Source organism: Grus americana, chromosome 3 (assembly GCF_028858705.1).
Source record: "Grus americana isolate bGruAme1 chromosome 3, bGruAme1.mat, whole genome shotgun sequence".
Taxonomy (NCBI): Eukaryota; Metazoa; Chordata; class Aves; order Gruiformes; family Gruidae; genus Grus; species Grus americana.
In genome coordinates, this window is record NC_072854.1 from 105,688,102 (window position 1) to 105,820,202 (window position 132,101).

A 132,101-nucleotide genomic window follows, 5' to 3' on the forward strand; every position below is an offset into this window, starting at 1 on the left:
TCAAAACATGCAGAGTAGTCACAAAAGGCAAGTGGGAGCTAGGCAGGAGGGATTAGGGCTTGAGGAATTTTATTTAATTAACCTTCCTGCTAAAGCAATCACATCTCACTTCTCAGACTCTTACCCTCCTAGGTCATGTTTTCTCTATCAAACTGTGAAGTAACACACAGAATTATATAGCTTTCTTTAGTATATTTGATTTTAAAAAGAAATAAATAATTCTGAAGTGAGATGAAAGTATAAATAGATGGAGTATGAAAATATTTACTACTGCATAAACAGTTATCAGGCTGACAAAAATCTACGCAGCTGCTGGATCTCTGTGGGAGGCAAGCCTGACTCTCGCACCTTGAGCCGCTTGTGACAAAGGTTTGCATTGATCCTGGATGTTACTTTGAAAACTGAGGCTTGATACATCTCTAGCCTTTGCAAGAAATCAGAATAAATCCACAGCTTGCTTCTAAAATCTCTGCTGGTTTTGCTGTGGACGATATTTTGGTGGCATAGCAGCTTTTAGTGAAGATTCTGGCTTCAGATACAGGAGAACAGAATGATATTTTGCAAAGCCGAATTTTGGTGACTAAGGCATCAAGTATACCATGACAGCTCATCAGGCATTATTAATGCATGTATCCTGGAGCTCTAAAGATGAAGGTCTGGCCAAAGGTTCATAGGTTCAGGCAGGATGCGCTGCTTTGTCATGCCAATGAAATACAGTCAACAGGATATGGGGAGAACTCCAACCTGAGTGTAAGGGCTACAAGAGGGTCACTGAAAGGAAAGCTGCTGCTTCTATATGTGAAGTACAAGCTGTATCCCTCCAGAACGTCTCCTGTGAAGCTTCTTCCTTCAAGGGGGTAAAGCCAAGGTCAGAGAGCATTAAGTTGTTAAGTTAAAAATTCTGTATTCTGAGGTCATCGGAGAAGCAGCAGAATCTACAGCATAGCAAAACGAATAGTGAGGCTTTGCTGAGAAAAGCAGTAGGTGTGCTTCTGCAAGATGTAGGTCTGTTTGGTGGATTTCATCACCCATTGCTGTGTGTCATGTATGCGAAGTATGGGCCGGTTTCTTGACAAACAGCCTGCTCCCATGGGAGAACAGACATAAGGGAAATACCACCGTTCTCTGAAAACTGAGAAGGCAGAACAGCCCAGCCGTGGTGGTTACCTGCAGCTACCTGCTTCATAAAATATTTTTCTGCAGATACTCCTGATAGGTCCCTAAGTTATAGTGCCAGACCTCTTCCTAAGGGCTTGCAAATACCGAGTACATGGAAACCCGAGGTGAGTTAAGGGATCCTTCATAAACCGTGGACCATGCAAGGAGCCTGTGGAGAGTTACTGAGTGGCAGAAAATACCATTTCCTAAGAACAGTGTCCCTGCTCCCTGAGGTCAGTCAGTGGTGTCTGAGCAGGTATGCCAGGTTGCCTTCTGAATGAGAACGACAAAGCTGGTAGAGTGGCCGCTGCCACCTCCACACTCTATTCTTTCTAATTTTTATTCAAGTAGCTGCTTAAATTTGGCAACCCCACAGTATCAGCAGGACGGACCGTCCCTGGGCACCTCTGCTAAAAAGGTGCCTCTCTGGTGCCTTCAGCTGCTGCCAGGAAGTCTGCTGGCCCTTTGTAGAAAACTGCAGTGTCTTGTTTGTTCTTCTTCCTCGGGCTTCGTATGACTGGGCAGCCCTTTTATCTCCTGTCAATTTTAGGACCGTAACATGTATGCTGACATAGTGGAGTTGTGCAGACGAAGTGTCAGATAGGCTTTGTAGCTATGTGCTTTATAGTGTTGTAACGTGAATAAGATAGTTTAGTTCTGTCCCCTCAGTTGTGTTCTAACCCACCCTCAGGCAGGCTAACATTTTCTGTATACGCTGGCCCTTCCTTCTCGCAGGGCGCGGTACGGGAGCGGCAGACGGGTCCCCGGCTTTGCATTGTGGTTGGCCGGCTGCAGCCTGGCCTGCCTCTGTCTTCAGGGTCGGGCTGTTGGACAGCAGGGTTGGTCTTCCTCAAATTATTTACTACAGCTATTCTCAAGCATTTTATAGGCCTTCCTCTTTATCTCTTAGCTTGCAGGTAGCTTATTCCTCTCTCACGAGGTGTACGGTACGCGTTCTGGCGGCGCACGTGTCCTGGTGTGGAAATAGTCACGGTGCCAAATCCTCTAAATATTGTAAAATTCCAAGACCCAGTCCAAGTCTCCTAAAATAGCACGTCTGAGCAAACTTCCTGGGGCTTTTTAAACAGCCTTCTGATGTGTGTGCTGGGGTATGAATGGAACCGCGGATTTCTGAAGTGTCAAGGGGGCGAATGTGTGTATACCCAAATGAGAATATTATGAATGAGTCTCTTCAGAAAAGAACACTGATGAAAAGGACACTGTTAGCAAAAATGACCACAGAAGTATGAGCAAATACTCGAAAGGAAGAACACCCAGGGGGAGTGGGTTCCCACTTTCTAGTGAACGACATTATTTTCTTTTCAGAAGTCATGCTAAATAGGAAAGACTTTCCAGTTTTAGCAAAAAACTGAAATAATGTCTGTCCTCAGTGAAAGTTCTGGGTGTGAAGACAAGTGCCAGTATACTTCGTGGCCATAGGACAAGCCTATGGAGTCCTCTCTTAAGAGGGGAGTAAGTTAAAAAAGTTAAGCTCTTATCTGTCTTCTATTATTACATTGCTCCATCAGCATGGCGTTTAAATGTCACTCAATTTTAATGTATTTACAATTGCAGCACCCTTACGGTAGAGGGGTTGTGCTAGTCTTCCCATGACAGAGACCAAGTGAGGCGTGAAGAGGGTGATTTGCAGAAGATTCTTTAAAAGCTGAATTTGTCTCCTTTATTTCAGGTTGTTGGCCTCTCACACCATTCTTTACCTTTCATTTAGTCCCTGCATCTATAATACGAATAGATAGTAAGTTGGCAGGGACAGTGCCTTCTGTAGTAATGCAGCTCCTATTTCTTCACACTGGAAACTTCTGCTAGTTTCAGATATAATTTTCTTGCAGCCACTGTTGTTGGTAGTTCTTTTGCTTCTCTGGGTTCTTCAGCTCTTTCAAATCAGACTACTGTTCTTTTGCAACCTGTCTTTTCTTTCCTGAAGTGATTTGTTTCCATCTTCAGCCAGGACATAGGCTAGGAGAATTGCACAAAAATGGAAAACAGGGCAGAAAACTGAATGGGCCTTTCTAAAGCCTGTCTCAAGTTTTTAGGAACTTGCATTATTTAAAGTAACTAAGCTCTGTCATTCCCAGTTTGAGTCTGTTCTCTATCAAGTCACATTCCAAATTACTCCTGGTAAAGAATTGCAAAGACAGAACTGAGTGAAATACCACTAGCTTTGTATTCACCAACAGCCTACATATTCCTCTTGCTGGATGTGCCCCTGAAGAGTGTCGAGGGATTTTTGTAAAGGTGCTGTGTGTTCTGGATTTCTCTTTGTTCCATGTGAGCTTGTATTTCTCCTTGTACCGTGAGGTCTGTCAGGGGCAGCTCTGGCTGCTACAGCTGAAGGCTGAGCTGGCATCTTAAAAAGTCGTGCCTCTGGCAGGAAAAGTGCAGCCCAGACTTCAGAGACATGAGGAAGGGCTGTGATTAATCTGTGAGTTTTCTCAGAAATCTGGGTAGTGATTATAGTAGACATACCGAGGTAAATGGTTTGTAGATCTTTCCTAACTTGTGTTTAATTGCACGCACGTTCCTGCCATGCAGCGTACCTGGCAGCTGTTGTCAGTCCTCACTTGCGCTGCAGGAGGGTCCTTTCCTGTGTGGGTGCAAATCAATTTGCAAAAAAAAAAAAAAAAGGTCCAGAGATGTTTGACAGTGTGGAAATAGGGCGGTTACAAAAAGGAGCTACAAAGCAGTTTAAGTTTGAAATTAAAGAAGCTGACACTGAGAATCGCAAGACGCTTCCAACAGGAGCAGTTGGAATGCATTCACGGTGCCGCTTGAAGGCTATTCTCCCTAGGAAAAGAGTGAGACATTCAAGGCCTGCTTTTCAGGAGTGTTGAATGTTTATTTCAGGAGGGCTGCAGGTGCTGACACTCTTACAACAGAGTGAGTGATTCGCTCTGGCATTTCTCACCTTCCCAAAGAGAAGGGTGGGTGCATGGGCCTGGTGTTTTCCTTTCTGATGAGCAGCTGTGGGAGTAACTTCCAGAACATCAGATCTTTGGAAAAAGGAGATTGCAGTTGGGATATGTTTGTTCATTTGCTACCATTAATTGTCTTACCTTTTTTTTCCTTCCTTATTCCAATTAAATTCTCAGGCTTCATTGTTTTGAATCAACATATCCAAATGGCTCATTCTAAAGCTTCTTCCTGATCATTGATGAAATTTTAGTATCTTAGCGTTCTCAACAGAGAGTTCATTTGTTTAAAAATACTTTGCCTTCTCTCTATTCTCCCTACTCCATTGCTGGCATTCCCACAGGTGCATCTTCACCTGGACTAGGCATATGTCCTCCACTGTTTTTCCTATTGTTCTTAATTTGCAAGCCCTTGTCAGAAATACCAGCCCATGTGGCTATCCATGTTAGCAATTCCCAGTGAAATGCCCAGTGAATTGTTGCTCCTATCCTGAATAGGCTCCAAACACCCCAAAATCATCGGCACTCAAGTTGGCAACTCTCAATGAATCTTCAGCTACCTTCTCCTCCCTGTAAAACTAGTTCTGCCGCACATGGGTAAACTGGTGGCACATTAAGTGGAGACCTTACACTGTTAATTAGTTCTGCAAATAAATAGAAGACTTTAGTTTCCAAGGTAATAAAAATGCATGTTGTAAAACTCCTACAAAACAGAGCAAACAGACCTAATAGCTTATCCTTTGTCAAACGTGAGTTATCTTCCCAGCGCTGCCCATGACAAAAGGTACGTAACTTCATTCTCTCTACCTCAATTCCTCCATCTTCAAAGACAAGATAATAAAATGCACTTATCTTTATACAGCACTTCTGGTTTCACTATTACAAGGTACGACATGTACCAAATATCTATGTTTTGATATAGCACTGTGATTAGATGCAGAAATTGCCAATTCAGTTTTTAGGAACAGCGTCAACAGACTTCATGGCTTGAAGTACTTAGCTTTGGGTGGCAACATGAAAAGGTTACACAGCCTGGTATGTGTAATCCTGCCACAAAAAAAAATCCTGCCACAAAACCCCCCTGTCACATCAAACTTGTTTTGTATGAGGATTCTCTGTTTGCTCCGCTCCTCTCCATCACAGCCTTCCATGCAGGCTTGAGGCAGCCCGATAATACTGGTTTTACACTGTGGAAGCTTGCATACAGGTGATCAACCCAGTGCAATGACTGCTCATAAATCCATTTTTGCAAGAGGCTGGTGAATTGGTAAAGATAAAGATACTGTAAACAGCAGTGTAGCATTTAGGACACTAAATAAAGAGTGAAGCCTTTTTTTGATACCTACCGATGTTTACATACCATGTAATTATTATTATCATTGAAAATCCCAACTTCCTTTCTTTGAACATAATGTCTAAACAGGAAAAAGCTAACCTTCCTGTTTGGAGAATTGTTAGTTTCAGAAGAAATATATTTTTCTCTCTTACTTGCAGTTTTCAAAGATTTTATTTTTAATACAAATGGAAAAGACAAACAATAGGCTATCTAAAAGGAAGGAAAGCCACATGTCTGAAACAAACAAGAGTCTGCTATGAATAGATAGTCTTTTCGCTATGAAATAACTCATGTCATACCTATACTGCCTTTTGCATATTGGGAAAGGAAATGTAGACTTATTTTTGGCACCCACTACGCTGTATGTATGGAATATGGAAAGCAAAGGTAAGGTTGGAAAGGGAAGAGAAGCCTCCTGTCAATCTGTACAAACAGCAAGAAGGAATCATACAGGAGTTGGACTGGCCCAACAATAATGCCTAGATGCAAGGTTGACTAACAAGGTTGAATTTAAAATTTCTGGTACCTGCTTGGCATCCAGTGTACTCTGTGGTTCAAGTCAGTGCTCACAGCGGCCTTCTGGGTAAATCTCAGCTCCTAAACTTTGCTTTTGCAGCTTTTCTTTAGTTAAAGGACATACTGGTGGAGCAGCACCTGCAGTTCTGTTCCAGGTATACTGAATCTTTGACGGCTGTCAGGAGCAGCACAGTGAGACTGAAGACCAAGACGCTCAGCTCATCTTTGTGAGGGACAAAACAGAAAACAGGTAACTAAAAGCTGTGTATGAAAAAGTGCTTGTACCCAAAAGCAGAACGAGCTGTTTGGCATCCCAAAGGTGTTTGCTACCTTCTGAGAGACTGACAAACAGCCTAATGCAATAACCACCAGAAGAGGCTTTGTAAGGACTACTGATGTAAATTTGTCTGTAAGGGAAATCTTCATATTGTCACTTCTCCTTCAGGTTATTTCATTGCAGTCAAGGCTGTAGTTTTGCTGATCCTATTTATCAGAAACAACTAAAAATTCTTGCAAGAATGAAAGAGGATGTATGTGATGTAAGACCACTGCCCAGAGTGAGCTGGGAAGCTGGAAAGGCCAGCCTTTTCTTCACCATCTTCCTAAAGGTATTCCTTATTCACAGCCTCAGATGTACTTCACAGTTAAGCAGAAGTCCTGAAATACTTGGATTATTTCTTAAAGCCTTGGCTCTTGTACTCATGGATTGCATGAATATCCACCTTCTTAAGATCATGGAGAAAGGTTGAAAATGTAATCTTACAGGGTCAAATACCAGACATTTATAATTATTTTCTAATCTTTGGGTTGTTTTCTTTTTTTACAAGAGTCTTCTGATTTTGGAAGCCCTATTTCACACAACTGCATGCTTGCTATTGGCAAGCTGTACTATACAAGCTACTGTATAGTGCAAAGAAACCTTGCAAATATTTCCTAGCACTAGTCCTATTTTGAGTTAAATCTGCTTACTGTACTAGGGCATTATGTTTGGTCATGTTTGTAGAGTCAGACTGTAAAGATACATGTTCTTCCTTGTCTGTCTTTGCTTCAAGATTCCACTTCTCATGGAACTCAAGTCCCCTTTCGATGGCAAGATGCTTAGCCTACCATACGTACCCTTCCTAACTTTGCTGATCTCCCACAGATTCGTGTGTTCTGCTTCTGCTCCATTTGCAGCGTCTTCACCGCTCACTCTTGCCATTAAGTTGTGCATTGCACTTCATCGGTAAGTATTTTGCCAGGTATGGGCCTTGCTTTGTGATTTAACTGGACTGCTGCTATTCAGAGTTCCAGCAAGAAGAGAACATGTTAAAGCCATTGTAAAATAATCAGCACCACATGAAATTGAGAAGGTGGGATCCAATAATCTGAAACCCAGATGGTCTCTGGCAGTGAGAAGCAGGAGAGCTGTCATGCTGAAAAAGACCCAGAAGTCAGCAAATGGGCTGAGTTAATGATGTGACACAAGAAAATGAAAGGCAGAGTGATTCTGAGCAACATATGTAGGAGTGTCCCACTCAAGAGATTGAACTCCCTGTAGTCTTATCTACGCTAGTGTTCTCCACACAGCTATTGGGGTGGGAGCAATGGTGGATGCTAACTGTAAATTAACAAGGTTACAGATCTACCAGCATGTTGAACAGTCTCTCTGAGGAGGGATTAGCAATTGGGATTAGCAAATATAATTGGACAGCACTTTGCTGAGACTAGTATGCATGTCAGATGGGAGGGGGGGAGGAGAAGCCTGATGTCACTGTGTGTGAAATAATCTTGTAAAATGTGAAATAACGTGGGCATATCATTGTTGGCTTCTGTTACCCTCCATAGGGGCATGTTTGTAGAATCTGGGTTCTGGTCATGAGTGTCTTGGTTTTGAGTAGAAGCCCATGCAACCTTTGGACTCTGACAGGCTGGCTAGCTGTTGAACAGCGCTGCCTGCTTGAGCAGTTAATGTTTATAATATATGTTGCAATGGTGAGGGTAGGCTTTTACTACTAAATATCTGAGCTGGTACCGTGTGGCACTGAGTCACTGTCCTCTGAATATTCCCTGTGCTGCTACTGCAAATAAATTCACCAGCTTCCATCTTAATAGCTTGCTTTAGAGCCAGTGTCACACTTCACACCCTATTCTGGACAGTCTCCAACAAGTTAATGTCTTTCACTGAGGAAGGTGAGTAAAATTGATGAGAGTATCCTTAACTAAAGAGCCATAAAATCCTAATAGAGCAGTAATGTTCCCAGGGAGCCTGAAGGGAATCTGATCAATAGTTATGAGGTTGAGGCTCAATTTATGGTCTTAATTCATCAAGCATAGTCATTCTCCATTTTTGTACAGGATGCTTTTGTGGTTCCTGCTGAGCAGAGTATAAAGTCTGCAGAAGCCCTTTTTTAACAATTCCCCAGGCTTTGTCATTTAAGAATAGGTGACTCTTCAGAGGTGGTGATCAGGGTCCTATGATCCATTTGAAGTCAATTTTTCATTGTATAGGACAGACTGTACCAACTGCATTTGTTCCAAGAGTCCAAGGCTTAGAGTGGTTTCACAGTGAGGGAAAAAAAAAAGTTATTTCAGATCTCTCTAAAATTTGACACTGCAGTCATTCATATGCCTGCAAACCGCTCCACAATCAGGAATTGTTCAATAGCGTGTTCACCAAAAATCCTTTTACTGCCTTTTGTAGAGCCCTTGCAATAGAACTTGCAAGGGGCAGATGGGAGCTGGTCTACTTCTAAGCTGCCTCTGCGGTAGAAAGTTTTCCCATCTGCTCCTGACACAGTTCGATCTCTTTAAGTTTCCAAACTGGTATATAAGCACAGAGGCAGACAACGAAATCTCATCCAAAGGCTTTATTAAAACCTTTATGTAAAAAGTCAGACCTTTCCAAAGACTGAGGTAAATGCAAGTTTTATGTGGCCACCTCCCCTACCAGTGGCATAAGCATGAAGTAAACAGCAGCATTTCAAACAAGATGGTTAAAGCCATCTCGGTAATCTCTGTATCTACTTGTCATTCCTGCATACGTAGGTTAGCAGAAGTAAGTTTTATGTATCTGAAGAGATAGGAGTGTCTTGGAAGTATACAATAAGGTCCTAACTGGAGAGGGCTCTCAATTAACACTTGACCCAAAATGTGTTGTGACATTCATTCAAATATAATTTCTTAAGTATGCTTTCAAGATTCCCATCTCTTACACCATGTACAGATCCACAGGCTAATAGCCTAGACCTGCATGTGGTCTTCAATGTACAGATTCATTCCTGCTTTGGCTGTCCGTCAGTGATTTTTAATGTGAAATACCCTCTGGTATAACCTCTGACTTTAAAGGATGCCTATAAATATTTACACTGCTTGGGGAAACAAAAGGAGAAAGGTTGGACATTTTCAGAGAAATCTGAGAGATGCAGAGAGTTGAAACGCAGGTGGTGGCTTTTCTGACAGCCCACGGGGGCGGAGGGAAGCCAGGGCTGCTGGTGCCTCTGCAGCAGCATTTTGTCTGCAGGAGGAGTCTGGGAAGCCCTTAGCTGGTACCTGAGCCAACAGCGACACCCAGGGCTTCATCTGCACAGTCCAGCAGTCCCTTTTTTTTAATCTGCTCCTCCCTGCCTCATGCTGCCTGGAAAAATCCCCAAGGTTTAGCTCTTTTCTGTTCCTGAATGACTACACTGATTGAGAAGGAAATAATACTTTACTGTAGTAATTTTATCAATAGAAATCCTGTATACTGGTGCACTGAGAGTACATTAGATCAGCCACACGTACATCTACATTCGAACAACTGCATTCACATGAAGTGGATTGTGCTTTTTCATCTCCATCGAAATAGTTAAGGTGATGGTATTTGTTTGCAAAGGTCAAGACAGCTTATAAAACCTCCCATTCCTGCTTCCTCACTACAGCGAAAAACTCACCAAGGCCATACTGAAATTATTTTGGTAAGCTTTTGTTGAATAAATGTGTAAACTGAGATGAACAGTACCCTCAAGGAGTATGTCAGCATTGAAATAATAGGTGCAGGTTCTAAAACAGTGAACACTGAGTCAGACTTTTATTAAAATGCCCCTGAACAATCCACTGAAGACACATACCTGAACAAACAGCGGCAAAATGATTAAAGAGGTACAAGAGTACCAGGCATTAATGACTCTAGAAAAATATTCCAACAGAAGCAGAAAAGCACCATAGAATTCATCAGGACACAGGATGTACAGAGAACAACTCACATCACACAGCAGTTGTCTGTACTTTCCATTCCCAGAATGTAAGGCTGTCTGGCAGTCACCGGGCTGTTGGCCATGTCACGGCTGCTGAGGTAGTTTCTCGTTTGCTTTTCAAGCCCAGGCTTGCTTCCTATCTGAGGGGGGGTCCCCTCTGCAGGGCAGGAGGCAGCTCCACTGAAAAAGCAGCAGGCTGAAACAGCAGCAAAGGAAGTAGACCGACGACTGTAGTTTTACCACCAAGCAGAGAAGTTGTGGAGGGGAAGGGGATGAACGAAGTTCAAAGTTTGTACATTCCAGTTGAGAAGCTGAGGCTAATTGAGTAGAAAACAAGCAAATGAAATCTGTGTTAGAGCATGACAAGTTACAGACCTCAGAAAGCATTGGAGTAAGTAATCCATGACCCGATGGGCAGGCTAGGCCATACATGAAAGCATACATGGTCACTTCTGTATGGTACCATGGGCTCTTTTTAAAAAACAACCATGGGCATCCTTCTCCACCTGAAACAGACCTGTAAATAAGTAGTACTTTTGGAAACGAGGACTAAAGTGTCTGAAGCTGAGCATTCAAAAAGTGAAGCATCTGTGATTCATTTAATTCTTCTGAAAATGTGTGATAGTCCATAAAATAATTGCACTTTCATATATCTGCTGGTTGCTTTCAAGCTGTTTCCATCTTTAGTAGGATTTATACTGAAATAGTTCTCTATCTACCTGCTTTTTCAAGGAAAAATGAAGCAAACTTCTGTTTATTCCTACCATGGCACAGCTGGAAATGGGATACTTAGAAAGCCAGCAACCCATACACCATCAATGCGAGAGTGTTCCTACAGTCTGCAGCTCTATACCACTGGCTTTCCTTCGCACTTTTTTTTCCTTCAGAATTTGGCAAGAAAGGTTATTTAAAAACCAGTCAATATCTTGATAATCTTCAGGCCACTGCAAATAGTGACCCCTTTGTAAAAAGTTTCGAATTGGTTTGTGTTTCATCAGTTGATATTGAGAAATTGACCCAACCACTACCATAATGAGGACATCTTTCAGATCACTAAAGTACCTGCTCTGGGCAAAATTAAAGGCTTCCACACACCACCCATCTTTGAGAAACTGCCTGGTCACAATGCAAATTGTTTTCCTGCTGTTCCAAATGGCATCACGAATATTGTTGATATGTTCTTTCCCAGGCAAGAAATCTCTTTCCTCAAAGCACAAGGTAAATTTGTTCTTATCAAAATACTGTGAATCCAAGTGCTTTAACAAAGAATTCTGGACCCATTCAAAGTCCTTTTTGCTGTAGCACAAATACGCATCATATCTGTATTCACTTTTATCTGCTGCTTGTGGATGGCTGTCTATCATTTTTTTGATAATAGTTTTATACCAGACAAAACAAATCCCCCGACAGCGAGTAAAAACGATGGCTGCCATCAGAACCATTAGAAGAGTGATGGAGATGAAGATGAATACTGAGAATCTGAGTGTCTGCTGGAGTTCATCTTCATAGCAACCATCATATATTAGAGATGACAGTTGTACCCCTGCAACTGCAGGTGGGTATACACAGTACCTCTCAGACTGGGAGCCAGCTAGGGTTACGTTGGTTTCATTTAGCCACATGAGTAGGCTCTTTAAAGTACAATCACAGACATACTTATTATGTGTTATATCCAGAATACTCAAAGTCATAAAGACTTCAGGCTCAGGGGAAAGAAGCTGGTTTCCAGATAAGTTTAGGTTTGTTAGGCTTTGTGGAAAAAGACCAGGAGAAAGATGAGACAATAGGTTGGAAGCCAGATTAAGGCTTTTTAGGGATGTTAGACCTCTAAAAATCTCCTGTGGAAGAACACTAAGGTAGTTGTTATTCAGATGTAGAACCTGAAGTTTGGACAGTGCCCTGAACACATCCAAGCATAAATCTCTCTCCCACACAAGCTGTAACATATTTTCACCTAGATCCATATAGATTAACTGATTGTTTTCTATAACGTGATCACTTTTCACACAGTAAGAGAAGCGATTCTGTTTTAAGGAGATATACTGTACATCTGGAACTTGGAAAAGAATATACAGGTCACCCAGGTTTGACAACCAATTTCTTTCTAATTCAAGGTGAGTTGCTGCTATTTTTGTGCCAACTACAGACATTAGCTTATTGTCACCTAAAAAGACAGAGGTCAGATGTGGAAAGGAAGGGAGTTTTTTAATGGCGTTGTCTCGGAGATCAATTATTTTCAGACTTACTAAGTTACTGAATGATTTTCCACCAATCATCCCGATATGATTTTGCTGTAAATCAATACACATTACACTATGTAGACCCTCAAATGTATCATCGTACAACTCGCCTAAAAGATTACCTGAGAGATTGAGACTTTTTAGGTTTCCCAAGCCAAAAAATGCATGCCTTTGGATTTGATTTATCTTATTTTTGAAAAGGTTCAGGAATTCCAGATTACCAAGGCTTTGAAAGATGAAAGAATTGAGAGAGAAAATGAAACCATTTGAAATATCAAGCAAATGCAGATCACTTCTTGCTAGTCCAGCAAACGTATCATCATCTGGATTTTTTAAGTTATTAAAGCCAAATCCCGAACCCATTGTATGAGAGCTAAATGTTAAAGAACTGATTTGAGTCCCTTTAATGGCTGCACAGAAATATTGGACTTTCTCTGTGCTCCAGCCATTGTCACTAAGGTCTAGTGAGTTAAATGTAATATTTGTGAAAGGATTTGGGCATTTGGCCCAGGCCATTTCATCTGTCTTGTACAAATTATTAGAACTGAGGCTAAAAAATAAAAAGTGCTTTCCTCGGAAGCTGGTAAGATTGCTTTCACACAGGTTGGATATCTGGTTGAATTTCAGATTCACATTTTTCAAGATGGTTAGATTATAAAATAAGGAATGAGGCTGAAGTTTTGTGATTTGGTTCCTCGATAGATCCAATTCTTCTAACGAGATCAAATCTTGAAGGTAACGTTCCTCCAGGATGGAATCTCCAAGGTAGTTGTGAAACAGACGGAGTACAGTCAGACTTGGCAAGCCCACAAAAGCATCAAGATCCAGTTGAAGAATCCTATTGGATCCCAAGTCTAAGACACGAAGGTTTGGCAGGTTCCTGAAAGCTCCTTTTCCTATGGTAACAGGATAGACATGTTGCATTCCAATTTCCAACAGCCACAAGTGCTCCAGCAGTGGAAAGGAAGTTGCAGTCACTTCTCTGATATAGTTGAAAGTTAAAAAAAGCTTCACTGTATCCTTTGGCACAAGCGGAATATCCGTGAGGTTGCAGAAATAATATAGGGAGACTTGGGCTTCTGAATAACAGGTTCTAAACGCACTTATATCACTAGTCAGTGATATTCCAAAGATGAGTACTAGCTGTTGACGTAACATCATGAATCTGTGTGAAAAAAGTGAAAATAGTAAGCATTGATTTCTGTAGTTGGCTATCTATGCAGTAAGTTGCAGAGCATGTTTTTAACAGTTGTAGAATAAAAGACTAATGCCACACCAAAATTGGCTAGTGATTTGGGATTTATCCTTTCTCTGAAGTCTAACAGGCACCATCTGATAGTCTGGCTGATCAGAAGATGGTTCCCAAAGACAGGTGAGCACCTCCCACCACCTGAAAAGTAACCCTCCTTTATGTACCTTAAGGGCAGCACCAAAACCCCACTAGGTAAGCGTGAAAATCTTGGCATAGCTATTCAATTTGTGTCATGGAACTGATAATGCTGGTGATTAATTCCTTAACCAGTTATCCAAAGAGGTTTAAACAGTTTGGATTACCAAAGTAAGGTGCATTCATCCAGTCATCTCAACAGAGCAGGCCAACGCTGCTCTTTCCCTGGGCGTTCTCCTTGAGAGGGCAGTCACGCTATCTGGAGTTTAGATTGCTGTCACATAGAATTGCCTAACAGCCATGAATTTTTTAAAGGAGGACCTCTTTTGGGGCTCCTTGAGCCTCAGATTAACCCTACAATGTGAAATTGTTCTTGAAAGGGCTGTAAAATACTTCTGAAAGTATAGGCAGGAACAAGGCTAATGATGAAGGAAAAGAAAAAAACGCAGTAGCCTGAAACTGCTGCAAGATGTCACGTATTGTGAAAAACTACATTTCTTGAACTGTAAATTCTTAAGTTATACAAAAAGGTGCATAACATAAATTATGTGGCTCAGTGATGAATCCATTTATTAATTTATTCCCACTCTAGATTTTCCTTGCATTATGCCATTTGTCTGCCTGTCTCTCTCTCTATCTGAAACAAAAACCTCTTCAAAGCAAGGAAGGTCTTTTGTAAAGAACAGAGCAAATTATTAGTCCTAAAGTGGTTGTTTATCCACTGTAGTTTAAAAAAAACCCTTCTGACTGAGATTGCAACCATCTGCCTCTCCTTTAAAAAAAGCATATATTGAAATGAAATGACAATCCAATGGAAGAATTTTTGTGACCGCCAGCACAATCTGCTTAAAAATTGGTAAGTGTAAATCATTGTGGAACCAAACCCCCAATGGCCAACTAACGGCTGCAAAGTAAATCTACTTCAGAGAGGGACAAAGTTGGGCTTTGAGCCAGTAATTAAAAAGAGGTAAACCTCACTAATTATTATTTGATTTGAGCACACTGTTTCTTTAAAGCACAAGTACAAAATTCTACGCAGACTATTGCACATCAACTGAAATCATCTTATGCTTGTTGCCATCATACAAAGTGATTTCTGGGAAATAAAAAAGTACGTCAGTAGAAACCACTATGATATTCCCATTGCAAATACCAAGTGAAAGAGCTAGCCGTTCTTTAGAGACTATCTGCTAAATAGGACAAGATCTGATTCTTGAAAGTACAAGAGATTATGAATATAGGATCGAGTGCTAAATTCCGAAGTCCTGGCATTCAAATTTCATTCACATTTTGTCTCATTAATGAATTTAGGATGTGCTGCAAAGAAAAGCAAATTGCAGGCAGTGAGTATCAAAATTCTGTTTAAAGATTTTAACTGCCTCTATGGAGAATAATTCCTAGTACTAGAAAATAGTTGTGTGTCCTACCCTCTTTTTTTTGATCTAGCACTGTTAAAAGGGGACATTATAAACAGTAAACTATATAATGTTTGTCTTTGTGACTACAAAATGTTGTAGGTTATTAAAAAGACACAACTAAACATACAGCAGGTCATTCAGGATCTTGTTTACTTTTTACTTTTCTCTTTGCTTGAACCATGAAACAAACCACCAAGTTTCCCTTTTATTATTTGTTAACTGTTGTTAATGGTTCTTGTGGAGACCATAATATAAGATGTTTAGCACCAATAGTTTTAAATTACATTTATATTTCAGATGTTTATATTTCCATTCCTTGTATTTGCCCAAATGCTATGGCTGGTTTTTAAAGTTCAGGCAAAATCACAGCATCACCAAAAGCAGTGGCAAACAGAAAGTACTTTGGAAGTCAAAATTTAATAGACATGTGTATCAACTTACCACAAGTAAATCTCAAAATGTTTAGAATGAAAGAAGTAGAAAACACTGTTATTTTTAATTTAAAAATGTAGCTTTATTTTTATTATTGGAAAATAAGAAAATGGTGAAATATTTCTAGCCACCTTTGCTTTTACATTTATCTGCTTTTCCACATTCTTGTAAGTTAAAGAAGTCTCTAACAGTCTCTCAACAGTTGTTACACTCCACCTCTGCCCTGGCTTGGTGACAAGGAAGACTTCGTTTGTAAACTCTTTGCTCCCTCATTTTTTTCTGCATAAGTTACTCTCTTTTCCCCCAAATCTTGGCCCTCCATGAGCAGGGGGAGGATGCTGGCAGTAAGTAATGCCTCTTACTGCTCTCATGAGGACAGCAAAGATTTTTAATTTAACAGAATCCCTCCATGTAGCATTTTATGCATCCCTTCACTATTGTACATTAGCACCTAAAACCTTTTGGGAAGAATATTGTTTCCACAAAATGATGATCAGCCCATTCAGTTATGTGCCTGTGCACGGAGATGAAGGGATGTGTAAATGCTTCATTCCTTATTGAACACTTTTGGGATGGAAAGTCCTAAGCAGCATATCTTTCTGAGCAACGGAAAGAACTTTTACAATGCAGGGTGGGATATTCTACCTAGATCGAAAGGCAGCGAGTACATATGGAATGTAAATACTCTAGCTCTGGTCTCAACCTCCTCAGGAAGTGTGCATCTGGAGCAGGGAAGGCCAATGTGCGTGCTTTGAGTCATCTGGAACTGACCTACACTATTGTACTAACTTTTTTTAAAACTCAGTTTTGTTAACTTGGTTTTAAATCACCTAGAAACCTTCACTAGCACAGCAAAAAAGGATGGGAACTGTCAGTACTCAACAGTGGATGTTGTAGTAGTGCCTGTCCATCTCAGCACAGCTGTGTACACCTTAGGGCATCCACAGAGGCTGTCAGTAAGCAGGGCCTGAAGTACAGCTGAAGAGGAGGACTAAGGCTGTCTCCTTTTTGATGTACACAAGCCAGGAAAGAAGTCAGAGTAACAACTCTCCCATGGAGAGTTAGAAAGCACTTGCCCTTCCGCTTTCCACATCCCCAAGAAAAATGCACTGGAGTCCACACAAAGAATGGGTTACATACCTTTTTTTTTTGTCCTGGCTGATGGCTGAGAGTATTTGCTTGCTTTTTAAAAGAGTGATCTGAAAGGAAAATTTGGTCTCAGCAATGGTTTTGTGCAGCATTCAGTAGCATGCTTACCCTCTTCAGCAGCCTCCCATGCTTATGCAACATAGCCCTAGGTCAAACGTGACGCAGCACACGCCAGTGGAAGCGAACAGACATCTACGTATGTGCTTATGCAAGTGAGCAGCAGGCCTAAATGGTTCTCAGTTGTCAGCCATAGCTTTTGGGCAACCAAGCAGCAGAGGCGCTGGCCATCTGGGTGGACTCTAGAGAAGACCAGTCTGATATAATCATCAATAAGATTTAAAGAGTTTAAAAATCTTTTCAATAATCTATTGCAGTGACCATGATATCTGCCTAAGGAGGTTCTTCCTAGATGACAACTCAGCCAGAGGAATTGTGTGCCCACCACAAGCACAGATTGCTTGAAATAATTCCACAAAGATGAAGTCCTGTGACCAAGAATACTGGTCATTTAGGTGTTTGGGATGTGGTCAGTGGATAAAAAGGTAGAGACAGACGTAAAGCTGGTAAATTTTTCATTATCTGCACAGGAGAAAAAAAAAAAAGGTAAATTTTTTGCTCGTGCTAATTTTCACACAAACATCCAGACCATTTTCTGTAGGTCACTGAATCACAGAGTAGGGTATATATATAATAAAGGTAGCAGTATCTTTTGATGAGTGTGTGAGAATCTCATGTCTAATTGCCGCAAGCCAGCTTTAGGATTAAGGGATAAACATTAATCCTACTGCCAAGTTGGAAGGCTTTTTTTCCTTTTAGGTCTATAGCTAAGGGTATTGCTGTTTGGACAGCAAGATGTGAGAGCTCTCTTGGAGCCTGCATGAGTGCTGCTGTTACCCTGATGTCTTTCTGTGAAACACCAGTAGTTGTCACAGGTAGCAGAAAAGCTTCCCAGAGAAAGGGAAGAAAGATAGGATTAAACAACTTCAGGGTGTATTTCTTGCCTGTAAAATCAATGCATAGAAGCTAGCCTGCTTTTCTCCCCTCTATACCAAAAAATATTAGGCACTGAAGAGACAAAGACCATCTTAATTGTCCCTTATTATTTTTTTCTACAGTGAGATGGTTTTGTTTATAAAATTACACTGATTTAACTTAAAATTTGATATGCATGCTGCTTTCATCACTGCACAACTTTTCTTGTGAATATTCTGAAAATATATTTAAGCCAACTTCTATATGTATATGTCCAGAGTCCAGCTAACTGAACAGAGACTGTTTTATATTCATCTAACCTAAACTACGCTGAGTTTGCAGCAGTGATTATGAGTAAGTTTCTAGACAGACTGGTGCCACACTTCTGCTTTCTGGCAAATTCTAAGATTTGAAATAATTCTCTGGTTTCAATCAGCAATAGATGTTTCTGTGTAGAAAATTATATGATTTCAAATGTTTTGCTTCTGATTGTTAGATACTAATATAAATACATTCTTGCCAACTTCTGCCCCTCTTGCGTTCACCAGAGTAGCTGCCCTGCCTGACAGGGATGGACTTGTTTACAGTTGTGATATAATGAATTGGTGGTCCTGCCCATATACAGCTTCTGAATTCTGCTTAAAGTAGTTACGCTCTTAGTATGAAATTGTTCTGGCGTACTGTGCCTCCACATAGCATCCAACATTACTGACAACGGTTGCAGGATGTCCGTCTGTGTTGGGTTTGCATGGCAAGGTTTCGGTAGCGGGGAGGGGGGGCTACAGGGGTGGCTTCTGTGAGAAGCTGCCAGAAGCTCCCCCTGTGTCTGATAGAGCCAATGCCAGCCGGCTCCAAGATGGACCCACCACTGGCCAAGGCCAAGCCAATCAGCACCTCTGTGATAACATATTTAAGAAGGAAAACAAAACAGTTGGGAGAGCTTTTGCAGCTGGAGAGAGGAGTGAGAAGATGTAAGAAACTCTGCAGACACCCAGGTCAGTGCAGAAGGAGGGGGAGGAGGAGCTCCAGGCGCCGGAGCAGAGATCCCCCTGCAGCCCGTGGTGAAGACCATGGTGAAGCAGGCTGTCCCACTGCAGCCCATGGAGGAAGGATGAGGGGGTGTAGAGATTCCACCTGCAGCCCGTGGAGGACCCCACACCAGAGCAGGTGGAGGCACCTGAAGGAGGCTGTGACCCTGTGGGAAGCCCACACTGGAGCAAGCTCCTGGCAGGACCTGTGGCCCCGTGGAGAGAGGAGCCCACGCCAGAGCAGGTTTGCTGGCAGGACTTGTGACCCCGTGGGGGACCCACACTGGAGCAGTCTGGTCCTGAAGGTCTGCACCCCATGGAAGAGACCATGCTGGAGCAGTTCGTGAAGGACTGTAGCCCATGGGAAGGACTCACGTTGGAAAAGTTCGTGAAGGACTGTCTCCCGTGAAAGGGACTCCATGCTGGAGCAGGGGAATGATGAGAGGAGTCCTCCCACTGAGAATGAAGCAGCAGCAGAAACAACATGAGATGAACTGACCGTAACCCCCATTCCCTGTCCCCCCGTGCCACTGACGGGGGGAGGCTGAAGCCGGGAGTGAAGTTGAGCCCGGGAAAATAGGAGGGGTGGGGGGAGGTGTTTTAAGATTTGATTTTATTTCTCATTCCTCTACTCTGTTTTGCTTAGTAATAAATTAGATGAATTCCCTAAGTTCGGTCTGTTTTGCTTGTGATGATAATTAGTGAGTGATCTCTCCCTGTCATCTCAACCCAGAAGCTTTTTGTTATACTTTTTCTCCCCTCTAGTGAAGGAGGGGAGTGAGAGAGCGGCTCTGGTGGGCACCTGGCCCCCAGCCAGGGTCAACCCACCACACTGTCCCAGACCAGAGACAACAGTCAGTTGTTAAATCCTTTTGGGACAAGGGATTAACCAATTCCTAGAAGAGTTACTTAACCCCAGATCTTTCTGCCAGAGGCTGGCAAAGTGCAGCACTCGCCAACAGAAATCAATAATCAGCTGCTGGTACAAAGCACATGGGCATGAAAGAGCCACTGGGAAAGGGAAACAATGAACAGGGGGGGTTTGGAACCTTTAGGTACATGAGGATATTTTTGCTTAGTATCAGGTTAAGCTTGACTCAATACAGATAATCTCAGCTAGGTGGACTCTGAGATTTCAAAGTGCTCTTGATTCAGTCCACAAGTTCTGGAACAAGAATCCTGACAAAGTCAAAGAAATCCTTTCTTTCTTCTCTCCTCCTTCCTCTTTCAAAACCAGTTTACTTTTAAGAACAAATGTTAGGCAAATGTTTCATGTCCTGATAGTATTAAAGTTTAAATATCTCATCTTTGTATGTCTGTAACTGATCTTTGGCTGTGTTGCACACAAGGTGCTTGGAACAGCTCCAGGAAAGGGGTTATGGTAAATACAACAGTCTATTACCACTCAGCCATGCTGACAGGACAAAGCTGAGCCTGTTGGCAGTTAGGGCTGAAATGGTCTCACAGTTTAGCAGTGTGGGACGGCTGAGCCAACCCAGAAGTGCTGCAGGAGCCTATGCGAGACTCTGCTCCTCACCTGAGACTTGATATGTCAGTGAATGATCTCAGCTCACATCTTCATCTTCTTTTCTTCAGTCCCTTTCTCTTTTCGCTATACTTTGGCGTAGGCATGGACCAAGTGCACCAGCATATAAAGGGGGTTTAACTCCTACATTAGTATGACCTACTGCATCTGTCCTCTTTCCACGTTGCTATTTAGTCTGGATGTAAAAGTAAGACTTAAGTTATTAGCCTGGGGGATTTTGGATGTTAGCAGCCCAGTCAGAAAAGTAAGCCCTAATCAAAGTCTCAGAATGAAGACTAAAAAGCGTGCACAAACCTAACGCAGCCCACATGCAATTACGTGCCCTATCCCAGGGACATGACTAGTGCAGCTCCTATCTTACTTGGATTGCATTGACCATTCTGTGGAACGAAGCAGACTTGGGGCAAAACCCAACCAACCAAAAGGAGAATAACAAGCAAGCCCCACTGCAAACGATGGAAATTTGTCTCTGTTCTTTATATGTCACAGGGCTGATACTTCCTCTGAAGTATCCAGAACAGGGCTGGTTACCTATGACACTCACATTTTCTGACAACCGGTCAAAGCTATTGAGGCTGTAACTTTGGAAACTGGTACCTCAAAGTGGAAGGAGATGCTAAAAGAAGAACCAAAGAGTTAACTATATTTTTCCAATTCTGCAGAACAAGGGGAATGCTGATTGGATGCAACATTATGCCAGAGGCATGTACTGACAAAGGGAAGTAGAGGAGAGCAACATCAGTTGCTAATTCTGTACTCAACACTGCGCTCTAAGGATGAAGTCTGGTTATGGATTTTTGGCTAAACTAGCGTTTTAAACAACCAAAATCGAGCAAGCAATGTGCTATTCCAAAATAATTCAAGGAGTTTATCTTCCAACCCTTGCTCAGCAAAAAAATCCTTGCATTATTGTTTGCACAGCCAAGCTTCTGCAGGAGAGATATAAGGTACTGTTACCTAACATACTTAGATGATTATAGCCTCGTGGTTGAAGCAGTTCCCTTGAGTAAGAGCCAGATTGAAGCTTCTCAGACTGAGGAAGGCTAAGTACTCAGGTCTTCCACTTCCTTTAATGGTCTAACTGGGTTATAGTATTAGTGACCTCTCCTTTCCTTGGCTAAAGTTTGAAAGAAAAAGCCCATGGCCAGTATGCCCTGCACTAAACCCAAAGCTGCAGCTCTGCTAGAAGTGCTCCATGTAGGCTGAGGCCTGCTTGGCACCGTATTCTTCCTATTGATCTCCACAACATCTGCCATCGCTCTGCAAGGCTCCTCACCCCGGGGTGCTCCTGTGCAACGGCTTACACGTACTTGGAGAAGCAGCAGAAACGGCGGTGCCATGTGGGTTGCTGACTGAAGGAAGGGCCTTTTGGATCAGATTTTGGGAGCTTGGCTGCCTAAAATCTACTGAAATTCACCTGAACAGACTAATGTGTCTCAATCTCATTCTCCAATTCTTGGGTCCCTTCCTGCCATCCAAATGAAAGTGTGTCCCTGATCAGTTTTCCCTATATATTCACGTCACAATTCTGTATGGAATTAAGAATCATCCCTACTTCTCGGAGAAAGTGCATAACAAGTAAAATATCTTCATCTAATACCCTAATATCCTTAGTCTTTTCTTCACTCATGGCAACAATTATGGGCATCTTTCCCAGGGACTGGTGATACATGCTGACTGTGAATGACTATTTGTATTTGGCACTTGGTAAAATTTCTCAGAAAAAAACCCCAAAGACCTTCAAAGAGCACTCGTTTTCTTTTAATCCAACATAAAGCCTACTGACAAGGAGTTTGTAATATTTATCTAGGCCATAAAAAAGATCTTGAAAGATATATCACAAACAGTAAGCCTTTGTTCTTAGACTGGCCAGATAAAGGCCAACTGCTATTGTGAAATTTGTATTGCTGCTGCTATCTGATTAGATCAAATCTACTTACTGAAACAAAAATAAAGCTCCAAGCTTTTGCCTAGGCTCTAAAGCCATCACAATATATGCATCTGTGTTCATAAAAAGCGTGCAGTGTAAACACGCTTTTCTTCATGGGGCTCCTCTAACCAATTACAATGTAAAAAAGAAACAGTTTCATTCAGATGATTAATGAACGTGCCCCTCCTATTCCCTCAGCCTCTCCCTTAAGTTGCTAGGATGCTTAACTCAAATACAGCATTTTTCAACTTAAAATCAGAAGCATGTTATAGGGCAAGTTGAGTACTGTGACAGTTCCTATCATTGATGGGGAAAACCTAAGACAATAAGGCATTGAGTGACCTGACAGAGCAGAAGGACCATAAAGAAGAGCCACTGGTTTGGGTAATCAGAAGCTACTTATGGGATGTAATGATCTAGTTCCTGTTCATCATCTAGATTTATTTGTTTGTATTTATTTATTTGTTTTGATATTCCCTCAGATTATATGACAAGATTCGGACACACAAAGACAGTGTGTTCTATTATATTATAACAGTTCTTTAAAAGAAAGCAGTCTCCAGAAGGATGGGAAAAGAAACTTGAAGGTATACACTAAAACATGCTCTGGGATATTTCTCTGGGGGAGAGGAGTAAACTGGATAGGCACAAGGAGGGTGCTGTAGCTCCAGCCCCTGGCCCCAGCTCAGCTGTTTTTAGCTGCTAGCACTGTTTTGAGTGCCAGCCTGCCCTTTTCCCTGCCTGAGCAGTCACCTGGGCCGGTTGTTCCAGTGAAGCGCCCCAGTGCTGGGCACTGGTCCACCTGCCAGCCACTGGCAGCCCAGGCTCCTCTGCCCCTGGGTCTGACAGGGAATGATGAAGGCGGAGTGCCTCAGTTAGGCTTGAGAAGAGGACCGACAAGGTTTCTTATGCTCTTCCAGGTCCTAACGAAATGAACGTCTCAAGGCTTCAGTGAGGACAGTGGAGATTCCTGGTTGGTTTTTTTTTTTCAAGTTGGTGAGACAGTTGTTTCCCAGCAGAGATGCTCGTTCAAAGCTGCACAAACCACCCATGGGCAATCACAGTCACCACTCACGTATTCTTGCATCACACCCTGAATCCATGTTTACTTTCTTTGAAAACTGTCATGTGATAACTGCCTGGTCTAGACCAGAAGCCACTCCAGGGAAGTAGCATTTCCTTCCTGTTAGTTTTCCTTCCCTCTTAGCTATCATTTTGGACTGTGTTTTTCACAAAGTGGATTTAGCACAGGGACAAAAGGTACTTTTTTTGTCCTTGCAGGATAATTAGAAGCAGCCAGGATTAAAACCCTCACCTGGAAAAGATCAAAGTGATAATAGGAAAGGACTCTCCTAAGAATGACAGCTGAGTTTTTACAGGAGGCTGACTTTCACAGCTGTGATAGAAATTCTTGAGGAAGCAGCAGTAAGTGGAGAAGCAGCATTCAGACTGTAACTCCTCAGATCCCAAGCAGAGCTCTGTACAGCCTCACCTGCAAAGCTAACCTTTTTATAAAGCTCATCTGTGCTATCATACCAGTGCAATAGCGGTCAGATGTAAAACAGCAGTAATGGTTCAGTAGCTGAAGTCAGCAAATATGAATGACTAAATAGCTAGCCAGAAGGGAAATGGCATGGTTGCCACACCTGCACTCCTGGGAGCCAGTCTGGGCACGTTATTTATTAAGGAATTAGCAAAAGGGTATGGAGACAGGTGCCTAAATATGTGGATCCAAATGGAACAACTGATAACAAAGAGATGTTTGCTTTTGCAAGTATGTTTTTTGCACATACGCTTAAAAAAAAAACAGTCAAAAGATAACAAGCTGTAAATGTCCAGTAACAAAATGACCATAAATATAGTACAAAAGAAAGACAGCCAACCAATCTGCCCAGCATTTAAGTGACGTTAGAAACCTGCTCCACTCTTTCCTGGAATGGAGACATTGAAAGGATACCTTCTGAATTTCTTTGAAATAGGCTTTAGATCAGAATAAATTTGAGTTAGCTCTTAACTTGTCAGTGGAGGAGAAAAATGTGAAAATTACACCCCGAAGTATGGCTGACATAACTTTGTACTGTATAACCTGTTGTGCAAAGGAGACCTAACAAGTGAAGAAGGTAGAAAAGTAGCTATTAGCCTTTCTGAAACAGTTCTTATGTGAGGCTCTTGGTGAGTTAGGTATTTCACTGACTCACAGTATGGTAGTAGAATCCTAGGGCTCACCTGCGTATACGTCCCAGGTCAACTGCTTATCTACTGATGGTCCTTATACAAGATGGTCCCAACCAAGAAGAACAGATGTCACACAGGCTAACCTGCATGAAAGATATTTGGAGTAGAAGCAGGAGACTGAATTACACACTCCATGCAGTGCATGTAGAAAGATATGCACCTGATTTCTGATCCATAGAAGACCTGCAGACTAACACCTGACAGAAATCCCTATCCAGGTTATATTTTAAATTCTGTCCCTACCCAGCTCTTTCTGGAGAGAAAGCTAGCAATGTCTTCATCTAGCACATAAATCTATCATGTAGAACAGCTGCACTCAATTCTGGTTTCTGCACAATGCAATATCAAACCCTTTTATCTCACAAATACCCATTCACTGTGGAAGCATTGGTTATTTTGGACTGGAGGCACTCTCCTCCTTCTGTTACAGCTCTTCCAACTGAGTGAATAACATTCAAGATTCACTAAATCAAAGACATGTTTCAGCCTAAGAGGGGTTGGAGGACGCTTTGTATGGGGGCCAAGGGAGGGGAGGGAGGAGATCTGCTCTGGGCAGGTTCCATATTCTGACTACACGTTTCACTCAGAAACCGTCCTCAGAGAACAGCTCAGAGGCCCTTCTTGCTCTCCCCTCTAGTTCCCACCTCTTACCATCTCAATCAACTTCTACAAGTTCTTGCACAATGGCACAGTTTCAAAAGAAAGCTGAAGACTACTGGAAAGCGCCTGTGGCCAGTTAGGAGAAAGACCTATGTCTCATTTGCCCTCAGGCAGACAATGGAATTGAATTAATTCTCCCATGACCTGGGTGAATGCTCCTAGCCATAAGCCACTGAATTAAAGGTGTACAGTAACTGTTCACCGCTCCATTTTAAAACAAAGCAGCAACCGCTGCTGCATCTTGGGCTGGGTCGGAGCTAGAAGCATGCTTACGTAAAATACCTGTGCTACGTAGCTCGACTCCATGCTGACTAATCATCCCTGTCAGACTCGGGCATTGCTGGGGATCTGCAAAAGCAAAATGTTTCATGCTGGAATGGGGAACCTCACTGACATCCAGCAAGCTGGACTCTTTCAAGATCAGGTGCACGTGAGGCTGTGCCTCATCAAGTCCTACCTCGGCTGCCTTTGTGCCTTTTAGGAACTTCATACCCCACGCATCTATTTCCGCCCCTCCCACCTGAGTGTAACAATCCTTGTCTTTCTTGGGGAAAAAAAAGTGAATGCTAAATAACATACAGCTTTGAAAAATGTGACACACAACCCAGGTGCCAAAAAATTCTGGATAACACGTCTTATTTCCCAGCAGCTCAAAGAGGAAAGGCAGAGGCGGGAAGGGAAGGAAAAGCTTGACCCTTGGACAACCGTAGGCTGCGAAGGACCTAGATGAGGCTGCTGCTTGTTCTCACCTGCTGCTCGGCCCGGCTCGGCCCGGCCCAGCCCAGACCAGACCGGCGTCCCGGAGGCCGCGCATCCGCCTCACACTGCCCCGCCGCCCGCACTCACCTCCGCCGGCCCGGCCCGGCCCGGCCCGCACCGCCGCCACCGCCGCCACCGCCGCCACCCGGTGCTGAGGCCACCCCGCCCCCGGGGCGGAGTGGCCGTTAACGGAAACCCGGAGGCCGGCGGGCCTGCCCCAACGGGCACCGGTGACAGGGGCTGCCTGTGGCGGCTGTGCAGCAGGAACAGGCGTGCCCCAGGGAGCGGCAGGGCGGGCAGCGCACCCCCGTTTGTCACCCCGTTCAGTTTTTTCCCCCCATGCACACCAGCCGGCTGATGTGAGAGAAAGCGTTTTCAAAAACACAACCTGTGTGAAATGGTGGAGGTGTTGAGCGGTGTCAGGCTGCCGGCCCCAGACAGCAGCGGGGGGTTCGCTGCTTTCCCGCCTCGAAGAGGGCAGCTTTCATAGCGACCGAACCCAAGACCTGGAGTTAAGCTCCCTACTCGCGCAACGCGATGGTAAGCGAAGGCCAGCGCCGCACAGAGGTAAAGAACGGGGGAAAATGGTGATTATGTGGATATGGAACGAAGAAAGGTAGAGACAGCAGTGAAGAAACCTTGGCAGATAAATTCCCCAGCAGGGTGGTAATCCTCCCTGGCTTTCCAAGAGCAGCTGCTAGATACCGAGAAGGGGTTGGGCAAGGGGAACCAGGCTGAGGGGTGCAGCTGGGGTGCAGGAGCTGGTTTTTACGGGCTTTGCTCAATGTAAGCATTGTAATCTGTGGAAGATGATAACACTGACTCATCTCAGTCTGAGCAATGTAAAAATGTTGTGTTTGCTGGCTGCTTGGTGCTTGAGCTGTTTCTTCTGGTCTTTTGTAGGCGGAAAGAGCCGGCTCAGCTCTGTCTCTGACCTCCAGTACGGCTGACCCTCTGATGTGTGCTTAATCTGACCCGAGCTAACTGTAGCCAGCTGATCCTCTACTCACGTTCTTATCCTATTTCTAACGGTCATTATATTCCATTTTCTACATTACCTTATACTAAGTATAATACTTAGGCTTACTAAAGAAGTTGAGATTGAATGACAGATCTCTAGCTGAAATGATTTGCCTGTTACTGTAATTCTTAAAGAGGAATCCAGGAATGAAAAGGATGGCTAAAAGAAAGGATAGGGTAACTTTTATTTTAAAAAAATTATAATAATTTAAATTTTCATTTTGCATTTAAATACAATTTCTGGAAATCGATGCTGTTTGAAAAAGTGGCCACTTCTGAGCTGCCTCTTGAGCATGCTGCCGCTTGACCGTATCTATAGCAGTGAGCTGGAGATTTAGTAACATTGCATGGGATACATAGGTGGTTAAAGCATTGGATTCACAATATGCATCATGTTAACCAAAGCATGACCTAATCTGGACAGTTGGAACTGCAGAACTGAGGGTGATGTCTTAAGATTCACCTGTTAAATAAAATGAGGAACCACCCTGTTGGGAGTGCACAACTCTTAACCTCTTTTGGAATTTAATGCCTAAGGCAGCTCTTGCTCGCAGCTCTCAGCAAGTTGTAGACCCTTCTCCTATCCCTGCACTCAATGGTCACATCGTGCCTTCTGGAGCCTTTCTCTTCCTAATAGGATCTGAACTTGGCTTCTGTCCCTCATGTCCCCTGTCGTCCCACCAGACCATGAGGATATCTAGATGGGAAATTCTCACTCTTGCTTACGCTCGTACGCTTTGTATGGAATCAGTTGGGCCAGAGATGACACCGAAGTGCTCGTCTTCATGCTAATCTGGGTTATGTACCTTTAAATGCTGATACTTAGGTCACTTCCGCATTAAGTACTTACAAGTGATTGCATATATATGTATTTTAATGGTATTGATGCAACTCTGTGGTTGCCTGTGATATATTCTGCTTATGTTAAATTGGGTGAGAGATTGCAACACACTCAGGCACTGAAGCAGTAGTTCTCAGGCCACTGAAAACAGGACTTGTGTATCTGGAGAGAAGTACTTTTGCTAAATTTGGAATACCGTGTTTAAACACAACACAGGAAATCAAACAAAGCCAAATAAACCAGATTAGGAAAAGTCCTACAAAATTCTGTCAGGTCACATGGGGTATTAGAGAACTATCTGGAAGCACTTGTTTTGTGCAAATTTACAGTGTGAGGAAATGGTTGTGATACTTACGCTCAAATATATAATACTTATTTTCTGTTTGGTCCTGCTTCTCTGTCCTATTTATAATTGAATAGATGGAACCAGATAGTTGAAGTTCTGAATATTTTCAGGATTATTCTCAGCTGTAATTAATAGGAAAAGACAGTAAGTCTGTATTACGTCTCATTTCTACTGAGCCTAGCACCACAGCACCTCTTTCCAGATGGTTACCATAAGAACCAGCATCAGGATTTAGACCTGTTTACCTATCTCAATGTGTGTCTAATGTGGATACTTTACTTATAATCCTGTTGTTGTAGCTTGTTGATGTGGGTGGGAACCACCTAGGTGTTTGTGGATCCTGTCAGCTTGGGCCTCCGTAACTGTTTGCCCCTATACATAAAAGGCTGAGAGATTTTATATTGAAGTTATTGAAGCAAGGCCTAGAACCCAGTGACAATTTAGGTGCCAGCTAAGCCAGTTTCAGATTGTGAATGAAAACTTTAGAAGTGGCTGAAGCAGCAGGTAAGCAGGACTGCAATCCTCTCATGGTATAGTCTTTGAGCATCTTTTTGTTTAACGTATAATGTACATTTCAGCATGGAAGCAAGGTATTCACTGCTGCGTGTTGTACAGCCAACTGCCGCTAACAAGCGGTCACAAATTTACAGAAGCGTTTTTTGCAAAAGCTCTTGCAAGTTATGATTGAAAATCCAACCTGGAACTTTTTTTAGTTCGGTGCATTGACTTTGATGTATCACTGAACAATGTGCACATACTGTTATTACAACTGCAGACTTGCTTCTGGATTAAATCTTTTTGATTCAGTTAGTAAAAACCTCCAAGTTCAAAATGTGTAAATCACAGGACTCTATAAAAGATGCCAATATATTCAGCTACCATGCTTGTGTAACTCGGAGAGAAAAGAAACAACTAAGTTGTCTGTTAATGCAGCTGTATTTTCTGCAGCACTGTGCTGACATCTTTTGATGCCTTCTCGTGACACCTCCACAACCATCTCATGTTGTTCTGTCACTTGCAAGAAATGATGGAAACTAAAACAAAAGTTGTCTTTCTGCCATGGTGTCTGTGTTAAGCAGAGACATGTTTGCAGCTCCTCCGTTGTCTTCTGCAAGTCACATACACATAGCAAGCTGGATGCCTAGCAGGTACTGCGAGGGATTAGGAAAGGGGGGAAAAAGAAAAGATGTCCTCTCCACTATACACATGAAAACATGAAAAATTAGCATAATTTACTTACAGAATTTTACTATGTCCTAGATTTATGCAGCTTTTTGAAATTAAGCACTGAGATACCTAATTTTAAGCATGTTAGTAATTTCAAGAAAATACCATATGTGAAGGTTTATTTATAAAAGGTCAGTAAATGCTTTAAGAGATTTTGTAATGAATAGTTATTTGTTTCGTATTTAGATAAAGACTGCAACAGGTTAATAGGCTTCATTGCCACGGTTTATCACCAGCTATGATGTCTTCTGCTGATGTGCTTGTAACGTTTTCAGCCTATCCGACTCCGTTTTCAACATGCTAATAAAATACATTAATAACGTGCAATCTTTATAAGCCTCCTTAAAATGCAACCAGGATATAATCTTTATTGAAATAAGACCCAAACAGGTGCTCTCTCTTGTATTTAATGGAGTGGATTTAATACTGAAAAAGAAGTGCTTCCAGCCAAAGAACAGCCCCTTGTGTGTGCTGGTTGTGCAAACGACGTTTGCCAGTTGTAATGAACTCAGCCTATGAAGTCCTACTAACCACTGAAGTTAATCTATGGCAAATGACTAATGCCTTCTAAATTAAGGTCTATAGCAGCACTCTAGTGATTAATGCATTAAATTACTGATTTCTTACATGTAAGACGCTTACCAATTGTGTATTTTATTGTACCTCTGGGCTCACCTATAATGTACAATAGGCAGGTGAAATCCATGATCATTTCCCACAGGCTTCCACCCACACAAGATCAATGCTGTAATAAGGCCATTATTTCTGGAGACAGGCATTTTCATATCTTGCATAGGTAATGACATTAAGTTCCTTTACCTTATGAGACTCAGTTAGAATTATCATATTAAATACCGAGAATTATTTGATATGTCCCACCTGGATTTCACAACAAACACAGCAAAATCTGTGATGATCTTAAAAAACCTCCAGCTTTAAAAAAAAAAAAAATAGCACCGATGTGGGTCGTGATGAGTGTTTGGGGAATTATTGAAGTGTTTTAGAGAGCTTTTATCAAAGCAGTGAACTCAACAGTTTGTCCACAGAATGGATAGAATAAGAAAAGATAAACTTCTACATGTACAAAGAGAATTATTCTGCCTTTATGCATAGAGAAGGATCCAAAATGAGCCTCTGCAAGTGAATTTTTTTCCTGGTTTAGGTAGCATCGATTTTGATCTGAACGTGCTTGTATGAGCTTCATTCTTAGGGAGACTGAAGACTTTGTGGAGGCAGGTTTTTGCATTTATATGCCTTTATAGCCTTGACTACCACTGAGTTCAATTATAAATATGACTGTGTTAATTTAAACAAAGAAGAGAAAAGCAAGATCAGTAAAGTCTAACCGAGCAAAGTTTGATCAATTGATGAAAGTGCTCTATCAGTCTCGATATGAGTATAATTCAACATATTACATTTTAGCTTGAAAATGCTGGTATGTTCATTTTAACGCATGTTGAAACCAAAGTTTCATCTGTTGAAATTAGTGTGGTCAGATCTTGGCAAAACAGCTGAGAGCTGTGCTTACCCTGCTTTGGATTCTGAAAAATAAGGCAAAAATAGGCAAAAGGATAGCATCTGAGGAACTGATTCAGCCCACTTTGTTTCTCTCCAAGGTCTGAGTAGGTTGTAGGAGAAAAATGTAATCCCACACCGAAAACTGCAGGCTCCAGCCTATAAAATACAGCCCTGGATTGTCCGACCTCCGCGACTGTACAGGGCAAATCCCTATTTGGGGTCCTGCTGCCAGCCCAGCCAGACGCTGCAGCAGCTTCCCCCGAGGCCGCTCAGACTAGGAGGAGACCTTTGTTCTGGCAGCGCCCGCCGGCCAGGCGGCTGTTCCCCCTGTTCTGCAAAGAAAAGCTGACCGGAGCTGAAACCTGGTTTTATACTAACCTAAATACCTCTCAAACTTTGGGACTGTAGTAACTTGGCTTGTGACAGCTTTCACGTTACTGAATTGTCTGGCATTTGTATGTGAGTGTACGTATGCACATGTGCAAGCTCAGGTCTCTGCCCACAGAAAGTCCCTGGGAATCCCACAGCACACACAGCATCAGGTAAGACAGGAGAGAGAGCCCCAAGAAATAATTCCTGCAGTGTTAACAAAAAGGGAAGATGAAGGTAAAACAAAATCTACCGGTAACACCAAAAGAAATGTCCCGTGAAATTGAAAATCGTACACGCTGACAATGTGCCAGGGTTCTGCACGCAATTGGGATTTAGAACTCGGCACCTCCACGACAGCCTCAGGACTCCTGTTGCACTCGAGACATCTGTCAGTTAACAGCGGCATACTCAGCTGGGATGGCTGGATTGCTCCATTCTGACCACTTCTCCAAATGTGGAAATGACAGATGAATTGCAACATGTCATGTTCTGCCACTCAAAACCACAAAGGCTGAGGAGAGCACAAAAGCAGCACATCACTTCTTGCACTCCCAGGAATATTATTCTGCTAAGGATCTCCAAAGTGGTTTATTAGCAAAGCAGGTGATATCGTAGAGAAAAAGTCCTTAACATTTCTTTCACATGGAAAGATGCCTGCAGGCATCAGAATAATAACCCAAATTCTCAAAACTCGATGATATTTTCACCAAGAATCAGGAGGCAGTAACCGTCTACCAGCGAGTTGCCAGGCTGGCTGGCAGCCCCTCTGCTGCTGCTGCCTCTGGCACCCACCCCCGGGGCGGGAGAGCCCCAGAGCGGTGCAGCCAGCGGGACCTGCCCGTCACGGAGCCGTGCCGGAGGCCGTGCTTCCCAGCGGCACCCTGCCACTGCAGCCCGCTCCGGAGAGGTGACCTGCCACTTGGCCTCCTGCCCCACAGCAGGTAATCACATCGACTGGGGTCTCACCTGCCGGCACAAAAATACAGGTGTGCTGCACATCACTGGGGTGCCCGGTTTAGTGAAGCTCCGACCTGTGCCGCTTGCGCTCCTGCTTTTACGCTGACAGCCAGGAGTAACCAGAGAAAGCGGTCGGAGCGGGAGGTGGCTCAGCAGACGTCGCATCGCTTCTGGCTTCATCCACACCTGGGAGTCCAACCTTTACGACATGAAATGTCTTTCACTTTTGTATGGCCTCTTCCTGTATTTTTCCTACCTGTTTTGACATGACAGCAGTTTCTGCTCATTTTATGCTATCAACACAAGCCCTGAAACACTGCTCTTATTTACACCTGTTCCTGCCATAGAAAGTGCTGCCTAAGGACAAGAGAGATGCTGCAGAGGGTAAGCTTCTCTGACTCACTGCCTGTGAAGCAACCATCACCTCACAAATCATGTTTGCCTGAAAATAGCACGCTTGCCATTTTCAGTAACCCCACAGTCTGCTGACATTTTTCGTTTACTTTATACATTTGAGAGAATTTTGTGTCTAGGCACCTTTGCTACTGCTTTTCCCGGCCGATGTGCCAGTATTTGCATTGATGGAGCTGTGTGGGTCAAGACCCGGTAGAGATGGGCTACAATACCATAAGCGTGTGTCTCTTTTGCACTAGTGTATATGGTGCAAATCAATAAACAGTTTTCAGCAGTGAACAGCTGGTGTTTTTAAGACAGCAGAATCAATTCTCCATGACCATGCCAAAGGGGTAAAGCAGTTGCTCAACTAGAGCATTTGCCAGTTATCACAAATTCATGTTTTTAAATTTTTTTGCATTTCCTACATTCTTAGAGTGATATAGAAACAGTTGTGTTTGGCATCTGCACATGCGAGTCCATCTACATTTGGAATTTAAAATCTATCGCAATCTGCTTGGCATCAGTTTCACTGCAAGCTTTCAGCATATATTCATTGCTCTCCACAGTCATTCTTCATTTCTTTCTCTGCAGTCCCGCTAATTAAAGCCTTAGCTCATTTTCCTTTTGAGGTCCAAACTCTCTTCACTCTGTAAAAGAGAAAAATATTAATCAAATGTCAAAGGTCTTCAAACTGTTGTATCTGTGTTGCGGCCTGCGATGATTACACAGGACTCTCGCTGACCAGCAGCCTGGGGTGTATGCCTTTCTCACTCAGTAAACAGATCTTTTCCACAGAGCTTAAATATGTAATTACATGGCACAGGCTGTTTCTTTCTGCAAAAGCACTTGTGAACACATCTTGCATTAAGCTTTGAGATTTCAATGCAATCATGGGCTAATAGTTTTCTGGTTTACATGCTGGTTTTTCCTTTCAGGGTCCTAATTCTGAACATGAGATTTGGCTGCCGTGTTGTGAACTTCCTACTCTTCAAGCACATGACTAATCCGAACAGAAAAATGAACGCACAGGGACAACACAACACCGAGGCTACTCCTAAGCTTAATTTTTTTGTCTAAGGTTTTAAAATTTTTTTTAGTTTCCAATGGCACTCGCTTTGGAGCCGGTGCAAGTTGAAAATAATTCACTACCTCATACAGCCGGGTTTGAAGAACATGGTGATACAATGACCTGATAGTGCTGTACACTGCTGATGCAAAAGCCTAAGAGGACAAACCAAGGAAATTAAATTGCAAAGCACTGCTGCAGGGGGAGGCCCATTCTGCCACGGACTGCAAATACACCGGGTTGCAGTGGGGCTGCAGTGCCCAGCATACCTGGGCGAGCAGGAGCAGCAGCGTGGGCAGCAAAAGATGACAATGGGGGAGCAGAGTGCTGCTCTCTCCCCATTGCATGCAAAGGCATCTGCCTCCCGGTTCTCGTGTCCTCTACAGATGTGGCTACAGGATGTGCCGATGTTGTGTGCTGCAAGCATGGGTGCTGTCGGAGACCCAAGCCCACTGTCATTTCTTGCTGATTATTTGGGAAGAAAGTCCCTTTTCTACTTACTGTGTGTTTGGTCTTGGACCGCAGAAGTAAAGTGCATGGGGTTCAGCCTTCTTTTGGGCTAATTAAATTATCATTTAATTTCTTGAGAAAGGATACCCATTACCTTTCCTTCTGAAGAAACCCAAAATCTAAATTTATCTTGGGTGTGGTTTTTTCTAATATAAATTATTTATAGTTTTAAAACTATGTAATGAAAAAAAAAAGCATTTAGAAGATGAGACAGAGTGGCAGGTTGTTGTTCTTGCCAGCGCTGCAAACGATCTGAGGCAACGCCCCTTGTGCTGGAAACCGACAGGCAGACCTGTGAGGATGAAATCGCATTTTAAAACTGAATTTGGAAGGCAGAAAATCCTCTCAAGAAAATCTGTCTGCGTTAACAGATGGAAGTAATTTCCTCCCTTGTTAGATATTCTAGAGCAGGCAGATATTTGATTTACATCTACGGTCTCCTAGTGACATAAAATATAGTTTGGTGACACAGTCTCAATGAAGAAACTGAAGGTCAGGGACCAACTAATCACTTTCTTGCTCATAATTTAATAGGAAGATATTTAGGCGTATTTAGGAAACCTAGGCACCCCAAAGACGAAGACAGCACCGTACTGGATTTAAAAAGTGTCTAAGAGGGGAACCGTCTTGCCTTCACTTGCTGGTCAGTGCCTAGAGCAGCCAAAGGCTATCGATGACCTGTTGCCCGGCCCTGGGTTGTGAAGGCTGAAATGAATGCAGAGTACCACAGCGCGCCCAGTCAGCCTCGATTCACTGCAGATAGTGCAATGCAAGTAAAATCAGAGCGCTGGGTAGAGTTTCCAGGGTCCAGTTTTCCTCTAAAGGAGTGTAATGCTAAACCCCACTTGGATTGGAACACAGGGCCTTTCTTCTGCTTCTGGGAATCGGGAGATGGGGACTCCCAGCTGCATGCTCAGAAAGAGCTCCCTGCTGAAAGGGGCTCAGTGGTCCCAGTTCCCATCCATTTCACTGGAAGCCGGGCATATATCCCAAACCTTCCATCTGTAACAGCTCCTAGATTCAAAATTTCAGGGAACAGGAGACTGCCAGTCCAGGGAAAACTGACCGGAGAGGCATCATTACCTTTAATGATGCTTCTTCCTGGCAATTCTTCTCCCACTTTTTCCATAAAACAGAGAGAACATTATCATCTAAGTCTTGTCATAGATACGTCTATCTCCAGTAAGATGTATTTGTGACAGAGCAGCTCAGCACCATAAGCCTAATTGAAATGCTGGACTCTTTACAGCTGCCATGATGTCCCTTTTAATGCTGGGCTTCAGCACTTCTGCAGCTGTATCTAAGCCGCACGCTGCTGCAACGTGAGTGAATACATCAGTGAACCTAGTAAGTCACTGTGGCACTTCTCCTCCCACGTGGTTGCCCAAAACCCAATGGAAAACCAAGCAGTTGGTGTACAAGCAGCCAGCCGACTTTGCCAGTTGGACTAACCCTCAATTTTGCTGCAGTACTTCAGTAAAAGCCAATTATACCCAACACCAGTAACGTCTGTATCAGTGATAGACTGCAGACATTTATAGTCTTCATCAATGAACAGGCTAAGCTAAGCTAAATTGTTCTGCTAAACTTTTTAGTAAGTAATTAACCCTGAATTATCAACAACAGGCAGCTATGATAATGGTTATGAAGGAAATAACAACCGGTTGCACAGTTATTAACACGAGAGCACTGAGCAAGGCGGATGAACAGCGCGCGCCGCCATGGAATTAATAGAAGGGCCCACGGTGGCAAGCGCGATCTCCCGCAGGGTGGTACAGTTCCGGGGGCTGGGATAGCTGCTGAAAGGCGCTTGCTTTGGCAAAAGCAGCATGTACTCAGCAGTAGATGGATGGAAGTCAGAAGCGGGTGGTAATAAGGAGCGTTAAAAATAAATCTAGCCTAATTAGGTTAGCAAAAAAAAAAAAGATGTGAACCTGACAGCTCAGCAACTGGCAACTGTTTAGTTCGAGCAGTTACCCTGGGGACAAGAAATTTATACTGGAGCACCAGGAAGCGGACAGATGAATGACCTGCTGTGCATCCTGTGCTCCCTAACTGGACCGTATCAGCACCCATTTTCTGAAGGTGTGAGCTCACCAGTTTTAGAAAGGAGGGTCTCTTTAAAATGTCTTACCTTGAAACAGCCTAAAATATTAGATAATTCTTAAAAAATCTTAGTTACTGTGTTTGTATGGGAGCATTCATGTGCACCTGTGAATTCTGGGCCGATGAAAGATGGCGAGGTGACATGCTCGGGACCGAGGCAGGCAGATACATCATGCACGTAGCAGCGTGGGCTCCTCTCAGCGTTTCTCTCTAACCATTTCCACGGACCATTTGTCAGCAGAGTGAGGAGCTCCATGTCCCTTCTTGTCCTCTGCTGAGAATGTAAATGGAGCAGGCAAATAGGAGCAACCTCTTATGAGGGAGCGGATGTATCCTGCTGGGCACTGCACTGCAATTAAGCAACTTGTTTCACTTCCCAGCATGACTGAGATAGCAGGATGAAACTGGAACAACAGTATTAGTTACAAAAAAAAAAAAAAAAAAAAGAGTAGAAGGATGAGGAGAGGGAAAACAGAAAGCAAACACAGTAAATTTGAGAAAGCGGATTCAAACCAAAACCAAGGCCCTTACTGCAAGCAGAACCAGTTTGATCACTGAAATGCAGAGGTGATGGAAAAGAGCTGCAGGACCCCCAAGCCAGGAAGCTTGTCTTCCTTCCCTGCCTCTTCACTTTTTTTTTGAACCAGTTGTATTAAGTAAACAGCTCCCTCTGTTCTTACTGGAGAACACGGGGAACTTATCCATGTACCCCCTGGACTTTATTAAAATTTAAGTGGCTTTTCTTCCTTCTCCAAGTTTCTGTTTAATATATTTTATCAGGTGAATCCAGTTTTTCCGAGTTACAAAACGTTCCCAGGCAGCAGCTCCCCTGCCCAGCAAGACAGCCCCTTTGCCTGGCTGAGGAAAGCTGCCTCAAGGATCCATCCCAGTCAGCCTGAGCCGTCCAGTTTCTGTATGTGAATTATTAAAAGTCTGCTCTGATGCCTGGACAGCAAATAATTTAATCTCAAACTAATGCTCTTTCTGTTATTGTTACATAATGTACCTTAATGTCCTGGAAGAATGGGCTGGAAGAATGGGCTGTATGCTACTATATAATGGTAGTGACAAGAGAAATCTGTAATGCATGAAAGAAGTTATATACATTATTCTGGGGGAGAAGGATTTGTCTGTCTATTCTGGCTGCACACCCTGGCCTGGGAGAGCGATAGGCAAAGCAGGGCCTGTCTGCCCTCTGCCGTAGTGCAATTCCTTTGGGAACTGTGTTGAAGGGACTGGACATCCCCTTGACAATGGAAGATGCTCCCGGGTTTGGGGCAGAGGTTTACTTGCTTTCTGGTTCTTCCTGCCCCCGAGTCCTCCCTGAGAATCCATGGGAGCCCAAGAACAGGAGCTTGAGATGCGTTTCTCTCATCTGTGCTACTCCTCTGACAGCGGATGTGGTAAGCTTTGCTACCATCTGCAGCACAGCGCAGAGGAACAAACAGCTTTTGGGGCATAGGAAGCAAGTTTTGCATAAACACGACAACGGTCTCTGCGCTCCACTGCCTGAGCTGCTGTTTTTCCTTGAACTCAATAGGTGTCTTCAGATAATTGCGGAGAGAGGATTTACTTCACCTAATGCGCAGGGGAGTATTAGAAGGACTGCATTCATTTCACTGCCTAAGATAGACACGAAGACCAGAAAATCCCAAATTTGGATTTGTCACAGAGCAAAATTCTGAAATCAATGTCACTTTAATGCAACAGGGTTTAATTCACAGGATTTTACTGGAGTTCAGCCCACACTACACAAAAAACTTCTGTTGGTGGAACAGGGAGTATTTCTGGCTGTGATTTTCACAACTGACCAGTTTGCCCAGTACCACTCAGTTTGGAATTAGACTATATGGGGAAAACTGTGCATCAGCCAAGTTTAGTTCTCACAAGCTGGGAATCACATAGAAACAGAACGAGAAGAGGCCCCAAGAGCTCACGTAGTGCATCTGGCCCCAGTGTTTTCCTCGCCCCTATTTATTTTAAATGGTCTTAAAAATCTGTCATAATACAGTTTTTTGATAGCTTCCTCAGATCATCTCCTCCTGCTTGTGACCATCCCTATGGCTAGAAGATTCTTCCTACTGTCTAACCTATTTCTCTCATGCTGCAATTAAACGTATTCTTCTTGTCCTACTTACATGGATAATTCCCTTCTTCTTTGCAAAATATGCTTCTTACAGAAAACCAAATTTCTGTGTCCCCTCTGGTCTTCTTTTGTTCACACTGAACACTACATGATCTCTAACGTGACCTGTGAGAACAAGCTCTTCCAAACTTCTAATAATTCTTGATTCTCTCTGCTTGGCTTCCCTCCAGCTACTTCACATTTCCCTTCAAGAAGAAAAAATTTGCTCGACATTTGACACACTGCTCTGGCTGAGGCCTTACTACTGCTGAGTGGAGCTAAAGGATTGCTTCATGCATTCGATAAGTTATAGTTCTGTGTAAACATCCCCGTATTGACATTTAACATTTTCACAACAGCCAGGTCCTGTTGACTCATGCTTAGATTGTGGTTCGCTCCCTGCAGAGCCACTGTGAGACCTTGGATCCCACCCTTCTCCCAGCACTCTGCAGGTCAAGCCCTTGTTCATAAGTCAGTGTTGAAGGCTGACACATTGCTCATTTCTTCTTTTTCATTTTTAGAAATATTGGCAGGCTGAAGGCAGTTCTTGTTTTTCTTTCCTGGAGCTCTCGGTACGTACCCTTTCCTCCCTCTGCCGAAGGCACATGGCTTGTCCGTCTTCACTAACACGCTGCTTCTCCCCTCACCAACAAGGGTTTTCCTGGGTTTGTTTTTGTTCACATCCAGTTAGCTCGAGCGAAAACAGCTTATGATCTGCATAAGACGTGCTCATCCTCCCATCTGGTTTCATTTGCACGGCAAACATACTGTCATGATCTTACCAGCTCCCCAGTCTCTAATGGCCCTAAGAGCATCCACCCTCCTGAAGGTTTGGCCGCTGGGGCTCAGGGCTTCAGGTGACCTGAGGTCTCAGGCTAGGGAGCCGCGGGGGTCTCCAGGCTGGGGGGGGCACCTGGGGGCAGCCCTCAGCCCAGGGCATCAGCTTGTGGGTCGGGGCATGCGTGCAGATCGGGGGGGCAGGCAGACCTCTCATGAGAATTCAAGCCCCATGTGGAAAAAAACCCCAAACAGCAGAAAGTCCTCTCTTTTCCCTCAAATATTCAAGCATGCAAAACACCCAAACTCAACCACACAAGTAATCCCTTCAAAACACCCTTTCAGGAAGTCTTGTACATCATAAACAAAAAATAGTAAAAACCTCTCTTTTACCTTTGCAAGTTACATTTAGTACGGTGTTATCAAAGGTCTATCAAGCAATATTAATACATCAATGTTTTATAGTGTATAGGCAGTTCTGCACTTTTTAAAATAAAAATGGTCTGATAAGCCATAAATTTACATTTCTTAAGTTACCCTGTCTGGCTCCCTTAACCAAATGACTGCAATACAATACATGCAGCAGTGTAAATCTGTAAAACCACAGAGCTCCAAATATTAATCAGAAGCTTTCATAACAGAAATTAATAAATGGAAGTCCAGAAATTTAATAAGGAACAAAATTTCACAAGCTGCTAAAAGACCAGCAAAGACAGATTTCATAACATTTTATAAGGCATCTAAAGTAAATTCAATACTTTTCAATGACATTATGAAACAAAAATCACTTACCTGACTGTAGGCTTGAGACGTGCTTCAATTCAAGGTTGGTATTACAGAACTCTTGCCTTGTTTGCTGGGGCGACAACCCTGAACTTCAGTTGGTAGTGCAAATGCCTCTGGAAAGCGTGGGACCTAAAAAGGAAGGGGTAGCAAAGAAAGTACTAATACCCGATAGATATGGCTCTGGGATAAAGCTGAAGATAGGATTGCAATTGGGAGAATTTCAGCAGGGAAAAAAAAAAGCACATCTTATGTAAGCAAGCATGGAGGATAATGTGGACTCTGTCTTATATTTCAATACCAATCACTATGTTCTCATCAGTGACACTGTAGAATAATTGAGATTATTGTAATAATTGCCTCTCCATTACACAGTTTTCTGTCTCCATTTGCTTCTTGCTGTCATATACAGTTGCTGACAGGATGCTAATAAACACTTTCTTGAATGTTTGCAGCACATCTATCATTCTACTAGCCTGACTGGGGCCACTACATGCTACCACAACACAAATAAATAATTAAACAGTCATGAAAAAATAGAGCAACTTGTAGTGATCCTCTATTTAGAACAATAGAGATATTATCGGTTTACTTTGTACATAAAATCTAAGTCAATCTCATTTTTTCCTTTGGTTTGGATTAGCCCACATGATGGCAATCTTTATCATCATTAACATACGGCGAGTTCTTCCTTCAAACACTGCCAGTTTAACATATGTTTCGTTTGCGCAACACCAAAAATAAGATGAGAAAATCTTGGCTTTCAATAAGTAGATGAAAGAGCCAGGAATTTTCCTGACAAATAAGGAAAAGCACGTAACGCCGCAAAGGTGAACCGTTCGTAGAGGCTTTAGCACAGTGCTGTGGCGCAGCGAGCAGAGGAAAGAAAAGCCTCCACAGAAGCCGTGCAGCATCTACAGAAGCCATGCCACTGCTGCGCCCATCGCACGTGCTCTGCTTCACCAAACCCACTCTCCCCAGTTGGAGCTGGATAATGAATATAAAGCCGCAAATGCCACAGAGCAGGCGTTCTGCTGCCATCTCAGCCTTCAGGAGGGAGCTGGTGAAAGAAGTGTGGAAGGGAAAAAAAGGCCAGTCAGATAAGTCAAAAGAACTGAAACTGAACTTTATTATTTTTTTAAAAAGTATTCTACAATAATGGCTCAGAATACTACCACAACGTACAGGGACAAGGCAGTGCTCTGGGCTATGACTGTAGATTGCTCTAGTATATATATATTTGTAAGAGCTTAAGAAAGGTTGAAGCAGGGCAGTTCAACATTTCTTAAGCACGTATTTCATAATTTTAACATTTCCTAGATCTGTCATATTACAGCAGGATTTATCAAATGCAATGTAGTCACAGAAGTCTTGCATAAATACAAATATCGATACTTTACCTTGAATATTGTATATGATATAAATTCTGCCTTACCTTTAAAAAAATCTCCAGATCATTATGTGACCTGGGAGTCTTTCCTTTTCTTTCTCTTTAAGAGTTTTTAAATATATATATATATTTATATATATTTGCTATCATACATCAAAGTATATATGAATCCCATCATTTCTGTTATATTTTCTGCAGACATGGTCTGAAACAAAATCGCCACCAACTAAATCAAAAGCTTCCTGGTTAGCATAGGAAAGCCAAAGAGGATCTTTCCTCTTCTGTTGTGTTTCAGTACTAGTATTTTTTTAAACTTGTAAGGATTCTTCATAAACTAGAGGTCCATAGATCATTTAAAGCAGTCTTTATAAGCAAATTTACATACTTTGACATGCTTTTGTGAGGCAGTTAGTATCAAAATCCAATAGTATTTCTTACAGAACCATATGACTTTCTGCGATGCAGATATACATTTCATTTCTAAAAAGCCACAGTTCTTTTTCTACATCTGCTCTCATCAAATCCCCAGGATTCATTCATAAAACTGCTGCTATTCCAAACGCTGATGCTGTTATCCCTGCTGTGGATTAAGATGTACACCCAATCTGGTGACACCATTGCGTGGAAGATTGATAAGTAGGAAAATACCCTCCCCAAATCCACAGATAGTCTTTTCTATCTCTAAATCCTCATGATTCACGTTGCCCCACAGTGCAATGCAACGAAGACACGTCTCTGTGCAGGCTAAGGATCTTCTTCCATCAAAGGAATCTCTAAGGGAAAAAAAGAAATAGCATTGATTGCCGATTGTAACTTCCCTTTATACTTTTGCAGAGTATTAATATTAGCAATTCTACGAAAACAGAAACGGACATTGCAAAAATGACATACGGTATCGCCAATTCTAGACCCACTTACGCTCTAACACCTATATGAAAATTAACCTAATAGAACTACCCAGATTTTCTAAAACAAGCTAGGCCCACAAAAACCTAAATGCAAACATTGTTTCTACTACATTAATCACCGAAACAGCATTCAAAGTAGGCAGGGACTTTTACTGGCATTATTATAACTTCTCCCTCCTCCTTCTAGCTGTCCTCTTCCCATTGCGATACTATTAAACATTAGCCCCAAACCTATGAAGCAGGAAGACTTCCTCCACCCAGACCTTCACCTGCAATGGATTTTGGACACTGGGCTTCAGCTCTTTGCCTAGTGACTCTCGGTGACTGTGGGGAGCAGGATCAGAGCCACTCCTTCTAAATATCTCCAAGGAAAGCTATCTAGTTTCCTTAGCACGCTGAGCAGCACACCATGCAGCTCCATTAGAACTCAATGAAATGATATCAATGCATGCTCATGTTTGATTTAAATGCAGACAATAATATATGGCAGTCTCCCTTCTCATACATCGTCCTGTGGGTACGTTCTCCTTATGCTGTGACGCCGCTGTCCGTGGCTTAATGCGTACGTGCCTCAGACTGAACAGCTTGCTGTACGCACAGACACGATGGGTTTGTTAATAAAGGCTGCTAATTTTGGCAGAGTATGAAACCATGATTTGCTTTCCACTTAAAGCAGAAAATCCTGCTCTCTGCAGTGAAAGCCATAGCATGTGAGGGAGTTGTGAGCACGGGAGCTGAGGAGCAGCTGAACAGAGCAACACAGGCAGGATGATGGTTGGCTTTGGTGCTGTACACAGGTGCCTGCTGACATCCCTGCTGACGCTGCTGTTGTGGGGTCTGGACAGGAACCTTCACATCCCTCGCACCACAGCTAGCACGGACGTAGCACAGACACGAAGCTCTATGACCATGGAGTAGCGTGGTTTAAAAAATGTCCAAATTAAGATGTGAACAAAACCATGGATAAAGTACGAGCAAGTCAGCTGGGTTTATTCCTGCTCTGATGATACAAACAAATGATGGCTCCTGTGTACGGACTCACCTATTGCACCTATGCAAGACTCACCGTCTGCAATATCGATCCGCGGACTCGTGGACGCAGCCTCCTCAGCAGTGCTATGGGATACGTCAGTTCGATCTGAACCGGGAAGCGCTGCCGCTTGGCACGCCGGGGATGGGTACAAGCTTTGGAGCAGTTCAGAAGAGCCCGACCTACTGTCACAGGTCTCAAATTCGCTAGGCAGCGTGTCTGTAATCCTGGGGCCAGGGTAAGCAGGAGGATTCTGATCTTCTGTCTGCAAAATATGCCCCTGGTCTGTGGTAGCTGAATATCCGGGTGCCAGAGCATTCAAGCCGCTGCTTACAGCTTCATCGTAGGAAGGCAGCATGACAGGAACGCCATCCACCACCACAAAGTCAGGGTCACCCATGGAGCCCTCCTGGTTGCCTCTATGTCAAACACAGACGAGTTATCACAGAGAGCAGGAGCACGTCAGAAGCACCTCGGAGCATCCGCTGAACTTAAGTAAACACAGCACTTTTCTAATCATGCAAAATGAAGCTACAGGGTCATTAACATTCAGAGAAATGTTTGCTTCACGGGTTTGCAAAACTCTGCTCAGGCTGACAGGTGGAATCTGTTACAATCGGAAAAATGAAACTGGTAATGTGAAGCATGGTTTTGAGAAGGGAAGGAAAACAGGTGCTTGGAAGAGATAAGGAGCACCATTTGCTGGGCCGTGCACAGTAGGTATCATGGATATAAGATCACAGATGTAGTTCACCAGTCAAAAGTGTCTGAACCCCTGCAAAAACGCGTGCTAGAGCGCAAAAGTGTTTACAGCCCATGTAAACAGGCACTGAGATGAATACTACTGGATGACAGGGCGTTGGTGGCCAGATTTGTGGCCTCCTTCACATCTTACTTTCAAAGGACAAAGGCTTCCTTAACCAGTACTAGGCTGGTTTCTTTTTTAAGCAAAACATTTCTATTAATTGGGAAGGTCTGTTAAACCCAAAGTATCTGTTTAGTAGCCAATTAAATCACAGTAGAGTCCTAGCAGGAGGGAATCGATCCCAGGTACCTTTAGGTCATGAAAACATCTGAAAAGGAGAGGACAGAAAGCCATTGCAATAAGCTACACAAGTATGGGCTATAAAGCTCTCGGTAGTGCAACCCATTACCCTGAAGATCTTCCTAGTTATATATGTATATGTATACTACTCCCCATATACTGTTTATGGATGTATATTTACACATTACTTATATAATCTCTATATTTTTATGTACACATTTCTTTAACATTAAGACCATCGAGTCCTTTCTGCTGCACGTATTTACTGACATACAGCTTTTTCATCTCTGTTTTCTGCACATGGTAGAATAAAGACAGGAGAAAAAGCGAGCGCAGGAGAGAAGGAGTCGCACAGTGAAGGTCAATAGCAAACTGAGCAGACTGAAAACTAGAAGCAAGTCTAAACCCAGATACAGTACTAGCTTTGCCTAAAACTCCGCATGCCTGCCTTTGTTTTTCCAGTTGTAAGACAATAATAATAATAATAACAATACCCACCTACCTGTCTCATGAGGAGTGCTGTGAGAATCAATGACAAATGCTCATAGCTGCACAGTATTTTACGGAACTAAAGGACGATGTAGGAGATGTTTATGAATCATGATGAAAATAATACTCATGAAGGGAAAGCAAACTTATAATATAAATTTGTCCGTTGAGAAAATCTTTCTTAAAACTTACATTACTAAGTCTACAGTAGTTAAAACATTAATTCCCCCAGCACCTGAAAATGAGTATTTAAAAATATTGTCAGCTATTTTTACATGCAGAAGCAGCAATTCTCAGTAGTAGAGCTGTAATTACTCCCAAAGTGAATCTGGCAAACTTTGCCTTTTATCTGAGTTGCAGAAAGGGCTACTGTGGGTTTCCAGGGGTGCCCTTCCACACTGGTGGCTCAGAGACTTCTGCTCAGAGCAGAAGAAGAAGGTACCTGCAAGGCTCCTGAGCTGCTCTGTCTCCTCAGTAAGGAGTGCTGAATGTAAAAACTGAATCAAGGTCCTCAATCTTGGGAAAAAAAAAAAAAAAAAAAAGAAAGAAAAGAGAAAAGAGTACAAACCTTGGAAGGAAATGTGTCTTAAATTTGGTCTGGAACATCCTGGCTAAAATAACCAGTAGCAGTACTAATAAAACGCTGGTAGCAGTAAACGCCACTATTTTCCATGTAGTCAGGAGGGTCTCCTGTGTATTTGGCCAGGTTTGTTCTGTAACAGAAAGGCAATACAAGAGTTGCACTTGATTATTACCATTATTATTTTGTTTTAATGCTTCAACAACACTCAAAAGTGCCTGTTAGGACAAGACATCTTTTTTACGTATGTTGTAAATGCACATGTGAACCCAATACCGCATACCAAAAGCAATCTTAACATTAAGCTGCCACAGGGGCTGGAGCTCGCTTTTTCCCCTTGACTTTTTTTATGCATGCAATCATGACCTAACTTACATACATATAAAAATATCCAGATGATGTTAAAAAATACATTTTAAGAGCTAACGATTGAAATGGTTTAGGATTGTTCAGGATCTCGGAAATAAAAATATATTGTATTTAATAGCATCTTAAAATCAATGTTCATCACTTAACCACGAAACAGATGAAGGTCGCGAGGCATTACAGACCGACACATTTGCTCTAAAAAAGAGGGCAGAAGTAATGCCATCGCCGCTGCCTTACCTGTTTTGACACAGTATACTTGGTAGGAGGGGAACCACTCTCCGTACTGGCAGGTGATGTACTTGTAGTCGTTGGTGAGGGTGTAACCAGGATCACAGTAAAACTCCACCACCGTCCCGTGGTTGTAACGCTCGCAAGGCCGCGGGTGGCAGATGTAGTCTCCATGACTCACCATTGGAGGTAGTGGACAAACTTGGGCAAATAAACAAAGAGAAAAGGAGAAAGGCATTAATGCCAGCAACCTACCGCTGGGTAGCTTCAGTGTGTCAAAATACACAGGGCACGCTTCGGGCTCCCTTTCAGGGTCCCTCAAGTTTTGGGGTTTATCTCAGTGGTACCAGATTTCTGCTGCTGGGAGACCAGGTGCCCATCTGCACCCGGGGATGGATGCAGACACCTCCCGCAGGGCAACGTGCGTCGGGGTGGGTTGCTTTTGGCTCTCACCGACACCGGCAAGCTCTGCTGTCACCTGTTTGTTTAAAGGCCTGAGAGATGGGATCTGGGAAGCTTCCCTTCCTCTGGGAGGGTGAGAGGAACACAAAAGGGGACAGGTATGCCTATAAGATGGCTATATGGGGATGGAGGGGAACAGCCAAAAGAAGGAAAATCCCTCTCCTTATGAAGCATCTCAAATTCAGCTGTAACATCCTATTTTTTGTTTCATTAATATAATTAAATGGTCATATGCACTAATTAAATTCCTAAATACTCACTTTTAAAAATAAGTTTGCCATCAGCTGCGCTGCAAGAGAAGCACGGCACACAGTGTTGCTTAAGCAATTACAGTCTGTACCACTGCAATATTATTAAGTTGAGCTTAAATTCTACTGGTGTTATTTGTGTTTTGTTATCTCTGAGCAGACCTACTGATCCCACTGGTGGGATCGGTGGTGGAGCGAGAGCTTAAATATAACAGAGGCTGAGCCTAGCCTACGTTAATTAAGTGCAGCGGTTTACATAAGGTTATGTAAATAAGAGAGAATTGCAATATAAACATGCGGGACTTTTATTGTAGGCCCTGAAATGAAAAGCAACGTCCTCTCACATGGCTGGGCAGATGAACTCAATGGAGAGCCGAGGGAGCACTCTCTAGGAAACAGCAGTGAGTAAAGCAGCTCGCAAGCAGTATTTTTACAAGAGAGGAAACTTTTCCACTGAGTAAGTGTTAGTTGATTACTATTCTCTTAAGTGCTCCTAACACAGAGGGGGAAAAAAACCAACCCTACAAAGATGTAATGGTGTCTCAAATGGCTACATACTGACCCAAAAAGGGCTTAAATTACTGGATGGATTGTTTTATTTCCCTTCAGAGGCAGTAACTAACTGGCTCCGTGCCCCATCTACAGGCTGCTCCCTTCACTTCGTGCCTCCCTCATGCAGGCAAGACCTGCTGCATTGATTTAAATAATGAAAATGCCATCTCTCGGAAGAAGACTCTTCCCAGAAATTACAATTCAGCTGCTTCTCTCTGTGAATCTTGTTACATGAATAATGCATTTCATAAAAAAAAAAAAATACACAAGATATTAAATGAATCTTCAAGAGAGGCTGATTACAATATGCAGCAATGTCTATTCCCTATCCCCTGGAGACATGGTTTTGTTTGCATTTTCATGGGCAAGGCTTAATAATAACTTGAAATCAGAGCAAGTAATTCACATAAAAATTCACATCCTCTATATTTTGCATACTTTTCAAAGTCTCTGGGCCCACGAGAAAGAGGAATGCTTTACTGGGAAGTCAACTCATGATTGAAAACAATTTTCTTAAGACTAGGGCAAAGGTGTCAGACTGAAATAGTAGAAAAGCACCTTTTGTCCATATCAGGGATCATTCTTCATTTAAAAAGAAAATTATCAGTGAAAGCAATGATTCTGGCCTGCCATAAGGAAATTGGGTATATTTTTATTATCTACACTTAGAGCACAAGAACAAGCGAAGACAGCAATTGAAACTTTGCAACTGAGTTTTGCCAAGCTGCGACAGGCTGCAGGAGAAGTGTAGATGCTCAATACCTTTCTAGCAACGAGCAAAGTAGAGCACATCTTGTCACAGAGAGCAACCGCTCAGAAAAACAAATTTCTCCTCTCCAGCAAGGTACTGCTTTCCTGCTGCCTCATCCCTAACCTCTTCATGTCATCAAGGGCCAAAGCAGCCAGCTGAATAAAAAGAGCCTCAGAGCTGGTGTCCCAGCAATGTGGATCAGCTCAGGAATGACACAGAAAAACAATACACTGTGGGTACAACCCAGATACGGAGCTGTCAGTCTGTTTACAAATGGAAACGTATTTTAAAAAACCTGAAAACAAGAGCATCGCTCTTCACGTAGGGTACCGTCCCCAGGGCTAAGGATGGGTGTCATCCCTTCCTCTGACACCCTCGGTATTTCAAGGGAAACGCTCATGTATTGATGTTGCCTGGAAACTTCTGCAAAGGTTTCTTTAATGCGCCACAGAGTAGTAGTCATGAATTAGAGTCAGGTTTTAAGTGGTTGTTCCTGCCAACAGCTCCTGCATGAAACACTCTCACAAACAGCAGATGCAATGGGGCTTGTTTGAAAATGAGGGTGTTCGGCTCAAATGAAACAGCGCTTCGTTCTTACGTCAGCTGGACTGTCAGAGTCAGGGGTTTTCATTCGCTTGGGATATCCCTCACCACCTCCTGTGAATTTTATGTCCATCCAGTTTCAGGATCCCTCAATATGTGCACGGACAAACTGGCCCCCATCTGCAATCAGTAATGCTCTGGTTCAGAGCCTCTTTTTCCAAATCAAACTGAATGAGATACATCGCAAACAACCAAAACCAAACTGATTTTCAGCTCTTGGCAGTTAGTCGTACGCTCAGTCCCCTTCTCAACTTGCTCCATTGCCATCATCATCCTGGCCCAAGATCATTTAAAGTCAGTGGCAGGAGAGCCATGAAGTGGCCTTAGTTTTGATCATAGAAAAGCAAGGTGATAAAACTCTGGAGGGCTGATGAACGCTCTTGGCTCCTAAAGACAGAAGATTTTGACAGGGTCAGAAGATCTGACCCTTATTGCTGGTATTTACTTAGCATTATGCTGGATACCAGTGTATGATACTGGTTACACAGATTAAAGGAATGTGCCAGATGAAATATAGATGAAAACTCAGGTGGCAAACCTAAGCGCACTGATGTTTTCCAGGAAAGTTAAAATTCTCGCATTCCCAGTGATCAGTCTTAATTGTATTTGGAAATTACAGGCCATGGACTTCAGGCAAATGAATCAAACTCACAGAATAAAAATAACCACAAACTGATTAAAATAAAATTGTGTCTGACAAGTATATTTTCACTCTCAAAGCCGACAGCAGTATGAACCATAAATAATCACAGAGACAAGTGAATTCTACTTCAGGAAGTTCTCATAGCTCAAAAAAAAGCCCTAGGTGCTGTTCTTAAACGTGACACCAAATCTTTACTAGCAATAGCTTTCAGCATCTTAACTTTACAAGGCTTTTGAGACTTCAGTGCGCTAACTGCAACATCCACCATGGATAATCCAGTCGTATCTTCTGACGACCAACATTAAAAGACCACATGTGTATGTCCTTGACTTCGGAGCTTGTCAGAGGGACGCACATAATTCAGGCAGTGTCTGCTGGTGGTTCTGCAGCATGTCATCTGTGGTGGTTCTCCGTGTCAGCCTCTATAGAGCAATTGGCCACAGACTGTAAGGGGACTTACATGAACTTTACAGCTCAGCATTCTCAGCTGAAAAGCTGAATCGTTCATCAAAAAGAAAGAACAAGTGTGTTTTATGGCAAACAAATCCCTTCCGGGATGCTCGAGACGCCTGTTACTCAAGGAAGTTGAAGGGAGGAATTCCTCATTTGATTCGATGGACTTCCCCGCCTGCCCTTAGGAGCTGCTGGAGCTGAGGGCTCTCCTCTGAGATGAGCTATGGACTTTCTCTTCTGATTGATTTTAACGTAAGATTAGTGCTCTCAGGTAGAGCTTAAAACCTGGGGAGCTGAGCCTTGTGTTACAAACACTGTCAAATACTGGCTTGGAGCAGAGGACCTGTTTCAGGCTAATAGGAGAGCTTTTTATAACAAAAGACAACAGAGTATGTCCCACCTGCGGGTGTGCCTGCAGGCAGCCCCCCCTTTTTGTGAGCTGTCCTGAGGTGCCAAGACCCCAAGCCTGGCTTTCTGGGTTCCCTGCAAGAGACAGCACAGCGAAAGGCAAAGGCGGGTCTGCCCCCGGCGTGCCCCCTCCGTTGCAGCCTCCGCAGCATGATGGCCGCATCCCTTAGACCGGGGTCCCTGCCAGGGTGACGCCGGCTGCGGGCGCTTACTGCCCAGGCGCTGGAGGAATAAATGGGGTTCACCCAGTAATTTTTCCCACCCCTTACGGTCAAGAAGCTTTTTAAACACTGCCCAGAGGATGCTGCAGTAATTCTGCACTGTTGACACTGGAACTGTAGGAGGGAGGGAAGATTTTTTGGCATTAGCATATTCTCAATTAACATTGATGGCATGGAATAAAGAGGTCATGTCACTTTTTAAAAGCCACTGGTAGAGAGAAAACAGTGGAGTTACAGATACTTACAGTGCTCAAAACCTTCATTTTAGTCCACCAGTTGGTTTAGTTTTTGGTCAAAGTAGGCAGGAGGTAAATTATTCAGGTTTTGCCCAGCTTTTGTATGTGATCCAAAAAAAAAAAAAAGCAAAAATGACTTGAAATACAGGGCACTTACTTATAAAAAAGGGGTAGGAATAAGCAAGAAGCCTATTTTCCACCTTTGATTTTTTGCATAGTATGTTTTTCTCTAGCTACTAGTCTGCCTTTCTTGTAGGCCACCAGTTGCTTGGTTAGCTGGGGTAGCAGCAAAACCCAGGGTAAGGCGAGCCATTTTCTCTTTGACAGAGGGATGGACAGTGGACAGGGTTAGCAACATTTGCACCTAATCAAAAATAACACTTCTTCCAAACGCACTGTGAATGTCTGCTCACTATGCAAAGAGTGAGACAAGATTAAGATGAAACTTCATGATGAGAAAGATAAAAACCTGCCAGTTCCAATGTGTGGGGAAAACGCTGGTGTATCGTGCTAGACAGTAATCAGAGAGGTGGACATGCTGTCTGGTTTGTGCACAAACTAGAAGAGCTTCTCCTGACCCTCCCTTGTTGTTCTTGTACATATCAGGACACTAATTAACACGAGAAATTTGGACATCTGTCATCTGGCTACTGCATTCCAACCGCTGTTTAATTCGAGCCATGATATGGTGCATGGGACCACAGCAGGGTATGTCCCAGCAGGTCTGACTCTTCCCATCCAGGGTGGCCTGGTCCCCCCCTAAGGCTTTACTGGCTGGCTTCAGGATCCACTGTATGGATCCTTTTCCATATACTGCCTTCGTACAAATGCATGCTTGTGTACGTAGGATTTGAAAATTCAATTTTTTACAGGATCGTAGAAGATGAAGATTATGTTTCCTCCTTTTCCTGCTTCTTTATGAACACTGTGCTAATAAAACTTGGTTCCTTGGTTATTACAGTGTCATCACCCTTCAGACCTTCAGAATAAAAAACACACTCAACCAAGAAGCCTTTTTCTCATATACCTCAATTCTTGTCCAGTTCACCTGACAGCCCTTCTCATTTCCACAGGTATTACCCACACATGAATCACACTTGCACTGCACAGTACAGAGCCCTAATTTCAAGCTCCTCATCCTCTCACATACACGTAACAACACATAGCATGGTCAGTACGGAGGGGAATGTAATGCCTATATCCTATATTCGATTGATGGAACAACTGATGGTATTAGCATCTTTCACAAAGGAAAATGTTTCTTAATGGTTAAGAGTTTGTAAAAAACAACAAGCAAAAAGAAAATAAATCAGTGGTGGTCAAAACCAGGTAGCTGTTAGTTGTGGATTTTTAAACTCTAAAGACACTATACTGTTTAGAGAATTTACTGATTTTATTTGTTCACCAAAAAGATCTCAAAACAAAAACTGGTGGACAAAAATTGGTATTTCCAGTGCAATATCAAATAGGGAAACGCATGGAGGAAGGGGGCCAACAGGAAGAAGAGGAGGAAAAGGAAACTACTTCTGCACTTTAAAGGTTAAAAAAGGATTTTTCTATTTTATACTTAGATTTTAATTTATAGTAATGGAAAACCAAAAGTATTTTAATTCTAAAGTTGTGAAACAATTTCCACTAAATCGTCCAGTACTGTAAGCAGGATGGAAGAAAAACTGTTGGACTCAACCAGTCATATCCAGTTGAGAGCCTGAAGAAGAAATTAGGAGGTTTGTAAAAGGAAGGAAGTAGCAAACCCAGTTGTTTTAAAATAAGTCCTGTCAAATGATCTCAGTCTAGAGCAGCTGCTTAATGAGAATTTATTTCTAATGACACTCTAGAAATGTAGGCAGAACAGGAAGCTTTACTAGAATAACTTTTCATTTATCGTGAACATCAGCTCAGCAATATTCTAATGATATATTCCTGTAACAAATGCTGCCAGCACAGTGAAGGGAGAATTAGTGCATGTTATAGCTGTACTGGGACAAGGGAGAAAAACTTTGTGGCCACTGAATTTGTGCTTTGAAAGTGAAGACATGCTTTGAGGAACTTTTCTGATTACTCATTCCCAAAGCAAAACAGCAGCAGCACCAAGAGTAATACCAGAATAGAAATAATAGTGGAAAAAACTAAGTTAGCAATAATATATGAAGTAACTCCTATTAAGCCTGAAAGTAGACATGACTTGAAATAACAAAGATAAAAGATGCTTATTTTGAACTCTGAAGTTGCCAGCAAATTTACTGAAAGCCTACATCAAGATTTATTAAAAATATTGTTATCCTTAGCCAATAATTTCCAAATTCTTTTCAATCTTAACCTTTTTCAATTACTTAACCTTCACAATGCCACCCACGCATTTTCTTCTGAAAGGACACCTAACAGTTAAGCAACTTCTTCTAGACCATTCAGCAAGTCAATGATGAAGCAGCTTGGAACATGCCCTGGGTCTCCTGGCTCCAAGCTGCTTGTTCTACCCCTAGACACTCACCTCTGGGTAATTTTGTACCAGTTACAACAGCGAGGTAAGCCTTTCAGCATGCACACAGTGAGAAGCACTTTTCACATGCTACAGAGTGTGAAATGAATTGAATAATTAAGTTTTTAATGAAAAGCTGCTTCTCTGGTCTAGCTTTGACAAACACCATCTTGCTGAATATTGCTATCGCTGGCACCAGCTGTATGAGCCTAAATGAAACGGTATAGAACTAGTTTCAAGCCTATTTTAATAGTAGTTTCATATCAGATGATTCCTAAACGGAAGCAGAAGGTGATTTACAATCACTTATCGTACACAGAGCTTCCTTGTTACTGGAGTTACAAATTAGGGAGCCCGCTTTGCAGTTCCAGTCAGCTGAGCTCCTGCAGGAGCATCACGCCAAATACACGCTCGTCCTCAACAGTCCTGCCATTCCCGGCACAGCAACCTCTGAAACGTTGATCTTAATGCCAAAGTCTTTAGTTTCAAATGCATTTCACAACAGATACGGGATGAAACACACTCCAAGTGACCTTTCTCCTGTAAATTCTAAGTTAAAAAGCGCAATTTTAATTTAAACTACAAAAAATTGATGACGAGTTTGCAGCAATAGACAGTGAGGAGTTCTTTTAGCAAGAGGCCCATAATTATGTTTAAGGAAATATTTATACTCATTATTCACATGGGAGTGCTTGGAGCACTGTGGTCTCATTTACAGCAGATCGTTTTAGTTTTCTTCATCTCTTCTAGTTTTGTTTCTTCCTTTTCTCATGAGCAGCTGACTTTATGATCAGTAATGGTCTTTTGAGGACTTTGAGAAGCAGATGCTGGGGACTGCATAGACACCTAACAGGATGGAATCAGCGAGCTTCAAAATAAGTCAAGGTTTGGATATTTGACAGGCATCACAGGAGGACCCCAGACCTGAAAAGGTCAAAGTGCTTAGAAGTAGAATGGAGGTGGAGGAGGGAGAGAGAGCTGTTGGGAAGCTGGCTAAGACAACCAGACAGATAAAAGCACCTGACAGGGATGTCTGAAGAAGCCAGCGCTCACTGTGAGCTAGACATATCAATGTTTTTATGCTATTTTAACCCCTTTTTCTCCATAAGCAAGAATCCCTTGAACCTGTGTGGCGTCACCCACACCAGTCATCAGGGATGAGACTGGAATGCCAAATCCAGCTGGACTTGCCGGAACGGACGAGCTATATTCCAGGGCTTAGCTGAAGGCTGAGGAAATCAAACTATACCGCTTGAGAGAAGGAAAAGCACAAAGTCTCATTCCCAATGGAATGCTACTAGGAAAAAAAAATTGTGGAGGAAAACCAGCAGGTGCTATTAGCACCGCAATACCACAAACCTGCTTACAAGACTAGGGAGGCACGGAAGAGTATTGGTTTCTGTTATTTATGTTTAGTTATCAAGTGCCTGCCTACACTGAGCGGTGAAACTGCCGCCCTTTAAATATTGCTTTGTATTTCTGGAAGTGAACAAACCTACGCAGTGAGCAGACTTCCTAATGCAGAGAGTCTGTAGCGACAGTTTCCTCCATTTGTGGAAGACGTTCTGTGATTGCGCTGTGTAGCCAAATTGAATGTACGTTTCCATAACGCACAGAGATACTTGATTTCAAGGTAGACAATGTAGTGTGCCTTTCCTTTCCGAGGAGCCCTGCCAGATACAGTTAAAGATTAATATTATAAAACAGCCTTCGGGGAGAAATTTTGTCTGCTTTCCCCCACCTAATCCTCAGCATATTTAAAGCACCATGGATAAAATACTACATGCATCTGGCAGCTAATGTGGAACTTCAAGGCAGAAATTATGGCTCCATAAAAAAGTTGGGATGTCTGGCTGATTCGGGAAATGCTAAGGAGTTTCTGAAAGGTACCCAGGCGATAGAGCAGGTGTAAAACAATGATTTACTGTGACAGTCCTGTGCATCAAGCCGAAACAGAAGACATAAAAGAAACTGATTACAAGTTGTTGTTCTGTTGCTTTCTTGAAAAACTAGGGAGAGCGGAGAAGGCATCTATTTCAATCACAGCCAAGATCAAAGAAGATTTCTACGAAATGCAGAAAAGGAGCAGTCACTCAGAACAATAGTATTTATCTTCTTCAAACAATGTCTTCAACTTGGCGACTGTTCTCTAAACCTCCACCCCTTATAAAGAGAGCTGTAAAATGTCCACTTTTGTGTATCATCCTGTCTTGAAACGCGCTCTGGTTTTCTTTCTGTTTCACTTTGCAATACACTTGCCGGAGTTAAGAGATTGGATTAAGCAGTACGTCCACAGAAGAATATGACTTGTCTGCCTAGTATTTCATGTCACTGTGCTCTTTCTGGATTCAATTCTTTTCCACACCTCTTCAGCTGTGGGTAAAGGTGTACGGATGAATTCCAGCATTCTCCAACAGCACAAAAATCCAGATATTGCAAGTTGCCTATGAGCAGCTCCTTAAAGTGTACGACTGGCACACTCATACAGGGAGTTCTATCTGCGTTCTCAGGTGTAGACGAAGTAACCGTCTACAGTGCTGAAACAGGGAGAATTATTGAATGACTTCTTTAAAAGAGAATTATCCTTTTAAACTTCTTCATCACACTTGCTTTCTACGAGTTAATCACCCCCAGGGCAAAAGGCTATCAGCCTATTTCAACCTTTGGCCATCAGACTAAAGGTGTCCCCAACGTAAAGGTGTTGCCCAGGTGAAGGTGCTTACAAATATTGTCGGCTGCTGCTATTCGAGCATTTACTGCTGGCTGTCGTTCCTGAGTTGCAAGAAGTATTGCTCCAGGCAGTGAATATATTCTGAAACACCACTCTAGTGTGAGCTATCAAAAACAAGGCTATCAATGCGTCTTTGGTTAACGTTAGTTCAGTTAACTTGGATGACCTCTTTGGCAGTTGAGCGACACTTGATTTATTCTCCCTCCTGCCTGTGAGCTGAGTAGGTGTAAACATGGAACAGAATCCTGGTGTACCTCTCTTAATTTCTTAATACCACAGTGTTTCACAACTTGCTTGTATTGCTGCCCTCTGCTCGCTCTACAGGATTTTTATCTGTTGGAGATCTGCTGCATCAACATTATCTTCCCTGAGGATATGCATCAGTCTGTCATGTTGGAATTTATCTAAAGCCTTCTCAGTGTCAACAAGGAAACACCGAGAGAAATCCGTTCGTACCAATGTACGGTATCTCAGGCTTAGGATTGCTTTATTCTCACTCCTGAACATTAAATGATTACAGACTGACTTGTATCTATTTTTCTCAGTGTATTGCTCTATGTTTCATCAAGAATTTAAAATATTTTAAGGGCATAGTTTATCAAACATGTAGCTCGGTGTCAATCACAATTTCTGGCATTAGCAATTGTTATGTAAGAATGAAGATTTTTTTTTGAAGCTTTCCTTCAAAGTATCCTGCATGTAATTGGGTAGAAAGTTTAAGCTACTTTGTTTTGTAGGATTAAGCGGCTATGGCATGTCACCTGTAATATCACCCTCTTCCGGTGCTCTTTTATGCTCTTTATTTTCTAGGTTCTATGTCAGCATTATCAGACCCTCTCTCCGAGTGTCTGTCCTCAGATTTCTGAACAGAATCAGTTTAAAGCTCTGTCTTGTATTCCTGCCCATCCAGAATATTTGTTTGTCTGTAGCACACTTGCTGGTTTTCTCATATGACTAACCTCCTTTTATTCTTCCAAACTTTCTGGGTGCTCTAGGTTGGGGGTTTTACGTTCTCCTGCACTTCTTCTGGTTTGTTATGCCATTTTCTTAACTCCTTCCTTCTCCTGTCTTTCTCTCATAGCTTCTATAACTTGCAGGATCCCTTCTGTAATCAGTTGTTAGCTTAGCGTTGTACCTTTTCACCTCCCCTCACAATGAGGTGGTTTTATATACAGAGTTCTGAAATGCCTTCAGTTTTCCTCTCTCTTTTTCCTCCCTTCTACTCATTGAATCGCCCCTTTGAGACCTATTCCTCATGTTTGTTTCATTTTTATTTTTAATCTACCTACAAAAATTTGAAATATTTTCTATTTAACATTCTTTCAAGCTTGACTTCAGCTAGAGAATCTACATATTGTGATGTATCTGATTTCCTGCAGGACCGGCTGTTGTGTTCAGCTGGGATGACGCTGAAACCAGACATTCCAGGTAACAGGATCATGTCTGTTGTTTGCAAATTCGATCAACCTGGTTTCCCTTTTAGTCTTAAATACGAAGCCAGGAATTCCCAGTTCCACTATCCATACGACTGCTTCATATTATAGCATCAGCGCCATGATCCCATTCTCCCAGCCTTTCCTCTCTCTGCCTGCTTTCCCCCCAGTTCTTTATAAGAACTATTCCTTAACATCTTCCTGGAAGTCTTCCAAAGGGCGTGAAAGATTTAAATACAGACTCCAGATGGCAAGGTGTGTAATCGTATGCAGAACATGTTCCCAAAATACTAATGGCCAGACTTTTTTTTTTTTTTTAATTTCTCCAAATCCTGTGTAATCTCTTATTCACCTTAAAGTATCATCTCATAAACATTTTGTAGTTCTATACATTTCATTTCACAGAGTTCCATACCAGGATATTTTCAAATGTTTGCTTTCCTCCAATGTTTTTGGAAGCTATCTGATTTTACAATTAATGTTGATACCTCATGTGGTAATCTTCAGTTTAAGGGGTTTTTTTCCCCCCCATCTTTTGCATATCTGATTTTACAGAAGGTGATCACTAACCCACATTAATTTCTACAGATGGATGATTAACCCCAAATTGGTAAGTTAAACATCATATAAATAAGTAAATTAACATTTTCCTTAGATTTTCATATATACTTGGAAGGCTCTAACAAATTTCAGTACAAAAGAAATTTAAAAACCCTTTTGCATAATTATGGAATTCCACTAGAAAAAAGGATATTAAAAAAGTTAAAGATGTAAATCAAGGAATTAAAGGAGAAAAAGAATTCAGTGTTAAGATGCTTCATCTCATCCTCTAAATGACCGTAAAATTTTCTAACACTGGTAAAACAACACAATTTCCTCTACCATCATTCTCAGATGCAGCCGGACCATTTCAACTGAAGCTTCCCAAATGATTCAGCTTGAGAAAGACACTCCAAAAAAAAAAAAATCAATCCAAATGTTTTAAATTTGGCAAAGGCACAAGCATTTAAGAAGAGGATCTCATACCAGTAAATACTCGGCAATCTGAGCGAGAGGCATCCTTCTTTGCCTGAGCTATAACAACTTCCCTGCTCAGATGGGAACAGCTGTTTGTGAGAAGCCGCTGCGTAACCCCGCAGTTGCGTTGGCTGCACTTCAGTACCAGGTAACTCGGTTTTTTGGCACTGCTGTGGCTAAAGCAACAGTGATCTTAATTATCAGGAAAACCTTCTTCCCTATCAGCAAAAAAAAAAATCAGTCTCTTGCCAGAGTCTGTGGAAGCACCGCGCTTGGCAATATTGAGAACGAGACTGGACTGGAGCATTAGAAATTGTGCTGTAGGATGGGAGCTGACTGCTCCCTGGTGTAACTTTTTACTGAAATGGAGCTACAAACCTTTAATTCAGAATTTATTTGGCCTAACAAAGAAGAGGGAAAAAAATCATGAGATGGACATATAGCATTTGTGTGATTATACACACACGTTTAAGAAATTCCTTCCGTGAAGGCTTGAAGAACATATATCAAAATGAGAAAGCTGTAAACAGCATTATTTATAGCAGAGTAAAAGCTGTAAAATGGTTTACTAGAGCTTCCTAACAACCATTCGCTTTTAATTGTTAGCATATTAAAATACTGAGCAGGAAATGTTATTAGAATAAATTTTGATTTGATCGTGGAAATAAATAAATGGAATTAATTTGTTATTTGCAGATTTCCTCTGTGAAAAATACTGCTTGGCGAGATTATACCTTACACATAAAAGGACCGCTGAAAAACGAGCTTGACATTGATTGCAAGGTGCAGAATAAAAAATATGCAGGGAGGGAGTTTCGTCCACTAATTAAGAGCAGTGGATTGTAACAAGATTCCCGGAGTCTGGCCCTCCTTGCATAAATCACTTGAACTAACGCTTTCAAACAAGGGCACCTCAAGTGGCTTTACCCCATCCAGATTTAATTTTGAAGTTCGCTGCATACCAGCTGAAGCATCCCTACAACAGCGTTCACAAGGGGAGCTGTCAGGGGTGACCTTCTAGCGATGCTGCTCTCTCTTCCGCCCCAAGAGAAGCAGGGACAGCCCCGAAGCTGAGGAGAACCCGCTCTCGCAAGCGTTACGCTCCCGACATTGGTCTCCTGCGGTTCACTCCACGCGTGCGCAGGTGGGACGCCAACGTGAAATCCCCACGGAAAGTTTTAACATTCAGAGAGAGCAATAAGAAAGCGATGAAAAGGGAAGCTGGATCTAAATCAAAACTCAGGAGGCCTCCCAGATGGCCTTGACCCAGCAGCCGCCACACACTGATCTCCCATCACACGTTACCGTAGTTGACTGGGGATGATAACTTTTGACATCTTATTTATACGTGGAACTGCCAGGGCAGCGGTTCTTATCTCATGTTTTAAATTATCAAGAAAAAAGAGCGTCTCCATGACTTCATAATACAAGCAATAAACAATGAGCACATGAGCTTTCCCAGGTATTTTTATAGGAGCTGGAATGCTCACCTGGGTTGAGTGAGGGTAAGACACAACTTTTTTCCCTTTCATACACTTGAGTTTCTGTATTTTAATGCTCTTATCTTCCTAACTGGAGAATTGTCATTTTTATCAAAACAGTTATACTATTTGGATTAAGCCTAACAGGGTCCTTCTGATTTTTTAATGTATTTTCCATGCTATAAACAACAACAGACAAACATTCTAAAAATGGCTCCCACAGACCTGATTTAGTATTAATCTTTTATGGTGTACTAAATAATAATAATAATAATAATAATAATAATAATAATAATAATAATAATATCATCTTGTTATGTCATTCCAAAATTGCCAAGGTATTTCTGAATATAAAACTTGAATTGTCAGTTAAAAATAAGGATCATTTTATTATTTTGGTGCAGTATATCACTTTGTTGATGCTGGCAAATTTTTGCACTTCCAGAACGCTTAGCATTTAGCTCAGTGACATAAGCATCACATATGAATTCCTGTAATTGCTTTTAGCTAAATTCTACATATAGATAGCTTCCTTACAGGCTTGAAATAGAGCAAAAATGTAGTCCTTTTAGGGGAGTGAAATGCAGAGGATGTATTTTGATTCTGATGACCTCCTAGGATGTTTCATTCAAGGTGCAGTATGAAGACGGAGGAAGGTAGTTCACAAGGTTTTGACAGCGTATGGAGCAATCCATTCGGTACCTTTGTTTTAGATGTATGGGATGCAAATAGCAATGCACTACAGTATCCTCCATTCCAGCACTGCAGCTATAGCCACAGATTATTCCTTTTGGCTCGGTACGATTTACCTCTGTTTCACACTGAATGGTTTTTATGTTCCTAATCAATAAATTAGCTCAGTCATTTTAGTTGCAAATCCTTCTTTAAGGTTAACTACTATGAGAGACAACAAATATTCAAGCATGCAGCATCGTGTAGCACTGAATAATGTTTGCAGCTGGCATAGCCCAAACTAAGAGCTTCTATGCAGTATTTTTCAGTTTATCATGGAAATCTATCCGTATCTATAGAAACTCTGACCATCTGCACACAAATGTGAATTCTGTAACTTCCGCGGTATTTTTATTACAAAAGCTGCAAAGAATTTACATTTTAAGGGCAAAGCAATCATTGTTAAGAGCTCCCTCTCTTGCATTTCAGACACCGAGAGAGCAAACATTAGTTAGGGAACACCAAGAGCTAATGGCGCAGCGAACCACAACGGGTTGCACGCAGCAAAACCCAGATACGCTCTACGTGGCCTGCGGAACCATTACATATGGCATAACTGTGGTTATAGCCCTGAGTTAAAAATCATACAGAGCATGCCGATTTTGCGAAATTGAAAGAAAAACAAACAATAAGACATTTACCTTCCACGTCAAGGCACCTAGGTGGGCTATCTGACCAGATAAGGTTATACATGCACTCAAGGAACTCTGCCCCTTCTAGTTTATATCCAGGGAAGCATTGATAATACACCACTGTTCCTACGGGGAAGGAGGACTCGAACTCAGATACGTTAATGTAACTATGAGGAAGAACCAATGGCCTCAGGCAACCTGCAAATTAAGAAGAGGGAGGTATCTTTTATTATAAGGTGCTTATCATCTCAGTCATCTTCACACGTCTTGGTTCTAATTCCTAAATTGAAGAGTGTGATATTTTTCATCTGCTCTGCTATGAACGGCATGCTCGTGTAACCTCCCTCAGCTACATGTGTCTCGTCATCCTGTTTCAAACCCTTTCATTGTTTAGCCCACACGCTTTGCTAGCGTGGGATTCACTCTCAGCAAAGCCAGGAAAGGTTTACTGAAAATGACAGTATTTTGTTTCACAAACATTCACTGGTTTAGCAGATGGCAATTTCTTTTTGAGGTAGAATCTTTAATAAATAAAGATTGTCATTTGTATAAACCATGAGTTTTATTCCTCCTCTTAAAACTGACAGGCATGTAAACCATCTTTCCTATTAAAACTGCTCCTGTGACAAAGTGCACACAGCTGTAAAAGATTTGCAGACAGAATTAACGATTTTGAAATTCCAGTTTGAGAAAGTCTAAAGTGACGTGATTTACGATGAGCAGTCCCATGATAAACGCTGAACGAGGTCTCAGATTAGGTTATCAAAAAGTTAAGGTACCTGTTATCACCAGAAACTGTAAATGCAGTCAGAGACGACGTTCTACGTCTGGAATTACTTCTGAGGGATTTGTACCATGGATGGTACTGAGCTGTGACAGTTAAATGGTCACCAGCCATATTTAGTGCAAGAAAGAGCAGTGAATTTAATAGATGACATGGTTTTATAACATGTCATTCGCATACGTTCAGAGTCTGTTTTGAGCTGGTATGTAGGTAGGAGTTGGTACTAGAGGACAAAAAAAAAACCCTCATGGCCTTAAAAATGACCCTCTGGGTAATACTTAATACTGTTGATTTTTTTAATTTGCAATAATGTAGGGGAAAGATGACTGGTAATCAGGGAATAAAAAATAATATTATAAAGTTATGAGACTAATAGGAGCTGCATTATGGCAATCCATAAATAGGTCTCTTGCCACTACTAGGAATTTGTGAAAGATGTTCATAGGACTCTCATAATTTTCAGTCTGAGGGGGAAACTAATATCAGTCTGAGAACTTGTTGTAAGATGCTGGCATCTAAAATAAAAAGTCTCGGCAGCACTTCAAGTGGTTATTTCCTTGCAATGGTCTTTTGAGGGAGAGGGACGAAAGCAAAAGAAAACAACAGAAAAAGCCTGAAAGCTTTTTACAGCACACTGTCCTACCAGAGCAATGGTTTTGATAGCTGTTTGACTAGCTGGTTATCTCTCTGCTTCGACAAAGCTTCAAGCATCCCATCTCCTGGCTACTACTCGTACCCCTGCATGCCCCACGCACAACATACCGGCTCCCGCGAACCAAGCAGGGCGATATAAGCAGCCTCCAGTGGGACAGAAAGAAAAAGCGCAGACTGCCTGAGCAAGACCAAGCTTACTGTCCTCTGAACTGTATCAGGGAAAATTTCATCCTGCTGGCTCAGAATGTTAATGCTCATTGGGTTCCTTTGATGCAGGACAGAGATTTACCTGAATTTGTGTGAGCGCCGAGTATTTGTGAAAATCCCTGAATCTCTAAACACCTCAAGCTGCTTGAAAACTTCATTTTGACTCTTTTTTTTCTTTTACTAAGTAATTCACATCATTCCACATCAGTAACTGTCATGAGTATCTCGTGGCAAAAATAGTCTGAGGTTGGATTCTTACACACTCTACAATCCTTTCCCGCTGCTCTGCCAGAAAAAGGCATCTTGGTGTCATGAGACTCCCCTGCCCGCTGTAATCAAAAGGCCATAGAAATGTAATTGACAGCTTACCTAGTGCAAGTAGACAAATGCCTTTGATGTTATTAGTGCTTGACAGAGCAAAAAGAAAATTCAGGAGTCAATTTTGGATCAGGGTTACAGAATTTGGCAAAATATGGCAGATGCTTGAATCTGAATTGCCTATTCTCTACCTGTCTGGTAGCTACAGCACTGCTCTCGTGCAATCGATTTCATAAGTTTTAGTGGCATTGCTTTTATTTTTAAAAGCAGTTAATATTGAATATTGAGTAGCAGCAATTGATTGTGTTTCGTAGTATAAATACAGCAAGAGAAGAAAGCAGCAAGCCAAGGGGTACTTTTGCTTACCCAGTTAAAACTGGCTCTCTCAAACTTTCCACCTGGAACTTTGGCAAATACAGTACCTACAAATTAATCTTTTGAGTATCCATCTCACTCAACTGCAAGAGTCTTAAACTACCTTGATCAGATGTGAGGTGTGCCCACTCCCAAAAATGGGCTGTATACGTCATACTGCCACACACCACGCCATTGCCAATAAGACACCCCAAAACTAGTGCCCACTTTTTTATGGGTTTGTGAAAACCTCTTGGGCTTTGCTGGCCCTCTTCAGATACACTGAGCTAGCCCTAAATTTCTACATGCCTGCACCATAGTCTACGACAAGACCTTGAGACACAGTTTGATGTGCCCCAAACTGAGGGTCCTCGCCATGGAGACCCATGCAAACTAAACTCCTGTAACTTCCGACTCTGGCGCCCACCCATCCCATCACTTCACAGCAGAAACGCCAAGCCCTGCCACCGTCACTCCCGAGAAGCGTCCCAGCTCCCTTGCCCACCTGCCCAGGCTCTACAAATCGGTGTGACGCTGTAATTGCGTGCGTACAGAGACCTGTCAGCTTTGGGAGACGACGGATGGGTTTGAGGAAAGTTAATACAAACCCCGTCTTCTCCTTAGCACAGACAGTTAAAATCTCTCGGCGCTGTTCAGCTAGTCAAGCTTGTTACCGAGACATGAATTGCTTAAAACCAAGTCAATGGTACTAACACATGCGTGTTAGAAACGGAAAGGCAATAGCAGCCCAGGGTTATTGAATTTCCCTTCACCAAAGCTGGCTTACCCCCAGCCGTTTCTCGCAGTCTGAGCGAAGCTGGCACTACTAATGCTGCTCGTTCTACAGCTAATGGCATTTCTGGCCAAAATCATTCCCGTGCACACCCCCAATTTTCAGTCAATACTGAAATACTGGGTTTAATGGACTGTGCACATGATCAACAACTCTGCTGAAAATTTCAACAGAAGAGCAGGTTCCAGCTTCTCTCCTCTACCCCTGACCGCAGCAAAAGGCAAAGAAATGTAAATTGCAGTTAGAAGCGTATATCTTTACAGAAATTAATTGGTGCAAAAATGTCAGTTGCCCATCAGACCTTTTGCTGAACCTTTGGCTGATTTAACCCGGATTTTTTTTAAATGCAATGTATCTGTGTCAGCTTTTAGACTAGCAAACAAAAAGCAACGTTTAAGGTAGTATTTTAAGTACGGGTATGTTCAGAAAGTGGCATATTCTTTCCTGCAGTGAGCAATGGGGAGGAGAAATCAAAGAACCCTAAGCAGCAGCGCTAGTCAAATACTGTACAGTGGAGCTTAGCGGATCACTGACATCCTTACGACTGTCGAAAAAAATATTGGCAAACTATCACAAGGTGCATGAGCTATAAAACAGGATGTGCTGGTGTACTAAACCTTGACAAATGGGCAGATTATCCCATGTTCCATCGTCTTGACATATTGAAACCATGTTGTCTAAGTCAGGGTAACGGATCTGGAATCCTTCATGACAGCTGATTATTAACTTATCTCCAGTCCTGTATGTCTTGTTATGAATCTCTGCATCTTCAACATGTGGAACAAGGCAATCTGTGACTTCATGAAAAAAAAAAAATAGTAACTTCATTAAAAAAACATGGCTATCTATTCAATAATCAAGCTCTTAAGCAAAAGTTATCAGTTAATCTAAGTGCTCTGCTTAAACCGTTTGGCAAACACATGCATTTCAGTAAATATGTCCTTTTCCTAGTTAACCATCGGTTGCAAAGTCTATAGCACTGTAGTAGAAGCTGATGTGCTGCAACAATGGATCACTCCCCCAGACTTTTTTTAAACAAACAAAATTAAGAGCATTTAGGAAGACTGTTTTTAATTTTGCCTGTCCATTCATCACGTGTGCAAATTGCACCGCACGGTCTGACTATCCCCGAGTCCCATGCGAAGGCAGACTCTTTGACAGCACTACGGACAGGACGAAAGAAAAGATAAAATACAGATATGGCATGAGGAACACAGAAAAACTGCAGTTTTAGCAGAGAGACAGATGAAAATTGGGTACATTTACAAGGGTTTATCCAGCTCCATTCCACAGAGTTTGTTATGAGACTGTCTTCACTTTAATCTCATTGATTCTGTTTTAAATCAGACAATTTTATGTGCCTGAATTCATATGCCTTTAGAGGGTGTGATTTTTAAGGCCCTGAGCAGCATCTCAAGTCCTTGTAGAAGACTCGACAAGGGAAGTGACTGCCAACATCTAGTGATATACAGGCAAGGGCTCTAGTACCTGTCTGTGATCCATGTTTTGGCCAGTCTTGTATCTCACTGTATATACCAGTACCAAAGACATCAAAACAAAAATAAACCCCAGAAGACTAAAAAAATAAAAAATGTTGTGGAAAGTGGAAGGAAAGGGTGAGGCAGGGTAAAAATCCCTCTGCTAATACTGAATAATTAAGAGACAAGCCAAGAGGATATGAAGGAATAGTCCAGGTGACTCAAAGTTCATCCTCCTTATAAAGGCAAAGTGAGATTAAACAGAAGAGAGGAAAAGATTAAATACTGGGAAAATGTAATCAAAATTATCTGTTTGTCTGCCAGCAGTCAATCCATGACAGAGATGGTGATAAAGTTTCCAGGCATCAAAACCCACAAAGTATTTCAAATAAAAGTAAGACAGTAAAAATATTATAAGCCTGGTTTATGCTGGGTTTTTTTTTCCCCCAACACTTCTACCGCAAGAGACAATTATCTTCATTTAGGAATACACTATTTATAAAAAAGAAAAAGAAGTTTCAGACATCCATTGAGACTTGCATAAAAGAGAAAGTTTCTGCCATTTTCATGGGTAATTCTTGCTGAAGAGGAAGAGGCAACTCTAAATTTGTATTTAACAATTAATTGTGAGCATGCACAAAGTAAAGCAATAGCAACAGCTTGCTAATTTGCTTTGAAGTGCAACTGGAAGCAAGATAAACTGTCATTTAGCATAGCACACGCAAACTACTAAGAGCAAATGTATTTCATAATGTATTTATTTATTTAGGCAAACTAGGAGATCTATTATTCTGAGACTCCATCACTAACTTTTACTAATACAAAGTGGAAGAGTGTTGCTTCCCCAGTTAAACCATACTTTCCTTTGTACCTTCCCATTATAGGGATGTTTTCTAAAATACATTGTACTTAGCTAACTTTTAGTATGGGGCGTGGACGTATGTCCTGGTTTCAGCTGGGGCAGAGTTCATTTTCTTCCTAGCAGCTGGTATAGTGCCGTGTTTTGGATTTAGGATGAGAGTAATGTTGGTAACACACTGATGTTTTGATTGTGGCTAGGCAATGCTTACACAAAATCAAGGAGGCTGGCACTGCACAAGAAGCCGGGAGGGGACACGGCCAGGCCAGCTGACTCAAACTGGCCGAAGGGATATTCCATACCATGTGATGTCACGCTCAGTATAGAACTTCGGGGAAGCTGGCCAGGGGCGGGACCACAGCTCGGGAACTAGCGGGGCATCCGTCTGCAGGCAGTAAGCAATTGTGCTGTGCATCACTTGTTTTGTATATTTTATTGTTGTTGTTGTTGTTATCTTCCTTTTCTGTCCTACTAAACTGTCTTTATCTCAACCCATGAGTATTACTTTTTTTTCCCCAATTGTCTCCCCCATCCCACTGGGGGGAAAGAGTTAGCAAATGTTTTAGCTGCCTGCCAGGACAAACCACAACAACATATTATTAGTCAAAAATTCTCCCATTTCTCTTGTTACTTATGGCTCCTTGGCTGCTGCTGCTGCTGCAGGTGCCTCCTGCTGCCTCTAACAGGAAGGGCTGACACTCTGCCGGGAGCTCCGAGAACCTGCAGCATGACGTTTTGCTGGAATTTATTCATTTATGAATGCCCGAGTCTGAGCGGATGCGTACCCTAACAGAAGGTTATAAATGCGCTGGGCTGAGGATGCAGACATCACCTTCAAAGGCTGGACAGTTTGCTCTCTCGCTCTCTCTGGCAAGTTAATCAGCAGAGGTGGCGGCAGAGGATGCCCCGCAAGAAACGCCTGACGCTAAGCCCTCAATGCTGTCACCAAGAGTCTGCCCTGGGCACCCCCGAGGATGGGACGACATAGGTGGGGATCCTGCTCCGCCACGCAGGAGGAGGTCGGAGATGGATGCCAGAAGATAACGTCAATGAACAGCTCACTCCTTCTGTTGCTGTACAAATAAAAGAGGTGTGTATGCACACACTGCAGCAAAATATGAGATTTCACTTTCAAAGTGGGGGGAATTGATTCTGTTACAATGATCTATTACAGCGGCTTCATCCCCATTATTCCAAGTAACAGCTACAGCTCACATCATTTTAATCGGCTGGATGTTGGCAGAGAACTGTGGTAAGTTGCTCGCTGTACCATCCTTCGCCTGCGACATCCCGGCTGACTTTGATAACAGGCCTCTGACAAGCCCCGGCTAAAGACGAGACCCGTGGACCACAATATTAGAGCTCTTTTTCCTGATGCTTTGCGAGCAAATGCTTCCCCACTGGCTGAATTTGTATTGTTTAGCACTTAGGCATAAATTGCAGTAGCCACCTCTCCGCAAACAACTGGATTAGCTGGCACAAATTCTGCTTGGAAAAGCTGATAATAAGCGACTGGATTTTAAAATGTCCTGTCCTAGAAAATAAACTGCTTTATTCTAAGTACTTTTCAGCAAATCCATGGAAGCAGCTAAACCATTTAAGGGAATACACGGTCTTTAACCAGCACCGAACAGCAATGGCTATGACTTACGCTCCTTTCTGGCAGTTTACTTCTGCTTACATCTACCGTGTGAATATTAAAATGGGTCAACCAAAAGCACGCCCTAGTTAGGAACACATTTCTTATCTTGCAAAGGCACAGAGAGGTGGGGTGCAGCCACCCTCCCTCCTCCCAAGAGCACCTGGACCATAAAGGCACCTCGGAAGGAAGGTATGACCTGGACACCGTGGAGATTGCCGCTCCATCCATGGGTACCAGCTGGCTTGGCACGGCTTGTGTCCGTGGCAGGGGAACTCTTACCCTTCAAAACTTGTCCCTGGTCCATGCTAATCCAGAAGGTGCTTGTAGGAATTGCTTGGGGAGTACTATTTGACATTGGCCAACACCATGCCAGGGACCTTTCTAACACTGTAACAGTACGTGCAATTGAAGAACGGTGCCCTGGGCAGTGCTCTGGCACTGTTTTGTTTACTAGCCTGTATGTAAAGTCAAATGCAGAGCTCCAGTGCTCCATGTGTCTCACTGGGGAGCAGTCTCTGAACTAGCCTTGACTACACCTAGCCACAACATTGACAGGCTGGAACAGAGAGGAACAGGAAGGATGAAAGGAACATGATGAAGAATGGGTTGAACGCAGGGACAGCTCATCTGGACCCTGTGCTCTTAAAAGTAAACTTTTAAAATTAATATTGCCTCTTGTTTTTTACTAGTGTTAGATCCATAGTACTGTGTTAGTAGGATAGTTTTGCAGATGGCAAACACAGTATTTCAGTGCATATTTAAATAACACTTTCTTGTCTTTGCTTGTATTACAACAGTGCACAGAGACTTCGCCTAAGATCTGCGGCCATCGTGCTAAGCACAGGTTACAAACATCCTACAGTGCTTGGAACCAGGCTTAAGGATCGACAACCACTGGGCAAGACAGTTAAGAGATGGAGAAATAAAAACATTTCAGTCATCTCACAGATCGAGGGACAAAGGCAAAGAGAAATGAGTGCTCAACGTCGTACAGGAAAACTGTAGCCAAACTATGTACTAGTCCACTACTTTTACTGCAGGTTTATCATCCCTGTCGCTGGGAGAATGAGGCACTGAGGACATCTCGAAGGCGTCCGCCTGGAAAAGCACTGGGAGAGCAGGGTACAGCTCTTCGCTTGGCTGCCATCCCCACGTACACTGTAAATTTAGATTCAATCTCATAGGAAAGAGGTAGCATTTGTTCCAAGTAGAGCAACAGTCTCAGCAGCCACATTATCACAGTGGGAGAAGATTAGATTAAAGTGTGAACAACATGACATATTGCTCTTAAACAGTAAATACAAAATTCCTACCTTAGAGCTTTGGTATTTATGTGCATAACCGTATTAGAATTGATGGAAGTTACAGTCACAACATGCTGTAGTTCAACATGAGAACGTAACTCTGAGCGCACAGATTTTTGACGGGGCATTTATTGGGCACCTAGTCATGCAACTTCATTCTCATACTGACACTTAAAACCTCCTGCCTCTTAACGAGAAATGACAGACCTATAAAATCAAATTGATTGGATGAAGAGCTCCAGGCAAATGTATTAGTTTTAAAATCAATGACATTCTGAAACGAGTTGCTTTGCTTCCTTTGGTAAATAGCATTCATTTGTGATTAGAGATTGTTCTAGTAAACACATTTGACAATTAAATGTACATAACATATAGACATAAAATTATATGTAACCATCCTTAGTTGAATCCAAACTTTTGAGATTAACTTGAAATGAACTGCAGTATTGAGTGTTTTTACTGTTCAAGCTCAGCTGGCAATATCTGACATTTACATATCCTGGGATGAGAGGCGTGTATAGCATACGATAGCAAACGTGGCAATCAGCCCCTGCCTTAAATGGGGAAATGCAATATAAAGTTCATTTTGCCTTGTGATAGCTAATGATGAATGGTAAAACATTAACTTCTTACTTCTCCAGTAGTTGCTACAAATTTCAAATTCCTTTTTATATATCATTACAGAATTTCTGCAGCGAGGGTTTTTATGTGTGTCATTAGACAGCTGAGAATTACAAACCCTGTTGTAATTCCTCCCTAACTGCTCTCCAGATGTGCTGTGTTCCTACAGTACCCACCTTCTATCACGCTCCTCTCTCATGATGCTGCTCCCAGTACACAAAAGGATCACTCTAAAAAGCACTTAAGCAAACGCTCATGGATTGCCACTGAACCTTCGCTTAGCGTTTCTCTTCAATCAGTGGTTGTATTGTGCATTGGAAAGAAGAATTAATTCCGTCATCTAATTTTTTTTCCCTATTGCTAAACCCTAGGATTGTTTTAATAATACCTGAGGTATTATTATATTGTTAATCAGGAAAGTACTTAAGCACTTGTTTCACTAAATCCTAAATCAGGGTCCTACTCTTCAGTCCAAATAATAAAAAGCATTTTTGCGTATGCCTAATTTTGAGCACAGAACTTTAACAAGACTAATCACATAATTACAGTTATGCTGAAGCTTAAGTGCTTTGCTTGATCAGAGCATTGGCTTGCAATCCTTTTTAAGTGTTCTGTGCTGTAAAGTAATGATTATCTCTTAAGCAACTATTGTCACGTCATCCATCACATTCTCATCTTCCGATTTCTTTCTTTTTTTAAAAACACCCGGCTCAAGTGTTAATCACACTGACATCAGTGACAGTTTTGCTGTCGATGGCACTGTGATCAGAAACTTCCTCCACAGGTTTCCACTGGACTCGGGGGCCTGGGAAAAGGTTTGAATATTCAATAAAACATGTTAACGCTCGTTTTAACAACTGCAGTGGGTGATGCAGGTATTATTTCAAAGATGCATATCAAAATTCCCAGAAGCTGCCTGCACTGGTTAAGAAAACAGACTTTCCAAGCGTTATAGCGTTTTCTGGTAGTTCGAATACCCAGCACAGACATCTGCTGCTGTCACTCTACATGTCTTTTTTCTTAAATAACGATGAGAGACAAGGGCACTTATGAAAGGTGGCTGCAAGAGGAGAGGGCGTGAATTTCGTACGCACATTATTTTTAAAGGCATCGGGTTGTTTCTTTGAAGCTGCCCCACGCCATCATGACGACCAGGTGTTACTGGCCCCCGTTGCCTTTACGTTCTACCCATCAGCCATGGCCTCGGCGCACGCCATGGGCCAGCTCACGACTGCGCCCCTCCCGGCCCCGTAGCCCGTGGCATCGCACATCTCCCGGAGTCCGTATTCTACCAAGACCTCCCCTGCCAAGGGCAGCACCCTGATAGACCACGGACGACGTACCAGCTGCCTCTGGCTGCTCTCGCCAATACCTCACGCGCCGCTAACCAGCCCTCTGGTTAGGGTTGTTCCCTTCACCAGCCCCTCTTGCCCCTCCTGTGGCAGCCCTGTCCTGGCACGGGACTCTCACCCCCACCCGCCCATCAGCGTAAACAAGTCCGTGCAGTTTTTATACACGCTGAACGACGCGTGATCCTACGTAGTAAGCGTGCTTATGAGCCGCGTAAGTCTTCGACTACTTTTGAACGAAGTGCATGTGTTCATCTGATTTTAAATGATGGAAGGCATCGTGAAATGGAATTTATCTTGCTCCACCTTGAAGACAACGAGGCAACGGCTAACGACTTCAGTGGAGAAGTCACAACAGTAAAATGTACATGCTTGATTTAACTAACACTTTTCATGTCTGCTGATTTTAGTAGCTCTGTTGACCAAAAATAAATCAACAAAAAGAACAAGTTCCATCTTTGATATACTTGGTGAAATAAATCGTTTGTGCTGCTTGGATCTATTTTGGCCAAAATTTACATTTATGATATTCAAATTAATCCTGCCTCTATCTAACTCTTAGAAGAAGAAAGTAATTTAATGTCCTAGTTATTTAAACCCAAATACAATTTCAAAAATGCAATGCAATAAATCGGTTTATGCCATAATAGTCTGAATTATCTCAAAGTAAACTTCTACCATGACTTTAAACTTCTGCAGTCCATGCGTATTTGATTTTCCTACTTGAATCATGCACACGTCATAAAATATCATTGTTTAAAATGCCCAGTTAGCAGGAGCAGTGGAATTGGAAATTCATCATATTTTCCTAGTAAAATATTACAGAAAGCAGTATTAAGTGGGCAGCTTTAATAAATAGTTACAAACAGTTTACTTATACTGGAGGTTGCTTCTTCTCTCTGCATCAATTTGTGACTAGTAAAAAGGTGAAATGTATTAGCTTTTCTTCTTCAGATTTCTTTATGTCCCTTTCAACACATGCATGCGTGCACACACACAACCTCTCACGGTATAAATTCAGCTGACACATGGGGATTATGGGTGGGATGGATGGGAAGCTAAAGTATGTATCAGATAAGACACAGTGAAATGGACTCCAGTCTTTTGTGCTTTGTGGTGAGACACACGGACATGGTACACGGACGAGTGAGAAGAACTGACGCTGGTGAACTGCTTTAAGAAAACCGACTTACCTTCTTGTAGGCACACAGGTTTATCACTTGGTTTCCAGCTCAGGGAGCCATTAAAGTGTCTCACGCAAAGTTTTTTTGAAGTACCGTTAAGCCTGTATCCTTCTTGGCAATGAAACCGGACTACCACACTTTCAAAGAAAACACCTGCACTGGGTGTCTTGTATCCATGTTCAGGAGCTCCAGGATCAGCACAAGCATGTAGGTCATCAAACCCTATGTCAGACAAAGATACAAACTGTGTTCATTTACTTCTCACGCAGCTGTCGTCGTGCTTTTTCTAAGTTTTTCCATTTGACATTTAATTTTCATGGGGGCCTTACGTCATCCACTAATGACCACCAGCAACCCTACTTGGGTACCGGGTACTACAGACTCAGGAGAGGACCAGCGGAAATACTCAGGTGACAGAAATACTCCTCTCTTGTCGTGCAGCTGCTGAAGAAGCAAAGTCAACCACACTCCTCAGTAGCTGACCTGTATAAAAATAAAGCACTTGACCCAACCTACCTGTGGGGATTGCACAGTAACGTATCGGTAATTACTCTTGGGGACTATGGGATTTTGGAGGTCTGCTACAGTCACTGGAAGGAATAATAATGTGTCAGAAGCTGAGAGGAAGAAGAAATAAAGAAAAGGGCATGAAGTCTAACTGCCATCCAAACACGTAGTAACTGAAAAAGAAGACGGGCTGCTAGGTACAGGAAGATTAAGAGCAGGGAGGGAGCTCCACCACAGGGAAAAGGGACACTAGATGTGTCCCTTTCGGATGCATGCGATCCCCCTATCACATTGGCTTGGTGCTCCTACCAAATTCTTAAAACGCTGTTATGGGAGCGCTGTATTACTGCATTGACGCCAGAAGGGAGTTTGTAAAGCCCTTTACTTCACAAAATTAACCGTAAAATAACAAACAAAACCCAACAGTTGCAATCATAAAATGTGACTGTTTATCACTTTATCAAACTCATTTCAATGTCATTTGCATAAACGGAAGCTTTTTTTTACTGCAAAGCAACAAAGGTTTAGTGCAGCACTTAACAAGTGCTGCATACTGACAGAGCAAATGGCTTTGCAACAGGAACAGCAGGGGGGCAATTAATGCTGGTGGGAGGGACGCCTGGAAAATTTGAAAACCATTGCATTGTAGCTTTAATGTTTTGAGTTTAAAAGAATAGTATCAGAGAGCCTTAGCTACTTCCTGCATAAGTATGAAGTGCCTCCGCGGTACAGTCAGAGAGAAGGAAGATATTACAGTAGAAGACTTTCCAAAATAAATCTCCATTTCCCGAGGCCCAATCGTTCCCTCCACCGAAGGGCTCGCTGTGACGCTGTGGCAGCCAAATGGAGAGCGCTGAAGGTGGTAAGGGGCTCTCGCATTTGAACACTGAATTCCTCCCTTCAGTCCCCTGGCTGAAGGCTGCCAGTGGAGAAGAGAAGAAGCACACGCCGAGCCACCGCGTTGTATGTCCAACTACCCGCTCCTGCTAGCAGAGGCAGGGCATGCTGTGGGGTCACCAGAGAAAATTGCATTTTCCTGACTCCATACACGGCTGATTTTATGTGAGTCCAGGTCACCGCGCTGAACTCCCCCACCAAGCTACAATTTCCAGGAGGTGACCCCACGGCCGGAACCCAGCCCGAATAACTATGTGACATGCGTGCTGGAGAGAGCTGTCACCGACACCCAGGCTCTGCCGCTCTGCAGTGCTCCGACACCTGAGATTTCACCAGTGCCCCCTCCCTTTGCACTGCTGAAGCAGCACAGAAGCAGCAGAGCATCTTGCTCTTTGGTGGTTTTACTCCTCTGTCCAGTGAAGTTTATCGTGGGAACTGAAGGGTCAGTGCAGTAGCGAAGTCAAACAAACCTCTGAACTTCACGGGTGCTCGTCTGCCACATTGCCCAAGACTCTCTATCATTTGCTAACACGACGAATGAGGAGAAGTACACTCATTATGTTCACGGGATTACACACTGCAGGCAATACTTAATAATAGAGAAGGGCTGTCCATTTTTACTGGAGATTAAAAAGAAGCTTCTTATGCTTCAGGCAACAAACCCACACCCTTCAATAAATTCAGTGATGATCGTAATTATTTTCCATTAAACCAATGGTTAACATGACATTTAGCTCAATTTGTTACTTTGGTAATCTCAGAATTTGCAGTCAAGCAAGGAATATTATAACCTACCTTGAAATATGTGTCCTTTCTTACTAGCTGCATCAGGGAAAAGTACACAACTGCCTACTACTACAACAGAAAAAAGAAAGGTGCTGAGGTCACATACAATTTTCCCGGTAAAAAAATGAGCCAAGGTCATTTCTCAGTTTTCATTAAGTCAAATATGCAAAGTTAAGAGATTTTTGGGCGCGTCAGCATAAAACCCAACACAGAAGGCAAGAATGTTTTTTTTTCCCTAGTGCAGCCTAATTCTGTGACCCTACCACCACTTTTCTGGTGACCTTTCACAAGCAAGGATTTTCGTTCCTCCTAGGGACTGTTTTGCTGTAGGTTGATCTCTTAGATTCTTTTTCTCGAGCGCAGTTTGTGAGCACACAAATCCATCCCCAAGGGAAATTCCCAAGAAGGAACTGGAACACCAGTGGAAAAACTGAATTATGTACCCTCTAGTTTCTACAAAGCCAGCAGCCAACTGTTATTCAGCTACTGAATAAGAGATGAGACATGGAATCAGCACAGGATCACTGCTTCCATGCAGCATTTCCATTGCTGGTTCCTGAAGCAAGGAAGAAGGAACAAGCCTCAGGGAACAGCCAGTCAGGTGGATTACAGATGCAGTATGGTAACTTCTCATGGTAAGATCATAAAGGCAAAGCAAACACACCCCCAGTCCCGTCTTTTCTCCATAGACATCAACAGTAGACTTGACCCAAATCTTAGTCCTACTAAAATCAGTGGAAGTCACTTGCGTGGCAAGCTTCTTCTAGAAAATGTGTATGAACCAGGCAGCAAGCAGTGAAGCCAGCGCTGTGCCACCTCTTCCTGTGCTTTGGCAAGAGAAGGAGGCAAGGACGCGTGTGAAGGAGGTACAGCGAGGCTGGCCACTGCGCTGAGGATCTCCCCGTGCGCAGAGGGCACCGCAGGTGTTTTGAAGGGGCCAATACAACCTAGAGAAGCCAGGAACTGCTCTGATTTTCACCAGGGTTGCTCCTCTCTTGCACAAAGAGGTGTGCCGAGTATTTCAACAGCTTATTTAGCTGAGAGCAAAGCCCACCAGTCTTTTCCAATTTAAGTATGAAACTTCTGGCACAATATTCAACAACAGTAATGCTGAAACATCCCTGAGAATTGCCATCTTCTAGTTGTCCTTAATGATATCAGACTCAGACCCTTTTCGTAGCCTTTTCATATAATCTCATCTAATTAGGCTCCGCTCTATCAGAAATGAGTAAATGCATGTCTTCAGTGAAATACAGCTTGGTAAGTTAAATCTTTTTTTCTCACAATTTTTAGTTTCTCTCCTTTTTCAAAGCTATGCATTTAAGAGCAGCTACTCAGAGTTGTGATACGGTATTTTCATAATGGCAGCAGTAATCTCAAGTTATAGATGGGGCATCTTTTGCTTTGGTCTCTTTAGAACCTGATGAAACCAGCTTTCAGCCAGAGCCGCAAGATAAATCTTTGGAAAAAACCATAAAAGTTACATAAATGGGAAAGCAAATCTTTTGGTTATAATAGAAAGGTGTTATCCTGCAGGAAAGAGTATATCAAATGAGATAAAAATAACTTAGAACTACAATGGATTCTGTTTCTTTATAAACCCTTCAATGAGTCTTTGGGGAAAAGAATGAAATTTTACTTTGACTTTTTCTGATGGTTACAAAGAGGGAAGGGGCAATCATTAGCACCTACTAGTAAAAACTATACAACATCCTTGTCAAATAAAGCAGTAAATTGTCATGTAATCTATATAGTAAAAATTTAGTAAGGTCAGCAGCCATCATCTTAACACTGTATCACTAGCAACAACTTTATGGGACGTTATTGTATGGCTTTAAATCCCTAAAGACTACACAATTAATGCTGGAACTGACTATTTCAGTAATCAAAATATCTTAATATTTAGTCTAAGTTGCAGACGTCCTGTATCCTGGCACCTTCAAGGGATGTTGTGTAAAATATAATGAGCAATAATACCTTCTGATAAGGTTAATGAGTGTATAAGGTCATCATCACCAATAAAACATGCAGTTGATACAGAATATATTTTGGTTGTAGTATTTACCATATTTCTACTGTTGGACCAACAGGATGCCATCAGAAAATAGCAATGATCTTAACCTGGATAAAACACAAGCAGGTTATATGGGTTCCTATCTTACCTAAGTTGCTTTGTATTGTCAGTCAGATAAAAATGATGTCAAATTAATCGGAAGACTGAAAAACAAGCAATGCCGTCCTTGGGGTATAAAATGAACCATTATAATTCATTTGAACAGACTGTATTTCTAGAATTCTGCATTACATGTTCTCAAACATACAATGATTCAGCTCGTCCCCGATGAAAAGCTTGAAATATTGGAAGCCAGGGGAAGATTACCCATTTGTGATAACAAGAAATCATGATAGCCACAACTGAACTTCAGCCATGCCTGAAAAAAGGCAGGAGGAAGAATCCCTCAGCTCTTCCCGTCATCCTCTATCTCTCCGCACCTTTTTCTCAGTTCCCTCTCTTGTTTCCCTCCTCCCTCACCTCCGTATCTTACAGCTCCTTGTAAATTCATGGTGCTGGCAAGGTGATTTCTAATCTAGATTTGATGGACTACTTTGCCTCTAAAACCGCTACATAGCATTTCACTGACACACCACTGATGCATGTTAGCTCAGAAATGGCTGCACTCGTTCTTAACAGAGACATCACTCTCGGTTCAGTTTGTTACATACACACAGTGAAGGAAAAGCGACATATAATGCGTAAAAAGCAACATATAATGCGTAATAATATTCAAGAGAGAGAGTATTTTCAGTGTTTGTCTTCAGCACGACAGAGAACGGGCTTCTCGTACCGCAACGCCTGTGTTTGGCTTCACTAAATCAGCAAGTCCTTTCTGTCTCAGTCGGGGGTAGAGGGAGGCAGAAGCTTTGCAGCCTGTGGCGGGACCAGACTGCCTGCATGCACATTTTATAGGGAGTCTGTAAACACTGCAGGAGCAGGTTATCTTAGGCCAGCTCTCAGTAAAAAGCCGTATTAGGACTAAAGCAGAAGGGCCACAAGTGCAAACGCGCCGAGGGCTTGCTCGTCTTCTACAAAGGAAAAATCCCTTAAGAGTTTCTGCCCTGTTTCTGTGAAAGCCAGGCAGGCACAGCATTTTGTGCCTTCGGCTGTTTATGCTTCCTCGCTGCTGATGACGTTAATTGAACTATCCGCGTACCCCTGTAACAAGAAAAGGAAGGATGTGCTTCGATTAGCATCTAGGCTTGGAAGTGAAATGAAATTATAAACCTGTGATTTCATTAGTGAAATGCCTGCTAAAATCTAAACTCTCTTTAATCCCTTAAGGGTCACTAATGCTTAAGCTTCCCTGAGACTTCAGCAGCTTTGTAAAAACCCTGCCCTGTTTAAGATGTGAATCACAACCTCCCTTGCCATCCTTGCAGAACGTACTCCCAACTCCCAGCGCTGTTGGATATCCCTCCTCACTCGGCTGAGCCTTAGCCAGGGCAGCCTAACAAGCCACTGGAAGAAAGGGAGAAGTTCAAATTACTTTGTAGGAGAAACAAAACAGCAAATAAGACCTCCAGGGGGTGGGTACTTAAGCCACAAGCTGATCTATAAAATCAAGAACATTAAGCTCCATTCTCCTTCATATAACCCAGGAGCGTCATAGCAGAAAAATAAGACAATCAGCGTGCAATGCGGTTCACGAGCACCAAAACCACCCATCTGCAATAAAAAAATGAACATGCAAGCCCTGCACGAAGGGCAACGGGCTCCAAGACAGGCAACTGATCATTCAAAAGGCTGAAAGGTTGCCTCATTTGCAATTCCCCATTTTTTCTTACCTTTCTTATATTTCGTGTCCCCTTCTCCTCCAACCCAAACCCCCCAAGCCAACTCACCGCCCGCCCTTGCACCCTCCCATTAAGACCTCCATGCTCCCAAATCTTGCCCACCACCGTGCTCACCACCTCGCTTTCTCCTCTTCTCAGTGCACGCTTGGAAAGGAGCAGTCACTCAGAGATGCTCCTAAGAGCGATGGTCAGCTCAGCCTTGAAATCCCTACTCAGGCATGACAAGTCCCTGGGCACTTTGGCGCTAAATCAAACCGACATCTCCCCGGAGAGCTTAAGGATTGCTGCTCCCCCCTCCCAGAGCAGGCACAGGGGAGGGAACGTGAGGAGCCGTAAGCAGGACAAAGCCACGGTGGGCAAAAGGGACCTTCCAGGAGCCACGCTGGAGCTGCTTCTGCCTGGGAACCTCACCAGGGAGAAAGGGAGAAAAGCCGCAGCATCAGCAGGGCAGGTTCAAGGGCCCTGCATCGGTGGCTGCAGATGTAACATCAGCACCTTTACTGCAAGGGTCACGTCTCCAGGTAGTGACTCCCCCCACCACTCAGGGCTGACAGCACGCCCCGGCTGGTGCTCCACCAGTGTCATGCAGCAGGGAACAAGCTCAATTTTGTACCCAGAGAGGTGATCACCATTTTAAATTTTGAACGTGAACCTTCATACGGGACTCTTATTACCCCGACATCAGGCTAGCGCATAAGAAAAACACTTAAAATTGCTGGAAAAGGAAGATGGTTTAGCATACAATCAGCGGAGCACTTCGGTAAACTCACAGCAAACTAAAAAGACGCATTCGTTTGTTCTTGAAAACAAGTTTCTTATAATTAACTTCTTAAACAGCACAGGCCTGTCCCTTTAATCGTAACTTCTCACACTTAATACAGCTTTGTCTTCTTTGTAAATAAGCCATTTCATTTATAATGCAAGAAGCACTTGTTGCTTCCCGACTTTTGTAATCCAACAATTCTGGCTGCATAATTTATGAAACTTTATCAAATGTCATGTGCGACTGTGTGATCCTCTGAACCCACCGTCCCTTACATGAACAACAAAAGCAGAAAGTGAATCTGCTGGTGGTTCTGCTGACAGAGCTCAGTTCTTCCATGGTTTTATCACCAAAAGTTACCATGGCTATCTTGGGGTATGATTCAGGGTGAACAAAAGCCAATTTATCACACAAGAAATCCCGCAACCTCCTCCCAGTTCCTAAACGTTTAAACGGGATATTTAGTTTTTGAACAAAGGCATTGGAAATGATAATACTTGCACGCTGGGGCCTAAACTGAGGCCAGTTCAAATCAAGCATAAAGGCAGAAATAACTAAAAACCTAAAGCCAGAGTTTGTTCAGCTTTCTGCAAATATAAGGGGAATATTTCCTTCATTTCCATTTATTCAGCTAATTCAGTTTAATGACTAGTTCTAGTCAAGCTGCAAACTACCAGGAATTAAAACAGTATAAAACAATGGGTGGTTTTTTTTTTCTATTCTGTGAAAAAGAAGCAGGTAAGAATAAATGACTTCTTCAATTTCCTCGTTACAGATAATACTTCACATTTCTAAGTGAATTTAAAATATAAAATGTGCTTAGATTTATTTTTATGCATATTTTTTTATACTTAAGGTAATTCTAACTACTTAAAACCAGTTCTTCTTTAACATGGTAGTTCCACTCTTCTTATCTGTGAATTCTAGTTGCAGACACATGCACTTTGACATAGATGACGAGTTTTTGAAACAAGCTAATTAAAAAAAAAAAAAATCAAATGACATCTTTTACCATAACAAAAACAAGGATGCAGTAAATGCACATGAAGCTTTATATATGCGTCAATAAATGGGCACATACCTAACACATCCTCCTATACCTTATGCTTATACGGCACTGTAATAAAGATATTTGCTAACATGTGCTTGTTGACTGGTGACCCGTAAGAGTCATCGTAAGTAATTAAATATGTACAAATCCAAAATATAAAATATTAATATATCATTTATGAAAAGATATCCTTTTTTACTGATTTAAATAAGTAAGCTCATTACTTTAAATCAACCAACCCTACTTATATTTTCATTCTCATATGTAACATTTTATATATTATATGTCTAAGGATTTCATTAGAGTTGCAATATTGTCAATGTGGGAATCCAGCCTTAGGTCACTAAACAGGATTAATAACAACACAGAAAGCTACTAATAAAAAAGTGCCAAATAAAATAAAACTATACTCCCATAATTTCAAGAATGTTACGGGCCTGCTGTGTTTTTAAAAAGCAATATCTAAGTATTGTTGTCTATCTGTCCCATATTTTTAGCACTCTGGAAAAAATTAATTACCATTACCAAGAGTTAGTTTAAACATTTTTAGTCTAGACAGGCATCCCTTAGGAAATATAGCAAAAAAAAAAAACCCCATAAAAAATGAATCATGAGCTAGTTACTATAGTAATATTTCTTCTAGGCCAATAGCATATAATATTATTCATCATAGCAAATCCAAAGTAATGAAATGTCACACTGTTCAGCAGAGATCCTTGTTTCTATAAGATGCAGGAATCAAATACTCAGAGGTATGAGTTGGGGGTTTGGTATTTATGCTCTACTCAACTACAGACTTCCCTAGATAATGTTATATTTTTATTGCACACAACAGTATGGTAATCCAACAATTTTGGCTTTTCAGGTGTGCTATAGAAATTGATTTTATACTTTCCCAAGAACAGGCAGAATTGGATATAGGGACAATCAGGATTAATGTGTGGATATTATAATATTAAACTTTTAAATAAAGTGCACACTAGAGAAGAGTGAGAGACAAGGGATTTAAAAAGCTGGTACATACTTAAAGCAGGAGAGCAGACAGACACTGTTTCCAGCTTTTGCACTTGATTCCTTATCACAAATCCTCTGATGCTTCTGGATACTCTGACAGCTCTTATGCCCTACAGTGATTTTTCTCTCTATCCACCTACCCATGAAACCATGACATTTCCTCTTAGATGGGGACCTCATCGCAGCCATCCACCTCAGTTTTCTCTCAGGTGGCACTGATAACGAAGCATTATTATCATACCACAATGCTTTTTACTTAAATTACTCATTTAAAATGCTCTGTCCTGTGAGTTATTCTGCCCATAATGAAAAGATTGGGAAAACCAGTAGGAGGCTAAGATGAAGAGGAAGCATATTTTTTTCCTTTCTTTTTGATCCCTAATTGTGTGCAATTTAATCCCTCAATACAGAGCAAAAGCTCCCCTAAAATTTGTTCTGTTTAAACAGCTGGTCAGGAGTGGGGCTGTAACAGCAGATAATCCAGTTGCGGGGTTGTCTCCACTAAAAATCCTCGTGTGCCCACTGCCCTGATGCAGTCCTACCCGAGGACCTCCCAACGGCTGAAAAAACGATGGCAGGCTGCTCGCAGCACCAGAACAAGCAACGCAAGGAGCAAAGTCATGGAAGAGCTAGTGAGCGAGATGGAAAGATTTGTAATTAAAACATTGTGCCGCTACAGAGCCATCATTTTTAACCCCCTAAAAAAAAAAAAAAAAAAAAAATCCAGAAAAGTGTCACTGGCAAATGTCACTGGCACACTCTTAAATTTTTGTGGCATCATAAAAAAATAATTGGTGCATAAAGTCCCCTCTGGCCCAGTATTTCCCCTTTCAACGCAATCTGTTTCCTCTCTAGCCAGTTTCCTATCAATTCTGCAATTCTTCTATTAATCCAAATCTTCACCTATACTTTCCCTGGTGGCAGTTTACGAAAGTCAAGATAGACGATACCTGCTGCATTTCCCTTCCCTGGGAAACCAGCTGTTGTCTCAGGAGATTAACAGATTAGTCTGACACAATCTTTCTTTAATACATCTAAGCTTTATTTTATATCATACCTCCAAGACTTTTAATCTCTCTACCTTAAAAAAATTCTAAAATCTTGTGAATTATTGAAGTGAGAGAACCAAGTCCCTGATTGCCCAGATCATGGGGTTTTCTTTTCTTTTTTTCCTTTAATCCGTGGGTTTTACAGATAGTGTCTTAGGGCGCTACTGGAAGCCGCTCCCTTTCAGTTACGGATATGGCGGTGAACTTACGCAGAAGAGGAGAAAGCTGAGGACAGAAGAGAAGCCGGAGCGGGAACAGCAGGAGCGACTTGGCAACGGTACAGAGATGGGATGTAGCGACATACGAAAATACGTTAGCCTGGGAGCTGACTGGCAGCTGTTTGGATGGCTGATAAGATGGAAGATAAGAGAGAAGGAGACGGGAACACAAGAAGGAGCCCTACAGGGTTGGCGGTAGGCTAAAACGGGGAGCTGGAGAGGGACGAGAGGGAAGAGGGGGGAAACCCTCAGTCACAGGCAGCAGAGCTGAGAGGATGGGCAGTGCCCGAAACAAGAACAGGGCATCACTGCCAGGAAGATGCCTGGGAGGACAGTTTTGGATGCTGGCAATACACTGTGAGAGCCTTCCCAAGGGTTAATGGCTTATCCTTTTGGACCAGAAGAACCTGATTTTTTTATTTCTTTTTTTTCTGCTGACACCTCTAAAAACTACAGACTCCGTAATGTACTCTGCATTGACAACACTGAAGTTGAGACTGTCAGATAAGATCTAATACACTTTATATAATATATACACATCGCTATTAGTCAGTTGAAAGATTGAGAGTTATGGCATTCATGTGCACAGATAATAGGTAATGCTGAGCTACCTGATGCTCAAAATATTTTCATAAAAGCCAATCTGAATATCACATATACTGGTTAAATTTAAAGACTATGGGCTTTTGTTCTTCAGAAAGTACTCACATCCCTACCTATCATGAAAATAGATTCTCGTCATTTTGGAGGACTACAGGAAGAATAAGCTGTTACTAAATTTTTTCTGGTACTGTAAGTTGATTAGCTGGGAGCTAGGAAAGGTCTAGAACTAGCAAAGGGACAGTTCTTTGTTCTTACTCAAGGGACAAGAGTTTTAACCACATAAACAAGCAATTTATTTAAAATTTATTTTTCTTAATAGGTATTAATTTGAGGATTTTTGCAGCTTCTCTTTCCCCAGAGTGTTAAATGGTTCTTTTTCAGAGCAACAGCTGCAGCAAACCTAGTTAAAATAAAAAGCAGGCGGTACACAGATCCATACATATGCTTTGCGAGAAACACGCAGCATATCCAGATTTATATGTGTGCCAGTCCCCTAGGATGTCATAATTGTGTTTGTTCTTTTAATAACTTTAGGCTCCAGTGATCAGAATAAAAATTCTATGCTGAAGCTAATGCTTCATCCTTAGTTCACCTCGCCACCCCAAATTGTATAGTAAGCAGACTTAAATAAATGCAGGAGTCTGGCTCCCTCCTTACACCATAGACTCCAGCCACGCACATAATGGGTTGCCTGATTTAATTCAGGGTCTCTCTTTTCAAATCTTACTTTGTTTTTACAAAATATTTGGCTCAGCCATTTCTTTTTATAACTGCACAGATTTTCGAGCCTGCCTTCCAGTGTTCAGTGAATTGCAGACTCCACTGATACAAGCAACACATCAAGCTTCCTGAGTTGCAAGAACAGTTGGGTTATTTAGACAATTATGTTCTTCCTAATTATTATATCTACAATTTACATCTACAGCCTCTTTCTATAAATGTAGCCCAAAATACTGAGTTAATTAAGCAGCTTATTAAGTAGGCATGGCCTTTCAGTAGCTATTGTAACTACAGCATGCCAGTACTAATCTTATGATTATAAATGATTTTTTACTCCTGTAACTCGACTATAGATTACCTTATAATGAAGACAGGCATATATATTACAGTTCACACGAGGGGCACTGAGACAACGGAAGTAGGTCGTAACAGCATGGGCTAATGACATAGTGGTGAGTAGAAAGCCAAACCCCAATCTGCCAGTACCCGGGTGCCTAAATACACTGCCACTTTCCATTTCTGACCACCTTAGACTTTTTTTCATCATCTGACACCATCTTGAACCTCATTTGAGACTAGAGATGAACTGCTTTAGGAAGGCCAGGCAATTCTTACAGGCCTTGGTGGATTAGGCAAGACTAATAGCCTTGTTTTGTTATACACAAAATTCATGCGTATTTTTCGCCTCCAATAACTCAAATCCAGTGTCACAATAAAACTCAGAACTTGGCTGTTGATAATGCTGGTGAAAAAAGAACATTGATATGGTGCCTGCACCAGTTCCCTGACCATTACACTATCTCACCCCTTTGCTCTTCATCACTACAAGTTTTACTGTCCTCCCGAGAACAATAATGACCCTCTCTTTCCCTATCTCCTCTATCCTCACTCAGCTTTCTTCTGTGGCTCTGTTGGGTGCCACTTTCCAAAAATCTCTCTTAAAATCTTTTCTTTTCTTCCTTCCCATTCTGCCTGATGGGAGTCACCCACCATGGCTTGGCATCTAGTGTTTGGTGCCAAAACTGCCTTTCTAGAGATACCTCGAATCCCATGTCTCCTCGCTATTCCCAGTAATGTCTCTGCTCTTGCGTAAGTCTCTGCCAGGACTCTGAGGACATTGATAGGCCTTAACGGCACTGATTGGCCTCACCTGGAACCCCTACTCACACCCTCTGCCCATGGCCTAGGAGCTCCAGGTAGCTCAGCCCTGAGCTATGCTGTAGGTGTGCCTGTCTCCAGCCCCGTCTCTGGCCCCGTCTTCTGGGTGGACCTTGGACCTATGTTGTAGCCTTACCTCCTGCTGCTCTGACTGGGTGGGCCCTGGACCTGGTTCATCCCATGGCTGTGCCTGGGGCTGTTGATGGACCTCATTACCAGTGCTACATTCTCCCCAGGATATATACTTTTGGCTGCTTCCCCCCCCCGCCCCCAGGCTTGAATTTATCTTTTTATGACATCTCCCTATCCTCCCATTTTTCCCCATTCATGTCCAGTAGTCTTTTAAACCTGTTCTCAAAACCCCACTTATTTCATTTATTCTTTGCCAGGCTGAGCTGCTTTCCACTTTGAGAGTTGTTCTCCATGAGGCCTTTGAGTTTAGGCTATAAAATCCAAAGACAAGAAAGCATTTTACCACACTTGGTGGTCTCTTACATAGTCTGCCCTAACCGTGGCATGAAAATTTTCATCTTTTAATTAATTTTTTGCATTCCTGGAAAAACTCCACAGGTACCTTCTGGAATTTCTTCACCTGCGATTGATTTTCTGTGAATATGTTGCCGTACTTAAAAACAGAGGGACTGCCGTTGATCCGATCTGTCTTATTGTTAAGAAATACTTGTTCCCAGTATGAAAAGAAGTATCTCTGCTCCTGATTTCTGACTCAAGCCATTTCGTAGCCCACCTACTGCTCACCAAAGATGCTTCAGTCATCACACACCAGGCAGGAGTGACCTCCACAGGCAGTTATGAGTTCCCACACTGAGGTATTGCTGTATGGTGTGAAGTATATGGCTTGACCTAAAGATCTTTCCCACTCACAAAGCATGCCTGTCCTCCACGCGTTTAGACCTACTGCGCTCATAAAATGCAGCATCTTGTGCCCTACCAGCATCATGTTGAAACTAGGCGAGGTTATAGGAATGATAACTTCATATTGTTTTGTTAAAGTTAAGATTAAATGAAAGGCTAAAGGATATATATACATTAGTGTAAAGGGATAAATGCCAACCTCATGTTTAGTAGCTCTCTTAACATGGGACAGGCAACTTCCCCCTTAGCCCAGATATTACTCAGCCTTGAAGAGAAGGACCAATGTCACTTATTATCCCTTGTCAAAGCAGTCTCCCGGAGGAGCAACCTGAATGTTTTGCTATGCTAGGATTAGGCTTGACGCAATCAGCACAACTCCGGGTACCCCGTGTGCCACTCAGAAAGAAGCTGTGACGAAGGACAGGGCTTACACACCACATGCACACATATACATTCACATACATAAACGTACCCTTTAGCTTTAGCTTCACTCGAAACAGAGGGTTGAAGGATTCTTCTAGGGACTTCACCCTTCTTCCTGCCTAGCTAATTCATTTATATTGCAAGCTTAAACTCAGTTAAAAAGGGACTTTATTGGAAAAAATGCCAACTAGGTAATGTTGTCCATTGTGCCTGATTCTCCGAGGGAAATACAAGAGCTAAGTTCTTCTTGCACATCCAGCACTTCATAAAACAATCCACTCTATAGCTTACTTGATGCCTTACTAGACATAATGCCTATATTAATGCAAATAACTACATATCCATATGTCCTTGTGCATGTTATGCATACAGTACACCACATACATAAGCCTAATTGGAAACAGAGTGAAGATGGAGGTAAAATGACTGTATCTCACGGAAAAATCGAGGAAACTGCTCTTCTTAAAGCCTCTGTAGGCATTTCTGGCTTAAAACACCTCAGCTTTCTCTTAGGTGGCAAGGGATGCTGTCTCAGCTTTATCAGCTGTTCTACGTGGTATGGAGGAAGTATAAGAACAGATACTCTAAACTGGGATGAATTCAGCATTTTTTAAAATTCATTTAATTGGTAATCATGTAAACTTAATCTGATGCCAAAACCCACACCTTGTTACACTTGTTTTTGAAATACATACCCAAACGAGGGAGGAAATTGGTTTAGTGTGATTTATAACAGTAATGAAGAGTGATATTCTTTTTTGGTAATGACATTGTGCGACACATTTTCTCTTTTGGGAGTAAGCTTCTGAAGTATTTTAATCTGTCTCATCCACTGTTACAGACTTCAGCAAAACTGTGAAATCCTCATGAGAATCAGGACTGTATATAAATCCAGTAATAACCCACAGTTCTCTCTCCATTTTGGTTGTATTTACATTGTAGATACTAGGCTTCTTCAAACTTCCACCAGCCAGTGGAAATATGCCAAATATATAACCCAGTGGGCCATTTGAAGGGATTTTGCTGTAAAATATGACTATGTGGACAGCTCTCAGTACCAGAGAGTGGAAAGGGAGAGGCAGCAAGTGAAGAGTGAGGAGCATGGTATTCAACCTGAAACCTCCCGAGCGTTTGTTCCTGACCTACAGAAAATGGATGAACTGGACAGCATAAGCTCTCTGTGTACTAACGGGAACGGCGCCACTTAAAACCAGTCCGTGCTTTGGCAACTGGGAGAGATGTCAATCCTGTCTCTTAGGCTGGCAGAGGCTGTCTGGAGCCTTGTTTAAGCTGGTGTCCTACAATCAAGCTATCGTGGCTTACCCAGGTAGTGTGTGGCAGCTGAGCTGCAGCAACAGACTGTGCACGCTCTTTGCCCATGAGATGAAATGCATTAGCTTTAACTTCTTGCATCCAGACTATTTGCCAGATGGATTCCTAACAAACAGCAGAACTAAACTGCTGAATTATTTTACATATGCTTGGAAAGCCTGGGAAAAAATAAACACAATAGAAGTAACTAATGGGAACTGATTGATGTGGTTTTGAGCGCAACAGACTCCATCATTATTTCAGAAAACCTCTGTACATTACAATTCTATTTAAAAAAAAAAGTCAAAAGTCAAAGCAGTTTCCCATGCTAAGACAGATAACAGGTCTAATTTTTCGGATAATCAAAAAGAGAGGCTGTGTTTTCACTCAGTGGATAGAATCACAGAATGGTTTGGGTTGGAAGGGACCTCAAAGACCATCTAGTTCCACCTCCCCTGCCATGGGCAGGGACACCCTCCACTAGACCACGTTGCCCAAAGCCCCATCCAACCTGGCCTTGAACACTTCCAGGGAGGGGGCATCCACAACTTCTCTGGGCAACCTGTTCCAGTGCCTCACCACGCTCACAGTAAAGAATTTCTTCCTAACACCTAATCTAAATCGACCCTCCTTCAGCTTAAACCCATTACCCCTTGTCCTCTCACTACACTCCCTGATAAACAGTCCCTCTCCAGCTTTCCTGTAGGCCCACTTCAGGTACTGGTAAGCCGCAATTAGATCTCCCCGGAGCCTTCTCTTCTCCAGGCTCATGTCGTGTTCCTATCTGAGCATACTACTCAATAGCAACAGTGTACAGATGTGTTGAATTAAAGCTCGTATTGTGCTGCAAATCCTTCAGCTCTACCTGCAAGGAATTACTTTTTCCCTCTTCAGTATGAATCTACATTGCTGCTCCTATACGACACCTGTGTTATTATTATCATTATTGTTTCTTTTGGTTTGAGCTTTCAATCTTATGCGCTACTCCGCTTTTTTCATCTTTCTTTTTTAAAAAAACAAAAGCCAAATTAAGTTAATGTAGCCACCAGAGGGAGCCTCTAATATCTTTCTAGAGAAGAAAAAGCTATTGAAAGTGACAGAGAAATTAATGAAAATAATTATAGTTGAGAAATTGAGTTCCAAGAAGCAGCAGCTTTGCCTTAAGACCAAATTCTATTTCAGTGTAAGGTTCTGTAAAAAGATGTAATTTATGGCATAGCCATCTCCTTTTAATATGGAAAGCATGCAGAGGAAGGACAAGAATCAGACTGGGATGAGAACAATTTTGATTAACAGTTGCCTCACCTAAAAATGCAGCAACTCTTCAGTCTCGGTGAGTAGCTAGAAGCAATTCAGATTACTCAAGAGGGCTAGCCTTTTGCAACCAGATATTAATATATAAATACACTTAGGTAGTAGAATAGTATCAAATTTTCACTGCCTTGACATAAACTTTTTAACAGGTTTTGCAAAAGAAAATATATAGCTTGTTTCCTATGTATGAAGCCTGCGTGTACATGGTTTTTATATGCATCGCGGCTGCCTTGCCGAGCGGATGGATGAAAGCAGGGTTCTTCAGAAGAGACAGCACAGCTTTCTCAAACCTCTCAACATCTTGCAAAATCCCCCTCATGTTCCCTAGACAGCTGACCTTCAAAATGTCATTAAAAATATGAAATATTAAAAATATGCCACTACAGAGTAGCATCTGTGTTTTATATCCTATTCCTTCCATGGCTCTTCAGAAGAAATCTGCCTTAAAGCATATATTGGTTAGAGGATGAAAAAGGATACAGTATGTTTGTATCTGGTATCTCCAACAGTACATTTATTGAAATATTCATCACTTGTTCTAGTCCCTGAACTACTTCTGAATTGCTTATGCCAGTTTTGAGAAGATGCTCACCATATAAAGACTTTATATGTTGTTATTCTTAACTATCATCCTTCTAACCAAGAAATTTTGCCAGAGGGGCTTTACTTCCCAATGACAAGAACTTATATTTTAGTTTACTTAGGCTGGAACTGGGACATTTCCCTTTCTCTTCCTACTAATGGAATAAAGCGTTGCCAAGCAAATACCAGACTGATTGCTAGGTGATGTATGGTACTTACCGTACTCTATCTAAAAACACTTCTCTTGTATGCTAGGGGACTTCAGTTCTGGATTTTTCTTCTCCATAACGGAAGTAAATATCCTACTGGAACTCATACTGGTAACACACATACCTGAAATAACTCTACACAGGCAATCTGGTTAAAATAAGTGATAGTCTTGAGAAAGATCACAAATGTCTGTAACAGGCTCAGATGTAAGAGGAGTGGAAGAATGGCCATATAAGCAAGCCTAATTTCAGGATTTTGTAACCTGAGGGGTTTTGCAGCCCTCTAGTATGTCCAACCTCTTCTAGTATGCCTTTACCTGAATATGACATTAGAAGGCAAACTGATGCTTTCCCTTATGTAGCTCTGTTTTGACCAACACTTCCGTGTGAAAGGGTAGCTCCTGCCTCAGACTCGAGCCCGGTTACTCCTTCCCTGGGGTTACAAAGGGGAGGCTGCACCTCTCTCCTGCAACCTGAAGGTCCAAATGCGCGGGACGGGATAACATGCGGCATAGGAATACTGAGATACTTTCACAAGCATCTAAATGCCTTTTGGGTATTTGCAACCTCTGATAATTAATTAATGCAAAAAGTAACACACTGGGCACAATTAGGTATTTTAAAAATCTTGTTCTAACATTTCCTGAAATCCAAAGCTATGAAGCCAGAGATAAGACAAGCATGGAAAATTTCAGCTAAATGGTTACAAAGTCGTAGGACACTGAAAACAAGGATTCCTACTGAAGCAACTTTAGCTACAGGCATCGCTACCAGCTCCACCTTCCCCAACGCAGCGCAGCCCCTCTCGACTACACAGCTGCTCATCACACCTAATATAATCACGCTTATATAACCAGCTCCAGCACAAGGCACTTGATATAAATGTTGATGTCATGGTGATTTCTGAAAACAACATTTCTATTAACATTCTGTCTCCAGCTTTCCCAGCTGGCTGACTGCAGACCATTTCCCAAGATGTTCCAGTTCCTCCCTGCAGAGCTTTCTCGTGTATCTTAATAATAATGCATAACATTTCTACTGCACCTTTTACTTTGACTCCCACTGACATACTCAGCTGTGACTTTCCGAGCAGCAGTAATACTGCTGTAGCTGTGATTGCCTTCAGGATACACCAAGGCAACATTTGTAGGGAAAAGAAATGTATTTTGCTAGACCAATTAAGATAATTACAAAAAATGGACCATCTCGCAGTCACACAAGGCCTTCCTCACAAAGTCTGCTGTATTGTCTGTACTACAATTATGAACTGGAAAATGTCCATTTAATGACATGCTGGCCATGAGAGTCAATGGATTTGGAATATAACCTAACAAGGTAGCAGGAGTTAAAAGTTTGCAGATTTTATATTTAGAACCAGGAGCAAAACCTAATCAAACTAGAAATATATTTTCAGAAGCACCTTTCCTCTCCCTCTCATCATTGCTCTCTTCACTGACCTCTTTCCCCTCTTGATATATATATGGATCAGTAACTGCTTAAGTTTTATGCAGAAAATTAAGAAACCAAGAAATACATGTCAGAACAAAGAAAAGAATGTAGATCAATCTAATGCAAAAGCAATAAAGGAGAAAATGAGACCAAGACGCTTTGCAGACCTGTTCCTAACATTCCCCCCATCCCCGCCCCAGTTTCCGGAACAAGTACAGCAAGCAACCACATGCCGAAATAAATTAGCCTACATCTAGTAGCATACATACAAGGCCAAAATACAGTGAGCAAACATCAATGAATATAGTATAAAAAGCATAAAAAGGGTTTTCCTTTTGGCATGGAAGTGCTAGAAAGTAAAATAACAGCACGTTTACTGGAGGGGGATTGCAGGTTTCTTCCATGGCCCCAGCAGCACCTCTCCAGCCCTAAGTAGTTAACTTTGGCAACCAAGCACGGTTTGACTTGCAAGATCGCATCCAAAACTGGCATCTCTGCTGAGACCGTGAAAGGTCATGAGGAGAGCATGTGTGATGCAAACACCTGAGCAACCTAAAAATCCATTTTACATTTGTGAGGTCATTTAATACCTATTTAGATGGCAGCAATCTTTTGTCACTGTTGAACTAAGGTCACTGAATCAGGAGCTTAAAATATAACTGTTTCTTTATCCCTCTGTCCAGATTCAAGCTTTCAAGGCCATGGTGGCTTTTATGTAAGCAACCATGAGATGCTGCCAACAGAGCAGTCATTTTATTGCTATACAACGAAAATGTTGTCTCTACATGTTCAGAATCAGATATGGGAAGAAATGTCTCCAAATGCATACATGTCTATGAAATCAGTCATTTTGCATCTTACTTCTTAAAACCATCCAATTAATTTCTCTGTTGCATATGCTTCCTGCACTTGGGAGACTTTTGATCCTATCTGTTCGACGGAGGAGTAGTACATCTAGGACTGATTGTTAAAAACCAACTAACTGTAATAGCCAGCATATTCCAATAAAAGCCAGTTCATATGACCTTCTGCATCTTTGTTTTAACCAAGCCGGGAACACTCCTGCTAAGCCATCTGTTCCTGCGATGAAAGCAGCAACACAAGGACATTGAAGAATGTGAGCTGTGCCGTAGCAGTTTGGTCCTGCTTGCGCCAAGGCAGCATACGGTCATGTTATGTGTTCATAAAGATACCAGTGCAACAAACTGTTCCTAATTTCAGCTGAGGGTAGTAGCTAGACTACGTTAAAAACAACTGTGTCCGTCATAACAGCAATAACAGTGATGATAATAGTAGTAACAGACAATAGCACTGCCATACATAATGTCTCTATGTATTTTATTTTCTAATGGTCATTCCCTTTACTTACATTGCACTATAGACCTTTAACTCTCTATTGAAAGGGTTGCTAAATTGCTTCACCTTGATCAAGTACTACATTCACTCTGGACTAAAGTTACAAGAGATACGAAAGAAAGGGGAGGAAAGGTAGATTTCATGCTGCCAGAAGTATTTCTTAGGCCATATTTTCAGGCTGGAATTATTCAGGCTCTTGAACATGAGCAAAAATGTCCACATGTGTATGATACATACAAATCTTGTTAGATACACTTAAAAATTCAAATAGCAGGTCTCAGAGCTTCAGCTGCTTCTTTATGTTAGGGACACGCCTCAGCCTTGCACCCAATTTGCTGCAAGTCCATGTGCTTTGGACATGACCTGCACATCATATCCAGTCATTCCACAACCACATAACGTCTGCATAATGGAGTGTGTATCACACACTTCCCATGTCCTTGACAGCACTGATGGACAAGTCTGATAGGGAGGCTTCCTCTGATGTGTGTTGATATGTGGTATATCACAGAATAACAGAACCGTTGAGGTTGGAAGAGACCTTCTGATCATCTAATCCAACACTCCTGCTCAAGCAGGGTCAGTTAAATCGGGCTGCCCAGGACTGTATCCAGTCAGGTTTTGAGTACCTCCACAGATGGAGATTCCACCACCCCTCTGGGCAACCAGTGCTCAGTCACCCTCACAGTGAAAAAGTGTTTCTGTTGTTCAGAGGGAACCTCCCGTGTTTCATTTGGTGCCCACAGCCTCTTGTGCTGCCACTGGGCTCCACTGAGAAGAGCCTGGCTCAGTCTTCTTTGCACTCTCCCTTCAGGTATTTCTATACATCAGTACGACCTCTCCTGAACCTTCTCTTCTCCAGGCTGAACCGTCTCAGCTCTCTCCATCTCTCCTCACATGAAACATGCCTCTCTCTCCCTCTTCCTAATGCAGCCCAGGATGCTGTTGGCTTTCTTTGCTTCAAGGGCACATTGCTGCCTCATGGTCAGCTTGTTGTCCACCAGGACCCCAAGCTCCTTCTCTGCAGAGCTGCCTTCCATTTGGTCAGCCCAAGCTGACTAATAGCATTCGTAAGCATCTGAAAATAACTCCCTTTTAAAATGTCTGCCTGCATAACACCAGACTTGGATGTAGATGCACAGAGAGCAAAAAAAGCTACTTCAGACTAGGCCAGGCAGTGGAATTTGTTACAGCTGACTATGAAGTGTTGATGAGTCAAACGTGAGACTTGAAGTGGAATGCTCAGCTTGCACTACCCTGACTTAAAACATTCCTCTCAGACATTCACATAGGATCAGAACAGACAGCTAGTCTTCTGCTTTGAAAACATCTCCCTGGTGTAGCTTGATAAGATTCAATTCTCTCCTGTACAACAACAGAAGATAAATTTCCAGTGAGTGCTGCAAGGTTTTATGTCTCCTATGAAACACAACCAGTCCTCTACTTTGTACATCCATCGTTTCAGATACATAGATGAAACTTTCACTGAGCTATCTTGATTCCCAGATCTGGCCAAGGAAGCAGTGAATCCTTGAAAAGGAAAATATTTTGAAGAATTTGCTACATTGCGAAGATTGCTTTCAATCAAAGGCAAGTGGTAGGTAGTCTGCTGCAGCCTGGAGTGTCTTCTGGATTCTTTACTTGATATCCACATGGCTTCTGTAATTCTAAAAACTTCTTCCACTGTTAAGTCACTTATGACTTGAAGTCATGGCCAAAGCACACTACATCTTTCTCATCTTCTGGCTCAACCACTATATCACACTACACATGGAGACAGACAAGGAAGCTACAGAGATAAGGGAAAGAAGAACACATTCCAAATCACCCAGCATACCACATTTGTTTCAGGACCCAAAATGAAATTGACCTTCCAAATCTTGAAGTGAGAAGGTTCCACCCTCTCCTGCAACTGCCCCTTTAGGGCCACAGCAGCTGCAACCTCTCAGCGTTCCTAGGACCCAGATGTCAAAAACAAGACCTGCAACTACAACAGATGCGGGTGACAAAGGGTGTCAGAATTTCACCTCTTCTGCAGAGCTCTCATGTATGGAATATGATTGTGATCTCAAAACTTACTGCTAGCAGAATGAAACGAAAGACTTATGTCACAATCTAGGTTTTTCTATAGGAATTTTCCCAATGAGAACAAGTGGAAAAAGCATCACGAAAAAAAATTAGCTATATGTTTCACTCTTGCTTAATGCACTGCAGAGGAAAGGGGGACTATATATGGTCAATGATTGCTTTTTTGCCTTTTTTTTTTGCACAGAAAGTTCTAGTATCGGACATACTTACAGATTAGATAGATGCACAAGGACAAACAGGCTGCAGTTTGAGACTGGAAGCTACAAGTGATCAGATCCTCCTTCCAGGAGATTTAGAAAACAGTGATATAAAGAGGGTTAGTCTTCAAGAGGCACTCAAAGAATAGCTTAAGTCTTAAGTTTTGAGGATGTTTCTAAAGAAAAACATGCTTTTTTCAGACATTTCAGAATTTAAATGTTTAACCTTAATATCTCATCAACTCCAGACCCATTATACAAAGCAGAACTTTCCAGAGTCAGAAATAGAACAGAAAGAAACCAGATGTGTGAATGGTCATTTATAAAACCAAAACGTATAAAATACATACAGGGCATTAAGGAAACTGAGGCAGGAGACCAGCTCCACTAATTTCTTCAGCCTACACAGACACATCCCCAAAAGATGAAACTATCATCTTCTACACGTTATATCAAGTCTGTATCATCATAATTTTGAAACAGTCAGATCTTTTGCCTAAGGAGTCTTCCCATCTGGCAATGCTAACACATCACTGAAAAATCATATATCCATTTCAAAACTGAATAGAAATACAATTTGGTAACAATCACTTCAGCTATTTATTCCTCCAGATTTCAAATATGAAGCCACAGCTTTCCACCCTTGACATAACTTCACCCTGCAGGCAGGATATAGTTGGGATTCTCACCCTTGTGAACCGAGGTGCACAGAGACGTCTCAGCTGCTGCTGTGTGACAAGTCCAACACGCAGTGGAATTGCAGTGGCTCAGCTCATTTGAGGTAGAATACGGACAGACATTGCCTTTACTTCACACAGCAGCTTTTCGATTTGGTCATGCAAGCTGTAGAAGAAGACAAAGCCAACACTATGGCTACTGCTTCCAAGGGTACCTGTAGGCACAAGCAATGCCTGCAGAAGCCACATGGTGAGGCCACAGCAAGGACAGTATCTGTGAGCAAGAGTGGTGACCACTTCAGAATGAGAGGAATGCGTTCCTGCACGTACAGAAGACACACTCACGTAGGCTTTGAATAAGGGAGAGGTGTTCATCCTGAATAATCAGTCTTAGGAACTGTCACCTGCTCTGGTGGAGTGGATAGAAGATCCATGCTTAAATAAATATAACTTGTTTGATTTAAGAAATCACTGCCTCCAGCAAATGCTTGACTACATATCTACACAAAGAATGAAGAACAAGTAGGTAGAATACAATATTCCACTCCATTCCAGAAGTACCTTGCATGAAAACCCCACAAACCCAAGCCTGGAGCAATGTTAAGATTATTTCACTGCCTACTAAAACCCTGCAATTTTGCTGTTAAACTTGACATTTGGAGCAAGATTCATTAGCGGTCTAACAAGAGGTGAACCCACTCATATGGCACATTTGTTTCGGTAGCAAGGGGTACACGACCTCACCCAGAGGCTGTGGTAGAGGTTCTCAGTTCAGAGTCAGCACCCACAGCACAAAGCCAAGAGTCAAGAGCTGGAATCAAAAGCAAGAGGACAACGTTAAGAGCCAGTGCTGTTAAAAGAGCAAGACGATACGGGCATGGCCCTTGTTTAGCAGGCACCCAAGTCTGTGAGTGGTTCTGCAGAGTGAGCAGAACTGAACAGCGTGGCTGGAGAGAAGACGAGTCCTCTCATGGACTTGGTTAAGGGGATCAGACTGTAGCCCTGATGTGTAGTTCCAGTTCTTAAAATTCATCCATTTAGATACTTTTTTGTCTTAGTTCATTCAACTCATAGCACATACAGCATTATCTATTGACAAATAACCTTTATAACATATAGGCATAAGAGAACATTTACAAACAAACAGTCAGATTTAATATTTTCCTGGTTGTAGCTGACTCATTATGCAACTGGAACTTTATATTTAAATACGGTGCGTGCGCACAGTATGTCTCTTGGTATTTGCTTTGTTTTTTTTAATATTTTAAGCGAAAAATGTTCTGCTGTACAAACCAAAGATGTTGAACACAGTAAGCTACTGTCGGTCTTAAAATACATACTAACTTTTCTAACTGCTACATTGCATAAATATATATTTAGAGTCTGTTTAAAAGCAGATTATTTATATAACAGTTCATAATAAAGCCTGTAGCAACAGTACCATTTTTATGCAAATTTGTACTGAACGTCTTTTTAAAATATACTCCTTTTGTCTAATATTCTTATACAAAGGTAAAACAGTTCAGAAAACAACACGCTATTTAGCTATGTAGGTTTTCATCTACATAAATTCTAATCAACATCAATTCTGTAAATATAATGAGCCAAATTCAGCCATGTTATAAATCTGGATCTGTCAGAATATTCTGTAATTAATATTTCCTGCCTTTGCAGAACACTGGGCCGATGGTCACGTTTTAAAGAGATTTCGGTACAGTGGCCAGAAGTCACTCCACACTAATGGTGCCATACGATGAAGGTGTATTAGGTCAGGATCCCGTTTCAAAAGATGGTACAAAATCACAACTTTCATGGACTTTTACTAGAAATTTGGGGTAGATCACCTCTGAAAATGAAGTCCTTTGATTAAACCCGTGGTTAATAACATTTGATCTTGGAATACCACCTCATGTGTCAGGGCTCAACCCCAGGCAAAGGTTTTACATTAAATGAGAAAATAAATGCTTAGAGGACAAACTCTGGAACCTAAAAGAAACATAAGCCATCAGTTGTCCAAATAAGCTGCAGTCACAATACGGCCTTCAGAGAGACCAAGGGTCTCTCCCCTGCTCAGTTTTATAAGTAACAGGGTCAGGTAGGGCAAGAAAAAATTCGCTGTGTAGGCATTAGCCTACAAGTCTATTGAACAGAAATATCAATTTCTAAATTGGCATTAAGATTAAGGTAAAGAAAACTGAAAAGTGAGCTAAATTTTATGTTTTAAAATGCTTTCAATAACTATACAGTATCTCTAGAAGTATGATCCTACAAGGAAAAATTTGGAAACTAAAGTCCTATACTTAATTGTGATATTTTACTTCTGATGCAATCCAAAGCCTAACAACTCCTGTGGTCTTCACTGAAGCAGGTAACATTCAGAAAATACACAGGAGAGGCCACAGCAGCATGCCTTGTGTGACAACTGGCTGCTAAATGTAAAACTTCCAAGGACAGGAGAACAATACATTCTCTTTGACTGTTCAGTTCTGGCTTTTCCTTCAAAACTGACAGCAATTATTAGGAATTAGTGTCAAGTGACCTGGGGCTATGAGACAGATAGGTATCCCATAAAAGTACAGTAAGAGAAGGCCTTCAAGTGAAAGCAACTTCAGATCTGGAGGTAACAAGTGATGACATTGAAGGAAGAAGGATTGATGATCAAGTACAAATCCCTGTTGTACTCTGCTCTCTTGAATATACAACCATTCAATATTCCTTTTCAATTTTTTTACACGTCAACTTTTCAACCCCCTGCTCCTATTTCTGGCCGCATAACTTTGCATTCTGTATTACACATGTATAAAGAACAGGATTATTGTGTACAAGTACATTTTTTCCTCAAGCAATGCATAAAGGAGTGGGCGTTGACATATGTGTAAGGCGTATGTGTGAGCATTCATCCATATTAACATTTTTGGTTTGTCAGTGGCTAGGTCTGCGTGCAAGTAATCAAAAGACAGGTTGAGACACAACAAGGAAATCTGTCCCATCTGCAAAAATTGAATCAATCATCTGCTGTCAACAGAGATTTAGCTCACAAAGAGCTTGAGTCTTACAACATGTTATTGCCTTAAAGGCCACGCTGTTAAAGAAAATTATATAAATTAAGCCATTCTCACCACAGTATTACATCCTTTATTTAAATGTCTAACAGAGGAACAAACAAACAAAAACCGCAGCTGCCCAAAAATGTTAGCAGCCAGGTCTGTAACTCCATGACCACTGCTAAACCCAAGGTGGCTGGGAGCCTTTCTGCAACCAGCCTTACACATGTCAGGGATACTATCTGGGTTTTTTTCCTGCCAGCTCAGGTTTTTTGCGCCCAAGCAGAGTATTGCAGTTGACACAATTTCTTTTCTCTGAAGAGCAGAGAGAACAGAAGTCTTCTGAGTTTTTCTTCTCTGCCTGCTCAGGGGATCTGAGAAAGCAGGGAGAACAGATGGGCAAAGTAGTATGTGCAAAAGTATCTCTGAACCCAGCAAGTCACTCAACAGAAGACCTAGAAGGGACACTTCAGCTGTCACATTCCCTAAAGTATAAGATAACATTTTTGGTGCTGGTTTTTTATTTTGTGTTGTTTTGTGGTTTGTTTGTTTTTTTAAATCACAGACCTTTTAATATATTAAGCCTAAAATGAGAATATCTGGGGGACTTTTGGCATTGACATCATTCTTTTAGTCCAAGAAACCAAAAGACTCTGTCCACTGGGTCACAATTTATGACCTTCTAGACAAGAACTCGGATTATGGTGTGACTCCAGAGCTGTCCAAATTTGCTAATAGAACCACTACAATTAGCATGGGGAGGGTACAACCGAGCTCTGTTCCCACCATGGCACTTTATTTCCCGAGTCTGGGTAGCTCCTCACAAGAAAAAGGATTTACATCCTAGCAGCATTTAACACCCACGGACCCTGACAGATTTAGCAAGAGGTGCAGTGATTCAGTACACAGAGGATGGATTAAAAATAGTGACGTTGTGGCTAAATTGCCTCCACTGTGTCTCTAAACACCGACAACCTCAAAGCAGCCACGTATGATACTTGAAAACTACCTGTGCAATTGCAATGGCGTGTCCACAAGCAAAGGTCGTGAAGCACCCCCTGGACATGAACGCAACAAGGCCAGGAAAAGGACAACCCAGCAAAAAAGCCTGATTGTGCACTGAACAAACCCAGTATTTCCTATTCCGTGCATTGCCACTTTAAAAGGGAATGAGTCAAAAAAACAAGGAGAGAGAAGCATAGCGTAAGCTCAGTGGCACCACTGTGCCCCAGGATATCATATAATGGATCCAGGAGAGCTCAAATACACAGACACTGATTCTACTTCCACTGTCTGCAATCAGTATGTTTGTTCTGGGATAAAACAAACATCCATAATCAATACTGAAGGAATACTGGACTGTGCTTCATATACTTGAGCAACTGATCAAGAAATAATTCATCCCTGTGCAAAGCTTACCCTTGTAAGTCCACCAAGGTCAGTGTCACTTTAGGTTATCAGCTGCTGGAAGTGCTGGCTAAGTTCAAACTGCCTAGAGCAAGCTTTAAACTTACATACCCGACTTCTTTGACAAAATGTCTGTGTCTTACTTTATCTGAGTTTGCAATCCCTTGATAATGCAAGGCACATTCTTCGCCTGTATTCCTTATTCTCTGCCCTGACTTCCCTTTTTGGCTCAGATAAATCTTCCATATGCAGCAGAACGAGGCTTGATTACAGAGAACATACTAGTATCGCTCAGTTGACATTCACCATCATATGTCCTTCTTAATAATTCAAAATTAGATTTAAATACTGGTAAGTTTTTTTTTTCCAGGAAAAGGTTTCTGTATGTGCAGTTTCCCCCGTGATTAAAAAAAAATAAAAATCTTTTCTTCAACTTAACATACAAACAGTAATCTCCTTAACGAATATGCTGTATCACCATTATAAGGTACAGTCTAAGACCTAAACCCCATGCAATCTGAATGCGGGTTTTTGCTTTGGTCATACTCTTAGCAAGTATCCCAAAGGCAGCAGCACCTCTCTGGACTGTCCTGTACCTTCACAGTAGCTCAGGGCTTTTGTTTCACTGAAAGTTTATGGACTTTCAGTTTACCTCAGTGCCTAAGCCAATTCTAAAGCAGTTCTTAATATCCAAAGTCACTTACCTGCTTTTTTAAGACGTAAGCCCCTTTTTTTTTTCTTCCGAATCTGACAGTACCACCACTCATCTTTACTTAGAAATTCAATGTTAGAATCTGGAACTGCTCGGGTGCCGCGGGGGTTTTAATGAGCAGTTAATTTCCCAGGGAACCCTGGCAGGAAGGCAGAGGCCATGCAACCTGCTGGGCTTTGCAGCACTCTACAGGACTAGGAGCAAAAGCTTTCAGAAATCAGTGTAATTTTTCCAAACTGAATCTGGATCAGTTATCCCACAGGAACATGTGATTCTTCCTTTATTGTATCTGTATTACCAAACGTTTCACCTCTGAAAATTATTCTTTAAACATAAAACAATTAGCATTCTGAAGGGAAATGGAGAAAATATTTACGCTTTAACCAGCACAAACCCAATCCAAAGACTTCTATGTTGCTGTTTCAGTTAAATCAGTCAACTTTTCTACTTCAGCTGTTTCTAGCAACAGTTCAAGTTGCAAAGTTTCTGTCCTTAGAAATACTGAGCAAGGACCCGTACTGTACAAGAAGAGCAGAGAGCCATTCTCTCAAGGAGTGAAGCTATTGTGAAAAGAAACCAAACAGATACATAACATCATGCAGAAGTCTGATTAAAAACAGAAACATGAAGGTTAAACCTCTCCGCAATATCAGATGGTTCAACAAAAGATGCAGCTGGTATGGAAAGACGAACCTTTGCTCCACTGTCTCCCCTTCAGAGCTAAAAATAATAGTGAGTCATGCCAGTAGCAGTGTTGCTATTTAGCTTTACAAATTCAGGTCATTAGACTTACATGTACAGAATCATTCCTTCATGAAATGATAGTAACGACGTGAGCGCTCAGGAATTGGGCACCGACCAGCCTTTGGTTTCAAAACTTGGTAGGATAGTTCAGGAATAAACAAAATTAATACAGTCAAATTCAATAAGACAGTCAAGTCTGAAATTACCACTGCAACTAGGAAGAAAAGGGAAGCTATACATAAACCTCTGAATGGTACAGCCCTCGATCCCTTTTTTCCCTATCTAGTACAGCCTTGTCTTTTTCCCTCTCTTTTTTTGGTATTTCAGATGAAGGCAAATGGTTAAAAAGTGTTTGTGAAGAATTTTTTAAAAAGCTAGCTGATCTAGACAGACCGACCAGATGATCTGTAGAAGGCTGCACAGGACCCAAATTACAAAAGAAACATATTAAACATTTTTTAAGTGCCTTGTAGCTTCCCAGAGAATCTCCCAGAAAAGGCATCAGTCATAGAATCACAGAATCACAGAATGGTTTGGGTTGGAAGGGACCTCAAAGATCATCTAGTTCCAACCCCCCTGCCATGGGCAGGGACACCCTCCACTAGACCACGTTGCCCAAAGCCCCATCCAACCTGGCCTTGAACACTTCCAGGGAGGGGGCATCCACAGCTTCTCTGGGCAACCTGTTCCAGTGCCTCACCACACTCACAGTGAAGAATTTCTTCCTAATATCTAAATCGACCCTCCTTCAGCTTAAGGCCATTACCCCTTGTCCTGTCACTACACTCCCTGATACAGTCCCTCTCCATCCTTCCTGTAGGTCCCTTCAGGTACTGGAAGGCCGCAATTAGATCTCCCCGGAGCCTTCTCTTCTCCAGGCTGAACAACCCCAACTCTCTCAGCCTGTCCTCATAGGAGAGGTGCTCCAGCCCTCCGATCAGCTTTGTGGCCTCCTCTGGACTCGCTCCAACAGCTCCATGTCTCTCCTGTACTGGAGTCCACCTGTTTTGTTTTATTTTCAGGTAAGTACTTTTGAAAATAGGTCAGAGGAGGAGATAAGCATGGACTGGCAAGGCTGTAAGGGAGCACGAATGAGTGAGTGGTCTTCAGATGCTGAAAGGTGAGGCTGTATATCCAACACCAGCCATCCTGGGTTCCAGAAATACAAGATGTTCTTCATCCCTGCATGTAAACTGTGGTGAGGCGCTGTTTTAGGATCATTTCATAAGGCCAAATCTCTTCATCTCGTACAACTTCCATTCATCCCTACCTCCTTCATTCCCAAGGTCAAGTGTAGGGGATAAAACAGAGGTTCCAAATTTGCTCTTGTAGGAAATTTGGCAGAGCTGCTGGCGATCAGAGCCCCCATGGCCTGAGCGACTGCCTTGGAGCAAGAAAGGAAATTCACAGGAGAAGTGGAAAGCTGATGAATAGGAAAATCCCTACATCATCATGTTTCCAAAGAAGTTCGGATCAGGGAAAAAACAACAAATGTTATTTCCAAGCTAACAAATAGCAGTATTGCGTTAAGACTCACAGTAAGCTGCCAGTCTCACTGGCTCCTGAAACGCTGCTGCAGCAACCCATGCTGCTTTGGTTTTGTACTTCAGAGGAGATTTTATGATAACAGAATCACTTGACTGCGAAGACAGAAAAAATGGGCGTATGGAAGATAATTTTTTCTAACAATGTACGTGCAGATACATGGTCAAAGGACTTTTTCCTCAACATCAAAACAACTGAAGAATTAAACTGAGATTAAGTATATGCCAAAAAGTGACCATAAACAGCAAATACAAGGATGACTACACAGTTGCAACTGGGAGCTGTTACATTGTTTCCTTGGAAAAAATAATGACCAGACTTCAGATCAGATTTATAACTATTCCCTCTGAAAGTCGGCATTTTTAAATCACAGCTTTAAGCAGGCCAGAATGGCAAATGTAATGAATCATTTACCTGCGATACTAATGCACTGCCGCAAAATCTCTTTAGCTGACATAATCCTGAGCTACTTTAAATGAGTGCCCCCTTATATGTTTTTATATTCTAATAATGACAGCATTTTAAAAAAAATACGTTTTAAATACAATTTTTTTCAGTCTGCTTTATCAAGTTAGAACCCCATAAACTTGGCCTGGCTGATATACTAACTTTCTGAACTGCATATATCTGCTTGCTCTAAGTACGAGGTTTCTCAACCAGCCTGTTGGAAGAACCAAGAAAACTCTACCACATGCAGAACCCAGAGTTGAAAAATGCACCCATTGGTAGCATCCAGGAAACACACCTCCCATCACATCAAGGCTACTGCAAAAAGGCATCTTTCATCCTGGTTTTGACAAAATCCCTCTCCCCACAGTGAATGCAATTTATCTGATGGATTTCTCTTTGAAATGAGGAATGAAGTCCTTCTCTGTAATGTTGCTGTATATGAAATAAAAATGAAATAGAATCTAAATATACCCAACACTATTCTGTTCTCCATCCCTCACATGAATCCAATATCATTCTTGCACCCAAAGAGAAGCATTAGAGGCATCACTCATCCATTTTCCAGTGTAAAAAGCAACCTTGCAAATGTTAAGAACAAGCATAAGAACCTTGAAATGACTGTCAATGAGAGCAGTATATTTTTTACAATTTCATTGCTGGGTTTTGGTTGGTTTTGGGGGGTTTTTTTCAGTTTCTTACTCTTATCCAGCATATATGCACACATCTCTCTCTCCCTCTCTCCACGTAAGATTAATAAGGGCACGCTTAAGTGCATTAGAGCACGGGTGCATGCAAAAGCAGTTATACACCCCTCCTTCATCCCTCCTCTATAACCAGATGCCCCTGCTAGTCCACGTGCCCTTTCCTGCAATTTCTTCCGCTGCAGCTTACAGCTGGCGTGCAGTGGCGTGTCCCATCACCACCCAATTTCAAAGAGATCGTGGGCATAATGGAGTTGGGCTTCATCTACACGTATTTTGCAATAATTTGCATATTTTGTTCGGTGAATATTTTCACTGGGGTTTTCACTTTGGATTAAAATACCCTAGCCTCTGCAAATCAACCTGGTCTTGACAAACTCAGTCCTGGACTGTACCTTCCTCGTGCTGGTCTCTAAGCCAGACGCACTGGGTAAGGGCAACAGCGACAGATGACGCGCAGGCTATCAGCAGTGAATGGCTCTGCTAGATTTGAAAGACGGATTCTTCCATCTGGGCAACCATTTCTGAGCGTCATTCTTCAAAACGAGAAGGGGCTAAGGCCTGAAACAACGACCCCGCTCTTTGGGACACGAATCATATAGCAAAGAGAGAGGAAGAGTTTTAAAATTTGGGTACTGCGCTGGCAGAGGTATCTGAATGCTGTCAAAAGACCAGACTACAGCAGTATAATTTTCATAGGGGCAAACAAGACATAAAAGAGGGGTGCAATCATGATAAAGTGTGTAAATTGATTGTGTTGCTCCTGATAAATCTACCCCATTGATGCTTCTAGGCAGAAGTAGGGCTTCTTTGTTTTGTTCCTTGCTTGCTGCTATGACTGAAGGGCTTGCTGAGGAGCTCAAAGGGAGGTGGGACAGCAGCCGACTGCAGCTGGGCTTGCTACAGCCACGGGGGGTGAGAGGGCTGCGCTGCCACAACCACGCCACACACTCCAGCTCACCCGTGTAACTCCAGGTGGTGTGAACCCGGACTTACATTTAATGACAAGAGAGGCTGCATCCTCCACGCTTCTTCCCTGGCCTCATGGAAGAACTTCAGGTCTCAGAGAAGAGAGGAAAAAAGGAGCGCAAAAATGAGAGCGTGTGCTTGTACGAGTCAGCGATGGGAAGAAGTGCCCGGGATGGTCCTCTCTGACGCTAAGGAAGGATAGAGCGGGAGTCAGCGTTGCAGCCGCAGCAGTGTGGTACTCCCGCAGAATGGCTGCGACTGTATTTTTTAAGGGTCACGGTCCCCCTTCGGAGGAGAGAAGGACGTTCTGCATTTTACAAGACCAAGACAAATGTCTGTGTATTCTCATTTTTGCTATTGCTCATGATAATGCCATTTTATCTCAATTCCTTCAAGATTACTGCAAAGCTGGTAATTGCAATCAAGCTATTTTATAAGTCCAATTTACAGGAGACCAAATTATTTATTATTTATTTTCGGTTTTAAGTGGATCATTTGTGTTTTCTCTGAGTAATATGATGTGTACAAAATATCCCTAAAAATGTCAACTAAGTGGAAAGATACAGAAAAATGACTATCTGTCTCATAAGTACCCATGGCTTTCAGAATACAAATCATTATTACACAAACACAGGAATAGCATGGTAGGCTTACAGAGTATTAGAAATAGATAAAAGACATACTCTATGCCGTGAAGTTCCTATAGCTAAAAGATTTACTCAAGCAACTAGTCCCATTGACTTCAATCCCCACACTACTGCAGTCCTCTTCTTGCTAATTCAGCTCTCAGCGTTGCTCTAAATCTCTCTTTTAGCCTAAAAACGCAACTCCTCCCCACACACTCTCTAATATCCCCCACGTTTCCCTGTGCCACTCCAGATTCCTGAATGACACAATCCTTCCGGATACCCACCATCAGCACCCATTTCACTGGGACTGGGAACTCAGGTACTGGAGCTGACAGCTGCAAGTAGCTGTTTCTAAAAATTCCAGTTAAAATTGTTTATTTGCAAACACACATGGAAGTCTTAAGTTATTGACTGGCTTTTGTGTGGATCTAGTCTATTATCACAGGGTTAATCAGTATATACAACTTCACTCAGTCTACAGAAGTAAAATACAAATTAACTTGGGTGCAATTTAGTGCCAGAATAACCATACTGTTTACATCATGATCACGTACAAAGAGTTGGCCTAATATCCTCAAGGAGATCAGACTGTGTGAATAAGCATCTTTTATAGGAGGGCTCTGAGATTTATTCCTGATTCTTTCCAATTGTGACTTTGGAAAATCCTTGCAAGCCGTTCCAGACTAGCAAGGCAAAGCTGACCTTTTTGATAGCTGCTGGTAAGATATGTGATCTCATGTTAAACACAAACTTAGCTGCGACCTTAGCTAAACTAGAAAAACACAAGTTCCACCATGAGGAATCACAATGGCTCCTTCTGCATTGGCAGAACGTAGGGCAGCTACAGCTAAACCTTAGCTTGCAGACTGTTAACTAATATCTAACTTTTCAGAGATGCTTTGTTGGGTTGGAGCAGTCAGGATTCCACCCACCCTGACCCAGGGAACTGGTAGCAGCAGTCAGGATGGCCAAAGAGACAGCACTGGTGGAGTTGCACCTACAGGCAGCACCGCAGAGGAAGTAACGCTTGGGAATCCCACACTAGATGTGGAAATCCTTAGAGAGTCCTATGTTACAGCGAGGAAGATTCAAATTAGACATCAGAAAAACCCTTTTAATGGTTGAGTGAAGCACTGAAACAGATACTCAGGGAGGTTGTAGAGTTTCCAACATAGAGTCTTGAACGACAACTTCCCCGAGTTATGCATGTGGGTCCCGTTCTGGGCAGGAGGATGAACTACAGGTGCTTCGGAGGTCTTTTCCAGTCCTATTTCTGTGACTCTGCTCTCAAGTCTCTTGTCCCACCTCCAGAAAGATGGAAATGAATTTTTTTGTTCCATAGTTTTTTTTAGTGTACACATTCACTGCTGCTAATGACAGAAGTGAGAACAAGATGCCACATTTACAGGCTTCCCCTTCTGAGCATCCTCTCCTCCCTCCCAGCACGTATGGGAGCTTTTCTTCTGAATCTGTACGGTGCTCTCCTGTCTCCTGACAGATCAACAACTGTGCGTGCTGCTGCCTTTCTGCAGTACCAAAAAAGAAGATCTGAAGGCTTTGCATTTTCAAAGACAACCTCTTCTTTTTAGCGTATTCTCTAGGTCTCCGGAATGGGAGTCCAGTGATATAACAATTCCCCCGATTCATGTGTGTGCTGTATCCCGCTTTTTCTTTAGCAGGGTACAAGAGAGTTTATTTTTAGGACACTACCTCGCAATACCCTTGATAACCCAACTTCTACATATTCTAACCCTTAGTAACCTAACCTATTTTCTTCTTCAATCTATTGTAAGCCCCGTCTCCTCTTTTCAGTTTCCAAGCAAACTTTTTCCCCCCAGATTTTGTAAATTTTTACTAAGTGCAGAATTTGGCTTTACACAGAAAACCTGCTGCACCCTAAGCCCTGGCAGGCTTCCCAGCTCCGCATTTTGCACAGCTTCACCACCTGCAGTAAGCAAATGAAACAGGGAGGGACCAGGTGCTATAGCTATTTCACCCTTCTATGTCCTTTACATTACAGCTTATGTTTTCATGAGCAAACAGTTGTACGCTGAACTAATTTTTTACAGGAGTACATTATATATATCCACTGATTTCTAAAATGCGATGGGCGGTATAAGGCAATGCAACTCATGTCACGGTCTGCATGGAGCTACCTGTCGTGCAATGCGCTTCTCCTCTCTAACTGCTCAAGTATGTTAGAATTATTTAAAAATCACATGCAATGCTTTTCTAATGTTGCCCTTTCCTGTAAACTATGAGCACGAGCCACATGACTGAGCAAGGCAGAAATATCATTCCTATTAATATGTGCTTTGCACTACGAGAAACTGTATGATGTTGTTTTTAAGTGCTCAAACCTAACTTATAACATTTTCTTATTTTTTTTTATTATTCAGAAGAAGATGTTCTCAGTGTCTGGAAAAATGCCATGTGCTATCTATCTCAGACATAAAGGAGTCAGGCAAATAAACCACACTAGAAAAACTCCCTCTGTGATTTGCTTAAGTAGCAATTTCTGTGAATAGGAAATCTGCTGCTCACTTCAGTTAGAAGAGAGTCACAGCCAAAAAATCCTATTATAAAGCCTGTATCATACAAACATGGATTAGGAATTTCCCTAAATTCTGTTTACAGAAGAAACTGCTGGACGAAAATCCAGAGGATCTCGTCCCAGTCTATGGCAAGATCTGTTTCTTATATGAAGCGTGTCTTTAAGTCATTTAATTTTTCTATAGTCACTTCCCCACCTATGAAGGGACATAATAAAACTTATTTTCCGTTATAAAGTGCTATGAACTCTATGGATGAGAAGGGCTATATTAAAAAAAGTCATTTTTTATCACTATTGTAACTATTAACCTAACACAAGCAAGAATGTTCGTCAAATTTTTGTTTTCTTTTAATGCGATATGCTCAGCAAAGGTAAGTAGTGGCACTGGCAGAAAAGCCCCATATATTACATTCTAAAGTTGGTCATACCGACAAGAATAAGGCTTGTTTAACATAGAAATGCTCCCGATAAATTCTGGAACTTCCCTACAGAGCAAAAGCTTTGTATAATCCCTTAATAATGAGCAACCCAGGATGGCCGCTATCCAATTTAACAATTGATATGATTCAGGGGTCACCCACCACGGGCATGAAAACACGTCCGACACATTTTCCCCGCAGGAGCTCAGTGAGCACAGATGGCACCAACAACCTCTTCGACTGTTTTAAGTACGCGGAGAAAGAAACACCCCGGTTCGGATAAATCCCATCGGCAGCCCAGCTGTTCAGGAAAAGCCATCGGGAAAAGCCCCTCCGAAAAACAGGCGGCCAAACTCGGCATCGACAGAAGCAATGCGGTAAGACAGTCAGAAGGTAAGCGCGGATGTTAAAAACTTGCTACAAACCGCTCCACTGTGAAATTCAGTAGATGCACAGCCTGTAATTGGTTTCATAATGCTACGCTTGCGCCACGTCGAAGAAAGTAGCCGAGAAGATGCAAACCCAAGTGAGGAGATGTTGGTTTCACAGTTAAATTGCTGAATTTGGTAAGACACGTGCATCTTCAGTCCCCTTAATATGTTAACAAAGCAAATTTTTACACTTGCTGAATCAAATTGTACACACTACACCGCTTTATCCCGTCAGTTCATTTTCTAAGTTAGGTTCACCACTAAGTGCAGCCCAGCTTTTCATTCACGTTTGCGCTGGCATATAGCAAATATGAATTTGGGCCACACTTTGTTGTCCTTTTCGTGCCTAAAACCTCATTGAAATGCACAGCATGAATGCAAGGTTTTCTACTTTTAATAACGTGTATTTTGTTGTAAAAAAAAAATGAATCGCAATCAGAAGTAGACAATATTTGGAAAAAACGGGAGTACATGATCAACGCTGTAGAAAAAACCCATAAGAAGCTGTAAAAGTTAAAAAAGATAACACCTTCCTAATTCTGGTAAGAATATTTAATTATTAATCCACACAACAACAACAAAAGTCACCCATGTTAAAGAACCTTCTACTTTGGTAAATTTTCGTTTATACTTTGTTCAAATCCCTATTTCTCACTCCTGTAACATTTTCTTTGGGAGGTTCTCAAACTACCTCATAACATGCCCGTGAAATACATCGCTTATCTACTTTACAAATGAGAAAATCAAGCAAAGCGTAATTAATTCATTCTTCTAAAATTGTAATCATCCCTAATACAGAGATCAAAGATACCCCACTGCAATTCTGGGAGTAAGGCAGCAAAACAGAGAAGCGAAGTTAACCTCAGTCTCTGAACCCCATGGTAAATCAGGGATAAACTTCCTTATTGCAGGGCACTAAGAAACCGACTTAAGATTAATCTATCAAATACGCCCACCTCTTGCAAGGCTGTAGGCAGAAGGATGTGCCACTAAGACAAACGACGAGCTGCCGTCCTATGATGTCGCTGCCTTTGCCACTTGCAATCAGAACGGGTAGAAGATAGCACTTAACTGCTAACTTAAGTGTGCAGAGAGGGGACGGAGGTTCTATGAGGCAGATCTAGGATTGAGAATAAGATCGTGTGACAGTGGGAAAAATCTGTTCCTTCCGAAATACTGAGCTTCTCTAATAAGCTGGAGGTTAAAAACAATCCTGCAAAATAACTGATGATTTCATCAAATGTACAGAGAACTCGAGGCTGAAATGTCTGTTTTACTTGACAAGCGAAGCAGACACACTGAGAGGGAGTGAGTAAAATACATTAACTATGGATTTAGCGGGAGAATATCAGAAAACATTCTGATTTTTTTTAGAAAACGCTCTTTATAATGTCAAAAGTTTAGGCAAGGCAGTTAGGAGGAATCTTTGGCTGGCTTCTCTTGCCAAAAACGACTGCAGGCAGACAAAAAAGTAAACCCTATGGTGGGCCTGCATCATCAGCACACACAAAATTTTGTATTATCTCAAGGAAACAAGCCCACCATCCTCAGAAACCTGAGGGATGTGTTTTGGTAACCACTGCATCCAAAGGCAGTGATTAGATATCCTAACAATGGCATAACCAAGACTTCATTCATATGCAATAAAACCACGGAGCAGTAAAAATTCAGCTTTGGTCTAGAAACACCCCCCCCACACTATTCTGCATGGCGTCACTACCGTTCAATGTAATGTTGAAGGCATCACAACATGCCAGGTATCTTTGCCATCATGCATGATGCATAGTACTTCCCATCTTAAAAGCACCCACCGATGTGAAGGGATGCTGCCTGCAGAGCATGCAACCAGGGTATTCCACGGGGATGTTGCTTCATGGGACAGGACACAGTGGTCTCGATGACCAGTAAGCTAGGAAGTATCATGTAGACTTAGGAAAAGTTTGGAGGAACTGGAGCTGTCCAGTCTACGGCTGAAGACCAAAGAGACGGAACAGTACACAAAAGGCAGCCACAGAGCTGAGGAGCAGCAGCTCTGCTGGACGTCTGCTGTGAACGGGATGGAAATAGCAGGCTTCAACAGCAGCAAGGATGCTTCGGGTTAGACCTTAGGAAAAACTTTCTAGTGTAAAGGCTGATGAAGCACTGACAGAGGGTGCTTAAAAGAGAGGTGAAAACTTTTTAAGAAGATTAAACAAACATCTTGCAAGAAGAACACGAATACACCTGACCCTGCTTGAGGCCAGCAGGCAAGACAAGGTGACAGCCCACAGCCCCATCCAAGCCTAAGGAGATGCGTGTCGCGAGCCCTGAGCCTCTCCACGGGGCCACGCAGAAGACACTGCAGAAGAACAGAGCTCACCCAACTGATGTAGGACAATAAAGCAGGCACACGCCAGGAGACATACGGGTACAATGACAAAATTCTAATGCCACACAAACCTCAGAAACCAGAAGTTTACTGAACTTTTTTCTCTCCCTTTATTTTGACTTCGCCCCCGCAATTTTAATATAATTCCAGGAATTTGAAATATATGTAAAAATATATTTTTACAGCTATTACCTCCATACTACAGGTTTAACAGTGAACTCTGCAATACCTTAAACTCTGAAATAACTTGTCATTGGCTCCATCCATTAGCACATTTCATTTTTCTTCTTACTAGCTTTCCCACCCTGCTCCTACTTTCTTATTTGTTTATTTATTTATTTTTCCCCTACACTGTGGAATTACAGCAAAAAGCAAGATAAACAAAGATGATTAGATGAAAGCCACAAGCTGAAGTATGAGATATTTATCCTTGGTAGCAGCAGAGTTACATACATCAGGGAGGAATGAGGTATATCGATAGCTGAAAGGTTTGTTCATTTGAGTTCACTTCTACAGCAAATTTTCTGCTAGATCCACTTTTGAGAAAGTCAGAAGGTAATAAACAGAGTTATTCTCTGTAGGGCTATTGACAAGAAAAAAAAAGAGTTATAAGTAGTATTGATTTGGGGTGAAATGGTAGAACGTGACAATCAATAGAGCTTAGTCAGAAATAAAATAGAAGGAGTCACACAAGTCATGACAGGATTATTACAGGAGCCAAACTCTGGTATCAGCTAAGGAAGGGAGGAAGCTATAAATAGGATCCAAAATGTAAGCTGCGGATTGCTTTATAGAAAAAATAACCCTAAACTATTCATTTTCAGTTTTTAATATGTGAGATAGCTTTTATTTCAGCATATTGTCACTGCTGTTTTTCTAAAGCTTTTGAAACAAATTCTTTCCACCTCCATAGTATTTTCATTAAATGTCATCAAAGTTCTTTTCAAATCTCTCAGAGAAGTATGATTATCCTTATTTAACAGATAATGAGAAGATAGAAAGAGATTGGGGCTACATTCTCCAAAGCAGTCAGTAATGCCGAGTGCCTTCTGTCTGGATACACAAATCCGTAAAACGAGAGTCCTGCAGACACAGGATTTTCACAAGTCCCAGGAAACCACAACTTTGGTCAACGTCAACGGCTTCTCACACGTTCTCAAACTCTGGGTCACAGGCGGGGGACCCAAAAGCTGAGCCTTCACAGGAAGCTGTGTAACCACTGTAAGCTCGCTCTCAGACACAACAGAGCCTAAAATAGGAGGGATCCTAATCTACAGTCCTCTGTTCTAATTACAAAACTCATTATTTTTACCACTCGAATGACTCAGGGTGAAAAAAAAACAACCAACAACCATATATTCTACCACATGAAAGGATCTGTACATTTACCAATATTTATATAGTACCTAACTTCCGAGCACAGCCACACTGGGAAATAATAGCAATAATAACTTAGAAACAGCAATGAATATTTTTCACTGGTTATTTTAACCATGCGCAATCATTCAGTGCATTGCCTTTTCCACACTCTGGACCAAAAAAAAAAAATAATTTTGAAAGATCCTAAAATGCTTTACAAATGGAATTTGATATAGAATTAGTTACAGTACCAAGGTGAAAGGCAGCAGCGTTAGTAACGATCAACATCACACAAGAATTTATTGCAGGCTGTGATGAAAACTACTACATTCAAGGGAGACATAAACCATATTTTGAAGAACCTCTTGCACTAATCAGCTAAATAAATGCCAACAATCAAACTGTGGGATATACATGGCCTCGGGGAGGAGGGGGCCTTGGATCAGTCTTATTTTTATGAATGGAGGCATAAGAAGGAGGTTAGAGAAGGACAGGAGCTCACACAACTCCAGTCGCAAGGAAGGCACAGGACAGGCAGAATGGCATCACCATGCTGAAACGCGAGCTGGCGAGGAAACCAAGGGTAACACAGTTGCAGGGAAAAAAAAAAAAGGCATTGATTTCTAAAGAGGGATTTGTAGAGACTGCAACAGTTTAAAAGCTTGTTTAGCTGGAATCACATTTGCAGTCATGGGATTTCTATTGGAAAATGGCATTATAGCCTCGAGATAGAAAATTAGGACCGAATCACATCAGGAGGATGGACAAGACGACCTCTTGAGGTCCTCTTCAGCTGTATTTCTGTAAGTCTATGTTCAGTGACAGAAAACGCATCTGGATCGGAGCTGCTTGGGCTTAGGCATTCAAGTTAGAAAATTTTGGCATAAGTCTTTGGCATGAGAAGAAGCCCGGGCAATTTTTATATTGGACTCTGTCTGCCATTAGTGATGCGATTCAATCATAAAATGGCTTATTCCCCCAACACAAATATATAATTCCATGCTGGAGTAGAAATGTGAAGCGGCTCTCATTATCACAGCTAAGTTCATTTTACAGCAAGGCAGTTTACTTTAAGACTTTTCCAGCAATCCAAGTCTAATTATGGAATCAATTTAAAGCAATTTTGTAATTAAATGTACCTGCTGAAAATATCTCACAGGCTCAATAATTTAAAACGATAGTGTAAAAATGTAATTAAAATGAAAAAGGCCAAATAAGGCTGGGTCGTTCCTCCACGAGGAGAGTGCTGAAGGACGTTCCAATCGTTCTGTTCTCAGACCCAAATCGCCTGCCTCCTCCCCAAATTTCTGCTTTCCCCAGCTGCACGGGGATTTAGCACCAAGAGTCATCTGAGCGATGTCTGAGTGGACCGCGGCGCGGGGGGGGGAAGGCTTTTTTTTTTTTAAATAATAAATCAATACGCTGTTTCAAAATCATGCTGTACTTACATGGAGCTACTGCTCCCTAGCAGGGGCCGGGGGGACGCTCCCTCCTTCCAGGGGGTCCCCACGCGGGGTGCCAGAGGCTGCGCGCCCCCGCGGCGGGCAGGGGTGGGCGGGAGCGGGGTGGGGGGGGAAAGGACGGAGCGGCGCTTCGCTCCCCTCGGAGGGCGCCGGGCGTAGGGGGAGGAAGTTTCCCCGCTCCCCACTCCCCGGGGCCGGGGCTGCGGGGCGGCAGGGGAGGGGGTGGCTCCGCCGGGGTGCCGGGCGGAGGAGGGGGCCGGGGCCGGGGCCGGGGCCGCTCACTCACCGCCCGCCGCCGGCCCCGGGCCGAGGCTCAGCGCCAGCTGCAGCCACAGCGCCGCGGCCAGCGCCCGCCGCCGCGCCGCCGGGAGGGCACCGCCGCCGCTCGCCTGCTTCCCATGACACATCTTCTGCCCGCCAAAGGCATCCGGTTCGCCGCCGCCTGCAACGAGAGAACCGCTCCGCCTCGCCGCTGCTCGGGGCTCAGCGCCGGCTCCGCAGGTCGCCCCCGCCGCCCCGCAACCCGCGGCGCGGCTTCCCCCGCACCGCCTCTCCCCCTCCCTCCGTCCCCCCCGTCGCCCCCGTCCCCCGCCCCGGGGCACGCACCCGCCCGCCCCGCCGCCCTCCCGGCCCCGCAGCTCCCCCGGCCGTGCGTCCCGCGCTGCCCCGCCGCGCCCCTCGCACCCGCCGCCGCTACCTGCGCCCCCCCCCCGGCCCCGCCAGCGCCGGCGGGCACCTCCGCGGCTGCTGCCGCCGCCTCCGCCGCTGCGGCTCGGCAGCCTGCCGGGGCCAGGCGGGCGCACACACACACAGAGACACGCACACGCACACACACGCAGGCACGGCTGGCCCTACCTGGGGGGGGGGCAGCGGGGAGCCGCAACGCGCACCTGCCCGGCCCGCCCGTCCGCGGCCGCGGAGCGCCGCCGCGGGGAGCCCTGCGCTGCGGGACCGCCGGCGCCCAGCGGCAGCGCGGGCAGCCCCGCCGCGGCGCACACGCATGGCAGCCGCGGGCAGGGCTGCGGCGCCCCTCCGCGCTCGGCGCAGCGCGGCACGGCACGGCACGGCACGGCGCGGGTGTCCCGCCGGGTGGCAGCCGGGGCGGGGGGGTGGAGGGGGCTGCCGGCGGGGAGCCCGGGCAGGAGGAGGGGGGCTTTCACTGCCCCGCTCCGGGGGCGCCGGAACGCTTCCAAGGGCGGAGAAATGCGAAGTTAAGGCTTGCGCTCCTGGAAGTTTCTCGTCGTTTTTACTTCAAAAGGGGGGTTCGTGGTGGGCAGCTCTGAGGGAGCATCTTTAAGATGCCCTGTGCTTCATCAAGTAGGATGGGTAACGTTGGATATGAGACATGGTTTATCAATGCCTGCCGCATCATTCACAGTTCGTGGGAGTGAGAAGGTATATTACAGGGCGCTCTCGCCCGTCAGCTGCCGTTGGGGAAAGGCAGTATGCCCAGGCCTGCCAGCTGAAGCAATTCGCCTGTTGGAAAGCAGCACCCAGCTGGATTTAGTCAATCTGTGAAATTCACCGCCACGAATCACTGAATCGGACACTGTTTCGTGGCTTAAACAGCTGTGCTATAACTCTGCGTTTCCTGGTGCCATCTACAGTGCACTGAGTTAGGGGTGTTGCCCCTTTACCCTCACTCAGCTGGGCATTGCAGGCCTTCCCTTGTTCAGAGGTAGCGAAGGGTGTCCTTTAACTGAGGAGGCTGCAGAGATGGTGTGTGTGAAGCAAGGTATGCGGAACACTCCTGGGACACAGCGAGGGGAAGAAAACCGGGGACAAGAGAAGACACATTTGTGACAAAACATACCTGGCCTCAATGCAAACCCGTACCCAAAGGTATATGGGCATGTGGAAATAGCACATCCTGATGCTTCAAAGGTAATAGTCACTATTGGTAAATGTATACATACAGCTGGAGTTGCTTTCGAATGTCTCAGCTACCAGATGCTGTCTCCTCCGAGTTAAAACTTAAGGCTATTCAAGAGGGATTTTAGCTCAAATCAGTGTATCATGTATCAGTTCGAAGAGCAACGTAAGAAGTGTAGTTCTTTATCTCTTTACTCTCCCCTGGAGAAAATGGGCGTCTCATAGTGAAATACAGGTCTTCCGTTAAGAAAGGAGAAGTATGTGGCCAATTTTCAGCTAAAAGAGTGTTTTATCTCTGAGATACCTTTGCTGTTCCTTTTAAACAGGAAAATTTGGAAACTATAGAGCCTTTTCACCCAAACATCATTTCCTGACCAGGTGAGTTTTCACCTCCCCAGTCCAGCCCAAAGAGAGGGTTCAGGTTAGTAATAGCTCTTTTAAGCCAAGCAAATACAACACAGGCACAATTACGTGATAGAGATGGTTCTTCTGAGGCTATAAGCTGTTGGCTACTACAAGTGGCAGTACAGAGCAATAATGCAGCAATTCCTGTTATCTGTAATAGGAGGATCTTCATTTTTCTGTCACTGGTTTGATAGCTTTAATTTTTGAAATCAAAATAGCAAAAGATACTGTCCCTAGAGAGCTAGCGCTATTCCTGTTCTGCACCGACTGAAATGCGAAGTGCTGGCTGCGAAGTTTGTGTTCAACACGGATGGGAGCATTACACCCAGGTACATGCTGGCCTTCTGAGGAGGAAGAGACGGATGAAACAATGTCCATCAGTGTTGGCGGGTGACCCTCGTTACTGCAGTTTGCTCCTTTCCCCACACGTGTGTGGCTGTGCTCCTGACGCCATTCAGCCTGAGGAAGGAGAAGCGAGTGCTCTGGGCATCCATCAGCCACTCCAGGTGAGTGGGAGTACCACCGCTCCAAACAGCACCAGGAAATCAATGTTCGCTTGTGCAGCAGCTCTTCTTCAAAATCTTAATGAATTGTAAAAATTCACCTCTGGCTGAGCAGCGCGTGGATGTAGGATGTAAGATGGAGATGACAGCTGAAGGGCTTGGGGGCTGGCCCCCAGGATGTGAAGAGATTTGGCGGGCATCCTTGTCAGCCAAGAGCAGGGAAGGACTCCTGCAGCCCAGGAAAGCTCAAACTGAGTCAGGAGCAGTAAGAGGTGGAGGAGGATGGAGCCTGAGGCAAGCCTGACTGCAGAGAGGCAGAGGGGAAGGAGCTGCTCCACTTTGGTTTGGGCTTTGTTTCTGGAAGGGGTATTTTGCCTGAAGGGCTACAACAGCTCGGTGACCAGAACTGACATCTGTAATCAATTTTAGTGCATCCCTCTGAGCTGAAGCGGGGCCAGAGCAGTGATCAACGGGCTGGACCTGAAGCTCTGAGCTGCTGTTACACAGCACAGGCTGTAAATACAGGAGGATTTGTCCCCTGACGATCCCCCCCAGTGTTTCACAGTCACAGATTTTGTGATTTTGTGCCTTCCCACACTTGGTCGCCCCTCCGCTATTTATTTTAAGCAAATTTACAGCTGTGCCTCAAACCTGTAGGGACTAACCCTGAATTGCCGCCGGCGGGGATAACCCCTTACCAGCACTGGCGCAGCGGGCTGGAAACAAGGCAGAGAGATGGCGTGATGGTTTTCTTCTCCCTGTGTGCACCGCCACTGTGGCTAAAATTGCCTCTTGTTAGCAGCCATCCCCTAGAACGAAGACAAAAAGCGTCAGTGCTTATCTGCACCCACCAAAGCAGGTTCCTGTTGTTCAGGCACATAAACATGGAGGCGGTGGCGGTAGCGGGGGAAGATCTCCGCTTCCTCGTGGCAGGTCGTGGGTGCTGCCATGTGGTGAGAGGCGTTTCTGGACGGCTTCGCCCTCGTCCGAGGGAGAGGGCTTCAGCTCCCCTCCAGCTGGTGTGCACAGCAGGCTCCTGGCTGCTTCTAGCAAGCGTAGGATGGGCATCCCAGCTAGATTTTGGCTGTTTGCAGGCTTATGGCTTAGCTTCTCCTGGAGCTTCATAATCTTCTTCATGCGTATAACATGGTGTGCAAACTTGAAGTTACAGGATTTTATTTTTATCTTGCTATACACAGTCATCTATTTAATTATCTTATTTTTATCTTCCCATGCACGCTCATTTATTTGATTATCTTATTCTGAGATCCATGCTAGATATAAAAGGCTAGATTAAAAAATGCAGCTAAATGCATCCAACCCAAAATGTGGTCCCTCGCTCCAGGCCAAGTGACAAGAGCAGTCACATCGACTCTGCTAGGGACTAGAGAATGTAAAGACCATGCCCACCCTGCACAGCATTTGGCCCTGAATCCTTAATACAATATAATCGTTTTGTGTGTGTGTGCAAAGGTGTAGGAAGCGCTGTTCAAAGCATCTGAGGCAATGCAAGAGCCTGTGCCATCGCCAGTCCGTGTGGTGCTTCTGCAGTGTGAACCTGATGGTCGGTGCTGCACGGCTGGTGCCACAGCACAGGAACGTCCTTGAGGATGCTCGAGGATGCAAAGCGAGGACAAAAAAGGGACAGCAGGAGCCAAATCTGGTGTAGTCTTGCTCACGCTGCTTATTGGGAAAGTCTCTGGACTGAATTATTTCCAGAACTGCAGACAGGTATTATTTCAAAGGGAACAAATTCATTCATTCAAAAAAAGAGGTAGGGAACGCATTAACATGAGTGCGGTGTGGACAGTCTGGGACCAAGACCTGTCGGTGAGGAGACACACCCAAATTGCTGCTCAGTATCTGAGGTAGGAATGGGATGGAAGTGAGGCTCTTAAGTCCGAATTTGCAATATGGCTCTCCTCCCGTAACTGAAACAGCTATTCCTCAGCCTGCGATACGCCAAAATTCATTTGGTTCTTTCCTTTTTACCTGAAGCTTGTGGACACCCACTACTGCAGTTATTCCAGCCGTGTCCCATGCCCAGCAGCTCTAGAGCCTGACCCTGCCCAGGACCAGGAGACATACGTGGGACTGCGTGTGACCCGCACCATCAGGCACTCTGATGCCAGCCAGCTCGGACTTTCCACGGAGCAAACTGCGTGCAAACTAGGTCAGGGTAATGTGGTTCTGCCCACGTTTGCTGGACAACGTAACAGAGCTTTCATCCAGGAGCTGAGAAACCAAATTCCTTGCTCTGAAGGAGCTCAAACCTGTATCGCTTGGCTTTTGTCAGTGTACAGACACTATAGACACTGACGCTACATCTACGTGAGTACATTAAACAGTTCTGGGACACCAGATCTCATTTCTCTGTACTGGTAGATTGTTGTCACAGCATTAGCTTGGGCTAGCTAATACTCTTCCAAGCCTGGTTCAGGAGATGCTACGGGCCAGACACTATTTCTGATAGGCGGTTTGTGTACAGCTTCTCAGCTTCAGAAAGTAAAGAACTTTAATGATATGGACATCAACCTTCTTGTGCCAGTTGGCCTCACTGCATGAGAGTGGTCATGGGCACCTTTAATTTGCTAGCAAAAATCTAACCCTAAATGTTAGGCACTGTATCTTTGTGTGATTAAGTATCTCTCAATTTTATTTTACCTATTAAGATTCTCTTTCTCCATATATTACCTGCTCAAAAACAAGGTCAGAAGGAATTGTCCTAGTGATGTGACTGTTGGGTAGATAAGTTTTGTCCTATAGTTAGATTCCAGCAAGGGTGAAAAGGGTGTAGTGGTGACTGGAACTGAGGGTAATGAGAGAATTTATTTGTGGCGGTGTGAGACTGTAAAAAAGACATCAGGGCAGGTTAGCTGCAGCTGGATGAGTATAGGGGTGGTCAGTCCGTGGGGAAAAGAACAGCTTAACACACAAGTCTGCAATTAATTATTTTAAAATATAAAATGGCAATGATTAGCACTGAGATTTGGCTGGCAGAACATCCTTCCAGGCTGTAAGTACATATTGTTGCAATACATCCTCCAGACCTCCTGGCCACAGATCAGCTTCCTTTTTCATTGGCCACAAGGAAGAACTATTGCTTCCCTGCCCCCCAGCCCATAGGTATCATGTCGATAAACACAATTCTGCGTGCACAAGTAAGTAAAATAATTCAAGCATCAACCAGTGAAATGTAGGATGGTGCTAAAGGGAGTTCTGCGTGACTTGTAAGGCATAAAACTGTTAAGGGTTAAGATTTAATAATGACCTTGTCATGTCCTTATGGCAGATAATAGTCTAAGATATGTGGCATTTCCTGTATTAAGAGGCTCAAGTTTTCAAACATTTTCAAACGTGATTCTGGTGATTTTACCCCTCTATAAATGAGATAAGTCATTCAGGCAATTTCTTCATACCTAGAGTATGCTATATTTCTGTTTTAACTTAGAAATATTAATGAGCTGAGATTTCACAAATTAAGGGGTGCATGGGTGACCTGGGGAGGCGTACATTATTGAACCATGTAAGAATCCACAGATGCTTTTCAAAGAAAGGTTTTATTTTCTTGATTTTGTTGATGTCTTACTGTTAATATTCAGGAGTGAATGAGTTCCTGAGTATTTTCCAATCTATTTCCAAGTGTGCTTTGGTCCCTCCTAGAACATGCCCGGAGACCCTCTTCTTCACCGTGACATTGCCTTTGCTTGACTCTGCAAGAGGCTAGCCTTCCACCCCATTCTGGGTAGATTTGTATTGGAAATCTTGATTTCATCACTTCATTTCATCCCTGTCAAAAAAGGCCAGCTTTCTCACCTACGTCTGCCTGAAGAAGGTGATTGCCGTCCATTCAGTAATTGCAGGGATTGCAGGAAAGCAATTATTCTAAACAGAATACTTTAAGGTGATTGCTTAGAAGAGAGGCTTGCCTCATAAGTGTGCTTTCAAGAACAGGTATGCAATTAGGGGGATAATTATTTTGATAAATTCTGAACCACTAACAATTATGATGGCTCAAGAAAAGCAGCCCTAAAGTAGTTGAGTCCTGATTCTGCAGGTGCTAAGTGCTGGCTGCATTCAACTCCTACCAAATTCAAATGAGAGTTGAAAGCATTCAGTTTCTCACAAAATCAGGATTTAAGAAGAGGCTTTCCCTTCCCTAAACATAGTAACTCTTGTTGTAAGCAGGGAGGGGGGCACCCTGAAGAAAATGACAGGAATAAGAAGGGATAATTCTTTTTCCTTCACTGTGCCATTAGCACTGACAGCCATAAAACCACATCTGGGACCAATACACAAACATTAATAACCAGCCGTCGGTGTAGTTTTACCAATTAGTGCTAATTACATTTCATTAGAAAAACTGGCAGCATAGGGAGGGTGGAGTTTGAACTACTTTTTTGTTTCCTACTGACCTACATAACTAATGAAAAGTTTTAATTAACAGAAAACTATACTTCATTTTTATTTCCATCAAAATAGTTTACAGGAGATTACAGAAAAAAAAATGATGCCTGGCTAAGGGGAGAACTGGACTACCTAGGACTTACTGCTTATAGCCAGACTGTACTTGCCACTGGTTCTTTGACTAAATTTGGCCCTTGCTTTCCATTAGATAGTAATTTCCAGCAGAAGAATGTGAAGTGAAACAATTCCAGGACCTGACACAATTTAAATCGGTTATGAGTGTTTTTCTTTTCATCCCACTGGACAAGAAGAGGCTAGCAAATACAAAATGCAATATACAGTGTTTGATTTGCAACACCATTCTAAACATAAATAGTATTCATCACCCTTAAGTATAAACTCATGATTAATTTTTCTATGCACACTTGACACAGTTCATTTTCTTCGTATTATGACACCTGAAGTTGTGAATAAGAGGACCCCATGTCTTTCGCCTCCATCTCACAAATTTATTACTCACTGAAGGGTGGTCTGTGTAAACTAAGATGCCCAGCCCCATCCGTTTTCCCACTGGAAAAGTTGCCAAATCACACTTTCCGGCCCTTTTCACCAGTTTGGCAGAGGCAGCCAAGAGCAGAATGAAGACGCAGACATTCAATTTGCACCGCACCTTTGGGGTGGGCAGCACAGCCCATTGCAGAGGAAACCGCACGGGAACAGCAAGACACAAATTCCTTCCTACCACTGCCCGAACCTGCGGCTACAACCAAGTCCCTTGCACTCAGCTCCCCAAAGGGCACTTAAAATCGCAATCTTCAGCCCCCTGCTCAGCTACGATTGAGCTGAAAGGCGCTTCATTATCTCTTAGCAAAATTTCCCCGAGGTTTGGGGATGCGTGTCAGGGTGTGGGCTCAGCCTCGGCAGCAGGGTCTTGTGCTTGCCTAGGAAGTGGTGTACCTCCGTGTGCTGCACTGACAGGAGCGCGTAAGCTAGCACGATGCTTCCAATTAGAAGGGTCTCTTTCCAACCAGAAGGGATGTGCCTTCCCTTCTCCAAACCGAGCAGCTGAGCTTTCCACCCAGGTGCAGAAGAAATCTGCTTCCATAGCCCAGGAGGATTCAGGCCCTTGTGTCTCACGTCTCTGCAGGGTTTGTGTAGGCACAGTGTGTTTGCCTAGAAGTATTTAATTAACCATGTAGAAAAGTAAAAAAAAGAAAAGTGTGCTACCTTCTTCCTCACAGAAAAAGCAGCTTTATATATTCCTTCAGGACACAAGGAAAGAAGGAGGAACTGGAGTGGAGTTCCCATGAGAGAGGAGAATGGAAGAGCTGAATCAGATGTGTTCACATAGATTCTTTGAAAGGCTATGGCACGAATAGAGTTGCTGTTTGAGAACTCTTCCAGTGCAAATACCTGTACCTTTACAATTCTGAAAGTGGAAAAACAGAAAAAGGTAAAATGTCACAATTTTATAGCACTACATAATGGCTAAGTTGTTGAGATTTTTTATATTGGGTCCTAACCAAATGCCATGCAAAACCTTAACTTCATAACACATGGTCAAATATGAATTCAGTAAGAACAGATTTACATGCATTTATATATTCCATAACCGTGTGTTTCTGTGTTTCTTGATAGAGATACAGCAGTTTGTGTTAACTTAATTTCATAGCAAAGTCATGCAAAAACTACAAAAGGATAGTCGTGTCATTGTTACACTAGAATTATTGTAACTTTCTTCAGCATCTGTTCTGATGCACATATTAAAACCCACAGTATCACATTGCAAAACTTAGAAAAATCCACAGTGTAAACCAACAGCCATATAGTGTGAATTAGCGCAGCCGGAAGGAAGGGACCAGACAGACAAACCTACTAGACGGTGCTCAGCATTAGCACGCTTTGAAGAAGCAGAAATTTGTATCTGCCCTGTTCTCATCTCTAATTTCCATGTTGATTTTCTACTTTTTTCATGTACCCACAGAAAATAACTCAATTCAGCTATAACTACGTTACCACTGAGTTGTGCCAGTTGTGTCAGCTGTTCACTCGGCTCTCGGTACTGGCCACAGTTCAGGTTCATTCTGGTTTTTCCCTGCATGTGATCCTTTTTTCCTTTTTGGGGCTGCATTTTTGTAGTTGAATATCTGTCAGCTCTTATCAGGTGAGATGATAACAAATCTAAAGCTGTCTAGAAAAATCGTGATCACCATTACTGCATACTGCTGCCACCTTGAAATTCATAGCAACAACGAGATTAGCTTGGACTGAAGACTAAACTAGATTAGGTTGGATTTGCTATTCTCCTTTAGAAAAAAACCCCATAAACGAAACAAACAAAAAAACACACACCCCCCCTTTCTTAAAAGGGGGGGTGCAAGAAGGTCAGGCTAAGTCCACGCCAGACCTGCTGGCATGTGTCAGGGTGTGTGACTTTGGCGGCAGTCCCTCCCCTCCGTAGTCCATGGAGGGGAAGCCATGGGTCAAGAGCCACTGGGCAACTGAAGGCAGGAGAGGGAGGTGAGAAGAAGGCACATGGCTGGAGTTGGGGTGAGTTACCCTGTGACAATCTGTTCGGGAACAGAAGATACGAGAGAGGGAGCGAGCCCTCTATAGCCTGGAGAAGAAGGCAGCAGTCCGCCAATGACACTTCGCAGATAGCAACAGCATGGAGCGGAAAAGCCTCAGAAACGATGCTGCCTTACGCTTTTCTTCATGTTCCTGCCTTCTCCACACGAGGTCTACTGCACCCTCCGGGGACAACAGCTCCCCTGTGCAAGGGCTGAAACCCTACTTCGCTGCACAGTGGAAGGAGTTCTGTCTTTTTCTGAGCAAGATGACTTTCAGGTATTTGGGTCCCCACGGGAGTCATCTAGTTCTTCGTGCTTGCTAATGAAAAGCGAATCCATCCAGGTCTAGTCTTCATCAACAGGTTAATTGTCATAATATTAATTATTCCTTTTTATTAAGTTTAATGCCATTTAAAAACTTTGCCCTTCTTTGTAATTAGGTGTTAAGGTTATATTATTTATATGAGGTGCTAGCTTTCTTTAAAGTGTAGAACACAAACTGAAACATAAACTAGTTTCTCTGGTATAGCAATGTCAACACATTTTTGGTGCATAAAGCATCACGTATCATATACACAGATGGGACAATGTATGGCAGTGATGATGGCAAGAGCTTCAGATGACAGGCTTTCAAAATCTGATGCTAATTAGATCTTCATCTGATCAGACCTTCTCTGTGTCCCTGACCATTACATTTCATTCAGTTGCCCCAGTATATTCTGTATGCTGAAGTTTAGTAGTGTTTGGTTAAACCTCAGTTTCCAGAAGAGCATCCAGTTGTCTTGTGGCACTTTGTTCAGTTAGTTACTTTCCATGTGAAAATAAGATCCCCAACTAGCCAACTTGAATTTGTCAACTTCAGCTCCCAAACAAGGATTCCTCAGAGCCTTTTTTGTCTGGACTAAAGAGTCCCTTCAAACTGTACTTTTTCCTGTGAAAATACTTCAATACCACATTTGAACCACTTCACGAGATTCTTTAAGGTAAGCTCAGCAGACTGAGCTCTTTACATTTCTCAGTCCAAGAGTGTTAAACAGAAGCTTGTTGGAGCAGCTCCAGGGCCACCTGGCACATGGGGAGGCTGAGCAGGGGCAGGACCCCCAGAGGACAGGGACGTGCCAGGCTGCCTGGTCCCAGCTGCCTGAGCCGGTGGTCCATGGGATGTGGACCTGCTCGAGCCATCGCTGTGCTCCCCACTACTGTGGCAGTAAGGGAAAAGCACTGCTTGGCAGAGATGGCCTCGGCTGAGCTTGCTCCTGTCCTGCAAGCAGCAAGGAGATGGGGGCTTTTGATTCCCCACCTTTGCTAGCCACTGCCACTGGCTCGGCTCTGCTGAGCTCCTGTGCAATGGAGGGAGAAGCCTGAGCTGGGTTGGAAAAGGCTTTGCTCAGTGCTGGGAGAAAGAGCAGGGAGAAATGGGCAGGCCTCTCTTGCAAGGTGGTTCCTTTTCTTCTTTGGAGCAACGACCTTAAGGCTTGCTCTCACTGTTGAGAAGCTCGTAGTAGCCCATGACCCTTTTCAAAGGGATTACTCCATGCTGGGTGATGACAGACACCACCCCCAACGCTGGCTTTGTAGGGAGCTCCTACTGTCCTGCACAGTGGTACCTCCCTACAAAGCTCCTAATGAAGATCTCAAACTGCCTTGTGCCCAGCCAGAGAGGAACTGAAACAATTCACTGTCGTGACTTTTTGTCCCCTCTCCATTCCCCACACTTCACAACTTCTCACCTATAATTGATTGCTATATGTTACCCTTTTTTATTGATTGTACATCACTGCTTATTCCTAATTGCTGCTTTCATTTTTCCACAGAGTCTGCGTGGCCTTTCAGGCAACGCTGTCATCTTTCTTGGCACTGGAATCACAGCTTTTTGGCTACTTAACGAGCTCTTCTTGAAAGAGCCCACAGTTCTCCATCACATTTGCTCCTTCTGATTTTTTTTTCCTCACTATCAGTCTGACCATTTTTTCTTCATCTTTGGGAAACTAGTCCTTCTGAAAAACTAAAAAAATGTGTAAAAGTCTGTTCTCCTTTTGCCCATTTTGAATATTAGCAAGCGGTGAATACTGTTCCCTCATTGACCACTTAGCTTTACCTGTCACAGAAGGGTCCAGAATAGATTTTGTGTAGGGTGGGTGTTCTAGGTCAGGAAGTTACCCTTGTAACTTTTAGAAAAAATGTCTTCAAAATAGTCTCAGAGGATATTGCAGTTCTTTCCATACACAAAGCTTGTGAAGAAAAGAGGAATTGTATATATGAAATTTTGTTGCAACTGATTTGAATCCAGGAGTTCTTGTTTGGTCCATCATAGTCAAGGCAGAAATTATTTTCATAACATTTGAGACTGTTTGGGTAGCAGGTTGTATTTCAGCTGATGATTTATTTATGAATCTGAGGAAAAAGATTGTTTATGACTGCAAATGTGGGATAAATTGTGAAATTTTACCTATCCCCAAAACTGAATCACAAAACTTCAGCCTATATTTTATTCACAAGCTTCCTTCCTAATATATTATTTAGCAAACATAAAATTATCTCATTATATGTGGTCTTTGCCCCAAAGAGTTTGCAGTCTCATTCAGGCACCAAAGATTTTTTAGCAGAGGAAAGCATAATGAAGTAATTAGTTTTGAAATAAACAGACATCATTTCAGATTAGAGAGGATGCACTTTAATTAAGGCATCATCCAGAAACCTTCATCTGCAAGGCACACATTCTGCACCAGCGATGCCAAAAGATGTTATGCGAAGGACTTCACTGAAAGCAGAAACCGGTCCTCTTACACTATGACAGTGAAATAATTTTACCTATGCCTAGGTCACAGGTCCATCAACAAAACACAAAGGATAGTGATTTCAAAAGCCATACATTATGTTCAATACTCCTTACAATGTACTGAGCGCACTTCCCCGCGGTTTGATTTTGCTGGGAACTGAAACCATTAAGGTGCGCGGTCCTCAGGCAGAGTTACAGCGCTGAATTACTCCACCACAGTTCAGTGCAATTTACCACGTCTCATAATGCCTGAATACAGGCAGCCCATGAATGCAAATGGGAAGAATAATTTCATTAAATTATTTTTATAACTGCATAATTTCAGTAATTAAAACCTTTACTTATACCGATTCAGGAGCGAGCAGAATATTATACTAATGAACTGCACTTATTAAATTTTTAAGGTTGACTAGTAAATTTGTGGGCGATGCAAGCCGTAGTTAAAAAGCTTTGAGGAGAAAAATGGTCAAACAGCATTTTGATTAGTACAAATATGTTTATGGGAATTGTCTCCCCAAATTCAGTTTGGTGGGAACAGATGGGCTTTTTCACGTACCTGATTCTGTGGCTATTTTGCTGTGCTTCAAATGTTTCAGAGGCACAGGTGTTTCTAGGCAACATTTACTGAATTCCCCAAGGAAAAATATCAGCATAGGAAAAGCAAAACTAAAAGCTGCCTGCCTGAGGAGCGGCACTGAGTTAGCCTGTTGTCTAGTCCTTCAAGGCCAAAGAAATATGCTTATTTATTTCTTTGGGCTTTGGGTCAAGCTTTTAGGTTATGATCTGCAAAAAAAAGAGTGAGAAACGCAAACTGAGCAAAGCCCGAGAGATATGTAAGGGAGCATTGAAAGTGAGTTGCTCATCAGATACTGATAATCAGTCATCTCCATAAGCATGCACAGGACATGGAAAGCAAATGCAACAAAGCACCTGCATTACATGAAAATCCTGATTTTACATATATTTTATCCTGCTACAACACCTGCATATCCCACAAAAAATACATGCCAGGTAGCAAGGCTCTGTAAAGATTTCATCACAGTGTCTGGTCCCAGGTTAGCTTAAAAGAAAAAAGAGAGAAGTCATCTCACCTTTCATAATTCATCAGAAACATAAGTGAGACACTACAATTGATTCAGAAGAGTACATGACACTTTTTTCATTGCCTCTTCTCTGTTTCTCTGCCAGAAAGCTCTTATATCTCAGCTTCTTACAAGATTGTTAAATTACTACTCAGAAGAACAAACCTTTCAAAAGATTTAGAGGTTTTTACCTTCTGGATTATATACCATGGTGATTTAACGCTAACATGCCGCGGTGCTGACTAGGGCAATTTCATTCATAAGAATTTATGGGCTACTCAGAATATATCCCAAACGATGATTATAATTATCTGACAAACTGTTCTGTGAGCAGGGGGACTGATGCCGCATCCGTGTCCCTCAAGCCCCCTCCCATCCCAGGCATCCCCCCCCTCTGCCTCCTTCGGCAGCCCCTGGCTGTGCCTGGGGCAGAGCTGCAAACGTCCCAGCCATTGCCGCTGGCGCCACGCAAAACCTGCCATGGGTTCTACCCGTAAAACCAGCATGGACAAAAGAAGAAACCACTGGTTAATTGTCCTGGTAGAGAGGGGTTTTCTTCTCCTGATGCCTTCAGAAGTCTGTTTATTCTCACTGCTATCCAAGCAAAGGCAGGTTTGCCACGACAGCTTTGGGCACCTGCTGGAAACCAAGATCACAGGTCTCTTGTAATCCATGGGGATTTGCCTTTGACCTCAGTAGTTAAAGGATCGTTATTGAAATCTTTAGGCTCTCTGATTGCTCCTGTTTGTACTCAGGCAGGTCATGTTGATGATTATACCTCCTATGCCTGATCACATGTAAGTACACATACCAGCATTACAAACAGAAAAGTCCTGGCTGAGAATATACAATTTACAGTTTCACCTTATCTGTGCTCTGCTGTGACTACAAGGTAAATTGTAAAGAAAAAGACACAGCCACAAAAAAGGGAGTACAGTGGGGCGAAATGTTGTTTTCTCACCCTGGAATCACTCTCTGGAGTTATGCAGCTGAAGTAAGAGGATTTACACTCAAGTAGATTAGAGCAGATTTAGTTCCTAGACTGTCACCCATATCTGCCTCTTATCTCATCATTGGCATGGTTGTGCTATACTGTTTAAAACTGTTGAGGAATGATACCTCCATTTAACACTGCCACAGATCTGTAATTTCAACTGTACAACAGCGAGGTTCTAGCTGCTGTTGAATTTGGCCTCTACTTTGGTTCTTTAAGAAAAAAAGATGGTCATAGCCCTAGCATTTTCCTAAGCAGCATCCATAGAGCTGTTCATTCACATTAGCACTAATTTCACTTCAACTCTGATCAAGCAACGTCTTGAATGGCTTTAAAGAAGGAGAAATACAAAGTTGCTTCTGGTCTTCCAAGTAGCAGAGCAAATCAGGAACCTCCCCATAAATGATCAGAGTTACTCCAGTGGAAAACTACCATCAAGCCAACTCCTAAGAGGGGAAATAGTGGCTAATTACACACTACTGATGGGAAAGAGGATGATCTCATATGCCTGCATGTTGCTTCTAGCAATCATAGAAAATAGGGCTGGAAAGAACCCCAAGAGGTCCTCTGTGACATTTCTGCATCATATGTGATTCTGTGATTTCCCGCAGAAGCTCGTACCATTCACTGTGAGTGTGGAAAACATTATTCCCACCATCATTACAGCTGCTCTGTACGTGGTAACTGAAGACTGTTACGATGTCTTACTTCAGTCTTCTCCAGAATACATCCCCGTTTCCTTCAGTATTTTCTTATATGTAATTTTTTTCTAGATCTTTGATCATTGTCTTTGCCCTCTTCTAAGCTCTCACCAGTTGGTTTAGCTCTGTTTGAACTATGATGCGAGAAGCTGAACACAGAAACTTGAAAGCAAAATGCCAGTGTACCCTGCTAGGTGTGGGTGCCTTTGAAAGGAACATGGTCCCAGGCATGCGTCTGGAAGACAGCATCATAGGTCTTCTGATCTATGCAACTTTCTTTTCAGCCTCTGTGGTTTCTGTATCACCTCTGGCTCTTACATTATATATCCACCTGTGATAATCATTCTGGAGCCATCGTAAGCTCTTATTTCTTGGTTCTCCGGTGCAATTTTTGTCAATAATTCTAAATTAGAAGAGTTCCTGCACTCTGAGAAGTTAAACTGGTCAATGCCTTGAGACTGTATTTCCTTCTGGCTGAATTCTCTTGATATTTAGAAAGGCCCTGCTCTCCACTGGAAAGTTTGCTGCTAGCTTTGTTTATCAGAGACTGCAATAATTAATTTCCTATTACTTTCCCGTGACAATGGATTAACCTATTTAAGGATCTGAGGGAAGACTCCAGCTGTGAAGAGAAAAGCAGAACCACAGTGGGCATTGCCATCACGGGCACCAAGAAAGTCTGAGAGTCTGCTGCCTGCTCGCAGAATCCATGAGTGGGCATTTCCAGGTAAAGTGCATCTGAAAACCAAGGCTTCTCGCCACACTCAGTTGCCTAGAATTACAGACTGGAAAGTTAAAGGATGTGCACAGACACCAGTAAAATAAAAGCTTCTATGCATAACAGAAGAAATACTTGACCACTGTACAGTATTTGTAGGAGAAATAATCTGCAATCCCATTAAAACCACAGAAGGAGGAGATCCATTAAAAACAAATCACATTATAGTGTTTATGCTTATGTCTTGCATAAATGTCTTGCTCTCTATGAAGTTTGACTCTGATGCGAAGGAAAGCTGTGGGAGGAATGATTATGTGCTTATTTTCATAGAAATGATCCACCAGTTTCTGATGAAAACAACACAGAAGCGTGCTTGAAAGATACCAGCTCTGACATCAGCTCGCTACACTCATTTTTCTTCTACAAATACCAAAGTCTTGAGATAAATCTGAAAGTGCTTTAATCTCTTAGGAAAATGAACAAACTCAGTTGTGGAGTGGTAAGTTTGATACTGAAAACTCAACAAGCTACACAACGGCATCCTTTTGTGGCAATATTGGGGTTTATGTCTTGTTTGGGGTGCAGTCACTGAAGAATCTGGTCTATCACAGCAAAGTGGATGCATCATCCTCTACGAAGCAGCCTGACGCGCATTCGTCGTGAGAAGAGAAGCCGGCAAGCTGCTGATTCTCTCTCTTCACTCTCTACCTGCTGTCTAAAACACGTAATAGCAAAAGAGCCCAACCCAAGCCCCAAAACTAAACAAAATACACACATAGTTCTACATTTAACTTAAATAAAGATTTGTTTAAAGCTTTACAAGCTGTCATATCCCGCAGCACTAAAAAGCCTAAAGGAGAAAACACATAAAAAAGAAATCACAACTCCCATTCAGGTACAAAAGGATGCCGTTATGCATACGCAGTTCACCAACACTTACTCACAACTTCTGAAAATGCTGCCCCACATTCTACTGTGAATCCCAGCACAAAGAGTAAAAAGGTTACTTTGTGTACATCTCAACAATGTCATCTAGTTGGGCTTGAAGAGAATAAGGTATTTTCTAGGTATCTTGGACAGAATATCCAAAATTTAAATCCATTCAGGGTCATTAAGGATCTTGGAACATTTTAACTTTTTCCCTATTCATCTTCAATATTTTGTTGACCGAAAATAATTAAGATCTCATCCTCCCTAGTGCTGAGATCTTGGTCTTCTCATAGATAATGCCCTGCAGATTTGCTGGACTGGGAGATAAGTGTCCAGTTCATGCTGGTGTGTATCACTGTTCCCACTGCATGAGGATATTCACTGTGTGCATGAATGTTTTTCTGTGTTGTAGCAGGGAATCTGAATAGCTCAGTACTCAGACCATTTATGTCCTTTCAAAATCTGTATAGCTGAATTATATGGCACGGAACAAATCTTTTATATCTAAATAGAATAAACAGGGAATGCCACAGTGGTATGGTGAAATGAATTTGTTTTTATAACAGGAACATTGTTTGTTACAACCATTTCAATAGAAAGATAACTGGATGAGCTTGCATGTTATT

At 42.7% G+C, this 132,101-nt stretch overlaps 2 protein-coding genes across 5 annotated transcripts; both read right to left on the reverse strand.

Moving 5' to 3' along the window:
• Positions 1-8,860: 8,860 nt before the first annotated feature.
• Positions 8,861-25,958, reverse strand: TLR5 (toll like receptor 5). Of its 2 annotated transcripts, none has more exons than XM_054821949.1 (2): positions 16,772-16,866; positions 8,861-13,559 (listed from the first exon to the last, which is right to left on the reverse strand). In XM_054821949.1, the coding sequence occupies exon 2, from the start codon at positions 13,553-13,555 to the stop codon at positions 10,970-10,972; it is 2,586 nt and encodes an 861-aa protein (XP_054677924.1). In that variant the 5' UTR covers positions 13,556-13,559; positions 16,772-16,866; the 3' UTR covers positions 8,861-10,969. The 2 variants fall into 2 exon arrangements, with proteins under 2 accessions (XP_054677924.1, XP_054677923.1); XM_054821948.1 differs by lacking the exon at positions 16,772-16,866 and adding an exon at positions 25,901-25,958 and having other exon boundaries at positions 10,354-13,559.
• Positions 25,959-40,621: 14,663 nt separating this feature from the next.
• On the reverse strand, positions 40,622-115,737 carry SUSD4 (sushi domain containing 4). Of its 3 annotated transcripts, none has more exons than XM_054821952.1 (9): positions 115,251-115,332; positions 114,801-114,956; positions 72,632-72,844; positions 64,803-64,982; positions 61,085-61,273; positions 46,003-46,194; positions 45,385-45,529; positions 43,319-43,701; positions 40,622-42,117 (listed from the first exon to the last, which is right to left on the reverse strand). In XM_054821952.1, exons 2-9 carry the CDS (start codon positions 114,919-114,921, stop codon positions 42,089-42,091), a joined length of 1,452 nt encoding a protein of 483 aa, XP_054677927.1. In that variant the 5' UTR covers positions 114,922-114,956; positions 115,251-115,332; the 3' UTR covers positions 40,622-42,088. The 3 variants fall into 3 exon arrangements, with proteins under 3 accessions (XP_054677927.1, XP_054677926.1, XP_054677928.1); XM_054821951.1 differs by lacking the exon at positions 115,251-115,332 and adding an exon at positions 115,370-115,737 and having other exon boundaries at positions 40,623-42,117; XM_054821953.1 differs by lacking the exons at positions 61,085-61,273; positions 115,251-115,332 and adding an exon at positions 115,370-115,735 and having other exon boundaries at positions 40,623-42,117.
• Positions 115,738-132,101: the final 16,364 nt, after the last annotated feature.

Coding starts and splice junctions, on each gene's coding strand:
- TLR5 (XM_054821949.1), bottom strand. CDS start 13,555: ATGATGTTACGTCAACAGCTAGTACTCATCTTTGGAATATCACTGACT.
- SUSD4 (XM_054821952.1), bottom strand. CDS start 114,921: ATGTGTCATGGGAAGCAGGCGAGCGGCGGCGGTGCCCTCCCGGCGGCG. Junction 61,274..64,802: donor TAATCTGCCCATTTGTCAAG/GTTTAGTACACC, acceptor CTTAATTTGCAG/GTTGCCTGAGGCCATTGGTT. Junction 46,195..61,084: donor TAGGTGCCTTGACGTGGAAG/GTAAATGTCTTA, acceptor TATTTGCCCAAG/TTTGTCCACTACCTCCAATG.